The 121,896-nt window shown below is 42.2% G+C and overlaps 1 protein-coding gene across 1 annotated transcript; it reads right to left on the bottom strand.

Moving 5' to 3' along the window:
• Nucleotides 1–357: 357 nt before the first annotated feature.
• Nucleotides 358–65,001, bottom strand: WNT2B (Wnt family member 2B). Its single transcript, XM_040423876.1, has 5 exons — nt 64,099–65,001; nt 26,566–26,786; nt 14,977–15,254; nt 12,848–13,112; nt 358–1,507 (listed from the first exon to the last, which is right to left on the bottom strand). Exons 1-5 carry the CDS (start codon nt 64,281–64,283, stop codon nt 1,278–1,280), a joined length of 1,179 nt encoding a protein of 392 aa, XP_040279810.1. The 5' UTR covers nt 64,284–65,001; the 3' UTR covers nt 358–1,277.
• Nucleotides 65,002–121,896: the final 56,895 nt, after the last annotated feature.

The raw sequence follows: 121,896 nt of genomic DNA, 5'->3' as shown, positions 1-121,896 counted from the left end.
TCACCTCTATGGAGGTTTCAGAAATGGCTGAGCTGGCGCTATTTTATGCACTGCAATAGAGGTGAATGTAGGGTTGCCGTGCTTGCGTGGTGCAACCTAGTTCTCTTTGGGGGCCCCATTCTAGAAATAGGACCAGCACCTATTGAACATTGGTGGCATATCCTTTTAACTCACGGAAACTGGAGAGCCTCATGAAAAGTCATCACCCATTAAATTCTATGCATTTTGCCAGATATCATATTAAATAAAGACCATATGGCCACATTTGCACACACTTGCTAAAAATGGTCACCACTGTATGGCCAGAGTGCCCATTGCTGTTAATGAACAAATAACGTCTAGTGCAACTGTATCACTAATATTTTATTCTGTTCTTTTTTATAATGTATATGAATAAATAAATGTTCTACAAGCTGTCCTTGGTGGGCAAAGAACACATGTAAAATGGTTGCAATATAAGTTTATATAGATTCTTTAAAAAAAAATATTAAAGCAGTATACGTACACATCATACAAGCAAGTTTACAAAGTGAGGTTGTTACAGTCACATCCATAGTCCTCTATAGCCAGAATTGGCCTCCATTTTTATACCTTTTTAACTTTAGTTTTACTTTTCTTGAAGTTGACACAGGAGATCTTTATTGTGTACATGTTCATCAAAGACAAGTTTTTGAAAAATCTCCATAGTCTTCCAAACAGCTTCATAAAGGATGTTAACTTTGCCGTAATCCAAGCAAGAGGATGTCACTAACCATAAAAAATGTCAATGTGTGCATGATAAGTGCAGCTGCATCCATCCAGTGAATTGTATCCATCATCTTGAAAGTAGAGAACTATCGCTGATCCTGTCACTGCAGGGGTTCCCAGATACTTGATTATTTGAAGGCTTCTGCAGTATGTTAGATTTTGCTTTTATCATCAATATATGTATGTATATTTGTAGCACGTTGATCAAAAGCACTTGCATATAGGGACCAGACTCCATTAATGATAAAAATCCACACAGCAGGAGAAAGCTGTAAAGCAACAGTTTGGTAAGTACCACTAGTTGCCCAGGAATCACAATTTGAGAACCATATATTTTATTGCAAACTTCTCATACTAAAGAATTGGTTCTTAGCTGGCCTTTGTCAGAAGGTCCACACTGCATCCTGGGTAGTATAGTCTTTAGTGCCTTGCGGAATTACTTAAATAAGAAGCCATGCAGCCATACTACACTTATACCCAGAATCCCACAGGGCCCGGGATGTCTTGTTTGACCAGCAATCTTGCTTGTTTCAAGTCTGGTCAAGCCATTCGGCCCTTTTTGGTGCTTTACACGTATGCACATCCACTGTTTCCTCACATTCTTTACAGCGTACGGCACAACACCAGTGGAATTTACACTCGCATTTAGTTGTCCTGGTAACTCGGGTGGTATCATAGCCCCTACCACAACACATAACTTCACAGCCATCTGTCCCACGGGAGACCTTGTCACATACTCTTCCAGCAGTGCCCAGAGAACCTAGAAAAAGAAAAACAAGTTAAAATATTGGTTCCCTTAACAAATTACAGTCAAAAGATGGGTTATAGGAAGAGGTATTTCAATTTTTTAAGTATTAATTTATCAGGTTAGGCTAGGCTGACATCAGGGGCGTAGCTAAAGGCTCATGGGCCCTGGTGAAAGAGTTCAGCTTGGGCCCCCCTTCCCTCAAACCTTCGTGCTGCATGAGGCAAAAATTGAAACTGCACCCCCCCCCCCTCCTCCATACCAAATTCTTAACCTAACCCCTTCTGTCCAGCCAGAGGTGTAACTTGCATACACTTTCTATAATACCAGTGTCTGCTTATGTGGCACAAGGGTCTTTAGGCCCCTCAGGCTCCTGGGCCCGGTAGCGACTGCTACCTCTGCACCCCCTATAGATACGCCCCTGGCTGACATTATAATTTGTACTCTATGTTCAGTGTATGTCAGGAAAGAATCCTGATATGTCTAAAGAACCCATAGACTGACATACTTTTGGTGGGTACATGTTACCATACTATATTAGCTGCAACTGTAAAATTGAAAAATGACTCCATGGAATAGAAGTCTATGGCAGAGGTAGGTAAAGACTTGCCTAGATTTTGGGCATACCCTTCATGGAAGATTTCAAGTAGCCTCACTGAATGTGATAGCCAAACACAGTGTGAACCTAGTCTTGGACCTTTCTATGTAGTGTGCTGGTAGCAACCTTTATGTTAAACTTGCCATATAAATGAGATATGGCCAGCTACACGTGAGAAAACTCGTTTGGCCAACAACTTTCCCTCCTGATCATCCCATACATATGTATGTGTAGTGAATGGAAGAGGCAGTGAAAGCTAACATGCTTGATCCTTATCTCTGTTCACATCAACCATAAGGATAGAGTTTGCCAACCATGGTTGACTGAACTTGCCGATTTCTGGTGTGTATGACCAGCATAAGTTTGTGGAAAAGGCAGAACTTATCTTTTCAGTTACTTTCTGATGGATGATAAAGTGGTGAGCGGCACATTGTCTCCAATTCTGTTCTGAATTTGTATAATTTATGCACAGTAAGGAAGAACTTCATGCTAACATTGCTCCCAGTTAATGTTCATACTATGTAATTCACGATATGTACCTTTCATAACAATCATATCTATTCCAAGTCTGAAGTCACTCTAGCATTTACAGTTTAGTTGCATACTGGGCTTTGGGTCATCACAATGGATTACATTAGTTTCCAATTCATTTTTCACCCACCATGATCACTGGCATACCGCCAATATAGGCAGACCATGCCGTTGCTATGGGACCCGTGGCACAGGGGGACTGGAGTGCATGGAAGGCCCTGCCCCCTACGTCTACTCTGCACAAGACAGTTTATTCTTGTCATGGGGTATTAAGGCAGGCTATCCACTTGTGTTCTCCCAGCAGTGCCCCGCCCCCCCCCCCAGCGTTGGCACGACCGCTAACCTGTTCCGCAGTGCGTCTGCTCCCTGCTCTGCTGCATTTCACACTGGCCAATCAGCATTTAGCTTATTGGCCAGTGTATAGCTGGCAGGCAGCAGGAGCAGCAGGCTCAAGCACACACAGAGGCGTGCCCCTCTGAAGTCATCAGCAACAGCCAGTGAGTGCAGTGCAGCCCCCCGCCCAGACTGAAGTACCACTCCGGACCCGGGTCACTGACTGTACACAGTGAACACAGAACCCGGCCAGAATAAACACACTCAGGTAGTGTGCCATACCACAGTAAGAGCATCACTTTTAATAAAAAGTTTATATATGGTTCTGGTTGGATGGATATTGGTATTTTTGATGGGGGGAGGACAGCAGTAAGCAGTGGGGTTTTTGTTTTTGAAGGGGGGCCCTGTAGGCTCATAGATGACTCAGAAGGACTGTCCTTCTGAATCCTCTATGAGCCTACAGGGCCGCCGCCCCCCCCCCCCCCCAAAAAAAAAAAAAAAAAACACTGCTTGCTGCTGCCCTGCCCCATCAAAAATACCCATATCATATAGGAATTTTTGATGGGGGGAGGGCAACAGCAAGCAGTGTTTTTTTTTTTGGGGGGGGGGGGGGCCTGTAGGCTCATAGAGAACTCAGAAGGACAGTGTGCTTTCCTCCTACTCCCCCAAAGCACACTCATGAGTCCTCTATGAGCCTACAGGCCCCCCCAGCACATCAGTCACCTGGGAGGGGGGGGGGATATGATTGGTGGCTATGTGCACACTCAGCATCAGCAGCAAGGAGTTAATGCCCCCCAAAATGCCCGGGCACCTTACTTACCTCATTCCCCGGCACCCTCATTGCTCCTGATGCCTGCACAGCCGCCACTGCCTCCCTCCCATCACGCAGATGAAAACATCCAGCGACGTGGGGGGCAGTCAATAGCAGGCCACGATGGGAACGAGCCTCCCTAGCATCGCGGGTGACGCTAGGGAGGCTCATTTCTGACGTGGCCTCCTATTGGCTGCACCCCCCCCACCAGGCATAAGTATTATATGTATGCAGTGCCTGGGCATTTTGGGGGGCATAATAGGGGTTAGATAGCCCCTTTAACCCTTAGTATACCAGTTTTTTTTTCGTGTTTGCATTTTCTTTTTTCTTCCCTATCTTCCTTGAGCCATAACTTTTTAATTTCTCCGTTCACATAGATGTATGAGGGCTAATTTTTTGCGGTAGAAGTTGTACTTTAATATGGCATACAATGTAGTGGGAAGCGGGCAAAAAAATTCTAAATGGGGTGGAGTTTGAAAAAACCCCACAATTTCTCCACTGTTTTAGGGGTTTTGTTCCTACAGCATTCCCTTTGCGCCAAAACTGACCTATGCCCTTCATTCTCTGGGTCAGTAGGAATACAACGTGGGTGTGGCATGGGAGGAGCCATGGAAGGTGGTGGGATGGGCCAGGGGTGGGTAGTGGGCGGAGTTAGGGGGGCCCAATTCAGATTCTTGCTATGGGGCCCAATGATTTCTATGTACGCCCCTGATCATGACACTGCACATCGGTTCTCACTCTACTACTATTCGCTTTTAAACCATAGAAAAATGTAGGCTTTTTCCTTTCCCACGCTACATTCTCTGTTGTTATGCCTTCCCACAAGCTATTACTGCTTATGTGGTACCATTTGCATTAACATATTATCAGATGGCCTGGAGATGCTCTACAGTCACAGGATGCAAGGTACCTTAGAGCATTTTAAAGGTAATCTGTCACCAGTGACCTCCCTATCAAACTGGTTGCACAGACCCAAAGCTGTGGTTCACGTGATAAAAACACAGCGTTTTTTAATTTTTTTTTATCCGAGGCTCTGTTCCTGAGTTATGATACATTTTTCTAATGTGCACATTAGTGGTCACCATTGCTCTCGTTGCACCTAAACTCCACTCCTTTCGGTGGCGAGTCCCTCCCTTTAACTAACAGTGGGCTGGCCACAGAAAGGAGCGGAGTTTGGGTGCAACGAGAGCAAAGGTGATGCCTTTGTTACACCAAACACGTAATTTGCAAATTCAGATAAAGTATAACTCAGGAACGGAGCCTCCGCACATTGTGGTTTCTGGAAACTGGACAGGCAAGAATATTAAGACCCCTGAAAAGAGTTCTAAAATAGTATGAAAAGACTGTACAGTAGGACAGTTCCCTCTGAGATTGCCCTATTTAGTCCTCTGTGCAGTCCTTACTTGGAGTAGTGCTGCAGGATCATTCACAGCCACTACCCAGTGTACAGATCTTCTCTGTTCTGGTGTGTGTTTTGGAGCACAGCCATCCATTCAAAAAGCAGTTTGGTGGGGTTGTCAGTAGCTGGACCCCCACTGATCTGATCATCAACATTATAGTCCTTTGATTTACTAATGTACAGCAAGCAGTTCCTCTAAAACCATAGGAATATACGTGATTTTGGAAATCAGTAACCCTTTTTAGCCCTTTTAATGACAATGGCGAAATGGTGAATTTCAGCTTTTTAGGCCTAAGCTTCTACACCTTCATTTTTCTCTTTTCATATTAATATACTCTGTAGTACATACTAGTAAAATATACTATCATGCTGAATAACATCATGTGAGACAAAGGCACAAAATCTGTGGCACGTGGTTAGGTCTTTGTCCTGTCTTTTTTGACCCGAGAGTGGGCACTGTCTCGGGGTGAGTGCTATATGTCTCCATGCAGTAACAGCGTTCCGAAACCTGAGGTTGCATGTTTTCATATAATCCAGCATATGACAACACTGATTCATCACATTGTACAGTTTATTCTAGCAAAGCTTAGGGGCAATCCCTTTGCTAACATAGTCAACTCAACAGAAAATATGAGACAAGGACCTGACTACCAGGGTAGTAGGCATAGCAGCAGCTATGGGGCCCCAATATCTAAGGGGGGCATCTACACTCAGACATATGTGCAATTTGGTAAGTATTTGGACAATAAAACAGCGCTTTACTTTTTGCATGATTTCTGTGCTGTGACATAACTGATTCATTTATGTACATCACCATGTGTATTATCATACTATTGTGATATCACTGCCTTATTCCTGACACCATTGTGAACATTACGCTTGTGCTATAACTGTATATGTTAACCCACTATTGTTACATCACTGTGTGCATTATTCCTGTGCATTATGAAAACCAACATAATCATAAGATTCTTATATTTATGCTACTGATAAGTTTTTCTATGGGGCCCTATAGGTCCTTGTTACATTCCTGGTTTTAAGTCTGATTGATCAGCTTTATACCAGCAGGGAAGTCCATACATCTGACAACCTACTGTCTGGTACTGATTAACGAATCATAGCCTACAAAATGTTCGCCTCCTATAACATTGATATCCACCCTTGCTCAGATACCAAGAGATTCTTCTTAATTCTTGGAAGCCGCAACGTTACAGCCCTGTCAGTGATATATCTCCAAGTATGGATTTGACATCTCCAGGGCTTGCTCTCCATCTACCGCATGTCAAGGCTAAAGGACATGCATTCTTTGGTAATAAACTCCTTTTCATCTTTCTCTGTGTGGCCTTCTCCATCTCCCTCCAGCAACTGGAAGAGTGAAAGGATTAAACGCCCATTGAAACTACTCAGCAATGTTCCTTTAGGGCATGTGCTACTTCCAAGATGATTTGAAAAATATTCTCCTTGGCAAAATTACCTTTAGAGACTAGAAGAATTCTCTAATGTGGAGCTTCACTATTGCATTTAAACCTTTCCCTGTCAACAAGTTTATCCAGTTCATAATTTTCTCTGACTAAGGAAACAGTGATCAGTTATCTAGAGTTGACTGATATAGATTGAGTGGAAGGCTTGTCCGAATCATACAAGGATACACCACGTAAGAAACGACTCAGGCGATGTTTATACATTTAGTTTCATTTACTAACGTTCTACACCTGTTTTGCCACAAAAGGTCTCAAATTTTGCCTCTGGATCCCCTATAACAGCATGTACACCACTGGTCACACCGCTGATGAAGGTCCTGGTGGACCGGAACATCCGGTTACTCATATTGTGGACCTTTTTGATTATATGCATATACATGTCTAAATCAGGAATGTTGATACAGTAACCTTGTACAATAAAACAATACTTTAATTGCATCACAACACTGGAGTGCAGCAATTTCTCTACAATTGTTATAATTTTTTTATTTCCATTTAAAGTATTCTTCATTGGTGCCACAAATCCTCTTAGACTACTTTCACACTAGTCTTTTTTGCGGATCCATCATGGATCTGCAAAAACGCTTCCATTACAATAATACAACTGCATGCTTCCGTCATGAATGGATCCGATTGTATTATGTCTTCTATAGCCATGACGGATCCCTCTTGAACACCATTGAAAGTCAATGGGGGACGGATCCGTTTTCTATTGTGTCAGAGAAAACGGATCCGTCCCCATTGACTTACATTGTGTGCCAGCAGGCGGACAGCAAAACGCTGCAGGCAGCGTTACGGTGTCCGCCTCCAGAGCGGAATGGTGACTGAATGGAGGCAAACTGATGCGTTCTGAGCGGATCCTTTTCCATTCAGAATGCATTAGGGCAAAACTGATCCGTTTTGGACCACATGAGAGCTCTGAACGGATCTCACAAACGGAAAGACAAAACGCGAGTGTGAAAGTAGCCTTAACTCTTACAAACTGCCCTTTGGGTATCCTCCTAAAATTCGCTGAGGGGCAGGATAGCTATCATATTTAAACAAATTATTTCTCTCATTAGATTTGGAATAAAGATTAGTAACCAATACATTATCCTGTTTTATCAATTCAACATCAAAATAATGTATACAAACCATATGTTTTCCATAGAAAACGGCATCAAAAAATTACAACCATTCAAATATGGTACGAATCCCAGCAATTCTTCTTGACTGACAATCCACAGGACAAAAACATTGTCCACAAATCGCAACCAACCCTTGAATAGCTGTTTAAATTCACATTTCCACACATACTGTGACTCAAATGCTGACATGAATATATTTTCATAACTTGGGGCCACAGAGGCCCCCCATGGAAGAGCCCTGTATCTGCAGGTAGTAATCTGACCCAAAAAGGAAATAATTCTTAGTAAAAAACAAATCAAGCAACGTTGTCAAAATCTTGATGAGTTCATTGGTCAAAGAAGAGTCCTTGTGTAACTCTTCCTTGTGTCCCGAATGTTAGTACGCAAGAGATAGAGGGATTAGATGTCCTTCAGGTTCAATTAAAATAGCTTCAGAGAGAAACTTTGGGGATTTTTATGCTAGAAAGTAAAAGTCCTAATGGATTGAATGAATTGTGTAGTTTCCTGTAGTGTAGTTTAGAAGATTAGGTCCAGGTTTTGGTGCCCCAAGCTAGTGGAGTAGATGCAAGACAGTCATTTGGAATATTAGAAAAATGTATAGTATAGTAAACTATTTAAATGTAATATATGTTGTTACTGTATATATATATATATATATATTTACCTATGTTGGTCTTGCCATTGTTAATGATTTATTAATGACACTATTTAAGATTGGTGAAGGTTCGAACACGTATGCTTTGGAGTCTTCCGAAACGCCACCGGTAGCGTGGCGCACGCTCCATCCACCTCAGTGACAAACACCTGCTGCCGAGTCTGCGGATACCAGAAAGTGACAGCTGAGTCCTTAATAGACTGGATATGACACTTTGGGTGACTACTGCCTTTTATGAATCTTGTATATTTGAATAAGAAGATACGTGATGGACATTCCATGTCCAATGTGTGTCTGTGTGCTTTTGATGGACTGTTTGGAGTGACAGATCCTGTGCACACGGATAGGTTCAATATGCATTATTTTATTAATTTCTTTATTATAGTTATTGCTTTAACCACCTTGCCTCATCCTGACAGAAAGAAGAACATACTGAAAACTAAAAATAATTGCTTAAGATTTACCTACATCTTAAAAAGATCAAAAACCCATCTGTTTGCTTATTTTTTTATGAACTGTATGCAAATATCCAGATAGTTGGCAGCCCCGCCTGTGTCATACGCCACCCCTTCTGGCCTTGAACTAGGCATATTTTCTTGGAGTGTTCCTTTATCTAAGTGAAATTAGCCTTTTTAACTTATTAGCATAATGAAATAAATTATTTTAAGGGCTGTTTTACCAGCAACGGTTAAGGGGACTGTGCAGCCAGTACATATTGATGACCTATCCTCAGGATAGGTCATCAATATCTGATCCGTGGGGGGTCTGACTCCCGTCACCCCACCTATCAGCTGTTTGATCCTCTTCGATTATAGTAAAATATATACAATATAGTATATCCTTAAGTTATCCCTGATCTGCAGCTTAGTGTGATTTTCAAACTACAGGGTGGGCCATTTATATGGATACACCTTAATAAAATGGGAATGGTTGGTGATATTAACTTCCTGTTTGTGGCACATTAGTATATGTGAGGGGGGAAACTTTTCAAGATGGGTGGTGACCATGGCGGCCATTTTGAAGTTGGCCATTTTGAATCAAGCTTTTGTTTTTTCAATAGGAAGAGGGTCATGTGACACATCAAACTTATTGGGAATTTCACAAGAAAAACAATGGTGTGCTTGATTTTAACGTAACTTTATTCTTTCATGAGTTATTTACAAGTTTCTGACCACTTATGAAATGTGTTCAATGTGCTGCCCATTGTGTTGGATTGTCAAGGCAACCCTCTTCTCCCACTCTTCACACACTGATAGCAACACTGCAGGAGAAATGCTAGCACAGGCTTCCAGTATCCGTAGTTTCAGGTGCTGCACATCTCGTATCATCTGAAGGCAATTGTTTATGCTGTGAAGATACGACATGTGCAGCACCTGAAACTATGGATACTGGAAGCCTGTGCTAGCATTTCTCCTGCGGTGTTGCTATCAGTGTGTGAAGAGTGGGAGAAAAGGGTTGCATTGACAATCCAACACAATGGGCAGCACATTGAACACATTTTATAAGTGGTCAGAAACTTGTTAATAACTCATGAAAGAATAAAGTTACGTTAAAACCAAGCACACCATTGTTTTTCTTGTGAAATTCCCAATAAGTTTGATGTGTCACATGACCCTCTTCCTATTGAAAAAACAAAAGTTGGATTCAAAATGGCCGACTTTAAAATGGCCGCCATGGTCACCACCCATCTTGAAAAGTTTCCCCCCTTACATATACTAATGTGCCACAAACAGGAAGTTAATATCACCAACCATTCCCATTTTATTAAGGTGTATCCATATAAATGGCCCACCCTGTAGAACTGGCCACAAGAGTCAGTAAAGCATATGCCCATCTTCAGACCCTGCATGTGCCACTGGGGATCTGATACATTCCTTTGTATGTTGGAAATTCTACTTGTATGACTACATCTCCTCTACATGTCTAGTTCTCTTGTCAATCACTGCATTAGTCCGTAAATAGAGGTGATCACAAAGATATTTTAGATTGGGTCATGGTAACCCTACTGTAAGCCACAGATGTTTCATATAAGTGTACATAGCTTTAAAGGAGTCATCTCACTTGAGCAAGTGGCATTTATTATGTAGGCAAAGTTAGTACAAGGCACTTACTAATGTATTGTGATTGTCCATATTGCCTCCTTTACTGGCTTGATTCATTTTTCCATCACATTATACACTGCTCGTTTCCAGTGGTTACGGCCACCACTCCAGAGCAGATACCGTGACCAGCTGCACATGTGTGCCAATGCGAGTTCCCATGGTCCCGGCCACCAGAAATGCCAGTGCTTTACTGTGCAATTATGACCATTACTGCTGGATTGCAGGATGGTCACAACGCCTGGAAACAAGCAGTGTATAATGTGATGGGAAAATGAATCAAGCCAGCAAAGGAAGCGATATGGACACAATATCACAATACATTAGTAAGTTCCTTGTATTAACTTTGTCTACATGATAAATGCCACTTGCTCAAGTGATACAACCCCCTTTAATAAAGATTATTCCAAAATCTATGGCAACATGCTGATTATTTTTGGTTAATTTTAGGATTTCAAAAATAAGTTTTTTTAAATGTATGAATAATGAATTTATATATAATATAGTTCATTGTACCCTAGACTCACCCTAGTCCTGGTATTGTACATGGCAGGAGCAGATGAGTCCATACACTTGATGATGAAGGCATCTACCATAAACACTGACCTTGAACATTAGTTGGTTGTCAGGTTGATTCTCTTTTGTGCTCTTCCTTGTAATTTTTCTTTACCTTTGTTGTTGTCACCAGTGTTATATTGATCAACTGGTCACCCTCTAGTCAATAACTACCAGAACTAAGTGCCGGATAGCCCATTCTTATTTCCTGATCTTGCTTATCCTTTGGCTCTTCATTCAAGCTACTTTCACACTTGCGTTTTGCCTGACCCAGCAGGGATCAGCAAAAACGCTTCCGTTACTGATAATACATCCATCTGCATCCGTTATGAACGGATCCGGTTGTATTATCTTTAACATTGCCATTAGGGATGAGCGAATCGACTTGGGATGAAACATTCAAAGTCGATTTGCATAGAACATCGTTTCCATACTGTACGGAGCGAGCGCTCCGTACAGTATTAGAATGTATTGGCTCCGATGAGCCGAAGATATTATTTTGCGAAGTCTCGCAAGACTTTGCATAAAAACTTCAGAAATTGATTTATACTGTAAAAAGTGGTACCTTGCTACCGAACCCGAGTTCGGGAAATGTTTTTTGCTCCTCATCCCAGGACGGAAAGAAAACTGCAGCATGCTGCGGTTTGCTCGCCGGTATGGGAATGCAACCAAATGGAACGGAATGCAATTTGGAGCCTTCCATTCTGTTCAGTTACGTTTTGTCCTCATTGACAATGAATAGGGACAAAACAGAAGCTTTTTGTCTCCGGAATTGAGATCCTATGACAGATCTCAATACTGGAAAATGTATGTCGATTCTCCAAGCTTGTTGGATTCAACTTTCTGGATCAGCTATTGAAGTTTATGGCCATTTTAATCCACTGTTTCCCCTGCTGGATCCCATTGAAATTGCAAGGATCCTTCAGTTACAGTTTGGGTGTGATAGATTTCTCATGATGCATTTAAACCTGCATAATCCTTCCTTGCCTGAATAAAAAAGATTTTTGGTATATTGTGAAGGTGCTTTTGTTTGGTATTTAGATTAACTTGGATTGTTTCTTGACCATGTTTATCTATTGGCCTTGACCTCTACTACTCATCTATCTATTGGTTCTGGCATCACTCACTGGAAATGATTATTTGCTAGCAGTAACCTGTTTTTGGAGACTACAAAGGAGATGTGAATTAGTGTTTACCTTTGGGAAAGTTTATACCTCCATGAGGGGTGCTTTACAATGAAGAAAGACAGACTGTAAGCATAGTCTATCACGAGCTACCGTAAGTATTACCACAACATGTTTCCGGTTGTAAAAGATGTTTGGTAACAACAAAAGGTATGAACAAAGATTAATCCTCATTTTTAAAAAGGTCCATTTTCATATTTTAGCAACTCATCACAAAAAAAACCATGCCCACCTAAATACATAATTTTGTGCTGTAATAACTTGTGAAGTACTCTCTCAACCATCAAAGAAAGATTGTTCGTGGCAGGTAACTTGTTTAAAGAGAACTAATTTAACATATTTACAAAATGATAATGTGAAGTTTCATTGGATGATAGAGATCTGATATATCAAAACATCTTTCCCCCGATGACTTTTAACCAAGAGGAAGCATCTGATTACATCATGTTTTGGCTGCCAGAAGATCAAACAAAGTGATGATTTTTGCAAGAGTTCTTCTGACTGGAACTGCAGGAAGCCTAAGGGCATTTACAGCACTTTAGCTAAATGTTTCTCTACCAAGATAAGACAAATGAATCTTACCTGCAGACTTGTCCATCAAACAATAATCAGGAGAATTCTCAAAGTATACAAGGTCCTTTTTGGTAGGTTTTCTAAAGTTCTGATTTGCCACAGTGAAGCTAGTCCCATCTTGATTCATAGTAACCTGGATTGCTCCATTGTATTTCCTTCTAAGATAGTCCCCTGTTTTTCGAAAATCTGACATGGCCTTCCAACAAGTCCTTAATGTACATGATCCACTGACCCCATGACACTTACATTCAAGCTTCATGAAACGTTTTACTGCCTGTTAGACAGAAGACTGGAATTAGATTGGAACATCACGTAAACATAAAGGTCTATAAGCACTTACTATACACATAAGCTTTTACAATAACTATGTTACTATGATTCATGGTACCTAGTGTGCTGTATTGCTGTGCTTATTTTTGTAAGCTCTCTTAGAAATATGGATCTTTTTACTGAGGGGCATATTATTGAACAAACACCTAAGAGCTCCAAATGTGGTGATGCTTCCGACCATGTCGTAAACTGCTCAATCTGAGCTTCTTAATAGTTGTCCACCTGTAATATATGACCTTATTACCATAATATGCTTCTTTTCTGTCCAAAAGTAGTTTGTGACATAAGGGTTGACAAAGCAATAAAACTTCTCAAAACAGAGAAGAATCTAAAATATCCAATTTACAGATGATGCTACATTATGGGTCTAGAAAATCTGGCAGATTAATGTTTCCTCTCCTCTTCAGATGTCATCTTATGAGTCCCTTTGAAACCATAACTATTTATTCTCTTTGTCCTAGAACAGTGGTTCTCAACCTTTCTAAAGCCATGACCCCTTAATACAGTTCCTCATGTTGTGGTGACCCCCAACCATTAAATTTTTTTCCTTGCTACGTCATAACTAATTTTGCTACTGTTATGATGACCCACCAAAAACACGCACAGACACCAATACACCAAATGTTAATTCAAATACACAAGTATTCATTCATAACCACAGAACTTTAGCATAAATACAAAATATTTGTAAACCAAATAAATAACTTTAAAATAAATAATAAACAACAAATACCCCCTAAAAAATAAATCAGTGGTGCGCACAGTACCCCTCAAATAAATAACTCAGTGGTGCTCACAGTACCCCCCCCCCCCCCCCCAAAAAATAAAAAAATTAATCAGTGGTGCTCAGGGTACCCCTCAAATAAATAAATCAGTGGTGCTTCAAGTCCCCCCCAAAAAAATAAATCAGAAGTGCTCAGGGTCCCCCAAATAAATAAATCAGAAGTGCTCAGGGTCCCCCAAATAAATAAATCAGCGGTGCTCAGGTTTCCCCCAAATAAATAAATCAGCGGTGCTTCAGGTCCCCCCCCCCCCAAATAAATAAATCAATGATGCTCAGGATCCCCCAAATAAATAAATCAGAAGTGCTCAGGGTCCCCCAAATAAATAAATCAGCGGTGCTTCATGTCCCCCCAAATAAATTAAGCCTTGCTCAGCCAAATAATTAAAATAAAATTAGCCAGGCTCAGCCAGGCTCAATTAAATCATTGGTGGCAGTGGTGCTCAGCGGCGGTGTCATTAACGAAAAAACTCGGACCTCAGCAGACAGGCGGCCCGACTTACCCGTCCAGACGTCAGGCTCCTTCAAGCACAGGCAGTGATAGGACATCACTTCCTGTGCACGAGGATAAGGGGCCACTGCCGTTGTGCGGGCGACCCACAATAGGAAGCCTCAGGCGACCCCCCGAAAAGGGCCGATCGACCCCCAAAGGGGTCGCGACCCCTAGGTTGAGAACCGCTGTCCTAGAAGATCATAAATTACCCAGCATGGAAATGTATTTACTGCACCAAATACTGTATGTCTGTCTCAACCTCCAGTGGGCTCTTTCCAAATAGTATTAATAGCTGAAAAACTTTAGACGTTATGCCCAGATCTGGGGACATCTGGAAAAAGGAGGGGGGGGGGGGGAAGTCCTTTACTGTCTTTCCATTTTTTGACAACTTTGAGAAATTAGCTTGAGGGACTTTTTGGTTTTATACTTATGCAAGGTATTTGATGATATGATCATAGTTGTACCTTATGCTCTCCGTAAAGCATTCATTTCATAATTGTCATGTACACCTTTCTAAGTCTCAGAGCAACTCACCATTCTACCACAGCGATTATTGTGCAAGTTCATCAGTGCCCGGGCATCCCTAACTTTTCTTTCCTTGGCATCCACAAAATCCTTAGCAAATTCAATTCCAAAGTCAATGTTGTCACTGCAGCCTCCCCAGTCGAACTCCCCTCTTTCATCCTTGAAGCGCCCTCTCTTTTTTGGGTCACAGCTGCATGATTTTAGTTCTCCTTGACTGCAAGCACGGGTAATTGCATACACCACGCCAGCATAAGAAATTGCATAGACAAAAGCTGCTTCTCGGCTACCTATTTGAAAAAAAAAACAAAAAACAAAAAAACACAAGTTACTTTTAGGTACATATTATATGGGTCAGTAAAATACCCCAAATTATACAGAAAAATAGATGTTGCATTTTTCAAAGAATGTATTATTAAAAACAATGTACAGTGAAACCTCACCGAAAGACCACCTCTTTGAGAAGACTAATGTCCATCTAGACCTGATTTTTCTGTGACTGATTTCCAATCTCCTTATGTCCTCTGCATACTGGTTGTGTTCTTTGGGAGGATCACCACTTTAAATGACTATTTTTCGTTGGTGGTCATCTGAAAGAGGTTTCACTGGACTTGCATTTGTTGAATAAACATAACCAACAAACCGATATACATTGTGTGTTATGGTAAAGATCACAAGAATGGACTGGCCTGGAACAATGAAAAACTGAGGAGTCAGTAAGTAGGTCATACACTTTAGATAGCTGTTCATCCAAATATATTTCCTTTTGACTTCCCTCATGAACATAAGATTTACTGTAAAATAGTCATTTATATAGCACTTACATACTCCATTACACTGGACAGAGATTGTGAGTAGTAAGGGCAACAGCACACAGACTTCGATTAAGGGAAATGTGTCACCAAAAATGTTATCTGCCAGTTAAAAACAGATAGTAACACAGCTCCATTTTTTCTAATCTGTTTTTATTTTATGATTGTAGATTTTTTTTTATTTCACTTCCTGAACATAATTATGGGGGCTGCCATCTTGCCTGAACTGTTTATTTACACAGCATAAAAAAATTGCATTACAGCAGCCGCATGGGCCGTGGACACAATGGTCAAGAGTGGACCTCATTGACTTATATGGAGAGTATTTTAGGCCTGCTCTGTGACCTGTGCAGGGGTCATTGTACAAGAAAAGAATACATAAGCTTTGACAATCACTTACTGTAAATGGAGGATCCGGTCATTTTCTGATGACACATTCCCTTTAACAAGAAAAATTCTCCTGGTTTAATCACCACTTGTGCACACATGATGTTTTTTGGCTCAATAGTCTTGAGAAACGCTCAGTGTTCAGCCGAAATGTTGCGTGTATATATAGGGTGAGTAAAACAGGAGGATTTTTCTTGTCAACTGAAGTCTTTGTGCTGTTGCTTCTACTACTTTATCAGATTTTTATACTGCGAGGGATCTATCCTTGTTGGTAACATTTAGTACAGCCATTTAATAAAGTATTGGGAGTGCTGCATTATTGTGAATTTGGTTATACAGAGATTGTCATCACTTACATCAGTCCTTGTCCCCATTAGGGTTCACAATCTAAATACCAAATTAAAGGAATTGTGCAGTGGTTTTCTATTGATTGTCTACCTCAAGATAGGTCATCAATGTCAAATCGGTAGGGGGCATGACTCTCGGCACCAATGCTGATCAGTTATTAGAAGAGGAATGGTACAAGCACTTGTAATTACACTATGCCACCATTGCAAACGAGACACCACCACTGCAAGCGAGAAACATACTGCAAATTTTAAAGAGAAATCAGCGCTTGAACGAGTACCGATCTTCAGCTGATCATCGGTGGTGCTGGAAGTTGGATATATAGCCTATCCTGGCTATATATCATGAATATAAACCCACTACACAACCTCTTTAGCCTATCTGTATGTTTTTGGAATGCTGTAAGAAACCCACGCAAATACAGGGAGAATATACAAACTCAATGCAGAAGTTGCCCTTGGTTGGAGTCAAAACCAGGACCCCAGTTCTGTAAAGCAACAATACTAACCACAAAGCCAACTTGATTTACTGAAAAACTAACCTCTTGACCATGCAGCAGATGCTGTGTCAGTGACATTGTCTGTCAGGGATAGTGACCATAATCTTTGAGATAACTACCTCATAAATGACTATTTTAATGCCATTTTGGGTGGATGTTTTTGCTGTTTATCATGCTACCTATGGCCATCTTAAGACAATGGTGAAAAAAACAAATTGAATAGAAAGACTCTTACACATGGCAGAGCTATATGCACAGAGGCTCCATTAACTTCATGTGACTCTTTATATGCAGCCATATCATGCAGTTCACTTGGCTATATTACTGATACATTTTCCTCTTGAAACCTACACCATCCAATGGAACCTGGCAAACATTTTTCCACATGAATTTAGAGTCATCCATAGTGCCGCACGAGAAGTAGTACCTCATTCTAGAGACCTAATGTGTGCACTCATCAACTTCTGTATAGACACTGATTATCATCTAATTACATGACAGATAGCATTATGTACGTAATATTAAAAATGATACTGTACTTATATTTAGGTATGGGATCATACTGAATATTGCTATACTTTGGGATTTAATAACATGCAGCTGTTATGAAAGCTCTGTCTCCTGCCTCAGAGATTTACCAACTGGCTGCCTCTTATCTCTTACCGAAGAACATATTCAGGAATCACAGATCTCAAATGTACCATAAATCCACCAAAAAAATCTGCGGGAAAAATTCCAGGGCTCTTCTGGACATGGTGTCTGGTATTTGATGGCTTTTTAAATTACAGAGCATTTAAAGAGTTGTGAAAAAAAACTATAAACGAGAAACATGAGGGCGTCAAAACTACCTGTCAAGATTAGGTACAGCACTGAAGAAACAATGTGGTAAGACTATTTTAATTAGGATTCTGCAAGTAGACTCCTTTGGAGATCACGCAACAACATGTTTTTAGTCAGCAGAATATAATTTACTAGCGTACAAACCTCAGGGGGGTTTGTTGGTATGTTGCTGTAATTTTGATTCATGGTTTCCAGCTACTTAACCTTTCATATTTTCATTAAAACCATAAAGACCCCTTCAGATTGGTTAGAAAACTGAATGGTACTGATGAAAGTCATAGTATGCTGAATCATTGAGTTATTTATGCATATTATGATGAAGCTGTGCAGTAACAATACAAAAGGGTGTTGGTTTTCCAATCCTGTGTGTAACATACTGTACTTCATTGGTCATCTGCCATTTTTTTCTTCCTGGCCGTGCTGATGAGATTGTTGGGTGGTAAATGCTAAGATGTTGCCGATGTCCATCCAGTCAGATGGCTCAGTTGATTCGTCAATCAAGGAGTCTGGCTGATTGGCAAATCACGAGGTTTGGTCACTGAACCAATAATTGTCACGATCAGTGTGGGGGGAAACTCCACACTGAACACAGGAGGGAAGGGGAATAGTAACTGGGCCTTGAAACTAGGGAAGAAACAGGTCACCTCCTAGACAACCCTAATCCGAGCCCTAACTATCTATCAATATGAATAGACCTTTAAGGTAGGAATATTCTTATGCAGGATACCTAGGCCTTTATATACCTATAAGGCCCTGGAAAAGGTTAGGACCAGAGACAACTCATTCCTCCCCAGATGGACAAATGGAAGTCTCTGTCTCAGGCCCAGATACAAACAACAAGGAATATAACAAACACAAACAAATGTGACACTTAACTTCTGTAGAGACAGATGAGCAGGAACACCAGAGACAAACTCACACCAGCTCATCCAAACCCAAATGACGCTATCTACTGCATAGTCAGAAGGGTGGGATCAGACTATAAAGGATAGAAGTGATGACCACTGAGCAACAGCTGAGAAAAGGGAAGTGGTCATTAACCCTATTAACACTGAATCAAGAGAAATCAAGGAGGCTGTGAGAGTCCTCCACACTCAGCCAATTTCCTTGATTTCCTGACATCAGTCACCTGAGGAACCGTGACAATCATAGAGCTTATATGCTGTATCGACCTAACCAGCTCGGTCCCAGTCCACAAGTTTGGATATAGATTTGGCTGTGACTTTTTTCTTGCTGTCCTCCGTAACTGATCTTTGGCTTTGTTAAGTATTTACTCTCCACCTGTTTGTGCCACCAGTCATGGCTGGATTTTCCACTAGGCACCTGAGTGTGGGTTCCTAGGGTATCATGAATTATGGTCAGCAGTATACTGTGTTTTTTTATATTATTTTTCATATTTTGCAGATTGCATACATGTACTGTATGGGTAGCATGGTGGGTCAGTGGTTAGCATTGGTGCATTGCAGCACTGGGGTCCTGGGTTCGAATCTGACCAATGACAACATCTGCATGGAGTTTGTACATTCTCCCCATGTTTGCGTGGGTTTCCTCTGGGTACTCCGGTTTCCTCCCACACTGTTAGGGAACTTAGATTGTTAGCCCCTCTGGGGAAAGCTTGATGCTAATATCTGTTAAGTGCTGCGGAATATAGCAGTGCTATATAAGTGAGTATAATAAATAAATATCTAAATATGACTGTTTGTATGTAGTGATCACACGTGAGTGGGTGTATGTAGTAAGTGTGTGTAGTGAATGTGCATATGTGTACAGTCGTGGCCAAAAGTTTTGAGAATTACATAAATATTGGAAATTGGAAAAGTTGCTGCTTAAGTTTTTATAACAGCAATTTGCATATACTCCAGAATGTTATGAAGAGTGATCAGATGAATTGCATAATCCTTCTTTGCCATGATAATTAACTAAATCCCAAAAAAACCTTTCCACTGCATTTCATTGCTGTCATTAAAGGACCTGCTGAGATCATTTCAGTAATCGTCTTGTTAACTCAGGTGAGAATGTTGACGAGCACAAGGCTGGAGATCATTATGTCAGGCTGATTGGGTTAAAATGGCAGACTTGACATGGTAAAAGGAGGGTGATGCTTGAAATCATTGTTCTTCCATTGTTAACCATGGTGACCTGCAAAGAAATGCGTGCAGACATCATTGCGTTGCATAATAATGGCTTCACAGGCAAGGATATTGTGGCTACTAAGATTGCACCTCAATCAACAATTTATAGGATCATCAAGAACTTCAAGGAAAGAGGTTCAATTCTTGTTAAGAAGGCTTCAGGGCGTTCAAGAAAGTCCAGCAAGCGCCAGGATCGTCTCCTAAAGAGGATTCAGCTGCGGGATCGGAGTGCCACTAGTGCAGAGCTTGCTGAGGAATGGCAGCAGGCAGGTGTGAGCGCATCTGCACGCACGGTGAGGCGAAGACTTTTGGAAGATGGCCTGGTGTCAAGAAGGGCAGCAAAAAAGCCACTTCTCTCCAAAAAAAACATCAGGGACAATTTGATCTTCTGCAGAAAGTATGGTGAATGGACTGCTGAGGACTGGGGCAAAGTCATATTCTCCGATGAAGCCTCTTTCCGATTGTTTGGGGCATCTGGAAAAAGGCTTGTCCGGAGAAGAAAAGGTGAGCGCTACCATCAGTCCTGTGTCATGCCAACAGTAAAGCATCCTGAGACCATTCATGTGTGGGGTTGCTTCTCATCCAAGGGAGTGGGCTCACTCACAATTTTGACCAAAAACACAGCCATGAATAAAGAATGGTACCAAAACACCCTCCAACAGCAACTTCTTCCAACAATCCAACAACAGTTTGGTGAAGAACAATGCATTTTCCAGCACGATGGAGCACCGTGCCATAAGGCAAAAGTGATAACTAAGTGGCTCGGGGACCAAAACGTTGACATTTTGGGTCCATGGCCGGGAAACTCCCCAGATATTAATCCCATTGAGAACTTGTGGTCAATCCTCAAGAGGCGGGTGGACAAACAAAAACCCACTAATTCTGACAAACTCCAAGAAGTGATTATGAAAGAATGGGTTGCTATCAGTCAGGAATTGGCCCAGAAGTTGATTGAGAGCATGCCCAGTCGAATTGCAGAGGTCCTGAAAAAGAAGGGCCAACACTGCAAATACTGACTCTTTGCATAAATGTCATGTAATTGTCAATAAAAGCCTTTGAAACGTGTGAAGTGAAGTGTGTGTAATTATATTTCACTACATTACAGAAACAACAGAAACAAAGATCTAAAAGCAGTTTAGCAGCAAACTTTGTAAAAACTAATATTTGTGTCATTCTCAAAACTTTTGGCCACGACTGTACATCTCATTATCATAAAAAATGGTCTGCTATAGCACAGCCTACTACTAAAAAACAATGTGGAACTGCTCTCCTTTTTGTTTAAAGTAAATTATATCATATAAAGTATATGATATTTCAATTGAGCGTAGTCCAACTGTATGCTTGTTGGACTATGTGTCTGTGCGGGCATTGATGGAACTGCTTAAGGTGGCAGTAGCTCGGTCTCTTTATGAACAACAGAAAAAATTGCGTTTCATTGTAGAGACACTTATCAACCATCTTTAATAGAATGTATATATAAAGTGAACTTGCTATGGCATATGGAGATCTATGTAACACTAAGAGAAGGTCTGAAAAGAAATATGAAAGCATGTGGGGCCTGTGGCCAGATATGCCTGACATTGCTGCTTTGGCTGTCACCTTTGTTTGGTTCATGGCTAGGTATGTGACTAAATTTCAACTGTGATACGCACTTATAGTATGATGTATGGGTCAGACCAGGAGACAATCATATCAAACGTTGTTTATTGACTCTATTTTGGCAACAACAATCGCTTTGTCACTGCTATACATTCTGTAATACATTGTCAATGAACTTGTACTAATGAACTATGCATTGTACAAGGGTTTGACACTGTAAGGGGGTATTTTACCCAATATTATGCGTGAAGAAGTTTTAAATCTTCAATAAAAATAAAATAAAAAGAATTTACTTTGCATACTTTACCAACGCTTTTCTGGGATATAGAATGGCTGATTTTGTTTAAACACTGTTTAGCAAAACTTTAAGAAAATGTGAGTGGAAGACCATGACCCTGTTTACCTATACAAAATTTGGGTTGAGAAAAGTTGCTGCTAATTAAATGGAGGCAGATTTAAAGGGTTATCCAACAGTCAACATTTGGTGTTGGTTAACCCTTTCATTTTAGTAACTAGGGTAGAATGAGATGTTCATAAGGCTCTTCCTCCTGTTGGCAACTACAGTAAGGACCCCCAGAAGCAGAGACTAGATGCTTCACTAGGCTATAAAGGATGAAAAATATTTGGTTCCTTAGATTACTAACCAGAGTAGCCAGGAAGCTGTGTGATTGCGGTGAGCAATACTGTTAAACATTGTATGTGCCAACCATTTGCATGCATAAAAGTAAGTGGACACCATAGCAATGTTTAAATTGGCCCCTGGTGCTGGGTTATGCTGTCCAGGACAAGTACATGTTTGTTTTTCCCACCATGGCATCTCCATGACCCTTGGGTCAATTTCCTACCCTCTTGTTTGTTAAAAATACATTTCCTCTCGGTAGTGGCCCCTGAAATGTTTACCCAATAGTACAGATGACAGGATCATCATTTTTCTTTCTCTTTCTCCAAGGGCACCATAGCAGCTATCTTGTCCATCATGGTTATGTACAGATGCAGCCAAGCTAAACTTGATGGTTAATCTCGGCTACATTGGTATATAAATCTGAATCCTTGAAGCAGGAAATACTTTGTAATCCACATATAATCACAATAGATTAGTGCAGCTCATGGATAGCTCAAAAATCCAAGAAGAGAAAAGACCTGTCTCGTTCTAGAATCTGCAATCCAGTATTTAAGAACAAACAGTATCACTATAGCCACTGGAAATCACACAAGGTCCTTGCCTCTAAACGCCATATAATAGGACAGGAGACACTGTCCTCCAATAGTGTTATATCACAATAAAACATTTATTATACTTACAAACTTAGCAGTTAAAAAGGCATATCATGAAAGAGATCTCTAGAATCCTGTGGGATATGGGGAGTCCAACTGACACAGGAGAAATATATTCATAATAGTTTTTACCTGTCTATTACAAAGCTTAATAATATATTGCTGATCTCCTGTATATGTACATGACTGCTGCAGCCAATTGCTGGCCTTGGCAGAGATGCAAGCATGGCACAATACCACTTAGCCCAATGACTGGCTGCAGTGGGTATTTGCATGTATGGCTGCAGGGAAGTAAACATAGACTGGTGGGAACCACTCGAGTAGTGGAGAGTGGAGAGGGATCGAACAGGCGAGCAGACTGGCCAGACTGGCCATGCCTAGGGGGCCACCCAACCCCTCCTCAAGACTGCTGGCCAGGTACATAATGATCCAGTGCTCTCAGCATTAATTAGCGCAAGGAGGATCAGGGACTGGCAGCTGCAGGTGCTTTCTTGCATGCAACCGTATAACCTTCCTCAGAACAGAGATCCAATGGAATACTGAGGCCGGGCCATCAATATTTTATGCTCCCTTATTGTATTAGGGGCTGGGGCAGTATCTTGTACTGCACTACGGTACTAATGGCCCCGTCTACTTCTATTGTCCCTGATTACTTATGTTATCCCTGCCAATTTGGACCTGGGCCACTGTAAATACCCAGTCTGCCCCTGCAGGCGAATGCAGTATTTTTTAATTAACTTTTGTGCTGTTAAACACATTTTTTTATAAGCCTAGACAAGCCCAATTCTGAAGTACAATAAATCGAAAATGCTGGCTTCGACCCTTACACCATTCTGAGACTTTATCCAAATATTTACATATCCTATTACTGTTTAGGTATGTCACTTGTACTACTTTTGGAGCTGCAGTTAGCAGAGATGACCTTTTGTCTCATTTTTGTAACAAGTGAACACAAAACAGTAGCAAATGGTGGATCATAAAGAGACAGGCCACAACAGGCAGCCGTGTTTACAGGTAACATACCCATCTTCCTTAACAGTCCTGCTCATTCTCAACAACTAATTCAGATCCCAGATTGAATTTTGTTCGAAAGTAGCAACTAATAAAATATTTCTGGATTTGGTAAATGGTAGATGGCATTGTACTGGGCAGTGTGGAAAACAAAAGAGTATTTGAAATGAACCATAGCCAAAATAGGATGTTTAAAAATATTCAGCATTGATAAAAATCTGGTAATTGTGGGATTTAGATTTTTTTTTACCAGAAATGCAACAATTCAGATATTTTTTTTATCTGAGAATAGGACATGATCAATGGTGCAGTCCTCAACATACTGTAATATAAGCAATGACTTTAATAATGCCGATACTATATAACTATAAAATGCAGCGGAAATTTAGTATACCACAACAGCCTTCAGGATCAGCTCTCCATTCTGGCTGATATAGGAGATTACTGGCGGTTGGGGTTCTCTCTTTGACACCCATATACCCTATTAGAGCATATGGACAACTTCACTTCTACATCATCTATGTAAACATATGTTACTTATGTTAGATATTATTTATACAGATTACCATGCAGCATGATTAGGTGTCATGAAATACTCTTTGGTAATGAATAACCCCATTCACTATGGCAGACCAGGTAAGTAAGATATTGAGGTCTAAGATATGTACTGCCTTTATGAATCTAAGAAATTCCCTGGGGGAAAAAAGGAGCAATACCATTCAATTACTTATTGATCTCTTGAAATTCAAACAGGAAACCTATATAAAAGGTACATCTGTTACTTTAATCACTAATGGATCCACTTGTCCGCCAATAGGCAACTTAGAACTTTAAAGATTCTCCTGAACTAAGCCTGTGTGTTCTAAGTAGATTGCTTTGGTATCATTCTGTATAATACTTGAGCAATGAGGTCAGCGCAAACTGTAAACTGACATATCATCCCATTCAATGGGTGTGCCTGTGGACAGCGATGATTTACACACTCCTCCACCAAAGAATGTGTTAATGAACATACATGCAGCTCAACCATGTCCAAATAGGTTTCTGCTTTGCATCACATTTTGTTTGCAGAAGGTGCCGCTGTTTCTTTAAGAAGTCTGCCGGGCACTGGATAGCGCTATGTTTGAGCATACTGGAATTTCTCATGGTTTTGAAAAGCGAAATGCAAAAGTCAACTTGAAAAGTTTGTTTTATGGACATTATATGCTAATCTTTCTAATAGGAGACACAAGATTATAAGGGGCGTCTTTAATTAGCTCAATAAAGTGCATTTCCATCTTATTAATTACATTTTCTTGTAGATCCAAGGTGCACCAATTGAAAAACGGCACAACATGGTAACAAGACATCGCACTACCTGAGTGCAGGAATGCCCTTCTTTTTAGATGTTCACCCAGGTAGATACGAAAGGCCTGGTATTACTGTGAAAGTATCATGTGCAAGACTGGCAGAGAGAGGATATGGAGGAAAAATTCTTCCATATTTCTATGCAAGCTGGGGGACCAAATGCAGCTCTCTATAGCCGGTAAAATGACTGACTATGGTTGTACCACCCTGTTCCAGAAGAGCAGCTCTGGAGCACAAACTGCTACTGAAATATTATGAAGAAATGATACATATGTAAAGCATAGGGTGTATTTAGAGATTTGTTGCAGACATATCTGCCGCTGTCTGATTTATCTGAATGGGTACTACAGAAATCTAACCAGATTAATGAAACTGGTACACTCACAGAAATTTCTGCCACAAATCTGCCATTTGTGTATATACTGTTTATATCTTAAAGTTGGCCATACACATGAAATTAAAGTTGAATGGCCAATTTCAGTCATGTCGGCTGACCGTTTGAGGAAAAAAAAAAAAAAAAACGCTAGATGACGGCAGACTTTTGTAACTGCCCAGGTGGGATAATTTCGGCTTTTGCTTTATCATCCAGTTTTGTCTGACACATTGCTTGTGGGACATTTCAAACGGATGATCCCATGGACAACTGATAGGCCACAAGGCATTCAATCATTGTCTTATGTGTATGGCAGGCTTTAGTTTGTGCTTGTTTGTATTTAATCTCATTTTAGATTATTCAAACAAAATCCATTGTAAAAATCCTATTAGACCGAGCAATTTTTGGGCCAATTATTGGGAACAAGCATTCATAGGAATGCTTGTTCCCAATAATTGGCCCATATAAAGGTGCGGCTGATTAGCCGATGAATGACCAAATGCTTGTTTGTCGGCTGATTTACAACTTTCAAGAGTAGCACATCTCCTTGTGTAATCAGGGATGTGCTGCCCACACTCTATAGAACAGAAGGACGGAAGAACAACTGCTGTAGCCATCATTTCTCCCCCATTCAGTTGGCATTGGCCAGTGTAATAAGCCAATGGGCATGTTAATCATCCATTGGTGCTCGTCATGCTTTATTCCCACATCAGTGATTTGCATCAGTTATTGTTATTTAAAACCAGGTATATATATATTCAACTGTTCAGGTGTCAAAAACATTCGAAAATGCCATAAAAACTATCCGTGAATCAAGCCTATGTATACAGTTTATGTTATGTATGTGTCTACTGTGTGACATAATAATCCACAATACCAATCTTACAAATATCCGTACAAGAAAATGTATGTAGCATCATCAATACGTATTATATTCCTGCATTGTTTGTAGATTTAGTTTTAGGCATGACAACATACTTCTTAGCATGACTCTGCCAAAGACTGTGTGATCTCTGTCCAGGGTGCTGCAGTTCCAGCGATGGTGCCTGAACTGATGCTGGCACTCTCTGATCCACTCCTTAGCTCCCTCACCAATGGCTTGCATAATTTCCGGATGCTTCTGACAAAGTTGCCTCTGCTTGTTGACAAGCCCTGGGATATGATCACATATGACTCTTGCTCCTAGTGCACCAATGTACCTACAAGAGAAGAAAATGATAACTATAAACATTGCATTCTGAACAACTGTAATAAACCTACACTGATAGTTTAGTTCAAATCTGTCTTGAGAAATTCTTATACTCCGTAAGCACAATTCAAGCAAGAAGCGTTATTTATAATAAAGTTCTAAATGTTAGGTTTTGAAATCAGAATTTATTACATATCCGCTGCTTTTCCATGAGTTCACTTTTTCCATTGTTTTCAACTGATTATATTTAAAAGGAATTTCTGACTTTAAAAATGTTGCTAATATACGCTCTGACATTTCCTGTCACATTAATGTGCAGTACTCCGGAGTAGGGGGTATCTGCAAATGGTCTGTTATGTAATTAGTTTTATTGTTACGTATTGTGTGCCCAGTATAGCCATATATGGATGGCATAGCCAGGTTAACAATCCCGGCTCAGCCCTTGTAGGAGGCTAGGTGGTGGTTGGCTCCAGCCCTAGCTTGAGGGAGTTCAGAGAGGAAGGAAGCAATGACCTATGCTCCCCCTGCTCAGGCCCAGAAAGCTTCAGAGACTAACAGATATCTGTAGGATCTACAGAAAGAGAGGAAGATAAAAGAGAACTTGGAATCTGCATGGCCAAGCATAGGAGTCATCAAGATAACCTGCTACTACAGCCATTCAGACTTAAAACACCCTTCACATCAGGACATGTCCTGGCCAGACCTGTCTTCAAAACCCTATATACCGCAGTGGACATTACAGCCAGCCATAGATTCCACTGAAAAAGACTTTAACAAGATAGATAGAGAAGGGGGGCTATAACTCCCATTCTTTCCTCAATCCATACATTGCTATCTAGGGAGAGAATTTCACTCTGTACAGTTGGAACTGTGCTATAAATGGATGTATTACAACTCCCATTCTGCGCTTAAAGAGAGATAGTTATTTTTCTACCTCTGGCCTTGTTTTCTGTCTCCTATGTCTCCTGGCCATTACACTCTACACGCCCAGCCCTGTACCCATACAATCATTCAACATCAAAGGTGCTCCAACTACCACCATCAGTATGTGCCCCGGGGAAGAAAGGGTGCTTCCTCCTTTCATTGCTCTATAGGGCAGCAGTGTGAGGAAAGCCACTGTGATTCTCTGGAATAGTCCTCTGGCACTCATTTAAAACGCCATTGTTTTTATTGTTAGCGCTTTAAAACCATCCAACAGTTACAAAAAATAAACCTGAAAATGCTGCGCGTTTCAGATGTAGCAAAACATCTTTCCTTCTGGCATCTAAGTTCACATGTGAATACTTCCTTAAAGGGGTATTCCGCTAGGTACAGGTTTTGTGGGAGTTCCAGAGATAACCGAGTACAGCGCACGGCTATCTCAGGAATTCCAATAGAAATGAATGGAGCGGCCAAGTGCATGTGCGACTGGCTGCTCCGGTTATTTTAGGGGAGCAGCAAGCGGCAAGGGTCCCCCATTCTCTTGATCGGTGGGGGTCCCAGTGGTAGGGCCCCAACGATGTGATAGTTTTCCCTATCCTGTGGATGAGAGATAACTTGTACCCCCTTTAAATATGTCTCTCCTCCAGCATCAGTCCCAGCAGGTTGGAGTTTGTGCACACAAGTGTATAATTAAGAACCATTAGTACTGGACCTGGCTTTTAATCTCAAAACCTGTTCACACAAGTAATGGTGAACCTTATGTCTATATAGAAAATATAGAAACATAGAATGTGCTGGCAGATAAGAACCATTTGGCCCATCTAGTCTACAAGAAATACTTAAATCTAATATTTATATATATACAGGTATACATAATTCTTGGGTATAGTAGAAATACATAAGATCCATACACAAGTTAAGGCCATCTGGAGTCCTTGTGTTCATCTTCCAGATCCAGTAGCCCTCTCTGTTATGAACCTTATGCTCCCCATCTGCATTCTTAACCTGTTTTTCCACTTTTTCAATATCCGTCACGCTTAGTGAATCAATATTGCCTGTGTGTACCTGTATAAAATGTTGAGATGCTGCAGAAGTATGTTCCCAGGTTTTGTATGTCCCACACATGTTCTCCTATTTGCTTACGTAATTGTTGCACAGTGCACCCTACATACAGTGATGCACATATAACACTCTATACAATGAATGCCATGTGGATGCGTGATTTATGTAAGACTTGATATAATAAGTTTGATTTGTACTGTTTGATTTAATCATGTTTTTTTTAGACATAAACCTACAGAAAGTACACCGGACACATTTTGACAATCCTTTTATGTCAAGCCAGGTGTTATTTTCTTTTTTATAAGTATCTGAGAACATGCTAGGTGCAATCATATTGCCTATGGTTTCTGAACGCTTGGCCACAAACCTGCATCTTTGGCTTACATTCTCCCTCAAATCCCTGTATTTATTTAAAATAGGTAGGTATTTCTGATGATTTGTGTGATCTTATTATAATCTGAGCTGAGTGCCAAAGCCACTACCATGCTCCTCTCTGGTTCATCTTGTGCTGCTCAGGGGTGCACCACCAATGAGGCCAGGTGAGACAGCACCAGGAAGGGGAAAGAGGGGGGCAATGAGCGCTTTCATTGTGGCAAAGTGGTTAGGTTAAGAAATTGGCATATGGGGGGGTGGGGGGGGGGGTGGGGGTTAGTCGCCATTTCAGTTTTCGCCTCAGGCAGCAGAAAGGCTAGGTGCACCCCTGGTGCTGCTACATATATCATCTATTTTAAGAGCTTTACAATTCTATAGATTCAGTATAAGATGTACGGAAAATATGGTACATGTTACAAACACTGTGTGTGTGGGATTTATTATTCCCAATCTACAATTTTGGTGAAAAAGGTCACAGATTTTGATCTTGCCAGTTTTATGATTTTACTCTGCTGTTGCCGAAAAGTGGACGTAGTTAGCTATGTTAAAAAAAGTTCACATTAACTGGATAACAAACAGAACACTTAAATGGTTCCTTCCTTTTCATCTTTTAGGTTTAAGATCTCCCACTTCTTCAGCTCCTCTTCTGCTGTCCAAGATGGCCACACCTATTCTTAGACTCACACACTGTGCATTGGTAGCCCAAGACACTTCCTGCTTCTCCAGCCCTGTTCTTGGATTGGCCAACACTGTTCATGTGAGCAGTGCTGGCCAATCCAACGGCAACAGGAAGTGTCTTGGGCTACCAAATGCACACTATGCTTCAGGCAGTATCTTGGATTTGACTGATCTGCATCGAAAAAGACGAAAAGGAGGTCATTGCGTAAGTGTTCTGTTTTTTTTCTCCGGTGATTGTGAATTTATTTTCTTGAACTGGAGGGCTGCTTTAATGAGCTGTACACCAAATTTACGGTATCAACAAAAAAGTTGCAAAAAAGGCACAAGCAGCATAAAAAAGCAGCATATCTAGACAAAAGTGTGAAGTTTATAGATGCCCTGAATTTATCAAACACCAGCGACGCTAATTAGATTTGCCACAAATTATAAATTCCCCTCAAGATAAATTCCCCCTATGTGTATTGTACAATGTGCACAATAGGAGGTCCTTATGGAGACTGGTATTTTATACACCACTCTTGAAGTAGCGTCAACCACATCTGTGATTTTGATCAATATGTGACCCAAACCCTTAATTTTGTAAGTTGTGACCTCCCTTAAAGTAGTTTGCTCTGGAGTGAGATGCGCCTAATTTATTAAGGTCTCTTAATAAATTTGGAACATCTCAGGCCCTCTGTATCGCAGAAAGCCAACTTCACCCTGGCTATGAGCCGCCAGAGATTTCAGCAATAAGTTATGACAGTTTCTGGGTACATTTTCCAGGCCAAGAGAGACCACATCTCTCCTGCTAAACCCCATGGACACTTTTCTGAAAAATGACATCTGCGATGCAAAAGGTTGCAATTTGTGTGCAAAAATGGAGTGCGCCAATATCTGTGACTTTTTAATGGTGCCAAATTGCTTTGCAGATGGAAATTGTCATGGCTGTCTTACTGGTCTACAATGTAGTTGTAGAAGACATGCCAACACTAATGAAAGTTATTCTCACATAAGTGAAAAACCGGTCCTAACAAAATAGGACTAACAAAATAGTCGGACTACAGATCATAAAATCCATGTCACTCATTAGTCCTATAAAGCCGTTACTTCATTCTGTAAATAGACGGGCCTCTTTTGGGTGCTGTTTGACACCAACACACTCCTAATTACCCAGGACAGGCGGTCTTAGGGTCTCAATCTTGTTTTCTCGTCAGGTACTTTATTTGGTAACATTGCAGCACCTGTGGTGACAACCTGTGCAGGTTCATTAAATGAGTAGCAGATCAACCTAGTAAGGGCCCTCTCTCTCTCCAGGGGCATAGGTTGCCTTTATAATAAGGACATATCACATTAAAGCACAGATACAACTGAATTAGATCTTGTTTCATAGGCACCTGACTCGAGGTTATGAAAGTATTTAGTATTACAGGAGAGAAATATTGCAATATTGCTGAAATTAGACCTTCATTTTTCAGTGGTTTACATGGTGTGTCTAATTTAGATTTTTAGTGTCTTGTTTCACAATTTACTAGGATTTTTTTTTATTAGGCATGGAAAAGACTAAATGGTTCCACCAGTGAATGAAGGAGTCTAAAGGCTGGAGCTTCAGTGAGGGATTTGCAATGATGTGCTGGGTCAACTGACACTATATAGAGGAACAAGCTAAATTGTGCATTCTAAGAGGGATGGATAGTGATAGAACTGCTAATGTATATTTATAAGAAGCCATATTAAAAAAGACAGAGAATTTTTAACTATTTACTTTCTTCTTTAAAACAATTTACAAGGGAAAAAGCTCACCTCCTCAGCTCCACACATACTAGTGAACTGAAGTCGTAGTCTATTAAATGTGTATTCAAGACCCATAATCATTATTGTTTCCGTATACTGGTTCCAGATTCACACCCAGTTAAGAGTTTTATTGTACTTTTCTCTATAAGGCTTATAGAATATTCTCTATACAAACTACTTGAGAAAAGAAAATTTATCATGTAAAGTTTAAAATAAATGCTGATTTTGATTCTTATTCTTTTTTTATTGCATTTTTGACTAATGACTAACAAACTGTAACGAAACACAGATATGAATTAATGTTTATGAGGCATAGTCCAGAAGATTTTCCTAAGAATGTATTTTGGAACCAAAGTGGGATTTTCCATATCTGTCCTCAACCCCTGGCCAGGCTTCTTAGTTATCTAGGAAGAAAGAACTGTATTCTCTGTGAGCTCCACGTGTCATGAAGATGGTAGAGCCAGAAGCTTCAGTGTTTCATACATATACAGAGTGTAGGAGTGCTGGAAAAGTTACTATTTTTTTATTTTATTTCAATTTTGTGAAGACATATACACAAATCACAACAATACTACAATATAAAAGTCCATATTACAAATTAATAAATATTATAATAACTTTTTTTCTTTATTTTTTTTTTAACCCAAATACCCACCCGCCACCCTTAGAGAGAGAGAAAGGGAGGAAAAAAACAAAACAAAAAAAACCATAAACATCCAGGCCTAGTATAACCATTTTTGGAAAGGTGCTATCCCTAGGATAAAAAAAGAAGTGCTTCAGCTCCCAGAAAGAGAGGGTGGATTAGCTGTTCCTAATTGGTTTTTATATTATTTAATAACACAATATAGTCAGATAAAAGGTAGTTTGAACGGTTTAGTGGGAAGAAAGGAATTAAATAAACTGGGTTGGAGAGGGGAATAGAATCACTTAGAGGTATTGGAATCAGGCATATTAGGGAAAAATATTATAGGAAATAGAACACTGAATTCACTGGAGTACAAATGGGTGGAAGTTAAAAAAATATTAGAGATCAAAGGTTTTTTGCAGTATACACCTATTTGGGAAAAAAAGGGGATGAAATATTTAGGTCAAGTATTTGAGGAAGACAAACTGAAGGACTTCAATACACTGGCTAGTGAGTTTGGGATCCCCCAAAAGGATATCTATAAATATTTCCAGCTTAGGAATGCTTTGACGACAGCGGTGCATGTAGATAAATATAGAAAGGAACAATCAGATAGAATATATAAATTCACCAATGGAGGAGAAAAAAGAGGAATAACTGCAAAAAGATATGGGATCTTGATGGAGGGAAAAAAAAACGGATTACAATACTTGCTAGAGGAAAATGGGAAAAAGAACTTCAGTCTTTTATGGAAGAGAAATGGAAAGATGCTCTTAGAAGTTATGCTACGGTGTCGGATAGGGGCTCACATAAGATATCACAGTTTTTTATAGTGCATAGATTACACCGATCTCCTTGGATATTAAAGAAAATGGGTGTGAGAACTTCAGATAAGTGCCCAAAATGTAGGGGAGAGAATGCAGATCTTATACACTGTTTTTGGAGATGCCCCAGACTTTTTAGATACTGGAAAGAGGTAGCAGAGATTGTACTAGTATTTTTGGATGTTCAAGTTTTTGAAGATCCAGTAGTTTGTATACTGGGGGCAACTGAACATCTGAAGTTAAATAAAGAAGTACGATTGGTTTTGGATAAAGTACTATTTCAAGCTAGACTCCTTATACTTAGGAAATGGGTAAAGGAAGACCCCCCCCACAGTGGGACAGTGGCGAGAAGCAGTTGTCAACCTGATTAAAGTCGAAATATGGAAAAAATGGTTATACTAGGCCTGGAAAAGTTACTATTACTGACACTTCATTCCCCGCTGCAATCTTTTCTATGAACGTCCTGGTGAGTAAATAGGTTGTGTATGTGTGCATTACACTATTAGCATGTATATGAACCCCTTAAATATTCTATCATAGAAAAAATTGGGTTCTAAACTTTACTAAAAGGCTGGCAACAATCAGGACAAGGTACACATTTCTAATATCCACCAACTGTGGAGCTTGATGATGAATCAGGCAAATGTGTCCTTATAGAGGGCCTGTAATGACTTCTTGAAATTAAAATAGCTTATTTGCCAAGATTACCCCTGATCATTCTGTGTTTTTTTTTTATCTGTACCCCCTGGTACAGGAAGATCTGCTCTCTGGTCAGTGGGTGGCATCTCCTGCATCCCTCTGATGCTGTCCAATAGTGGACAGTGTCAAAGTGATGCAGAGGCACAGCCTGATCTCACAAGATGTAACTAACCTCGCAAGACCAGGCTGTTAGAAGACAAGTTCTAGTCTTCAGCCCATCATAAGCTCATGGCCGCTTCAGGTCCTGCTCCTCTGCTGAACACCGGAACCAGGATGTGCCTCTGCTGTCCACTATAATTGGACCTGGGCTCTGCCTTTACATACAGTGAGCCAGAAGAATTAACAATTGGACAATGGGGGTATGGATTAACAAAAAAAATAAAAAACAATGATCAGGGGACTAGTAGAACTCTTGCCACATAAGCCATTTTCATTTCAAAAATCATTTCAGGTCCTCTGGGTAAAGGGGTTGTCCAAGATTTTTTTTTTATTTCTCGCCCTCATCAGCATCCTAGTTATATGCCATAAATGTCGGAGAAGAGACAACCCCTTCAAGTGTTGCATAGTGTATAGCAACACTCTATGCATGCACAAGCTTTCCTCTATGTCTTCTTCCTGATATGCTTTGCCTCTCATTCTCATTGGCTCCTGGTTACTATGAATGACATCTTCAGAGTGTTGTCTATTCCTCTCAAGCCAGCGTACAGAAGCATTCAGCGAGATGTGAATATGTAAAGTCTTTTTGAAACTAGATACTTCCTCCTCACTGGTGAGTTTGACTGATCCCACTCCACCTGATTACTTTGCATATTATTTATTATTCATTTGAAATCATTTGGTGCCTTTGTATTATGTGTTTATATTGTGTCTGTACTGTATATCAATCATGTTGTTACTTGGGTCTCTATCATGTATTAGTTTCCACAATGCACTTTTCTTGCTCCATTGCTGTAACTGTATTAATTGGATCACTCCATCTATATATTTTCAGTGTCACATTGCTTGAGAAAAGCACTTTTTTTTTTTGGTATTTTATGGACTGATGTTCAGGTTCTGGATTGGTTGCGCACCTCTTCTGTTAGATATTTGCTCAGAGCTGCTGTGCTCCATATATATACACTCACCTAAAGAATTATTAGGAACACCTGTCCTATTTCTCATTAATGCAATTATCTAGTCAACCAATCACATGGCAGTTGCTTCAACGCATTTAGGGGGGTGGTCCTGGTCAAGACAATCTCCTGAACTCCAAACTGAATGTCAGAATGGGAAAGAAAGGTGATTTAAGCAATTTTGAGCGTGGCATGGTTGTTGGTGCCAGACGGGCCGGTCTGAGTATTTCACAATCTGCTCAGTTACTGGGATTTTCACGCACAACCATTTCTAGGGTTTACAAAGAATGGTGTGAAAAGGGAAAAACATCCAGTATGCGGCAGTCCTGTGGGCAAAAATGCCTTGTGGATGCTAGAGGTCAGAGGAGAATGGGCCGACTGATTCAAGCTGATAGAAGAGCAACGTTGACTGAAATAACCACTCGTTACAACCGAGGTATGCAGCAAAGCATTTGTGAAGCCACAACACACACAACCTTGAGGCGGATGGGCTACAACAGCAGAAGACCCCACCGGGTACCACTCATCTCCACTACAAATAGGGAAAAGAGGCTACAATTTGCACAAGCTCACCAAAATTGGACTGTTGAAGACTGGAAAAATGTTGCCTGGTCTGATGAGTCTCGATTTCTGTTGAGACATTCAAATGGTAGAGTCCGAATTTGGCGTAAACAGAATGAGAACATGTATCCATCATGCCTTGTTACCACTGTGCAGGCTGGTGGTGTAATGGTGTGGGGGATGTTTTCTGGGCACACTTTAGACCCCTTAGTGCCAATTGGGCATTGTTTAAATGCCACGGGCTACCTGAGCATTGTTTCTGACCATGTCCATCCCTTCATGACCACCATGTACCCATCCTCTGATGGCTACTTCCAGCAGGATAATGCAACATGTCACAAAGCTCGAATAATTTCAAATTGGTTTCTTGAACATGAAAATTAGTTCACTGTACTAAAATGGCCCCCACAGTCACCAGATCTCAACCCAATAGAGCATCTTTGGGATGTGGTGGAACGGGAGCTTCGTGCCCTGGATGTGCATCCCTCAAATCTCCATCAACTGCAAGATGCTATCCTATCAATATGGGCCAACATTTCTGAAGAATGCCATCAGCACCTTGTTGAATCAATGCCACGTAGAATTAAGGCAGTTCTGAAGGCCAAAGGGGGTCCAACACCGTATTAGTATGGTGTTCCTAATAATTCTGTAGGTGAGTGTATATATATATATATATATATATATGACGCAATACATATACAGTCCAAGCACTCTCAAAACATGTGACTATTGTGTGACAAGGAACAGTCAAAAACTTTTACTCATCATTCTGATGTTCAACTTTTACCCAGGCTACAGTGATGACAGGAAATTATGCCATCGTTAATGACCATGTGAAATCCTTGGGAAGCCACAACAAAGTTTCTCCAGTGCTCTTTAAAATAGCTCTCCGCTTAGGCTGATGGGGGAAGACCCAGAGTAGGTGGACTGGCTCTATAGCATTTACAGTTTCAAGAAAAAGTATGTGAACCCTTTGGAATGATATGGATTTCTGCACAAATTGACCATAAAATGTGATCTGATCTTCATCTAAGTCACAACAATAGACAATCACAGTTTGCTTAAACTAATAACACACAAATAAATAAATGTTACCATGTTTTTATTGAACACACCATGTAAACATTCACAGTGCAGGTGGGAAAAGTATGTGAACCCCTAGACTAATGACATCTCCAAGAGCTAATTGGAGTGAGGTGTCAGCCAACTGGAGTCCAATCAGTGAGATGTTGGTTACAGCTGCCCAGCCCTATAAAAAACACACACCAGTTCTGGGTTTGCTTTTCACAAGAAGCATTGCCTGATGTGAATGATGCCTTGCACAAAAGAGCTCTCAGAAGACCTACGATTAAGAATTGTTGACTTGCATAAAGCTGGAAAGGGTTATAAAAGTATCTCCAAAAGCCTTGCTGTTCATCAGTCCATGGTAAGACAATTGTCTATAAATGGAGAAAGTTCAGCACTGCTTCTACTCTCCCTAGGAGTGGCTGTACTGTAAAGATGACTGCAAGAGCACAGCGCAGACTGCTCAATGAGGTGAAGAAGAAACCTAGAGTGTCAGCTAAAGACTTACAAAAGTCTATGGCATATGCTAACATCCCTGTTAGCTAATCTACGATACGTAAAACACTAAACAAGAATGGATTTCATGGGAGGATACCACAGAGGAAGCCACTGCTGTCCAAAAAAAACATTGCTGCACGTTTACAGTTTGCACAAGAGCACCTGGATGTTCCACACACAGCAGTACTGGCAAAATATTCTGTGGACAGATGAAACCAAAGTTGAGTTGTTTGGAAGAAACACACAACACTATGTGTGGAGAAAAAGAGGCACAGCACACTAACATCAAAACCTCATCCCAACTGTGAAGTATGGTGGTGGGGGCATCATGGTTTGGGGCTGCTTTGCTGCATCAGGGCCTGGAGGGATTGCTATCATTGAAGGAAAAATGAATTCCCAAGTTTATCAAGACATTTTGCAGGAGAACTTAAGGCCATCTGTCCACCAGCTGAAGCTCAACAGAAGATGGGTGTTGCAACAGGACAACGACCCAAAGTATAGAAGTAAATCAACAACAGAATGGCTTAAACAGAAGAAAATACGCCTTCTGGAGTGGCCCAGTCAGAGTCCAGACCTCAACCCGATTGAGATGCTGTGGCATGACCTCAACAAAGCGATTCACACCAGACATCCCAAGAATATTGCTGAACTGAAACAGTTCTGTAAAGAGGAATGGTCAAGAATTACTCCTGACCGTTGTGCACGTCTGATCTGCAACTACAGGAAACGTTTGGTTGAAGTTATTGCTGCCAAAGGAGGTTCAACCAGTTATTAAATCCAAGGGTTCACATACTTTTTCCACCTGCTCTGTCAATGTTTACATGGTGTGTTCAATAAAAACATGGTAACATTTAATTCTTTGTGTGTTATTAGTTTAAGCAGACTGTGATTGTCTATTGTTGTGACTTAGATGAAGATCAGATTACATTTTATGACCAATTTGTGGAGAAATTACACCTTCCTCTCCCGTTCACTTGAAAGGGAGAGGGAGGCATAATCACACAGTGCCGCCAGTACGACCTAGACAGCTAACAGGTGAACACTGAAGAGGAGCAAAGTGGCCTTCTCAAACAGATGATCAGCAGTGGTGCTGGGTGTTGGAGCCTGCTGATCTGATATTGATGACCTATCCATAGGATATATCATTAATATCTAAGCACTGCACAGCCCCTTTAGGGAAAGAGCCCTATCAGTTTCAACGCTGTATCATTGTAAAACTGAAGATGATGTCATAGGGTTCTAGAAATATGATATGCCCCCATTGTCTTACAGATGCGGGTCCCACCGCTGGGACCCACACCTATATCAGGAACGGAGCCCCTCAAATTGGTGGCTGGAGGACTCCGGCCACCACCAAGCGCTCTCCCCATAGAAGTGAATGGGAGGCATTGTGCATGCACGGCCACTGCTCCCATTCATTTCTATGGGCCCGGCTATTTTTGGTGGCCCCATAGAAAATGAGTGGAGGGCAGCTGCATATGCATCCTAGCGATATGCCCCCATTGTCTAAGATGAGAATAACCCTTTAATACATGCCTCGTGATATTGTTCTGGTTACAGTCCAATTGTTATGCAAGTCAGCCCTTGAGATATTGGAGTATGGAGAGACACAGTATCCAAGAAAGCCAAATGCTATAGGTAAAGTCCAGTCCTGCAGTCCATTGTTTCACATGGATGCTAATTTCAGAAATGATGGAAGGACAGAATACTTGACAGAGATGTGAATTAGGGATGAGCAAACTTCATATTTTGAAGTTCGTGTTCGGACCATAACGCGATTCTATGACGGAATGTGTAACGGAATGCCTTTAGAGGCATTCCATTATTGATTCCGTCATAATAGAAGTCTATGGCCTGCATAACGGATCTGTCCGGTTTACGTTATGCAGGAGAGGACTCCAGCCATAGACTTCTTTTATGATGTAATGAATACGGAATGTCTAAAGGCATTCGTTTATGGATTCCGTCATAGAATTGTTTTATGGTCCGTGTAACGAATCCATAATGCAATAATGCAATTCAGCATATACACCAACCTGTATGCGGAACAAAAATTTAGTTCACATATTAATATGAAAGAACAAATTATTGTAATATAACCATCTGAATCTCAATACCAATCTCATGAGTGTTACAGTATACTGAAAAATGTTTGGCTTTCTCATAGCAGTGGCTTGTGAGCTTACTCCTGAAATGGAAAGTACCGTCACATCTTTTGGCAAAGAACTAAATCTTCTAGGGTTTTGTGCAAGCAGATATTCTATTTTATATCTATTATGCTAGAACCAGTCAAGAATTTAATTCGCTGCTTTTCCCCAAAAACATTTTGATATTTTGCATAATTTTATTACAGATAACAAGTGCAAAGGTTCGACTTAAAGGGATTCTGTCATGAGATTTTACCCCTATAACCTAAACATATGCTCATGTCCGGAGAAATAATAAGAATCCTAAGCTGGCCTTATTAAACATCACTGTGGCTCTATTTGCCCAAAAAACTGTTTTTTATAAACCTGTCAATCACTTACTTAAAGGGACACGACAGGCCCAAAAAGCATATTTAGGTATATATATGACAGTACAGGTCTTATAAAGTGTATTAGAATCATCTAGTATCCCCCTGTCCACCTTATAAATACAGTAAAATGAAGTTTATAACCTGCTTGAATCGTCTTCAATCTGCCCAAGGGGCGGTTTTCATCTCAACTTGCGCCCAGCCAGCCTCGCCCCAACTGCCGTTTGAAGCGCCACCCAGCTCATCAATATTCACTTCGCTGGGCGGCTACTAGTGACCCCTACGCAAGAGCCGGCGCATGCCCAATACAATCCTATGGGCATCGGCCTCCGGCATCTCATCGGCCTCTGAGATGCAGACTGTGCGCAGGCGCGATGCGATCCCGGCCAGTGAGGGTGCCGGGCGCATGCGCTGAAGATGAGCCGGAGGCCGATGCCCATAGGATTGTATTGGGCATGCGCCGGATCTTGCGTCGTGGTCACTAGTAGCCGCCCAGCGAAGTGAATATTGATGAGCTGGGCGGCGCTTCAAACGGCAGTTGGGGGTGAGGCTGGCTGGGCGCAAGTTGAGATGAAACACCGCCCCTTGGGCAGATTGAAGACGATTCAAGCAGTTATAAAACTTCATTTTACTGTATTTATAAGGTGGACAGGGGGGATACTTAGGATGATCTAATACACTTTATAAGACCTGTACTGTCATATATATACCTAAATATGCTTTTTGGGCCTGTCAGTGTCCCTTTAAGGTGCCCAAGGGGAGGTCTGTTAATACAGGGTGCCCGGCCGCACCCCTCGCCGTCCGGTGCCCAGCGCCGCCTTTCCTGTCTTCTGCGCCGTTTTCTACAGCTCAGCGCCACCTCCGCATTCCTCCCCGTCCCTCTGCCAGATCTCGCGCCTGCGCACTAGGCTCAGCCTGATGCGCCTGTGCAAACGGGGAGGATTGCGGAGGCGGCGCTGAGGTGAAGAAGGCGGAGCTGAAGACAGGGAAGGCGGCGCTGAAGACAGGGAAGGGGGCGCTGGGCACCGGATGGCGAGGGGTGCGGCGGGGCACCCTGTATTAACGGACCTCCCCTTGGGCACCTTAAGTAAGTGATTGACAGGTTATAAAAACCTTTTTTTGGGCAAATAGAGCCACAGTGAGGTTTAATAAGGCCAGCTTAGGATTCTTCTTATTAGTCTGGACATGAGCATATGCTTAGGTTATAGGGGTAAATCTCATGACAGAATCTCTGTATGGCCCCTTTACATAAATCTGTGTAAAAGTGCTTGCCGATCACCCTACAAACAAGCAAAGCTCTAATTTTGTAGGCTGACCCGTCCAATTATATGACATATAAAATCACTGTTTGTCAGCACTGTGTAAACAGGATGAACAAATATTGAAGTGGGATGATTGCTGCATGTGAACAGAGCTGAAGGAGCAGGCAATGAATGGTTTGTTTCTGATCCTTGCCCTATATATTGGGCCATGTAAATGGAATTTAAGGGGCCTATTATTTAAGTCACGTTTTTATGCTAAATATATATATATATATATATATATATATATATACGATCCAAGAAATGGACAGCACAACCAGTAGAAAATACACGGTGGTTTATTCACCCATGCTGTACAGTGAGGCAATGTTTCGGCTCATACACAGAGCCTTTCTCAAGCAAAGTACACAAGTGAAGTGCAAAATATAAATAGCACAAACAATTCATAAAAGTGATAGTTACATGATTAAAAGGTGGAGCAAGCAGTATACATAATAATGTTAAAAATTCACCATAATACATGATAAAATCAAGTGAAAAAAAAGAGAAATGCGATACATAATTACAATCCCAAGTACATGATCGCAGATAAAATACATTATCAGTGAATATTTCTGCAAAAACAGATATGATAGATAAGTGACGCCAATTAGGCACAAGTGAGATGAGATGACAGGGGGTGGGACATAGGAATAAAACATAATCATACCATCAGGTGTATTGCGGACCACATGCGATTGGCCGCCTCACTCGGCGTGTGATGAATAACAATGCGCAGGCGCCAGGTCGCGTCAAAAGTGTAGGACTCGATGCCGTCAGTGGAGCATGTGTACTACATGCCTACCACTCCTATGGCCATTGTGCAGCAAGTCACTAAAGCTAAATCCCAGAGCGCATGCCCACATGATGTCATAACAGGCAGTGCCATCTTGGGTATTGGCAAGTTGCCCAGAGTTGTTTTTACACTGGAATAACGGCATGCAGGTGGACAATGGTAAGGGGGGGGGGGGATACTCCTTGTCAAAGGGTTGCACCCTCCACCTCAATGGGCTTAATATGTAAGCACGATCGGCACTGCCATGTCAATCATGCAATACAAACAGCCCCATAAAATCCTCCTAACGCAGCCAGAAACAGGGATCTCCTGATAAACCTGGGACATTAAAATAAAATGTATATTGACACAACCTGGAAGATGGCAAAAATAGAACAAAATAGCAACGATAGCATGGGGACACAATATTATTCCGCAGGGCATGCATGTTCAACTTCCATATGACTCCACCTCATTCATCCAAATTTCTGTGAGAAAAAGAAGAAAGAATAAACCACCGTGTATTTTCTACTGGTTGTGCTGTCCGTTTCTTGGATTATTTTATTGGGTAAGGAGCTATACCCCTGGACATAGCACCCTTTACATGGTTTCTTCCATTGGTGCCACCATTTTTTCTATTTTATATATATATTTATAGAAAATTTGAAAATGATCCCATAGAAATTAATAAACCACCTCTTTTTTCAGTTGTTAAGTAATCACTAAATGCTATTAAGCTCGGGCAAGATGGCAGCCCCCATAATCATGTTCAGGAAATGGAATTAAAAAATCTGCAATCAGAAAATAAAAACAGATTAGAAGAAAGGATATGTACCTCTGGTACTGGTTTTTAACTAGCTCAAAAATCATAGATGACACATTCCTTTAAGAAGTCTTGATAGGACAATCATTTTGTGCAAACAACTGGAAGCACAGGTTGAAAATGGAATCAAACATTGAAGAGATATTTTTGTATTTCATTTTTCCTTAAATGGGGTATTCTGGTTTCAGAAAACTGATGACCTGTCCTCAGGGTAAGTCATCAATTGCAGATTGGTGAAGGTCCGACTCTTGGCACCCCTGTTTGAAGGGGTTGCGGTGCTCATGCAAGTGTAGCATTCTCTTCAGGGTTTACCTGCACCCAGTCTATATTGTAGTAGTGGTGCGGTGTAATTTCCTTGAATGGGATGAACAGTTGTAATGCCGCAGCACTGCCACTACAATGTAGACTATGTGCAGGTAAACATTGAAGAGGAAGCAGCTCTCACACTGACGTTGCATTCCCATCAAACAGCTGATCAGCAGGGGGGCCAGGAGTTGGACCTCCTCCGATCTGAAATTGATAATCTGTCTTAAGGCCAGAGGCATAACTTGATTCTCCTGGTATCCAATGCAAAATCTCTAAAAGGGCCCCCACCCTACCATATGACATTTATAAAGACTGGTGTCTGGAGTTGGGGTACACTGCTTCCTTCAAGAAATAGCAGCATACTTGCTTATGGGTTGCATCTGGTATTTCTGCAAGACTTTATTAGACTTTATTAATGTGACAGGGACCGACATGCAGTACCACACTCAACCTCTGGAGAGGTGTGGCACTGCTTCCGGCAGAAATCTAATCTCTGCAGTCTAATCTTAATAATAACTGATTGAGGACTGCACACAGCAGTGAAGAACTCTGGAGGTTCCAGTTATTGCGGACATTACATGCTTTATACTGATACCTGTATCTTAGATATGTTATTATTATATCTTTACCATCATTAGTATTGCAAAATATTATTATTTATTATTATTTTTGTCATCAGTTGTATTCTCCCACATTCTGACCAAGCATCCCACTTTGGAGACACTTGACTAAGCTTACCCTTCAACCCATCCACAGGAAATGAGCTGCTTTTGTGTTGAATCTTGTTAATTTATAGCTGTGGCTGCTGTTTGAATGTATATACCTATATACAGTTTATGCTCTACTGTTCAACCCACGTGTCCTGATTTTTTGTTTAACTACAGATTCCAGCACACCTATCCACTAGCTAAGTCAGCGATTTCAATTTTTAAACATTGCTGGGAAATGATGGGTTCTATGTCATGGTTTATTCCTTTCCTTAGACTTGTGAATAATAAAGACAGCAATAACTAAACGGATATACTATTTTAGTATACGTATTGCGAGAATATGCCTAGATAGATCTCACTTTACCAAGTGGGTGGCTGATCTCTGCTGTCCTTTGCTTCTGTCCCTGGAGGCACGAAGCAATGATCAAATGATTCATCCTTTTGTAAAGCTCAATTAAAAAATAGGAGCCCTTGCATTTAAACCAGTAGCTTGAATGAAAAACTAACACCACTCCACTGGCTGCATTCAATATGCTCATTACATGGAATCATGAACATCTTGGCCAAGGCTACAAGAGCCGCGGTTAGGAGGATTTCCCATTGGCAACCAGCCATTAGATTATAGACATCAGGAACATAACCCTAGACAGTGTGTGGATAATTATATTCGTAACCCTCTGACTGTCATGATTACATGAAGCACGGTCAGGAACAAAGAGGAACATTTATACTAGGACTTATGTGCACTGTAACATAGAAATAATTGCTGTTTGTTAAGGTAGCTCAGCTAACAATATTGCCTGCAAATAAAACTGTAGAAGGGTCCTATTTTGGTGATGAGTGAAGGTGGGGTGAGACAAGAGCCATAATTGTTGAAAAGATTAATCATAGCACACCTTATGTTCCGTTGCAATTAGGTAATTGGTTTATTAGGTATCCACTACGACATCAGAGCAGGCAGATCAATAAGGTAAATAATGTGACAAAAACTCAACATTTTGATCCTCCTGGACTATGTTTCCACTGTGACAGAGAATGATAGGAGGTATGGAATAAGAGCACTTATGGCACTGTAGAGGTCAGGTAATCCTGTTCCTGGCAGCTGGATGTAAGGCGCCTATAGCTCTGTGTGGGACACATACTAAGACAGCGCTGTATGTGTCTTACACTGCTTGTGCTCCTAGTGCTCTGTGGAATAGTGGACTGTGGAGGCAAGGTACCTGGTGGTCCTGCCATATCCTGTAAGAGTAACTAGGCAGCAGACCATCCGGACACTTATATAGGCATGAACGCTGTGACGGAAAGGTGCTGCACCACAACTCTGGTAGAAGGAGGGCAGTATTTGGTGCCAGATGGAGAATGTGTACAATGAAACCACATGATGTACCTGTCTGTAATTTTACACCTGCAGAGAACTGGATGGCATTCATGTTTGCATGCTTGTGACCATGTGTGGTTGCAGGTTAGTGGCCTAGCAGTAACAAGGACCCTGGGAGGTTCTGGGGAAATCTAGATGAAGTGGCTGATGCAATCCAACAAGAAATGTCTAGGTAGAGTAGATGTCGCAAAATGTTGCCTCCAGAGGCCCACAAAGACACTGTAGAGCACTCAAAAGCCACCAGCCTCTTTGAGTACAACCTGAATCTTGGAGGATTTGTGGAGTATCACAAGATACCCCTCCAGACATGGGACTGTTTAAAAGTGAGTTAAACAAGTAAAAAGATTTATCTTTTGCAGTGTTCAAGTATTGAGTACCACCTAGTCTGACCAGCAACCATCAGTCTTATTGTGCCACTCCATTTGTTTGTAACCATCCAATTTTTGTGCTACTGTTGTGTTAGAAACTAGTCATCTGTTCAACTGTTACATTCTGTGATCATCCTTACAGTCCACCTGAGTTTCACTGGTGTATCTTATTCAAAATGGCTGCTCATGAATATTAATAAGCAGTTCATCTATTTTACAAGATATCAAAATATTGAATCAATGTATCATCACTTTGAGGTTCTATGCTCTTCTTCCATCCAACTGTTAGACCTCATGCCCAAAAGTTTTGTAAACACAACTAATCATTTCAGTGGGAGCTTTATTGTTTGAGTTTCCATGGCTGGGCAACAGCATACTAATCTGAACTGTCTATTTGCAACGCAAACTTTATTACACATACATTATTATACTTACTGTCAGGGGCGTAGCTAGAAATGACTGGGCCCCATAGCAAAAAAAAATTATGGGCCCCCCCTCCCGGATCTCCCACCCCCACATACCTATCGGACCTCCCACCCCAACATCCCCACACCACACTATTAAAGGGATTCTGTCATCAGATTTAACCCCTCTAACCTAAACATATGCTCATGTCCAGACTAATAAGAATAATCCTAAGCTGGCCTTTATAAACCTCACTGTGGCTCTATTTGCCCAAAAAACAGGTTTTTATAACCTGTCAATAACTTACTTAAGGTGCCCAAGGTGAGGTCCGTTAATACAGGGTGCCCGGCCGCACCCCTTGCTGTCCGTTGCCCAGCGCCGCCTTCCTTGTCTTCAGTGCCGCCTTCTACAGCTCAGCGCCGCCTCCGCAATCCTCCCCGTCCCAGACGGCAAGGGGTGTGGTCGGGCACCCTGTATTAACGGACCTCCCCTTGGGCACCTTAAGTAAGTGATTGACAGGTTATAAAAACCATTTTTTTGGGCAAATAGAGCCACAGTGAGGTTTAATAAGGCCAGCTTAGGTTTCTTCTTATTAGTCTGGACATGAGCATATGCTTAGGTTTAGAAGGGTTAAATCTGACAGAATCCCTTTAAATAATGCAGCTGTGCCTCCCAGGCTTGAGCAGGTATATGTGTGAATATGGATTAGGGAAGATGCTGAGATCTGGCTGTACCTCACTTTGAGGTACAGCCGGATTTCAGCATCTTCCCTATTCCCACATATACCTGCTCAAGCCTGGCAGCGCAGCTGCAATTATTTAATAGTGTGGTGTGCGCCCCTCCAACATAATAAACATTGGTGGCGCAGTGTACCCCCCAACACCCCAGTATAATAAACATTGGTGGCGCAGTGCGCCCCCCCAACATAATAAACATTGGTGGCGCAGTGCGCCCCCCCCCACCCTAGTATAAAAAACATATAAACATTTGCGGTGCAGTGCACCCCCCCCCAACACCCCAGTATAATAAACATTGGTGGCAAGTGCGCCCCCCCCAACATAATAAACATTGGTGGCGCAGTGCGCCCCCCCTCCCTAGTATAATAAACATATAAACATTGGTGGGCAGTGCCAATGAGGGTTAAAAAAATAAATAAAAATTAACTCACCACCTCCAATTGATCGCGTAGCAGCCGGTCTCCTGTACTTTCTTTAGGACCTGTCAAAGGACCTGTGGTGATGTCACTGAGCTCATCACATGATACATCACATGATCCATCACCATGGTAATGGACCATGTGATGGAGGCTGGAGCTCAGTGACGTCACCACAGGTCCCTGAAGAAAAGAACAGGAGACCGGCAGCAGCTACGCGATCAATTGGAGGAGGTGAGTTAATTTTTTATTTTATTTTTATTTTTTAACCCTCATTGGCACTGCCCACCATGTTTATATGTTTATTATACTGGGGGGGGGGGGGGGGGGGGGGGGGGGGGCCGCACTCAATGTTTATTATACTGGTGGGGGCGCACTCAATGTTAATGAAGATAACTGACCTGTTAATACAAATGCAGGAGGCGGGTGCCGAAATCAAATAGCGGCACCCGACCTCTATGACAGGGAGCGGCACCTGAGGGGTTAACTGCCGCTGATCGCAGCTCCCTGTCATAGAGGTCGGGTGCCGCTATTTGATTCCGGCACCCGCCTCCAGCATTTGTATTAACAGGTCAGTTATCTTCATTGGTGGCGCAGTGGCCACAGCCCCTCCCTCGGCCCTGTCCCTCTACTTATTGGCCGCGGCGGCAGCAGCAGCACAGGGGGGAGGGAGAGACCATCTGGAGCCCTGCCCCTATCACAGCGCCACGCCTGGCCCACTCGCCACATTTTTTATTTTATTTTTTTTAATCCTCAGATGCGGCGGGCCCCCAGTGGCGTAGGGCCCCATAGCCATTGCTATGGCTGCTATGGTGATCTCTACGCCACTGCTTACTGTGACATTTTTTGTCCTACTAGGGGACAGGAAGCTGTGGTCACAGACAAAATGCTTTGAAAAATTTAACATTCCAAAACACCACAAAAACCATGAGGTATGGTTATGTTATATTACAGCCTAATGACCACAAATAGGATATAATAGTGTGTCCAAAAGTAAGGGGTTAAGTTGGTAGCGTATTAATGTACTAAACTGGTTACATTTCCATGATTATGTTTAAAGCAATGGGTTGTGAATTCTTTCAATGTATTCATTGTGTCTCCAACCTCTAAGGAACTCTGCCTAGATCTCTAGTAAGGTCTCTGAACAGAAACTTTTCAAGCAGGAAACATCAATGGAAAGTATTACTACATTGGCAAGTATGCCAGGGTGGTTAGGTCATACAGCTTTTGTTAAAGGCCAACAATCCAGGTTGACTACTAGACAAAGAATTTCTACATTGGTATTGTCAGCTATTTTTGTTGAGGCTGTGGCAAAAATTAAGAAAAGAATCCCAGAACCACTGTCAACCACCATAAATCTAAATCATGCAGCCTGAAAATATTTACACATAGCAGACGTCTTTTCTTAGGCTTGAGATGGCAGCTCATTTTTAATCTGCAGTGTAACAAGGTAATAACAAAATAATAATTGTTGACTCTACCCTCTGTCTTGGCAGCGCTGTTGGGAAGAATCCTATCACGCAACCTGAGTTACGATGAACTTGGCAGTGACACCGTTGTATCTGACATGATGGACTCCATCTGCCGGCTGTTTTTACTTCCCTTCTGCCGTGATATAAATATTATCTATTCCGAGCCAGCTCTGCTGTTAAACATGTTCCAGGAACCGATTTACATTTTAGCCCCTTCCTAGTTCAAATGTAGAGGCCTCAAAGTCACATTACAAAATAACGACAGTCATATTTTGCAATATTTTGCAATGGTAGTTAATGCAATACAATTTAAAATCAGTTAGTAACTACTATTGATAGTAGGGGAATATTCACATTTAGGCACTTAGGGGGAGATTTATCAAACTGGTATAAAGTAGAACTGGCTTAGTTGCCCATAGCAACCAATTAGAATCCACCTTTCATTTCTCACAGCTCCTTTGGAAAATGAAAGGTGGAATCTGTGGAATCCGATTGGTTGCTATGGTCAGCTAAACCAGTTCTTCTTTAGCCCAGTTTGAAAAATGTCCACCCTAATCTCACCCATCCAGTTCTATGCTGTGGCTAGAGGTCATGGCATTCTTATAAGGCTCTTATACTAGGGTAGCCCACAGGCCCTCCTTGCCATGTGCTGGCTCTCCCCTTTATGATCTGGTAAAGCACTCTTGAATTGCTTTGCATAATCAAAGAGTGAACTGTGCAGTCATACATTTAAAGCTGCACAGTCCTCTTTATTTTCTCCCCACACTCAAATGTATGACAAGTATAGGAAACAGCAAGTTATATCTGGGACAATGCCGGAGCCTGGAAAGGCGAGTAGCCACTGGAACCTAGGTATTCAACATTAACCCTTCCTCTGTCATTACTTTATTATTCCTTCTCGAAGTTATCAATAAATTGCCAGCAGTTTACAAAGAAGGTCCATCTGAGTGTTACCAGTTGTAGGCGTGTCCCTGCACAGTCTCACATTGTCCAGTCAAAGTGCTGCCAGTGGCAGACTTTGCAGGGACACACCCTAAACTGGTAGCACCCAATAGTACCTTTATTACAAACTGCTGCCAATTCAGTCATAACTTCTAGAAGGAATAAAAAAGGAATAGCACATCATACAGTCAGAGTTATAACAATAGATATTTTTGCTTATTCTGCCCCTTTCCCCCCCCCCCCCCCTTCCCCATTTGATACCAATTGGAGCCATTCATTTTTTCACCTAATACTAGTGAATTTTCAGGTGGGGAATCACTACCTCCCAGGGCCAATAGCTGAGGTGATAGACCAATGATAATGGGTGGTAGAGACCTCTTACCTACAGTTTACTAGTATTGCCTGCTGAAACTAATGGCACCAATTTCGGGCAAACATGAGAGCTAGAAAAAAACAGCGCCCCAAACCAGTAAAGCACTCTGGTATGCATTTAGGTTTAGTTCTGTGAGGACATGACATGACTAGTTTAACATTAACGCTTTTCCTGCTCTAGACAACATGTATCCTTACATTAACCCTTTCACTGCTCTAGACCACCAAGGATTCTGGAATAAACTCCTCTCATTGCCCTTAGAGGGAACATTGCCCATGATAAAGCCAGAAGTGACAGATCGCCACCACCGTGAAGGGGAGTTCTGCTGGGTCTTAATTTCGCAAACAATACCTAATGTCCATTCTAAGATCAAGCAGAGGATGCTATAAAAGATTATTCCCACTTTCATTTTTTCCACCACATCAACCATGTTATTTAGTCTATTTCATTGTTTAATTCCAGTTGAATTGTTAATCTAAGCTGCTATTTCTGCTCTGCAAATAGATGAACTCAGAAGCCTTATCTGTAGTTAGTGCAATACTCCCTCATACCACCCAATTCCTGTGTATCATCTGTCTGTTTAGTATTTTTATGTTCTTTTTTTTTTATATGACCGAGAAGAAGCTTTGACAGTGAAACCCAGGGTGGGGCTAGCATTTGTTGTGCAGAAATGTTGATGACTTTATATATTTTACCACTGCACGCATAATTAATTCCACATTTTCATTTTCAGGAGGTACATATAATGTTATAAAGCACTCAGAAATCACTGCTGCTTAACAGGAGAGGAGTTTGAAAAAAATGTTCACATCTTGGATGAATTGTGCACCGATATTTGATAACCTGTGGGGCATATTTATTAAAACTGGTGTTTTAGACGCCAGTCTTAATAATTCCTATATACGTGGCGGTGGATCTGCCAGAGTTATGTAGAGGCTCTGGCCTCTACATGACTTTGGCTCATCCAGCGCCAGTCTAGACGTAAGCCAGCTTCCTAGCCGTCTTACATTTAGATCATTTTCTACGCCTAAAACAGGCGTAGAAAATGGTAAATGAGAAGGGCCGGACAGCCCCTCCCCTTATACCCTCACGCCACGAACACTTTTTTAGACCTGCCGTGAGCAGGAAGAAGTCCCCGAGGTCCTTTACACTGCAATCTGGGCCAGAAATGCACTTAATTTAGACGTATTTCTGTTCGATAAATGACCCCCTTTGTTCCTGAATGGTAATGTTGTACTGAATACATTTATTTTTATGATAGCATGATTCAACCCTTACTGTTACATAACTCAAAACAGTCAGTTTAAACCTAAAAACAAGTTCTCACTGGCGCTAACACATAAAAGAGTAAAGTTTATTGCACTTATCACAATAACTAATCTTCAATCCTACATCTACAAATACTGCCTACATTGCACAGGTCCCCAGATTTGGACTAGGAAAAAAGGGAAAACAGCAAACAGAAAGCTGATGTTCCTTCTTTGTTAAGGAATTAAAGTCTTAAATCTAATTTTATTGCTTTCCTGTAATGATCTGGACCTTGGTATTCCCATCTGCGATGACTGATATGCAATGTTCAAAGCCTGTTTGTTTCTGCACTTATTGTAACAAAAAGAATATCACTGTCCCTCTTTGGCTTTGTTCCAAAAACTTGGAGAAAATAGTGCCGCATACATTGCTATTTTCTCCGGTAACACGCTGGGCCCAATGCCGGAAACTCGATAAACCCCCTTATAGTCAGTGGGATCTGTTAAGTGTTATTTTTGTCCTTTATACTAGGGATCCTGCTCTTCCATTATTTCCTATAATGGAACAGATCAATGTAAAATATAATTCTGATGTGAACAAAGCCTTAGGTTTGGATGTATATTAGATGTAGTGCAGCCAGAAGTGATATACAGTATATTCATTCTTCAGCTTTGCTGTGTGCTCTGAGTCAATCAGATTTCTCCCTGTGCAGCTCCACCTCCCCTCTCACAGCATTCAATCTCACAGAAACACTGAAGACATACAGAAGGATAGAAACTGCAGCTGCACCTCCCTCCTTCTTGTCTTTTATTTACTGTTATACAATAAAAAGGCTAATTGAGTAGTCTGTTCTCAGCAGAGGAACAGCCTGTCGGAAGACATCGTATCTGGATAACCAGAAAAGGCCGGGCACCTACAGGCCCTATTGACTGCCTGTGTCTGGCCAAATAAATGGGTTCTGGCATGGTCCGGTACTACCTGGCTATGCTGGATAAGATGTCTTCCAGCAGGATGTACCTCTGCCAGAACAGCCTGCAGGAAGAATTTAGTGCTAGTGTGAAACTAACCTCAGACAATTAAAGCACCATTGACCAGAGAGAAACAGCTTAATGTAAAATACAAGTATCTGAGGAGAGCAAAGAAAAGAAAAACTCACAGTATGATGGGCAGATACAATTACAGAGATCATGAATATACCATTGAGAATTCTCATGACCCAGATCACGGCAAAAACATTCATATAGTTTGCAGGAGTTGTAGTTGACTAGACGTTATGCAATAATATTTACTTTTTCATACATTTTGGTTTTGCTTTTATGGCACTGTTTGTAGTATTTAAAATGTTGTCATGATATAGGAAATTATTATGCTATATCTGGAGCTAAGAAGTAGCATGCTTGTTTAGGATAGGAGATAGAAATAAATCACTGCCTATGGATTATCTCCCATGGAAACAAAGGATCATATATGGTGAAATTCAAGATGCCTGATTCTTCTTTCCACTAACATCTGTCATTAGGGGACTGTTAGAAAGCCCCCATACTCATAAGAAATTTGCAGCGCCGGCTGACTTTGATCTAATTTTATGGTCAGCTTAACCAATCTTACGGTAAATAAATCTTTCCTATATGAAAGGGGTATCCCCATCTGTACATTTACAGCATATCCACAGGATATAGGAGTTCCAGAGTAACTGAACAAGCTTACTTGGCTATTTTTGGAACACCCATAGTAGTGGATAATTAAAGCCATGCATGCATGGCCACCTCTTCATTAACAGAGGTGCGAGACAGAGCCTTGTTTTTGAGATAGGTATGGGATCCAGAGTGCAGGTATCTTAATATATATTAATACATGTTAGAAAGACTATTTCAAAAACATCTTTGTTGCAGCTTAGTTTTTACTGCTTTTCACTGTAAGTAGTCCTTGCAGTAACAAGAAGTTAATCCATAGGCAAACCAAGGTCATTACCAGGAGAATCAATATAAGCAGGAACAGCAGACATAGGGTTGATCCAAAAACAAGCCAGTAGTCAGTTTGCCAGGAGGGTCAATATACAGAAATAGGATATTAAACAATATAGAGCCAAGACACTATGAAAGCACAGGCAAGTAATTTAAAAATCAGCCATCTTAAATCCCTTGCTTAGCTCTGGGATTGGACACAGAGTCAGAAACCTTGCTCGGCTTCCGGTCTCACTGATAGGTTAACCATCTGGGACTTTGGTGGTTGGCACGACATCCCTCCCAGCACAGTCCTGCATAATTATTTTGCTGTGTGAACTCCTGACAGGCTTGGTTCAACCCTGAAGGCCCATTTATAAGAGCTGAATAAGCAGGCAATTATTGGGAACAAACTATTTGTTTTTAACAATTGCCTACATGTCAGAGAAGGGGAGAGCTGCTTTTACATGCAGGAATCATCTCTGCTGTATAGGGATGAGTGATCGTTGCTGCCCAGAAATGATGATTTATGTGTCAGCATCAACAATGTATGAGCGTAGTAATGTTCGCTCTCTATAATTAGCCCATGTAAAGGGACCTTTACTATCATCTTCGCAAAATGGTTATACATCATAGATATTGACCTTTAGCAATTCCCTATCCAACACAAGATAAAGGCATGTGATATCATTGCACAAAATTAATGTGAAAGAGACATCCCAGGGCTGAGCGTGGGAGGAGAGACGTATGGTCCAATTAAATAAGAAACTAAAGTATATGAAAAATGAGGATGTATACATAAGCTGGAAGTCTTGTTTGCCTGATGAATTCTTCCCAGTGACTCATTATCCAATGATAGTTTCCCTATTTGAATTCCATAGCAGAATTTTCTACATATCATTCTGCACTGAGTCACCCAAGAAGATTCTTCAAGTTACTAAATTGGCTGTTTTGACTTTAAATGGACACTGGAGGAAACAAAACGGTATTTAAATGATTATTAATTGATGTGAAGATCAGTTCCTGCTTGTCGTGGCCACCAGGCTAGAATATACACAAAGTCAGATTTACTGACTGGAACACAGGTTTCAGATTAGCAAAAAAAAATTATGTGCAATAGGCAAGTGTTCATGAGCCAAATCCAAAGAGAGTGTATTCTTAAATGAAAGATATGGCACTCTAATTATATTAATCTGTTCCAGTATCTGTCCAATAATCCAGACTATTTCATTATAAAATAACTACCAGCTCAAACCGACGCTGTAGATCAGTGGTGGCTAACCTCCGGCACTCCAGCTGAATGGGCCTGGGCTGCAACACTAAGCACAGACGCTATGCTTGGTATGGCTCACAGTGTTGTGCTTGATATGCTATGAGGAGGCCATAGCACTCCGATCTCTTCAAACAGCTGACTGCTGGTGGTGCCGGGTACCAGACCCCTACCAATTTGATATTGATGATCAACCCTAAAGATAGGTTGCTAATGTTCTATTCCTGAAAAACCCCTTTAAGAGTTATTATATAAAGTGGAAAAAACTGTAAATGTTTGGAGGACTTTTCACTGCGGATTATAGGATTAATGGAATTAGTTTGTATGCCGTTTGGCAGTTATAAGATGTGACTGTTCAGTTAATGCCAAATAGGATAATTAGGTATTTTTGTTGGCGTATGAAAACATGTGAACAGTTACTAATATGTTCACATACATATTGATGTATATCAATGAATATAAAATGGGAACAATTTTTTAGGAGTGACTGGTGTTTATAATGTGCACTGTATTAATGGCCTTGACATTTTTGTAGGTACCCCTAATTGCAGTTCCAGTAGCTCATTAGAATGAGGTTGTCTCAATGCGTCTAAACATCGCAGTTATTTCACACATGTGAGGCACATTCATAACGTGCCCCATAGTGTCAAATTCAGGATTACTCTGCACAAACCAGTAACACTGCTTCAGTATTTTGGAGTAACAGTATTGGTACTTGCCCCTTTCTGTGTTCATGGCCGAAAACGAAAAGGGAGATGTAAGGAGCCAAAGCAAATTCAACAACCAACAGGACCATAGGGTTACACAGACAATAGCTTTCAAGCGTTAACTCTTTAAAGATAATATGAGAAGAAAGTGGTTTGGTGAAATAGTCAGCAAATTCCACAGTTCTCCACAGGAGGGACACATGAGACCAATGAGGTTTTTCAGGTCTGTGCTGCAATGGTCAACAGAGCAAAATGTGAATGATCTGAGTTTCAACCCAAGCCTTGGCATTTCTTACACATGATTCTCTGCACGCTTAGGAAATGAAAAGTGTTGAAGGTTTTATTTCTTTTTTTAAGCAGAACCAATATAATACCATTCCATATCTAAAATTATAATGATATAGTCTGTTTAGAAACAGTTTGATTTCACTCAAGATCACTTTGTCCTCACTATGACACTTTGTAGGGGGCAGGAACAGCTAAAACATGTCTTCATTGTGGGCCCTGCGAGTGTGACTTTTGGAGAAAAGATTGTGAACTGCAGCTAAAAGGGTTTACGTAATGGGGCTCTACAACAAAAAGTCCTTAGGTACTGTTGGTGTAAAGGAGTACATTGGACGGTGCACAGTATTTCATGTCAAGGCCCCATGCCCCTTGACTTTTTCTACTTCAATTGTAAATGTTTCTTGAGCTAAAAAAAACTGAGTTAAGCTGGTTATACGCATAAGATAACTCTTGGCTGACATCTATCTCTCTTGATCCTCCCATACATGGGACATACATGGCTAAGCATGCATATGTTGTGAATGGGGAGAGGGGAGAAAGAAAAGGGGAGAGGGGAGAAAGAAAAGGATTGAGCAATTGATGATCCAATGTGCAAGATCCTTATCTTCCACTGATATCAGAAGGTATGAGAGTCGGAAGACCCCATACACATTAGATGGTCAGTTGAACCAGCAGAAATTGGTGGGTTTGGCCAGCACAGATCTAAAGTGTATGACAAGCTTTATTTCTGGCACACAGGCTGTAAAACGGCTCGGGCAGAAAGTCTCCGCCTAGCAGTGTAAAATGTAAACAAAAAAGCCCTTGCCCTGCACAATACACCACAGGGCTAGGGAGAGCATCTGAGCATGAAATACTCCAATGCTCATCTCAGAGAAGCTGCCTGGGTGAAAAAAGGGATTTATCCAGGTTCAGCCCAGACAACCCCTTAAATGCCTTATTGAGTATACTGAACTTGTTAGTCAATGTATCCCTAAGAAGTAGTCTGTCTCACACAGAGGACCTCACATTGGGTTGCATCCTCTGTGGTGTCTGTGGGTATCACTGACCATATGGGGTATGGTCATACAGGCTACAAATAACCAATACAACACAGTGTGTAATTATACAACTCCGATTCCCCCAAAAAGCTAGGAAACTGTGTAAAATGTAAATAAATACAGAATGCAATGATCTCTTAGACCCATATTTTATTCACAATAGAAGATAGAACACATTAGATGTTAAAAGTGAGATATTTTACCATTTCATTAAACAAAAGATCTGATTTAGAACTTCATGGCAGCAATGCATCTCCCAAAAGTTGGGACAACAAAACAACAACAGGGGGAAACATGACAGGGTGGGTATAAAAGAGCATATTAGAAAGGAAGAGTCTCAAAAGCAATGTTAGGTAGAGGTTCACCAATCTACTAAAAACTGCGTCTAAAAAATGTCAAACATTTTTCTGAAAATGTACCTCAAAGTAAAAGTTGTGCAAAGAAGCTGTGTCAACACAATCCATAAACACCGCCATCTTCTCTGGGCCAAAATAATTAAAAATAGACTGAGGCAAAATAGAAAACTGTTCTGTGGTCAGATTAATCAAAATTTGAAATTCTCTTTGGAAACCACGGACACAGTGTTGTGTGGACTCAAGAGGCGACGGACCATCCAGCTTGTTATCATCCAGCTTGCATTATTGCCTAGGGTCTGGGGAGCTTGCATATCTACAAAGGCACCTTTAATGCTGAACACTATATAGAGGTTTTAGAACAACATATGCCCCCATCCAGAGAATATTTCTTTCAGCTAAACCACATACTGCACTCGTCACAACAGCATGGCTTTGCAGAAGAAGAGTCCAGGTGCTGAACTGGACGACCTGCAGTCCAGACCTTTCACCAAAAGAAAATATTTGGCGCATCATGAAGCGAAAAATACAGCAAAGAAGACCCGGCAGCTAGAATCCTACAAGAATGGGACAGCATTTCACTCCCAAAACTCCAACAGTTGGTCTCCTCAGTTCCCAGACATTTACAGACTGTTGTTAAAAGAGGAGGGATTGCTACATAATTGTAGACATGGCCCTGTCCCAACTTTTTTTTTGAGATGCATTGCTGCCATCAAGTTCTAAATGAATTAATTTTGTTCATGAAATGGAACCTACATTCATATGTGGTGGTATTATTCTGGTATAAACATATTATGGTCCCAGGTCACCTCAGTCATTCAAAACTTATGCTGCTTAAGGAAGTCTCCCACACTGACAGCAGTCCTCCTAAATATCCGCAGATCACTTAACATCTGTTTCTTATGCTGCCATTGGCTGGCAAAAAGATAACACCACTAATGTGGAACCAACCAAACAGACCCCCCCCCCCCCCCCATCACACAATGGCTACAGAAGATTGATTATTTTCATCATATGGAAAGGTGTCACGTTCCTATACCTGCTTCCAACAGGTTTGGAAATCATGGACAAACGTTAGATCCTCTGCCTGCACTTGTACTTTGTAATTCAAAATAATAGATCAGATATCTGTCATCCCACCTTTCTCTTAAGGCCCTATTACAGATAGAGCAGACGAATGTTGGAAGGGAAGTGTTCCCTCCCGTCAGTTGCCTACTCGCTAGAAGAGGAGACCCTAGCTTTACATGCAATGATCTCCTCCTCAGTATAGGGACAAGCGATCGCTAATGCATCACTCATCCCTATACTGTCTTGTTTGCCGGCAGCAGAGTGCCTATTACACAGCGCCGACATGTTAAAAGATCCTGATTACCCAATGAACAAGCATTGGCTTGTACACTGGGTAATCGGCGGTAGTATTACGCTGCCAGATGATCGCTAACGAGCGTTCATACAAATCATCTTAACAATAATCTGCCCAGAGCCTTTACCCTCTGGCTCTCTCCACACACTTTTTCTTCATGTTCATTTTATTATTCAATAACATATCTGCAGTGCCTATTCTTTATTGACACAAGCTAAATTGGTCATTGGATGCCTGTAAACATTGTTTTTTGTTACTTTGTTATTGTTATTTAACATTTCTATAATAAAAAGAAATAAAAAAAAAAGGTAAAAAATCTAACTTTGCTTTTGAGACTCTGCCTTTCTAACCTGCTCTTTTATATCCAGTCATGTTGTCCCATGTTGTGGATTTGTTGTCCCAGCTTTTTTGAGATACATTGCTGCCATCAAGTTTTAAATGAGTTATTTTTTTTCATGAAATGGTAAAATGTTTCACATTCCACATCTGATATGTTCCACTGTGGATAAAACGTAGTTAATGAGATTTGCAAATCATTGCATTCTATATTTCTTTAGGGTCACGTTTATTAAGACCAGCGTTTTAGACGTCAGTCTTAATAACGCCCCATAGCTGGCGGTGGATCCGCTGAAGGTATAAAGAGGCGCAGGCCTCTCCATAACTTGGGCGCGTCCTGCGCCAGTTCTAAATGTAAGACAGCTTCCTTTTTCTATGCCCAGATAGAGTCGGAGATAGCGGCACAACTAACCGTTGCACCACCATCTGTGCCTGAAATACATTTAATGTAGGCGTACTTCAGCATCGTAAATGACCCCTTACATTTTACACAGCATCCCAACTTTTTTTGGAATTGGAGTTGTAAATGCCATGTAATACTGTGTTCATATGTTTGCCAAGTACAATTTTTATAAGGATGTATAAATAATAATGCTACAGTGCCACCACCACCATAGACCGCAAAAATAATATACAGCACAATGCCTAAGTAAATAATGTCCTACAGTACTAATGTACTATGCAATGTCTAGATAAAAATAATAATATGACTTCATGGTGGTCACGAGACTCAGGGGCTGCTAATGCACCTTGTGTGACTGCATAGGTTATACTACCCCTAAAACTGTCCCTCAAATGGCTGTGCATCGCATTACTTTTTTGAACTGTGCCATGAGATACCATTACCAGGGTCAAGCTGTGGGGGTTTTGGGTTTAATACTGCCTAAATATAATGAGAACCTCTAAATCACAGCATATTCCAATAATATGTAGTCTGATTACACCCAGACCGGCTTCGGCCATGATGAGAGATAAGAATCTCAGGCAGCAGCCGACCTGCCTCTGAGAGGGATGTCAGTTTACAGTGCACCACGGGAGTCTTTGACTCCTGTTCCCCGCCATGAAGCCACGGCTTGTGATGCACACAGCCTTAGCCGTTTTTGCGGTCCGCCAATTGTGGATCCGCAAAATATGGATACCACCTGTGTGTGTTCTGCATTTTTGCAGAACAGAACGTCCAGACCATAATGTGGACAAGAATAGGACATGTCCTATTTTTTTGCGGGTGCCGTGGAACGGACATACAGATGCAGACAGCACATAATCTGCTGTCCGCATCTTTTGTGGCCTTATTGAAGTGAATGGGTCCACATCCGACCTGCAAAAAATACAGATCAGGTGTGGACTAAAACAACGTTGTGTGCATGAGCCCTAAGAGATGTGATCACTTGATAAATGAGTGTTTGACAATACATTTACAAAGGGCGATTATCTGGAATGAGCATTTGTATGAACGCTTGTTGCCAATAATTTTCGGGATCCTCAGCCCGTGTAAAAGTGTATCTGCTCTGCTACAGTTATGCAAGGCTTTCTATAGTCTTGATACTGACATTCAAAACTACAGTTTAAATAAGGAAATCTTGTGTCTGTTGGAGTTCCCAGTGCTTATAGCATGAGTGGGATGCAAGCAAAGTAGTTATTGGCTACACTTGTCCACCATGTATGATGAAGGAATGCAGTAATAGTCTTCTATATACTCAGACTTATTCAAAGGGAAAAAAATAAATCAAAAATGATCTTCTGAGATCCATGGGTTCCATGGTCTTTTCCAGCTGAATAGAGCACAACAGCCTATTTTATCTATAAAATTGGTGGTGGTCATGTTGTATAGCTACATGCCATAAAATCACATTTGTGGAGTCCATGACCACCACCAATTTCTAGATAAAATAGGCTGTTGTGCTCACCCATGGATCTCAGAGATTTAATTTACTATAAGGCCTCATGCACACGACTGTATGTGCTTTGCGGTCTGCAAAGAGCGGATCCGCTAAATATGGATAATGGATGTGTGTATGCCACAAAATGCCTATTCTTGTTCACAAAATGGACAAGAATAGGACATGTTCTCAAATTTTTTGCGGTGCCATAGAAATGTATGGGCCCACGTCTAAACTGCAAAAAGTACGTATCTGACGCGGACCAAAAATACGATTGTGTGCATGAGGCCTAAATTTGTAATACCAAGCACCTTTAATTTAAATGGTATTTTGGTCAGTCTGTTGTGTCAGAAATTTGCCGTATGGACATCTCTGAGCCACGCTGAATAAATTTAGCTGGTTATCAAGTTGGAAACAGGTGAGGGTCTGACCCATTGTAATCTTCTCACACTTCTCAATAATTACCACCTTTTGGTGGGATTTCTGCTTCTGATTTAATTTATTAAATCCTTAAAAAAATCAAGGGGGTGGACTGTCAAAAAAGGTTGCTCTCTCTTTAAAGTTCTTGGACACAATGGTGGTCCAAGTCCTTTGTTCTAGAGGGTAGATGTTTGAAAAGCATATACATAATACTTCTTACAATATCATTTTCAGTAAGTGTTTTTTTGTATGGGAAGTAAACAGATTCCTGAGACAGGATTCCATAATTCCGGGACAGATTTTCATAAATTGCCTGTTTTGTTTATATCAGGTTTTGTGCAGTCAATTCAAGACCAATGAAACACATCAGTAAAAGCTGGGCTGGAAGTAGCCAAAGTCACCCTGTTGTGTTGACAGGCTAGCTTCTACTTAATGATAAAACTATAGAAATATCTATTTTTGAGTAATGTGTTTATAGCAAGTTTTTTTTAATTATTATACTATTTTGTCATACTGCTTTATAGAACTGCAAAAGCAATGCAACAATATAAACTGTCAAAGTCAGCATGGAGCACCTGGAGAAGACTAACCTTACATATGACATAAAACTTCCATATATGGCTAGCTTATAATGACTTAATATAGGGTTTATGGAGGCCATCCTACCATAATCTCAATAAGCTGGCCACCCTAAAGTCCTTAGATAATTTATGAGACCATTGTTCAGTCCTACCTAGTACTGCATTACTGATGGTGCATAATGTCCAACCAAATCTAGAACATCCCAAGATCCCAGTGCCAGGCCAATTACCCTACAGTACCTGATGATTACTATAGTTGCCCCAATGGCATAGAGTTTATTGACCTGATAACATGCATTTACTTTCCACTTTGGGAATATCACAAACCAGTTTACTGCTAGGAAAGGCAGTCATAGGGAAAAAAGAAGCAGGGAGTGCACCCAGGGGGGAATGAAACTCAACTTCAAGGTAGCAATTGTCTTATTTAGTTTATATTATTATTATTATTATTATTATTATTATTATGTTTCTTATATTTGTAAGAATTGAATATTTTATCATGTCATATATCCAACTCAATGCACAGCATGACTACATGATGAGTAGATCTCTGTTAATATACTAGTTATCAACACACATATAAATTACAATAATAATAGCAGCAACAATTATGAAAAGATATCAACTTTGATCTATCTATCTATCTATCTATCTATCTATCTATCTATCTATCTATCTATCTATCTATCTATCTATCTACGTGATAACTGTGACACTGGGGGCAGCCCTTACTAGTAATACAGGTTATTATTAGCTGTACATACACAAATGAAGCTACATATTAATACTATGGATTGTGTAGCACCGGGCAGGCTAGGATTTGTATAAGCTCTTGGCTAACAGTCTGGAGCAGTATTTTGGTATTATGTTTTATGACCACTACTATTAAATATGTGGATTGTTCTATGGTCCAATAAAAGGAAAGGCTGTACACCAGAGCTTCAAGTGCTTTTCTGCTTCATCTTAACTCCTGAGAACAGACAGAACTATTACCATCACCATCTTATTCTATAAACTTACATTATTGCATTGTACTGGTCATGTAGACGTGTCCCTCTTTAGTACATCTACCATTACAATGACATTTCTTGTAAGGATAACTTCACCTGTTTATTTCATTTCTTTATTATTGGTCTTTGGCTTGTATCTTGCTGTTTAGAACTGTTAGGATTCATAGTTGAGAATATACAGGGGCATCATTCATATGTAATTGCTGATCTGTGGCTGAATGTATAACAGGCAGCCGCCTACATCTGACCAGTTCTGACTCAATGCATCTGATGGTTTCATGTTCACTTCCATTGTGACTGCTGAGTGGGTAAATATTTCCTGAATTTCAGCAAGAAAAAAAATCTACTTTGCTATTTTTTTGCTGGATGACAATAAAATAATCAAAGAAAATAGATGTGACAGGAAGTAAACCTAATAAAGTGAAAGTTTAATGTTAAGTGTTTATCTGTATAGGATACATATATACAATGTGTGAAATGTCTGTATATCTATTTATCCAATATGTCTATCACCTCACAACTTTCTCACATCTATCTATCTATCTATCTATCTATCTATCTATCACATCTATCTATCTCATATCTGTCATCTATCTATCTATCTATCTATCTATCTATCTATCTATCTATCTATCTATCTATCTTATCTATCTATCTATCTATCTATCTATCTATCTATCTATCTATCTATCTATCTATCTATCACATCTATCTATCTCATATCTGTCATCTATCTATCTATCTATCTATCTATCTATCTATCTATCTATCTGTCTGTCTTCTATCTATCTATCTCATATCTATCTATCTATCTATCTATCTATCTATCTAATCTGTCTCTCCATGTCTGTACAGTTTTTTTAATCATATCTATCTATATCATATCTTTTTCATTTCTGTTCTATCATCTATCTATTATCTATTTATCTCTCCATGTCTGTACAGTATTTTATCATATCTATCTATATCACATCTATTTAATTTCTGTCTGTCTGTCTATCTATCTATCTGTCTATACATTATCATACTGTATGATCCATCTATATCAAATGTATTTCATATCTATATCACATCCATTTCATATACATCTATGTCTCTACAGTATTCTATCTATCTATCTATCTATCTATCTAATGTCTCTCCATGTCTGTACAGTATTTTATCATATCTATCTATATCACATCTATTTCATTTCTGTCTATCTGTCTATACATTATCATACTGTATGATCCATCTATGTTAAATGTATTTCATATCTAGATCACATCCATTTCATATACATCTATGTCTCTACAGTATTCTGTCTATCTATCTCATATATATTTTACTCCATCCCATGTCTTTCTTCTTTGTATTATGTTATGTTATAATATTTTGAAAATATGAATTTCTAAATAACAAACATCATAGAGCACTTCTTCTCCTATAGGCTGACTCTGGCAGTAAGGTCTATGACAATCAGCTATGTACAGAATGTAGCATGAATATTTTAATGTCTGGACTTAAGGAATTTGTTAAGCCCTTAAGGGTCAATCTTATTGTCTAGCTTTTATCTTGCCCGCAGATCAGTCGGTTCAATATACAAATTTCAGTGTATCAGTTTAACTCCTTTACAGCATGTCTTGAATAACTTATTACAAGTCACTTTGTTGGAGAATGCCAGTAGATCAGCTTTAAAACAAACAGCTGCCTTACCAAATCTCCACACCACATTATTGTTCCAGCCAAAATATACTTGTAAAGCTTTCACACCACTAAATATCCCCATGTCCACATGACTGGGATCTGTACATAGTTATCTGCTGGAGGCAATGATAGAAAGCAGTGTTCTGCACACTATAGTATATGCTAAGACTAAGAGTCCTATGATATTCTAAAGATCATTCCAAAAACTACAAAGACTATGTTGTCATTTGCTGGATTAGCACACAAGGAATAGATTGCAGGTATGAAGCTTAACACTAATCACAACAAATGGAAAAAGAAAGTCCCCCCCCCCCCCCCCCAAAAAAAGTTCACAACAAGCATGGACTGTAACCTTTTAAATCTCATCCCCTCAAGGTATTTCGAATAGCAGCAAAAGAGAATGGATCTGATTTTCTTGCCTGCCTTTTAACTGTTTAAATGCATTAAGCAAATGACAGGTCCATGTGGCAGAGTGCTAATGGATGGGCTACTTACCACCAGGAAGAATCAACTCTTGGGGTCAGAATAAGTAGTATTAGTAGGTAGGCAACATACATCCTGCAGTTTGTTTGGACATTATCTGATGAAGCCAGTGTCCTGTGACAATTCCTCAATCCTGGAGTTGAGGACATTCTATGGTGACTTCTGAAAGGTTCTCCTGGATGAGATAGTCCCAGCATAGTTACTGTATCTCCAAAAAGTGCTTTGAAGGCTGAAGAGAAGGATGCCTAAAAATCCAGATTACCATGCAGGTAAGTGGCTCATTTTGTTTTTTTAAAATCCAAAGTGAAAAGAAACAAAATCTAGCTTCTTAAAATAATCAGTCCCTCCATAAGTCTTTATACTTCACAAACATCTTTCACATCTTTGGATTAGACCAGTGATGGTGGAATTGTCCTTGAGGAAGGGATGAGAATATAGCTCTTATTCTTCTTTGTCAGGTTTCTAGCTCTAAATGTAATTCTGTATTAAGAAGATACTATATGAATTGGGAACTGTTGCTGCAAAAAAAAAAAAAAAAAAAGTATAGTTCCCACAACTAGTTAAAGAACTGATGTATAGAAGTGGATGCTGAAGAAATTTTAAAGAAAACTTGGCTGCTTTGCGTCCCTGGAGATGGAGGGGGGAACCCCATAGGTTCTGGATGTTGCTGGTGGTGAGGTCTTCCTTGTGGAGGCTGTGATGAAGAAGACAGGCAGGGATGATCTGACTTGCTCTGTGTCTCATTGGATAGGAAGAACTTTGATGAGTTCCTGGATTCACTTGAGAGGTAGCAGATCCCAGAGTTTGCTGAAACTCCCCCTTAGTGTGAAAGTGCCTCTGCATTGGGTGAGGATAGACTGAGCTACCTAGGCACAGGACTGCAGCAGCAGCAGTATACCACCACCTGCTGCTGTGATACAGATACACAGATAGTAGGAGGAAGACACATGCACTCAGTTATAGACTGACTCTGCCTACATGGTCTTAGTGCTCTCAGCTTCACACTACATCACCACTGTTTCCATAAACCACAGCTGGCTCCAAAAAAACAGCTAGGCTTGCCTTTATGTAATAGGTTTTGTATATTTGTAAATCATGAAGGACTATATGGGGAACTATAATCATAGGAAACTGTGTTTTGTTGAAGAAAGTTAAAATGAAAGATAATTTATTGCAAAATCAAGATTTCAACTATGTCTGAAAATGATTACCTCTGATTACACATGAGTGATTCTGGATGAAATGGGAGTACGTGAGGCATGGTGAAAGTAGTACATTGTGAGATGCTTCCACATCACATAGTTGCCCGACATCTAACATAGAAATTGAGGGAAAATAGAATGCAAACGCATAGTCCAGCAAAAAATAAAAAAATTATACGTTAAAGGGGTATTCCCATCTTAGACAATGGGGGCATATCTCTAGGACCTGGGACCCGCACCTATATCGAGAAGGGAGCGGGGAGCGCTGTGGCTGGAGGACCCCAGATTTCCCGGGGTCCGTCCACCACCAAGCGCTAATCCCCGCCTCTCCCATAGAAGTGAATGGGAGCGTGCCGCGCATGCGCGGCCCATGCTCCCATTTATTTCTATTGGGCAGACGGCTATAGCCGAGCCAGCGCTCAGCTTTTTTTTCTCCAGCCCCATAGAAATGAATGGAGAGTGGTTGCGCATGCGCAGTGCGCTCTCCTTCACTTTCGGGGCTCCGCATCTATAAGACAATGGGGGCACATCCTAGCGATATGCCCCCATTGTCTGAGATGAGAAAACCCCTTTAAATGGATAAAGTTTACAATGGAATGCTACTGTATGGCATCTCTTCTAGGCCTCGTTCACATTTTCAAGTCCGTTTCACGTCGGTGAAAAATCACGATGTCCTTGAAGCATCCGTGATTAGTCTGTGCCTCCGAATTCCACAGATGCTACCACCTGAAAATAAATTTTTAGAGCATCTACTATCAGTGGTCAGCAGGGATGGACTGGGACAATAAAGTGGCCCTGGACTTCAGCCAGACCGGCCCACTTTATTTTTCCCAAACACACTCAAAAAAGGGGTTATGTCTCTTCAGCAAGTGGCATTTATCTTGTAGAGAAAGTTAATACAAGGCACTTACTAATGTATTGTGATTGCCCATATTGCTTCCTTTGCTGGCGGGAGTCATTTTTCCATCACATTATGCACTGCTCGTTTCCATGGTTTTGACCACCCTGTAATCCAGCAGCGGTGGTCATGCTTGCACACTATAGGAGTAGCCGGGATTGTGGGAGTGCACATAGTTTGGTGCTTTTTTCGACCACCAATGCTGGATTACAGGGAGGTCGTAACCATGATGACGAGCCATGTATAATGTGCTGGGAGACATTTTGTCTCTATGGCACTATCTGCCCTAATAGTGATACAGTGCCCACATAGAGCACGATAGTGCCCTCCTATTCACAGAAAAATAGCGCATTTGTACCCATATAGTACCTACCTAGGTGCATAGAAAGTGCCATACTTTGGCTCTATGTCGGCACTGTATGACTGTGGCCAAAGTACTGTAGGTTTTCACTTTAGGTAGGTACTGTATGGCACCATAAGCAAGAAATACACCATTTATCTGTGCATAACATGGCGCTATCTGAGCACTGTATGACCGTGGGAAGACCTGGGCATACTATGCTCAGATAAGTTGTGTATTTAGTGTCTACAGTGCCCACAAAGTGCCATATCATACCTACCTAGAGCTAAAACGTGGGCAGAAAGTGCCATACTTTGCCTATAATTATACTCTGTCTACACAAGTATGGCGCTTTCCGAGTATGGGTTCTATATGGCACTATGTGGGCACGACAGGCACTAAATGCGCCATTTATCTGTGGATAGTATGGCACTATCTGCCCACAATCATACAGTGCCCACATAGAACCAAATATCGCCGTACCGTACCCACACTATTATATGGCAGTGCCCAGAGCGCCATATGTTGACTATGTGGGCAGATAGTGCCCTACTATGCCCAGATAAATAGTGCCCTTAGTGACTGCAGTGCCACACTGTACCCACCTAGAGCCAATCTGTGCACAGAAAGTGCCATACTTTGTCCACAGTGACAAAGTGCCCTTTCTGTGCACAGTCTGGCACTGGCTCCAGGTAGGTATTCTACTACACGTGGGGGCACAGCGCTCATCTCTTTAGTAAAGAGTCTTTACTACCTTACATATTCAGCTCCCGCCTCCAGCCTCCAGTAACAAGTGCGGGCGGCAGCGCTCACTCACTGACGTCACGCGCCTGCGCCGCTTACTGGAGCTTTACCCCCCTGATGCCTGGCGGCCCTGGCCGGCCCATAATTCGATCGGCCCACCGGGATTCTCCCGGTACTCCCGATGGCCAGTCCATCGCTGGTGGTCAGTGAAAAACAGATGCAATGTGAATGCAACAAGGATGCCATCCGTGATGTGTCCGTTATTAATAAATGGGTAGGTCTGCTGTCAGTGGAAAATGCAAATATCACATGTCAGGGAAAAATAGAAATATGAATGAGGCCTCAGTCTGATGAGGTGCCTTAGGATACTTTCACACTGGCGTTTCTGGGTCCGCTTGTGAGATCCGTTTTTTCTCACAAGCGGCCCAAAACGGATCAGTTAAGCCCCAATGCATTCTGAATGGAAAAGGATCCGTTCAGAATGCATCAATTTGGCTGCATTTGGCCTCTGTTGCGTTTTTTAGACGGTCACTAAAACGCAGCTTACAGCGTTTTGGTGACCGTCTGACTATGCGGAGACTAACGGATCCGTCTAGGCCAGGCATGCTCAACCTGCGGCCCTCCAGCTGTTGTAAAACTAAAACTCCCACAATGCCCTTCTGTAGGCTGATAGCTGTAGGCTGTTCGGGCATGCTGGGAGTTGTAGTTTTGCAACAGCTGGAGGGCTGCAGGTTGAACATGCCTGGCCTAGATGGATCCGTTAGTCTCCGCAAAGTCAGACTTACAATGCAAAGCAATGGGGACGGATCCGTTTTTCACTGACACAATATGGTGCAATTGAAAACGGATCCGTCCCCCATTGACTTTGAATGGGGGACTTAGACTTTTTTTTTTATGACTAATGCAAAAGGATCCGTTATGAACGGATACAAGCGTTTGCATTATTCGTGTGGATCCGTCTGTGCAGATACAAGATGGATCTGCACCGAACGCCAGTGTGAAAGTAGCCTTAAAGGGGTATTCCTAACTCAGACATTTATGGCAGATCTACAGGACATGAACCTATAGTGAGAGTGAGGGTCTCTCCAACCCCTTCCACTTGATAAAGTTGCTGTTGTACCCAGGCAGAAAATGAATGCAGAAGTGCTATTTTCTGAGGTTATGCCATAAATGTCTGAGATGGGAATACACCTTTAAAGAGTCACTGCACTTTCACACAATTTCATTTAATAGAGAATGGTGAAACTCGAAAATTTCTAAATCACTACATTTAAAAAATATGCTTGCATCCACCTGAAAAAAGCTGTAAAGTCATGGCCACTAGGGGTCTCACTTCCACCTAATTTGCAGTCCACTGCCTGTTGTCAGACAAGATCCGTCCCTAATAACGGAGACACCGAAGACGGCTGTCAGAGCAAATGGGGGCATGTCAGAGCTAGCTGAGATCCTAAGCCTGATAAAAGAACTGATTCTACACAGCTTTTGAAAATTATAGGAACCTCATGTATGTCTGTAAGTGTGATCTCTCCATCCTTTCCTGTTCTGTGACCTCCAGAGCTCAAAACATAGTGGTAAGTAAGGAAAAGGATGTCACTAGGGTTGCCACCCGGCCAGTATCTCCCTGGCCAAGCTGGTATTTTAGTGCCCCTGCTGCTGGCCAGTAATTTTTTCTACTGGCAATATTCATTGACGGTATTTTCATATAAGGACTGTTACTAATGAGCTCTTCCATTGTTGGGGCGCTCATTAGTAAAGCCTCCCCCCCCCCCACTTGTGTTAAGTAAAAAAAAAAAAACTCACCTTATTCATTTGTTCGCGCTGCGGTGAACACTCGCTGCTCACTGGAAGCTCAGGACAGGACCTGTGCTCCAGTGTAATGACATTTCACAGGTCCTGTCCTGAGCTTCCAGTGAGCAGCGAATGTTCACCGCGTCACCATCAAATGGAGGAGGTGAGTTCTTTTTTTTGTTGTTGCAGAAGCAGAGAAGGGGGCACTAATGTGGGCATTTATCTTGCTGGGGGGGCACTCACGGGCGGCATTATACATTCTGGGTGGCACTAATGGGGACATTACTGTTACTGGGGGGAAATAATGGGGACATTATTAATTCTGGGGCGCACTAATGGGGGGCATTATTGATTCTGGAGTGCACTAATGGGGGTTTTACTCTTACTGGGGGGCACTAATGGGGACATTGTTCATTCTGGGGTGCACTAATGTGGGCATTACTCTTACTGGGGGGAAATAATGGGGGGCATTATTAATTCTGGGGCGCACTAATGGGGGCATTACTCTTATTGAGGGCACTAATGGGGGGCATTATTGATACTGGGGTGCACTAATGGGGGTCTTACTCTTACTGGGGGGCACTAATGGGGGCATTGTTCATTTTGGGGTGCACTAATGGGGGCATTACTGTTACTGGGGGCACTAATGGGGGGCATTATTATTTCTGGGGTGCACTAATGTGGGCATTACTCTTTCTGGGGGGAAATAATGGGGGGCATTATTAATTCTGGGGTGCACTAATGGGGCCATTACTCTTACTGAGGGCACTAATGGGGGGCATTATTGATTCTGGGGTGCACTAATGGGGGCCTTACTCTTACTGGGGGGGCACTAATGGGGGCATTGTCCATTCTGGTGTGCACTAATGGGGGCATTACTCTTACTGGGGGCACTAATGGGGGAGCATTAACATCCCGTGTTAAGTCCGCCCCCCCAAAATAACACCCTCTTTGGGGCGTGGCTTAACTTGGATGGTATTTTTTGTTGGGAAAGGTGGCAACCCTAGATATCACAGACGTACAGTGTTGGCAGATTTCCCAGAAGGGAGATGCTCCCTGCTTCTGAGTAAAATGCATCTAGCTGTGCACCTGAAACAGGGAATAATATGGATGAGGAAGATATTGAAAAGCCCAAAAAAGACCTGTTTCTTCACAGTTATAATTGCGCAAAGAAGCACAGCCATTGTACAAACTTTTTTTTTTTTAAACTCTGTTGTGGCTTTAAGTGAGCTCATCTTAGATTTTAAGTGCCAGTATCTCTCAGCAGCCCGAAAAAAAAAAAAAAGGGCCAGGGCTGTTTAAGGGCTGTTTACCTATCTTGGGCTCCCTCCATCCATTTGCTCTGACCGTTCCCCCTTTCACATTCTGCACTATATTTATTTTTTAAAACATCCCCAGCCCCTCATAGTGTAAAACACTCCACAGTATACAGTATAACACACCACAGTTTACACTGTATAGCATAACACCCCACAGTATATAGTATAACACCCCACAGTATACAGTATAAAAGTAGACAAGGAACCTCATCCTTCTAACTTGACTCAATAAGGGACCAGCAAATCCTGGAATGGAAGACCCTAGCTGCTACTGGGCTTAGGAGTGGGCTCCGGACTCAGAATCTTGTTTAAATGTCTAGAAAGCTGCGTGTGACTAAGCAAGAAGGCCAGGATGTGTGTTCCACTGGCTTCCACCTGCAAATGAAGGACTCTGTGTACAGCCAGCAACAGTACTGTATGTAACTGTCAAGTCAGGTGATCTGTCAGAAGAACAGAAAAATAGCAAAAAATGGATCCATTATTTTGTGTATCTGTTGAGCTTATTTTGCTTCTGTTTTTGGCAGTTCCGCCTGCGATCCGTTGTTTTTGACTGGACAAAAAGCCGTCCACGAAGGGATGCAAAAAAAGCAAAAAAGATGCTCAAAATAAAGGATCTGCTTCTTTTTTGTTTTTAAAATGTTTCTGTTCTTCTGACGGATCAGAAGAATGGAAAACAAAACACTGATTTGAACCCGGCCTTAGGCAAGATGGCAGTCCCCATATTCATGTTCAGGAAACAGGAAAACCAACTGCCATCAGAAAATAAAACTGATTAGCAAAAAAGGATATGTGTTGCTATCTGGTTTTAACTGGCAGAAAAACATTTTGGTGACACATTACCTAAAGACTGCTTCCATGTATTGGCAGCCTTCCGAATTCGGGCAATTTTACAGCATCCTTTTTTTCTGTGGTTAATTCAAATGAGCTGTATGGATGGTCATTAACCCAGAAATGATATGATGAGAACATTCATATTTGTATAGGAGGATAATAGAACATTGCTGATAATGGAATTAGCCAATATAATATATAAGCCAAGTTCACATTTGATGTTTTTCTCTGTTCTAGTTATTGTGGTATTTTACTCCAATGGCCAGCTTATAGAAGGAACTTACTAAAGGAACGCTTCCTTCCTGACAATCGCCTGAGCAGTGTAAAGCGGCCTTTAGACAGGCATTTAATATTCTGGTTTTAGTCAACACTGTTTTGGGGTAAGATGCACCATATTTACGGTATATATAAAATATGTTAATATAGTGGGACCGCGCTGCTCCTCATTCACACACAGAGCGTTTTTCCACGAATGCAGGTATTCACTTTATCTGGCCCAAGACAGACACCTGTCAGTTGAATCGCAGTGTACTTCTACGCAGATTGAAACTCAGCGTATCTATGCTGGATCATCGTAGGCTCCTCTGCAAGATGTCATAAACCGCACAATAGTGAGAGTACCTCCGGCACAGTTAAAAATTCTGCTTTATTATACTCACAGAAGTAAAATGGTTTGACAGCATATCAATATAACAATATTCTTTCCGCACAGCCCGACCCGGGTTTCACATATAGCTTCGTCAGGGGCGAGAATCTACCACGCCTAGGGTAGGCGGATATTTATCCCCCTTCCCCCCACATGGCACAGCTGATAATTATATTGCCCATCCAATTGCACAAAGGATTTCTCCAAAATGCTAATATTCCAAATAAAACACATAAAACACAAGGATGGGCTTTGGGGAAAGATTTATAAGTATCCTTAAATTAATGTATAGATCTCCCACGGCAAAATTGAGTCTTAATGGGATCCTGACCACTAGTTTTGATTTAAATAGAGGTACGCGGCAGGGCTGCCCACTATCCCAACTGTTATTTGATATTTACATTGAGCCCCTAGCTTTGGCCATCAGGCAGGATGCCAGGATGTTAAAGGATTTGGAACACTAGGAGCGCAAGACCGTATCTCTATATATGCGGGTGATGTTCTTATTTTTATAGACCACACGGAAACAACTCTTCCCAGAACTATTCAAATGGTTAAATCATTTGGTGAGGTGTACGGTCTTCTTATAAACTGGTCTAAGACCAGTTTGATGCCAATAGACCCGTTACCACAGAAGGAGGCTCTTGTGACTCAGTTGGACACCATTGACACTTTTCAATACTTGGGCTTGATTATATCGCCCAGGGTTGAAAATTTTGTACAACTTAATCTGATCCCCCTAATAACGAAAACTAGAGCTAAAATAGGGATCTGGCTGAGACTTCCCCTATCCAGAGCTGACCGAGTTTCATTGGTTAAAATGGTGATACTACCACAATTTATTTATGTGCTCAGGAATACAACTACCTGGATAGAAGATAAATATTTTAAACTCATGGAAAGAATAATTAATGATTTAGTGTGGGGAAGAAAACAAGTTCGATTAAAACTGGAATATCTATATAAACCACTGGAGTGTGGGGGTTTAAACCTCCCCTATCTTAAAGGGTACTTTATTGCTGCCCAGCTACTGATGTGTTATGAATCAAAAAATAGTGCACTTCTGGGGAGCTTAGTAGGGAGGTATGCTCATAACAATATATTTACCCTTTTGGAATCCGGGCTACTGAGTAGCCAAGAGCGGGGTTACAGAGAGACTATAAAATTACTTCGGAAAGTGTGGGCTACTACTAGAACATGGCTGAAGGTAAAGGGTTCACTCACATTCACGCCTCTTTGGCATAATGTACACCTGCAGATGTTAGATGGAATTGCAGCGGACACATTTTGGCAAAAGAATAGAATTTTGTATATTTCACAAGTAGTCAAGGATAGAGAGATTAAGACGTTTACAGAGCTATCACATAATGTAGAAAACCTTTCATGGTTTAGGTACTTTCAACTGCGTTCAGCATTATTTAGTCTGGACGATAAACTGGTGTTGGATATAGATAGCTCATCCTTTTTGAATGATTGGATAGGGAGGACACCCTTTAGAATGAAGATTTCAAATATATATTAACTATTACTTAAGGCACGGTTTAGTGATACACAGTCACCAGGACAAAGAGCCTGGGAATTGGACTGTCCGAATATACAATCAGAAGGATGGGGGAATATCTTTGCGAATTTAGGTTTACTATCCCAGAACTTTAATCATGTTCTAGTACATTTTAATATCTGCCATAGACTATATGTCACCCCTACATGGTTGAATAAATGTGGGCTAAGAGACACATCTAAGTGCCCTAGATGTGATACCTTAGGTGCGGACTATCTCCATATGATCTGGACCTGCCCAGAACTTATAAAATAATGGAATAGCATTAATAACTTCATCACTTATAAACTTAAAATACAAATACCCTTTGAACCACAAGTGTTTTTGCTTAATGAGTTTTCCAAAATAAGTAGCCATAAGTATCAAAAGATCCTCTTAGGCAGGATACTGCTGCTAGCTAGAATTTTGGTTTGCTCGGCATACTCCGGAATTAAATACATGGATAAACCTAGTTAACAAGGTAAAAAACTACGAGCAAATCTTGTATAGTCAGAGAGATGCGGATGAGAAGTGGATTAAGCTATGGGGCGGTTGGAAGACCTGACTGGTTGTGATAATTTATAAAACTTTATCTATGAATTCTTTTTTTCCCCCTCCCCTCCCCCCTGTCTCTGCCCCCTTTTTTTATTGGGGGGGGGGGGGGGGCAGGGGGGGAGAGGAGGGTGGATGCATCACATGTTCGGGGTGGGGGGGAGGGGGGTTAGTACAGGTAATTGGGATAAGGGGAAATTATATTGAAGATGGAGAGTATTTACTTAATCCTTTTGTTTATTGTAATTTGTTTTGATATATTAATAAAGATAATTAATAAAAATAAAAAAACACATAAAACACAAATAAAAACACATTCCACTCATCTTTCTAAAATCCACATACAAAATATCGCAGTTATATCGTTTTTTCATGCTGACTCTTCCCTTTGGGAATTGTATTACAAACACGGCTAGGTCAACCAATGACTGGCTACCAAGTGCTTCATTCATGAAGTCACAGGTTCCCTCCCCCTGCTAGACAATTCGTTACTCTACACTTTCACTGCTCCGGCGCACTACAATGCCAATATTCCAAATACATTTAAACTAAGCAGGGCTTAAGGTTGAATTCAATATTCACCCCTTTAGGTTGAAGGGTACTTAGTTTATATATCCATTCGATCTCTCTTCTGTTTATTTGCATAACTGGGTCCCCACCCCGCCAATGGGGTTTAACCAGTTCCACTCCCACGAATTTCAAACCCCTAGGGTTCTTTTCATGGTGCTCTTTAAAATGCATAGAAACACTATGTGTAGTTAGACCTTTTTTGATGTTACGGATGTGCTCCTGTATTCTAACTTCCAGTTTCCTGAGGGTTCTTCCTACGTACTGGAGGCCACAAGGACACTCCAGTACGTATATCACCCCCTCATTCTTACAAGACAGACCCCCTTTTACTTTAAACTCTTGTCCACTTACTGTGGACCTTACTACCCCCACATGCTGTGTTCTCTCTTTCAAGATTCTATTTTCTGCAGCCTATACAAAAGCTGCACCATGTGAATTTCTGCTTACAATTTTTTTTGGGGACAGTCGAGATTACGCTATGTACTAGACGTGTGTTCAAGTTAGGGGCCTTCTTAAATATGATTTCTGGCCTCCTAGGTATCTCTTTCCCCAGGATGGGGTCGTTCTTCAGTGTTGCCCAATTTCTTTTAAGCACATTTTTCAAGAACCCTGCATTGGCATTGTATTACGTCATGAACATGAAACTGAAATCCCTCTCCTTCTTATTCTTTTTTCCACAATCACCCTCTGTTTTACAAACCTCCAAATTATTTCGGCACTCTTCCAACTCCTCCTCCTCATATCCTTTTTCCACAAACCTTTCTTTAATCACTTTACACTGCTTCCTGTAGTCTTCTATTTTTGTACAGTTACGTGCTATTCTTTTGAACTGCCCTTTTGGAATATTATTTAGCCATACATCATAATGGCAACTGGTCCTATCAATATATGCATTCACATCTGTTTCTTTGAAGTAGGTTCTCGTAGTCAACTTTCCATTTTCCAAAGAAATACAGAGATCTAGGAAATTAACCTCCACATTGCTTATATTACTGGTAAAGTGCAAATTCCAGTTGTTCTCATTCAAATTCTGGATGAGTGTTTCCAGCCCCCTTTTTTCTCCCACCCAGATTAGAAGGCAGTCGTCGATGAATCTCCTCCATACCCGCAATTCACCTCCATAAATTTTCTTTCCTAGTATCGGGGTAATGTTCTCCTCCTCCCATGCTCCCATAAAAATGTTTGCGAAACTGGGTGCGAATTTCGCACCAATCGCAGTTCCGGTGCATTGGACATAAAAGTTACCATCAAACCAGAAATAGTTGTGGTCTAGACAGTACTCTACGCACCTCAAAATAAATGAACCTTGTGTGTCTGTCATTAGTGGGTCTTTCAATACCTGGTTCTCTATGGCTTTCACTCATAAGGCCTTCGGTATCACAGTATACAATGATGTCACATCGACTGTCGCCAGCCATACCTCCTCTCGATGCATCTCTAGTCTTTTTATCAGATCTAATACACTACCCGTATCCTTCAAATATGAAGGAATTCGTGTGACATATTTTTGTAGGTGAAAGTCTATGTACTCAGTGATCCTGCTTGTAAGGGAGTTTTTCACCGAGACTATGGGCCTGCCTGGGGGTTTAAGGAGACACTTGTGTATTTTTGGTAGGTGGTATATCACAGGGGTTACTGGATATTTTACAGTTACTGTAGGTACTCAAATTCTTTCTTATTTAAGATGTCATCCCTAAGGCTATCTTTTAATAATACATCCAATGTCTTCTTATACTCTTTCGTGGGGTCACTCTTTAATTTCCTATATGAGGCCAGCAACGCAAGTACCATTGAAACCTAGTGACTCATTTTATCTTATTTTATTGCATATACACTCACCTAAAGAATTATTAGGAACACCTGTTCTATTTCTCATTAATGCAATTATCTAGTCAACCAATCACATGGCAGTTGCTTCAATGCATTTAGGGGTCCTGGTCAAGACAATCTCCTGAACTCCAAACTGAATGTCAGAATGGGAAAGAAAGGTGATTTAAGCAATTTTGAGCGTGGCATGGTTGTTGGTGCCAGACGGGCCGGTCTGAGTATTTCACAATCTGCTCAGTTACTGGGATTTTCACGCACAACCATTTCTAGGGTTTACAAAGAATGGTGTGAAAAGGGAAAAACATCCAGTATGCGGCAGTCCTGTGGGCGAAAATGCCTTGTGGATGCTAGAGGTCAGAGGAGAATGGGCCGACTGATTCAAGCTGATAGAAGAGCAACATTGACTGAAATAACCACTCGTTACAACCGAGGTATGCAGCAAAGCATTTGTGAAGCCACAACACGCACAACCTTGAGGCGGATGGGCTACAACAGCAGAAGACCCCACCGGGTACCACTCATCTCCACTACAAATAGGAAAAAGAGGCTACAATTTGCACGAGCTCACCAAAATTGGACTGTTGAAGACTGGAAAAATGGTTTCTTGAACATGACAATGAGTTCACTGTACTAAAATGGCCCCCACAGTCACCAGATCTCAACCCAATAGAGCATCTTTGGGATGTGGTGGAACGGGAGCTTCGTGCCCTGGATGTGCATCCCTCAAATCTCCATCAACTGCAAGATGCTATCCTTTCAATATGGGCCAACATTTCAAAAAAATGCTATCAGCACCTTGTTGAATCAATGCCACGTAGAATTAAGGCAGTTCTGAAGGCAAAAGGGGGCCCAACACCGTATTAGTATGGTGTTCCTAAATATTATAGTAAATCTGTAGGGCCTTCAGTAAAGTACCACCCAGTTTTTGGAAAAGCGGTGAGCACGTCTGGAAAAAAAACTGCCAAAAGTTGCAAATTTTTGAACAAATGTGAGTGCCACAAAACATGTTAGTGAATGGGATTTTTCTTTTTTTTAAATCCAGCCCACATGAGGTGACTCTGAGGAAAGTCCAAGGCTTAAATGAAATGGCCATATGATTATATCATGTGACCACTAATGCATTATGTCATGAAAACCCCTGTAAGCTGGCTCCATGTGGTCTCCAGCCTGTGTTCTTGTTCTCCAGCTGTTGCAAGGCTACAACTACCAGCTGGAGAGGAGAATTACAGGTTGGAGATCACAGTTGTAGACAGTACTCATGCTCACTTACATATAAAATACATTAAAAGGGTTGTCTGGGCTTTTGCTATTGATAGCCTATCCTATGTTCGTACAGTCTGCGGTGCTCAATGAGTGCCTGGGCCAGTGACATCACCATACATCGGTCACATGGCCTAGGCGCAACTTAGTCCCATTCAGGGGAATGGGACTCAGCTGCAATACTAAAGAAAGCCCGTATTCAATGGATGGCGTTGTGCTTGGTAAGCTGCGAGGAGGTATTTTCAAACAGTTGATTGGCACGGATGCCAGGAATCAGACCCCAGCTGATATGATATTGGTGATCTAGCCTGAAGATAAGCCATCAATATCAAAATCCCTGATAACACCTTAAATCTTGTAAACACACTGAAAACATGTACAAATTTGCATTATTACCCTGTACACATTACACGTCTGTTCGCTTATATTCCAAATGCAAGATTTTTTTCTAAGATATGTAATTTTATTAAAACAAATTCAACTGTGGTTTTTACTGGAAGTAATTTGTAAACTGCTGTTTGATTTGTAAATTGCTATTATTGTTGGCTTCTAGTGTGATTCATTGATTCTCATGGGTAGTTACAAAGAAATGTTCTGCAAACCATGTGTCTTGTATTTGTAAAACCTATGGTTATGGTATTATTTAAACTGCCCATAAAGGATATAGAACCCTACAAAATGCCTTCAATGTTCAATATTAGTGATGAGCGGCAGGGGTAATTTTCGAATTCACAATATTTTGCGAATATTTGGGCAAATTCGCGATTATTTTCTTGATTGCGAAAATCGGCAATGTAATATTTGTGTAATGTGCGTGCAATACAGGTGTGGGTCACTTTTGCTAAATTTTTCAAGCTGCTAGAAGTTTTGACTTGAGAAAATGGTTGACATGGCAGAACATTACAATAGCTTTATATGCAGATAGAGTGCTCCAATATATTTGCGATTGCGCAAATCGGCAATTAATGATGCACATGTTTTGGTGCAATATGTGCAACTTCACATTTTAGCAGGTCTGACTACATATTACTGATTGGTGCACTAAGTATTGCTGTGAACTTGGACATCACAGAACTATGTCTGTAGCATGTATGAATGGACAGCAGAACCTATCACACTACCTAACACCCTGCACTATATCATGATCTAACCTACACTGACTATCTGTATTATATATATAAGCTAACTAACTATCTAATGTAATTACACCCCAAAGCACAGAGCACAGCAATGTCACTGATGTCTCTCTCAGAACTGCAAAAAACTGCAGAAAATGGCTGCTGGGGAGGTTCTTATATAGTAGGGATAGGCAACTTTCCTATTGGTTGCTAGGGATGTTGCTAAGCTCAGACAAAGACATTGCATCCTTCTCATTGGCCCACAAGCAAGAAGCAGGAAGGGATCATGGGTTCAGATGAAATTTTTTTTTAGAGTATTCGCGAATACGAATGTATAGCACTATATTCTACATCTTCGTGAATTCTCAAAGTGATGATATTCGTGATTAAAATTCGCGATTCGAATATTCGCGATCAACACTATTCAATATCAGTTACATTATATTAACTGTATTCTGTCTTTCAGTTAGGACACTTATTTATAATGTATTGCTGGTTTGCTGTAAACAAGTTGTCTGCTTTAGGAAACCAATTGTCATATTCCCTATTTTAAAAAAATTCTGTTTATTAAGAGCAACAGGAGTCTCCTGGTTCCTTCATGTTCATCTAGTTACTAACTTTGAGCAGTTTCTTTGCAAATGTCTTGCATCTGATTCTGGGTTTGATTATCGCCTAGCTTTGTCTGGCTGATTAAGATGGAATTGCTGATGGTTAAGCCTTTATGAATCCAGATCTCACTCCATTCTGCTCATCAGGTATAATGCATTCCCTCCTCGATATTTTATACTTTGTTCTATATTCTGGTATCTGTACTTTCATGACTGCATCTTGTTCTAGTCTAGTGTGTTTTATGTGTATTCTAGGATTTGTAGTTCTATGGTCTTTCTGCTGTGTTTGGGATTTGTTTGTTGCTGTGCTGTTGCATTGTCCAGGCTAATTTGCTGACTTGAACTCAGGTAAAGCCGATTCTGTATTACTCTGTTTCTGTTCTTTTCATTCATCTGCTATCTACCTGTATGACATCCTTCTGCCATCCACTCAATGTATTGCTGGATCATCTCCTCCTTCCATGATCCTCAGTATTTAGTTCCTATCACCCACAGGTAGTGTCTTATTTTATTTTCTGAAAGTATTGATACACGCTTCAGATATGATGTTCTTGAGACATTCTGGTTGTTGTACAATTCAACCCTACTGTAAGTCCTGGGGGTATCAGAGTACTAAAATACATTTTTAGGACTTAGAAAGTTACTGCTATAGGTGAAGCCCAGTTCTGTGGTCTTGTGCAAAAGATTTGGTGCATCAGAGACAACCCGTTTCAGAATGTGGCCACCACTGATTTTGGCAGGGGAGATCAGTGCCATCCAGACATTTTCCCTGTGAAATATAGTATGTCATGGAGGTTGTTCAGATAAAAGGCTATTTGTGCAATTCAAGGAGTGCTTTATTCTCCAATGGGAACAACTCTTACAGAGTGGTTTCTTATTTTGACTCCTAAAGAACCATTCTAATATGGCTGTCCTCATGAAAGAACCCCTTGGGTTCTCTCATGAGGACTGAAGTCTCTCATTTGGGACCTTCTTCAGTTAGCCACATTCTTTGGATGACCTGACCTACTGTATCTGTGCATAAAAAATAGCCCAGTGATTTCAACAGGCATCATGTAATGTTTCATATCTCTTGTGACTGGACTGCTGGAAAATTGAATACTTGCTGTGATCGCTGAGTCCAATCAGTGAGCTTATTTCCGGGAGAACATTATAACTACAAGGGATTGACCCTTTAAATATACAACCAGAAAACTGCACAAACAGTGGTTTTATAACATTCTAGTGTTATTCGGCCTGCTTCTTTTACTAGAGCAGGGCTGGCCAACCTGCGGCTCTCCAGCTGTTGCAAAACTACAATTCCCACCATGCCCTGCTGTAGGCTGATAGCTTTAAGCAGTCTAGGCATGCTGGGAGTTGTAGTTTTGAAACAGCTGGAGAGCCGTAGGTTGGCCATCCCTGTACTAGATGATTTGATAGGGGTTTGATTCTCTACAGAGTTTGGGAAAATTTGTACTTTCAAAGGGTTGTCTTGAATGAATAACAGGCTAAATTTATAGCAGCCTGTATTCTCCTAAAGGGGTTATCCTATGATTAATGTAAAAAAATTATATCAGACATCATATAGTACATGACATTCTCTTTCTAACGAAGCTAGAACCAGCCCTGTACCTCCTATGGATCCAGAGATCTCCCCATTCATTGCTCTGCTAGATTTATATCAAGCTGACAGCTCAAGGGGAGTGTCTTTTCTGCTGCAGCTCAGGGGGCGTGTCTCAGCTCTCCCTATCACAGCTCAGGAGGCAGTTGAAGGATGAAACTGAGCATGTGCGGCCATCTCAGTGAGCAGGTCAAGGAAATAAGAAAAAACAAACAAAGAGCAGGTGGCGCTATACAGATACATATTATTGAATAGGTCAGTGGCTATGCTAAAAAAAATTATTGCATGCAATTACAAAAGTATTCAGATCCAGGTGTTGGTTTGAAAACTGTAGAATATTTTTCGTGGGACAACCCCTTTAATGCACTGCAAATTCAGACTGTCATACATTCCCCAAAAGTCCTCCAGGTTGTTTCAGATTGCTCCTGCCTTAAAAGAATCCTGTAATAAAGTAACATTATGCAATTGATAGGTATGACATTTACTAATATGAACTCTGAAGTGGCTCCAATCCAGAGCTTTAGTTTTGAAAGCAAGACATATTCTAGTAAGCCTCCTTTTGCTGGAGTATGTGCAGACAGGCACTAACAGGAACCTAGATGGCTAGATATCAGCAACAGGTTCATGTTAGTGCATGTTAGCCTAATATGCCTGGATTATTGGAAAAGTAGCCATGGGTATCTATCCTTACAGACTTTGGGATCTGTTGATGGTTTTGGAATAATGTTACACTGATTACTGATGTCTGTTTATCTGGATGTTTGACTGAAGGATTGGAAGGAACCAGAAGTTATACTGACTGCACTGATTAATTACAGTGAAGAGATGTACAATATATTGCATGTTAATACATAGGAAAGGCAGGCTATTCTTATGGCCCAAATAATAAACATTTTTTTAAATGTCATACTCACTATTATACATGATTATGTTGTGAGGGTTGACAAAGGAAGCCATGGCATATAAATTGGTTAGTTCAATGGGTATTTCAGTGGGATGTCCCCAGTGGTGGATCCAGAGCCTGGTCTCAGGAGGGGCACTTCCCCGGGAAATAGGAGATTATGGGGCCCCTGTGTCCCCGCCCACCCTCAAGCCACACCCACACACAGCCCCACCCATATATCACTCCCATACCTCTTACATCCAGTGACATCTCCTTTGATGTAGATGTTCTCTTTCTTCATCTTCCCCATTCAGACCAGACCACCATGATGATTTATTTGAGCCATCTCTCATCTCTGCAGAGTTTGACAGACAGACAGACATCTTAGTTTCCTACTTTTCCTCCCACCTTCTCAGCATCCCATTATGCACCCCCAATACTGAGACGCTGTGCCCCCCAAAACTATACTGTAGAAACAGATAAACCCCCTGAAAAAACTAGTTACACACAGATAGTGCCCCCTTCAATAATTATTGAAACACAATGCCCTAAAAAAAAAACTGCACCCAGCAATTAGTCCCCCTGACACTAATAGTGTAACCATAATGTCCCCCAAAAATAACTGTGCTAAGCTGATACTGTGCCAGGGTGCCACCACAGTAATAGCGCTCCCCAAAATCACAACAATAGTAATAATTATGTGCCAGAGTACACTTAGTAGTAATAGTGCTCCTACAGTGCCCCCAACAGTAACTGTGTCTCAGAAGTAATAATGCTCCCATAGTCCCCCAGTTGTAATAAAGCCCCCTTATAATGTGCGCCAATACAAAAAAATGCTCCGTTGTGTGGCAGTAAAAAAAATAATTAAAACTTCTCTTAGTACCCCCAGTGAATGTCCCCAGAGTGCCCTCATGGGATCCAATGATCTGTAATGGATGCCAATACAAAAAACACTTAGTGCCCCAGTTGAGCTAAGGTGCCCATAGTACCCCTATAATTTGTGCCAGTATAAAATACTCCTATATAGTACCCCAGAAGATGCCCCCATAGTGTTCCTCCCCCATCCCCATAGTGCCCTTCATAATGTGGCAGTATAAAATGCCCCTATAGACTGCCCCACATAGATGCCCCCATAATGCTTCTCTCCCCCGTTCCCCATAGTGGCACCAAAATGGGTGCCAGTATTAAATACCCCAATATAATGCCCCCATAGTGCTCTTTTCCCCCTTCTCCATAGTGCCCCCCCATAATGTGCCAGTATATAGGGCCCCCATTAGATGCCCCCCTCTCCATAGTGCTCCCCCCATAATGTGCCAGTATATAGGGCCCCACCCCCTTCTTGCCATACTGTACTAAAAATAATAAAAACAATAAACACTTACTTACCTCCATGACACTGCAATGCGATGCAGGCCTCTTCCGGCCTGTGTCCCGCTCTGCACGGCTCAGGCGGCGCGGCCTCTGATAGGCTGCAGGCCTAATGCCTGTAGCCTACCAGAAGGACGGGCAAGGGAGACGCCTCTCCCCTGCTCCTCCGCACCATTCATCTGTATCGCTGTCCTGAGGATGGTGATACAGATGAATATGGAGATGAGCGCTCATCTCTCCCTGCCGCTGCCACCGCCGCCGGGCCTGGAATGTTTCACTACATTCTCGGGGGAAGGGGGGGGCAATTGTCCCATTGCCCACCCCCCCCATTGATCTGCCAATGAATGTCCCTGTAACTCACAACTGGCTGCTGGAGGAAAAGCTCCTGTGCCCATTTCATCAGTACATTATTACATTACAGGGGAGGAAGGGGTTCATTTGCTTATAAGTCCCATTATCAAATACACTGTCATTTTAAATTTAAGGGTTTGTGAACTACGTGAAGTGGGAATACCTCTGTGAGGTTTTGAATAGTTTCCACTTGGGCCAAGGATACATCCGATGGATGAAACTATTATATAAAGGAGCTTCAGCTAGAGTGAGTATTAATAAAAGTTCACACTAACCAGGGACACTTGGCAGGGGTGTCCGCTGTTGTCCCTGCTGTTTGCACTGGTGGTTGAACCTTTGGCTGAGTGCCTTAGATGTAGGAAAGAGAATGTCCCTCACAGGATCTTTGGAAGAGAGATTAAAGGGGTTCTCCAGGATTTTAGAAAATGAAAATACTTAAATATTACTTTATTATAAGTATATTCCTAAATATCTTTCATTAGTTATAAAGGCTCGTTTTGTCTAGGGAGCAATCATTAAGAGAAACAAAATGACCACCATCCTATTAGTCCACACAAAACCTCTCCTAATCATACAGGAGGACATGTCTCCTCTCTTCTCTACTTGTCATGGATTATGATCCTGAATACAGCTGATCTTTAGGATGGACAGGACAGACTGTGGTAATGGAGACTGCATACAAGTGCTGCTGCTCATTACCCCCACTCTGCCTCCTCTCTGTACTTCATGTTTCCTCATGAACCCCATTCCTACAGAGATTTAGGTGAAGATCCTATGAGCTGTATTTAGGATCATAATCCCTGACAAGTAGAAGAGGAGAATGAGTCAGCTCTTTAGCTCAGTGTTCTGAAGTAACTTGTCCTGCTGTTTGATTAGGGCAGGTTTTATGTGTACTAATAGGATGGTGGCCATTTTTCCCCCTAATGATTGCTCCCCAGACAAATAAGCCACTATAGCTAATGAAAGGTATTTGGGAATATATTTATAATAAAGTAATATTTAAGTATTTTCATTTTCTTAATTCCTGGAGAACCACTTTAAGATTTTACGCTATGCAGATGATCTTCTTTTATTTATTACACCGATTATGATTGCGGTGCCCAAGGTCATTGGCATTGTCAATCAGTTTGGGATTTTTTTTCGGGTATAAAAATTTATTGACAGAAGTCGGGCATGCTTTGTTTATGTCAACAAAATCCATCACTAACTTATATAGCTAATATCCCAGTTGTTGATAAATTTAAATTGTTTCAAAGAACCCCTTGGATTATCTGAAGCTTAAAGGGATTCTGTCACCAGGATTAACGATATAGCGATATTTATATGTGCCCATTAGTCTCCATGCAGTGTTTAAAATGATCCCACTGTTTATGCTCTGTGTGTGTTAGATTCTTATAAAAATCGATCTTATTGATATGTAAATCCCCTCTGTCAGGAGCCCAAGGGGTTGTTCCACGATATGTTGGAGCCCAGCCGCGCCTATCGATCCGGAGCCCAGCACCACCGCGCCTACCACTTAATTTATTCACTCCACTATCCCTGTCAGTTCTTCTCAGTGCCGTAATCTCGCGCAGGCGCTGTGGACACTGTAGTCTGCGCCCGTGCGGACTACTGGCATCGGCTTCGATGAGTTAACTGCGCATGCACCAGGCTCCCTCTGCGCGAGATTACGGCACTGAGAAGAACTGGCGTTAGGGATAGTGGAGTGAATAAATTAAGTGGTAGGCGGTGCTGGGCTTCGGATCGATGGGCGCGGCTGGGCTCCAACATATCGTGGAACAACCCCTTGGGCTCCTGACAGAGGGGATTTACATATCAATAAGATCGGTTTTTATAAGAATCTAACACACACAGAGCATAAACAGTGGGATCATTTTAAACACTGCATGGAGACTAATGGGCACATAGAAATATCGCTATATCGTTAATCCTGGTGACAGAATCCCTTTAATATACTGTCCTGGATCCTGGAGGAATGAATGTTCCGAATTTTTTAAATTATTTCTTAGTGACACAATTGACACAACTAATTGATGTCAATAGTACATTGACCGGTTGGGTCAATTCAATTACTAAAGATAAGGTAAATCTAAATAATGCAGTTATTAATGCACTGGAAGTACAGCTCTTTCTTAGGAAGGAGTTTAAAAGAGGTGACACTGCGAGAATGCTACAAAAAATCTGTGACATAGTTAGCAAGTTTTTTGGGATTAGTTTTTTTTTTATATTCACTCCAATTTGTGGAAATGATCGTTTCTATATTGATGTTCCATATATGACATCACAGTGGGGGGAGCGAGGGTTAGGTTATATTGCACAGTGATTCGATAATGATCAATTTAAACGGAGTCTGTTACTAACCTGACCGGTTTTAGCCCCTTAAGGACTTAGGGCGTACTGGTACGCCCTATTTCCCGAATCCTTAAAGGGAACCTGTCATGTGGCTATTTGATTATAATCTAACTAATTATATACAATCATTAACTACTAAAAAGTGCCTTATATGTATTCACTTACTGGTGTGACAGATGGTTCTCTCACAATATACACACAAAGATGCCGCATGCTAATGAGATGATTTGAGTCCGGCGTGATGTCATTGAGTCCAGCGTATATTTAATTCAGAGCTATAGCCACTCCCCTGCCCACCTGCTGCTAGTTCATATGGAAACAAACTGTCATTCAGCAGCAGGTGGGCGGGGAGAGTCAGGAGCTCATGAATATTCATGAATCATCATTATCAGCTGGAGCTTTTCAATACAAGATGTTGGCAGATTGACTGGGTCAATTAAAGAAAGTGAGCCAGCATTGTGCTAAGAGAATCAGTCACTTATTAATGTTGCCCTTAGTTAGGACACCATAAAACTGGTGACAGGTTCCCTTTAAGGACTCAGGACGTACCGGTACGTCCTAAGTTTAAATCGCGATTGCGGAACCGCGGGGGTTAATCCGAACAGGATGCCGGCTGAAATCATTCAGCTGGCATCCTGTCACAACGCCAGGGGGGGTCTTATAACCCCCCCGTATCAGCGATTGCAGAAAACCGCAGGTCAATTCAGATCTGCGGTTTGCTGCGTTTCCGGTCCATTCGGGTCTCCGGTGACCCGATGAACCAGAAAAAAAACTGCGATCGGTGGCGTGATTACACACCACCAATCGCAGTACGAAGATTTGGAGAGGCGGTGCTGGCCGTGGTACTGAATGCTGCTGTCCAGGGTGCTGATTGGTGCAGGGGAGAGAGGCGCGAGATTCAAACTTCCTGCGCTCTTCTCTCCCCTCCTCTTCCTGTTCTGCACGAGCACCCTGCAGCACCGTCCAGCACCAGCTCCTAAGTCCCCCCTAATCGTCATCCATCCCCCTCCTGCACCCATCGCCCTCCAGGTAGGTTAGGGTCAGTGAGGGAGAGGCACCGTTAGGCAGGGATAGAAGGGAAAAGTTAGTTATGAAAAAAAAAAGCACTTTTATTCTAAACTTTTTTTTGTTTCAGCTTTCAGACCCTAGACCCCCCCCTGCCACTTGCCCAGATCCCCACAGTGGGGTTTACTGAAATTGACTTTTTTCGTTTTTTTTTCAGTAGCCCATTTGTGAATCTGATGGTGGAGCAGACGAACCTGTATGCCCAACAGTTCGTTGCTCAGCACCAGGGCTCTTTTTTGGCTAGACCTGGTGGCTGGACGCCGGTCAGTGCAGCCGAGATGAGGACATTTTGGGGCCTCGTGCTGCATATGGGTCTAGTGCAAAAACCCAGTGTCAGGCAATACTGGAGTGGGGACATCCTCTACCAGACCCCACTCTACAGAATGGCCACGACACGTCCCCGGTTTGAGGCCATCCGGAAATGTCTGCATTATGCCGATGACCGGAAGGTGATCTTGCCCATGACCGTCTGTATAAGATACGGACAATCATCGATCACTTCGGGGCCAAATTTGAGCAGTCCTACAGACCTGGAAGGGAGGTCGCGGTTGATGAATCTCTCGTTGCGTTCAAGGGGATACTCTGTTTCCGCCAATACATTCCCACTAAGTGGGCGAGGTATGGCGTGAAGTTATACAAAATTTGTGAGAGTACCTCAGGGTACACTTACAAATTTCGTGTGTACGAGGGGAGAGATTCCCGTATTCAACCCCCAGAATGTCCCCCCACTCTGGGTGTTAGCGGGAAACTCATGTGGTACCTTATGTACCCACTGTTAGATAAGGGTTACCACTTAAACTAGCATTCCCTTGTTCAGGTCCCTTGCCGCCAGATCCACGTTCGCTTGTGGGACCGTGCAGAAAAATCAACGCGGCCTCCCTGCCTACCCCCTCGAGGTACCTATCCCCAGGGGTGAGACCCGTGCCCTTACCAGTGGAAACCTGTTGCTGGTCAGGTATAAGGACAAGAGGGATGTCCTTATGCTGTCCACAATCCACGGTAACAGCACCACCCCCGTCTCTGTGCGAGGTACCGTGGCAACGGTCCTCAAGCCCGATTGTATCTTCGACTACAATCGGTATATGGGAGGAGTTGATCTCTCTGATCAAGTCCTCAAGCCATATAATGCCATGCGCAAAACCCGGGCATGGTACAAAAAAGTTGCGGTGTACTTGGTGCAGGTTGCCATGTACAACTCTTTTGTACTATCCTGAAGCGCTGGCAGCACAGGGACATTCCTCCAATTCTATGAGGCAGTCCTCAAGGACCTGATCTTTTCGGATCGGGAAAGAGCAGGCCGGAGTACCTTGGGAATTGGAGGCGCCCGGATCGTCCTTGGCCAACATTTTCCAGGTGTGGTCCCCCATACTGGAAAGAAGGGACGAACCCAAAAAAAGTGCAGAGTGTGTCACAGGAGGGGGATACGAAAGGACACCACCACTCAATGTGACACTTGCCCCGATCATCCGGGCCTCTGCGTTATCGATTGCTTCAGGGAGTATCACACCTCCATGGAGTACAAAATTTTTATAATCCCCAACAGTCTCCTAGAGAACATAAAAAACTATGGCTCTCAGACTTTGGAGACACGGAAACAATTTTTTTTCCCCAAAAAAATATTAGTTTTAGTGCAGGCATCCTCAAACTGCGGCCATCCAGATGTTGTAAAACTATAACTCCCAGCATGCCCAGACAACCTACAGCCATCAGCAGGGCATGGTGGGAATTGTAGTTTTCCAACATCTGGAGGGCCGCAGTTTGAGGATGCCTGCTTAGTGTCTCCAAAGTCTGAGAGCCATACATATTGGGCATTGCCGCGTCCGTAAAAATCTTCTCTATAAAAGTAACATGTAACCCAACCCCCCTGGATGAACAGCGTTAAAAAAAAAAAAAACGTGTAAAAAAAGCCATTTTTTGTCACCTAACATCACAAAAAGTGTAATAGCGAGCGATCAAAATGTCATATGCACCCCCAATTAGTGCCAATAAAACCACCATCTCATCCCGCAAAAAATGAGCCCCTACATTAGATAGTCGCATTACAAAAAAAACAAAACTGTAGCTCCCAGGCTATGGAGATACTAAAATAATTTTTGGGGTTCCTAAAATGATAATATAGTGTAAAATCTAAATACATTTTAAAATGTAGACATATTAGGTATCGCCGCGTCTGTAAGAATCTGCCCTATAAAAATAATATTTGACCAAACCCCTCGGATAACAGCGTTAAAAATATAAAATAAAAACGGTGCCAAAACACAATTTTTTTTGCAAAATTTCCATTTGAATCCTTTTTTTCCGGTAATAAAGCAAGGGTTAACAGCCAAACAAAACTAAATATTTATGGCCCTGATTCTGTAGTTTGCAGAAACACCCCATATGTGGTCATAAATAGCTATATAGCCACACGGCAGGGCATAGAACGAAGGGAACTCCATATAGTTTCTGGAAGGCAGATTTTGATGGACTGTTTTTTTTTACACCATGTCCCATTAGAAGCCCCCCCTGATGTAGCCTAGACTAGAAACTCCAAAAAAGTGACCCCATCTAAGAAACTACACCTCTCAAGGTATTCAAAAGTTACTTTACAAACTTTGTTAACCCTTTAGGTGTTCCATAAAACTAAATAGCGAATGTAGAAACAATTTTAGAATTAAAATTTTTTGTTACCTTGCCTCAAAAAAGTTTAATATGGAGCAGCCAAAAATCATATTTACCCTAAAATAGTCCCAAAACAACAACCACCTCATCCCGTAGTTTCCTAGATGGGGTCACTTTTATAGAGTTTCTACTCTAGGGGTGCATCAGGGGGCTTGAAAGGGTACATGGTGTAAATAAACCAGTCCAGCAAAATCTGCCTTCCAAAAACCATATGGCGTTCCCCTTCTTCTATGTCCTGCTGTTTAGCCAAATAGTAGTTTACGACCACATATGGGGTGTTTTTGCAAACTACAGAATCAGGGCAACCCATATTAAGTTTTGTTTGGCAGCTAACTCTTACTTTATTACTGGAAAAAATTGGTTAAAATGGAAAATTTTCCAAAAAATAGAAATTTCAAAATTGTTTCTCCATCTGCCATTAACTCTTGTGGAACACCTAAAGAGTTAACAAAGTTTGTAAACCCAGTTTTGAATACCTTGAGGGGTGTACTTTCTTAGATGGAGTCACTTTTTTGGAATTTCTATTCTAGGGGTGCAACAGGGGGCTTCAAATGGGACATGGTATAAACAAAACCAGTCCTGCAAAATCTGCCTTCCAAAACCCATATGGCGTTCCCCTTCTTCTATGTCCTCCCGTTTGGCCAAACAGTAGTTTACGACCACATATGTTTTTTTTTTTGCAAACTACAGAATCAGGGCAACCCATATTGAGTTTTGTTTGGCAGTTAACCCTTACTTTATTACTGGAAAAAATGGGTTAAAATGGAAAATTTTCCAAAAAATAGAAATTTCTAAATTGTTTCTCCATCTGCCATTAACTCTTGTGGAACACCTAAAGGGTTAACAAAGTTTGTAAACCCAGTTTTGAATACCTTGAGGGGTGTACTTTCTTAGATGGAGTCCCTTTTTTGAAATTTCTATTCTAGGGGTGCAACGGGGGGCTTCAAATGGGACATGGTATAAAGAAAACCAGTCCTGCAAAATCTGCCTTGCAAAAACCATATGGCGTTCCCCTCCTTCTATGTCCTTCCGTTTGGCCAAATCGTTAATTTCTAACGATAATTTCTTTTCCCTTAGTCCTAAAAGCAGCACAGATGGGGTTAACCACCCCCCATGGACTGGTAGGACCGGCGGAATTTTAATGAGCCCAAGTAATAATTAAACACTTAAACCTCCCCTATAAAGGAGGGAATCACCTCCAGCCCATTGTGTTATAGCAAGAAAAAACTAGTCTTACTAGGGTGGGAAATTTGTGTGCTGCTGTTAGGACTAAGGGAAAACAAATTATCGTTAGAAATTAACGATTCCCTTACGTCCTATCAGCAGCACAGATGGGGAGATAGCAAGAAGAACCCCTAGGGAGGGCCATCATGCCTGGCAGAACTAAGAATAGTCTGCCCAAAGGCCGAGTACTCAGTTAATCTGGCATCTAGTCTATAATGGGAGATAAATGTTGATTCAGAGCTCCAGGAGGCAGATTTACAAATCATGTCGAGCGGAAGAAGACTCCTCTCGGCAAAAGAAGTAGCTACAGCCCTCGTAGAATGGGCTTTTACAAACCCCAGAGGGTCTAGAGATTGGGAAGCAAAAGGATTCCCCATTAGCCTCCTTAATCCATCGACTGTTGGATGGTTTAGACACCTTACGGCCTTTAAACTTACCGGCAAACAGGATTAGAAGATTTTCATCTTTCCTGAACTCCTTGATCTATCCACATAGATCCGGAGGCATCTCAAGACATCCAAGGGATGTATAGCAGGTTCCTCTGAGGAGGTAGAAGGTCTAGAAAGAACCGGGAGGGATATCACCTGGTTGATATTCTGGAAAGAAGGAACCTTAGGCCTAAAGTACGGGAGAAATCTTAAAAGTATAGGGCTCGTGCGCTGATAGAGCTTGAAGCTCAGAGACCCTCTTGGCCGAAGTCAAGGCAAGAAGAAAAAACAAGTCTTCATGTGACAAACTTACCTCCTCCAAAGGCTCAAAGGGGGGAGATGCTAACCCCTGAGAACTACTGATAAATCCCATTGAGGGATGGGTTTCAGTACTGTAGGCTTTAATCTTTCAGCTCCTTTAAGGAACAGTTTAATGAGCGGGTCCTGCGAAAAAGACTTGTTGAAACAAGCTGAAATGGCTGAAACTTGACCCCTCAAGGTAGATGGAGCAAGGCCTTTGTCACGGCCATCTTGCAGAAACTGAAGGATGATGCGGAGGGGCGGATCTGCAGACGCCACCTCCTTTGAGGAACACCAAGAAGAGAATATCCTCATAATAGTGAGTAGGTTCTCTTAGTAGAGTCTGCTGTTGAATGAGACTGCGTTCTCAGGACCGACTCTGAAAGCCCTTCTATTCTGGGAAGGGACTGATCAACCTCCAGGCTGTCAGGTTGAACCTGTGCAGATCTGGGCAGAGGTGAGTGTCCCATGACACCAGGGTCTGCCGTGGGGGGAGCCTCCAATAATGTCCCCGACTCATCTGAATGAGTTTGGTAAACCATGATCTCTTGGGCCAAAACGGTATGATAGCTATTATCGAGGCCTGATCCTGACGAATTTTCATCAATACCCTCGGTATCATGGAAAAGGGAGGAAAGATGTAAGCCAGCCTGAACCTCCAGGATATTGACAGAACATCTATCGCCAGGGGGTTGTCCTCCCTGTAAAGGGAGCAAAACCTCTCCACCTTGGCGTTGAACCTTGTTGCCATAAGATCCACCTCTGGCATTCCAAACTTGAGGACTATCTGCTTGAATATCTCCGGATGTAAAGACCACTCCACTGTTGGAAGACCGCGGCTCAACCGATCCGCTATCATATTGAGGGAGCCTCGAATGTGGATCGCAGATAAGTGTGAAAGGTTCAATTCTGCCCAATCCAGAATCACCCCGATCTCTGATAAGAGGGTAAGTGATCTTGTGCCTCCCTGCTTGTTGATGTAAAGTACCGCAGTCATATTGTCTGACTGGACTTTCACCGCTTTGCCCCGGATCTGAGGGGAAAAGTGAAGGAGGGCTAGCCGGATAGCTTGAATCTCGCGGAGATTGGATGAGCCGCTCCTGAGGAGACCAGGATCTGTGCACTGGAGAATCGTCTAGATGAGCACCCCAGCCTACTTGGGACACATTTGTTGTCAATATGACCCAGGTTGGCTGGGTCATAAACTTCCCGTCTAAAAGATGGCTCCACCATCTGAGGGAATGCCGAGTTTGCCAAGACAGGGAGCACAGGGAGTTCAGCCCGGCGGGGCTGCCATTCCATTTGGAGAGAACCTCTGACTGCAGCGGCCGGAGGTGCCATAAAGCCCAAGGGACTGCTTACGCAGACGCTGACATGAGCCCCAACATCTTCATGAGAGTCCAAATTGGAACTCGCCAAGGCACGGATAGGAATTCTGCCATGTTCTGTATTCGGGATCTTCTTTCTGGAGTCAACCGGAGAGATCTCCCAACGGAGTCGATTATGAAGCCTAAATATCTTACTGAAGTCAACGGGCTCACGTTCGACTTCTGCCAGTTGATGATCCACCTTAGGCGGAACAGAAAGGAAGTCGCTACATGAAGACGGTGGGTCAGGACCACAAAGGAAGAGGCTTTTAAAAGCCAATTGTCCAGATAAGGAATGATGGTCAGTCCTTGGAGTGCTAGCTGCCACCACAGAAACTACCACCTTGGTGAAAGTGTGAGGGGCAGAAGAAATGCCGAAGGGAAGGGCAACGAACTGAAGGTGTCTGGTGACACCTGACACCTGGACCGCGATCCTGAGATATTTCCTGAAAGCAGGATGAATCGGGATGTGCAAATATGCATCCTTGAGGTCCAGGGTTGCCGTCACCTCTCCATGATTGAGAACGTGAACCACTGACCTGATGGTTTCAATACGGAATCTTACTTTCCTTATGTATCGATTGAAGAATCTCAAATCGATAATAATCCGGAAATCCCCTGACGCCTTGGGAACCAGAAACACTGGTGAGTAAATCCCTAAGCCCCGTTCCCCTGCCGGAACCTCCTCCAGAGCCCCCTTGTGGATGTAATCCTGAATGTAAGCCTCCAGAACCGACTGCCTTGCGGCCTGTGGAAGTTTGGTTCTGATGAACCTGTCCGGAGACAGAGAAAGAAGATTGATTGAGTACCCCTCTGATATGACATTCAGGACCCAGGGATCCGAAATCTCTCGGATCCAGATGTCCTTGAAGTGGGAGAGTTGACCTCCGATGGGAAGATGAGGCAGGGGAGTGGGGAAGTCTTCTGGCAGGATGGCAGGAGTCACGGGAGTCATCCAAGAGCCTTGAGGAGGCCCGTAGTGAGGAGGTGGATTTTTTATCCTTGGCTCCTTCACTAGAGCGCCTCGAACCTCTTCGCTGCGCTCCCCAGTCCCTCCGGGCTCTTGACTGCTGGTCAGACCTACCACCACTGTTTTGTCTGCCCCCGCCCCTGAAAGGACTGTTGGGGGAAGACTCTTCCCCTTTTAATCTGACAGGTCTTTCATAATCTTATCCAACTCTGAGTCGAACAAACGGTTGGGCTCAAAGGGAAGGCTACATGGAATTGTCAGCGACCCAAGGCTTAAGCCACAAAGGCCTGCGGGCCGCTGACACCAGGGTTATGGTTTTGGCCGCCAACTTCAGCTGTTGTTGCGCTGTATCAGACAGTAAATTCATCGCCAGGTTGACAGTCTTGAAAGCCGCCAGAATGTTGTCCCGAGACACCTTCTGATCTACATCCATCTGGATCTGGTTTAATCGAGACCGGAGGAAGGTAGAAACTTCTGTAGCGGCGATGGCCGTAGACGCGGAAGCTGCAGCTGCCGTATAACCTCTCCTGAGTATGCACTCTGCTCTCCTTTCAAAGGGGATCCTGCAGACTCGACCCATCGTCCGCAGGAACCAGAGTGCGCTTGGACAGTTTGGCAATCACCATGTCCACCTTGGGAATGGAACCCCACGATTCCACCAAGGGTTTAGCCATCGGAAACATGGTTCTGAATCTTTAGTTAGAATCGGACCCCTTTCGGGTTTCTTCCACTCTGTGCGCATGACAGAGAGGAGGGTCTCATCCGCTTTAAAGACACAAAGTGCCCGACTAGCGGGATCAGAGGGCTCCCCCAGGTCAACATCATGGTCCCCCGACCTGATGGACTTAAGTAACTTTTGCATCTTATCAGGAGGAAAGAAGCATGAAGTAAGCTCCTCCTCATCCGAGGAGGAGGAACTCAAGGAGACTATGGATGGTTTCTCTACTGGAGCCGAAGACTCCATAGTCTGAGTAGGAAGCCTCTCATCCAGCAGGTTTATAACCCCTTTGATGGATCCATCAACATAGGTCTTTACCCACTGATACATATCCTGCATCGTAGGTTCGGTGGAAGGTTGAACCCTCGGACGGCAGCCGTCACACCTGGAGTAGGGACAGCTATCCTCCAAAAGCACGCTACAATCATAGCACGAAAAATGTTTTCGCTTGGAAACTGCCTTTCTGACATTCGAATCCTGTGGAGGCTTTTTTTTTTTTTTTTTCTTAAAGTCAACGGAACAAGGGATTCCCAACCAGTCTCCAAAGCTGGCTCCTACCAAGCCCCAAGATGCTTATCTTCTGCGATCTGACGAGTGCAGGTAAATTCAGCTTAGAATAACCGTTGACCGACCTCACTGCGGGAAAAAAGAAAAAAAGGATAAGTAAAACATTTGTAAACAACTAATAAATGTTTCAGGAGAAAGGTAAAAGAAAAGGCAGACTGGCAGATAGCTGAAAATGAGGACCAGAAATAAGGCACCAACAAGTGGAGGAACACCAGCTTATGGGACTCTGGGAGCTAGCTTAAAAAGCATGTGCAGCCAGAGAACAAACTGGTTCACAATGTTTCCTTAAATAGGGGAGGGAGTGGGCTCAGAGCCGAGTCCCCGCCCCCAGAGGAGAAAACACATAGCAGTAAATAAAAAGGTTTCCCCCCAGGAAGGAATACAATAAAACCTCCAACCGAAGGGAAAATCGCGGATTATGTATAAAAAATCGCAATAATGACGCGAAATCTCGTCGCAAGGAAAAAATTCCAGAAGTGACGTCAGATTCGGAAGATGGCGGCGCCCAGCGGCCGCAAGGAAAAGGACCGAGGACACCGAAAAACGCACCGCAGCGAAGCACCGCTGCGCAGCGCCGGCAGCAGGTAAGCTGCCGGACAAGCCATAGTAGTAAAAGCGGAGGCAAAGCCTGCAGATAACACCTGTCCGGAGGACAGAAAAAAAAAAACACAATGGGCTGGAGGTGATTCCCTCCTTTATAGGGGAGGTTTAAGTGTTTAATTATTACTTGGGATTATTAAAATTCCGCCGGTCCTACCAGTCCATGGGGGGTGGTTAACCCCATCTTTGCTGCTGGTAGGACGTAAGGGAACAGTAGTTTACGACCACATATGGGGTGTTTCTGCAAACTACAGAATCAGGGCAACCCATTTTGAGTTTTGTTTGGCAGTTAACCCTTGTTATTTTTCAGGAAAAAATTTATTATATTGGAAAATTTGCCATGAAGTCTTGTGGAAGACCTAAAGGGTTAACAAAGTTTGTAAAAACTGTTTTGAATACCTTGAGGGGTGTAGTTTCTAGAATGGGGTCATTTTTGGATGGTTTCTATTATGTAAGCCTCTCAAAGTTACTTCAAACCTGAACTGGTCCATAATAGTGGGATTTGGAAAATTTCAGAAAAATTTCAAAATTTGCTTCTAAACTTCAAAGCTATGTAACATCCCCAAAAAATAAAATATTCCCAAAATGATACAAACTTGAAGTAGAAATATAGGGAATGTAAAGTCATCACAATTTTTGGGGGTATTACTATGTATTACAGAAGTAGAGAAACTGAAACTTTGAAATTTGTTAATTTTACAAATTTTTTGGTAAATTTGGTATTTTTATATGCAAAAAAATTTACTTTTTTGACCCAATTTTAGCAGTGTCATGAAGTACAATATGTGACGAAAAGAACGACCTGGGTAAGTAAAAGCGTTTTAAAGTTATCAGCACTTAAAGTGACACTGGTCAGATTTGCAAAAGGGTTTAAGACTTAAGGGTTTAAACAGATCACATTGTTCAGTGGGACCCAAAAACATGACACAGAAGTTACCTGAGTTTAGTTTTTCAGCTCCTTCAAATCTCCCAAAAAGTCGTTTTTATGATATGCTAATGAGCCGTCGCAAGTACCCAAGGCCGGAGAGTTTGCTGAAAGTGGCCAAGTTCCCCTGCCTCACTCACGCCTAACTCCGCCCCTCAGTAAACTCCGGCCATTGTGCATTGTACTCATTATGAGCTAAAAATAATTTTTTAAATAAAAAAAGTATTCATTTTCTTTACTAGATGCTCTACTAGCAGGATCAAAATTTACTCTCTGCTAGCTGAAGGGTTCCTTGTACTGTGAGGTGCTGTATGCTGTGAGGTGCTGTATACTGTGGGTGCTGTATATTGTGGAGTGCTATATTGCTGTACTGTATACTGTGGGGTGCTGTATATTGTGGGGTGCTGTATACTGTGGGGGGCTGTATACTGTGGGGGGCTGTGTATTGTGGGGGGCTGTATACTGTGGGGTGCTGTATAGTGTGGGGTGCTGTATAGTGTATAGTTTGGGGTGCTGTATACTGTATATTGTGGGGTGCTGTATATTGTGGGGTGCTATATCGCTCTACTGTATACTGTGAGGTGCTTTTTACTGTTGGGTGCTGTATACTGTATAGTGTGGGGTGCTGTATAGTGTGGGGTGCTGTATACTGCATAGTGTGGGTGCTGTATACTATAGGGTGCTATACTGTATACTGTGGGTTGCTGTAAACTATAGGGTGCTATAGTACCACCTTGCAGGTGGTTGGTTGAGGATCTAGAATCCACTCTTAGCTTAGTCAGTGTATAGTTAGAGTTCAGAGAGAGATGAAGCTGTTGCCTCCTGCTCCCACTCCTTAAGCCCAGAAATCTACAGAGACTTATTGAACTGTGCTTGATCTACAGGAGAGAAGGAGAAAGGCAAAGAATTTGTAGAACTTGGAATGTGCATGGCTGATGATAGGAGTCAGTAACGTAAACTGCTAGTAAGACTTTACTGCAGTGATGGACACTATTAAAACACCCTTCACACCTGGACATGACTTGACCAGTTATGTCTCTAAAACCTTGTATCCCACAGTGTGCACTTCAGCCATTATTGCCAAGGTACTTTTGTCAGCCACAGATTCCACTGAAAGAGACTTTAGCAAGATAGAGAGGAAAGAGGTCCCGAACTCTCATCCTTGCCTAGATCCATACATCACTATCTGGGAGATAATTGCATTGTGTACAGTTGGAACAGTGTTTTGTGTTTTGCTATAATCGGATGTACTACAACTCCCATTTTGCAGACACCAGTCATGGAGAAGGGAGAAGACATGTCAGTATGTCTGGAACTTGGGTTTTTTCCTCAGACCTGTAAGTAGCAATGTTCAAATCATTGAGACAACAGCCAAAAATGATGGAAGCAGGTATTGATGCCAAAATATGAGCAGCATGGGTTTCAAATAATATTGGCTTTCAGTGAGCTATATGGAAAGTAAATTATATCGAAAATTGTATGACTTTTGCAACAGGGAGATAAAAAATGTTTTTATTGTATTTCGTTATATGCACAATATAAGGAATTAAAGGGAACCTGTCATCAACTTTATGCTGACCTCACTGGGGGGCAGCATAAATTAGTGACAGAAATGCTGATTTCATTGGTGTGTCACTCATGAGCTAATAGTAAGTGGCTGCCGTGAACCAGCATCATAATCTTTGCAGTCCAGGCCTTGAAAAGAGTCAAATCTACCTGAGAAGAGTCATGGTTATCCATAATCTCCTGCACCCTCACCCATCTGCTGATGATTGGCAGTTGTCTCCTAGAGAGAAAGGGGGAAAACTAGGTAGAAGACGGTCAGTCATCAGCAGATGGGCCGTGAGAGCAGGAATTCATGAATAACCATGACTCTTCTCAGGTGGCCGGGACTCTTTTCCAGGCCCAGTCTGCAACGATTGTGAGGTTGGTTTTCGGCAACCACTTTTAACTTATAAATGAAAGATCTCTGAAATCAACTCGCCTGTCTCTACTTTATGCTGCTGTTAGTATAGGCAGCATAAAGGTGATGACAGGTTCCCTTTAAATGCATAATATAAGTGAAAAGATATACTTCAGGTTTAAGAATCTGGGCAGTTAAAATATGGACGTTTTAAGAAATGTTTAATCTGAACAGATGTTGGATTGAAAAATGATTAAGGGATTGTTACAGCAGTGCTCTGTGCACTCTGCTGTCCTGCTATACAGGGTAGGCACGGACACCACACCACTCAACCAGCTTCTTCTAGTGTTGACCCATTTGCCCTCTTCCGCCTATCTGCAGCATGTCCAGACGCTGAAATCCTCTTGCTCACTCTCTACTGCAGGCGATGGCTTGTGCTTATTTGTCAGGCCTCTTCTGCTGGCGCGCATGCTTCCCAGTCCTTAAAGGACTTTCACACAAACACCCTAATCATTACCAGCAGATGGCTGGCTAACCTGAGGTACTTAAGGCACCTTTCCCTATAGTAGAGTACCCAAGCAATATGTAGTTTAGTTTACTTATTCACTGGGAAGGTAGACTATTCTGTTTGTCTGCCCGTGTGCCAACTTCTGCATGTTTACTGATTCTGATGCTCTGCAGCCTTACCCAACCTGTGCCTTTTTACCGTTTTGACCCTTTGTTGCCTGCTCTGACCTTGGATTTTTTTCTCAGATTCGCAAAAACTCTTCCTGCCCCAATCTCTGCCTGTTACGGTCTATGAGTATAGCCTGACCCTTTGGTGCTTTGCACTGGTGTCTTTGACCCCTGTGGGTCAGCTGTTAACCACACCAGGACTACTCCAAGAGGTAGCAGCTTGGTGGATCCCCTGCAGTGAAGTCCAGATCACTGTATAGGGGTGAAAATGTGAATACCAGAGGACTGTCAAGATAACGCCCTTCTATTAGCCTAAGTCAAACTGGTTGGTTGACACAGTGGTTACACATCCACCACCTGTGACAGGAATGTTTGCTTCAAAGCTTTTTCAAGGCGGTGAGGTTATTTTGTTTAATAATTTGCATGATATATTTAATATAGAAAAAATATTTTAATTTTAGATATTATAAAGCGTTACAAATAGAGTTGAGCGAACACCTGGATGTTCGGGTTCGAGAAGTTCGGCCGAACTTCACGGAAATGTTTGGGTTCGGGATCCGAACCCGAACCGAACTTCGTCCCGAACCCCATTGAAGTCAATGGGGACCCGAGCTTTTGGGCACTAAAAAGGCTGTAAAACAGCCCAGGAAAGAGCTAGAGGGCTGCAAAAGGCAGCAACATGTAGGTAAATCCCCTGCAAACAAATGTGGATAGGGAAATGAATTAAAATAAAAATAAAAAAAATAAAAATGACTCAATATCAATTGGACAGAGGTCCCATAGCAGAGAATCTGGCTTCACGTCAGCAGAGAATCAGTCTCTTCATGCCATAGCAAAGAATCTGGCTTCATGTCAGCACAGAATCAGTCTCTTCATGCCATAGCAGAGAATCTGGCTTCATGTCAGCACAGAATCTGTCTTCATGTCATAGCAGAGAATCAGGCTTCACGTCACCCGCCACTAGAACAGGCCACTGTCACACATTTAGGCCCCGGCACCCAGACAGAGGAGAGCGGTCCCGTAACAGAGAATCTGGCCTTATGTCAGCGCAGAATCTGTCTTCATGTCATAGCAGAGAATCAAGCTTCACGTCACCCACCACTGGAACAGGCCACTGTCACACATTTAGGCCCAGGCACCCAGGCAGAGGAGAGAGGTCGCGTAACAGAGAATCTTGCCTTATGTCAGCACAGAATCTGTCTTCATGTCATAGCAGAGAATCAGGCTTCACGTCACCCACCACTGGAACAGGCCACTGTCACACATTTAGGCCCAGGCAGAGGAGAGAGGTCACGTAACAGAGAATCTGGCCTTATGTCAGCACAGAATCTGTCTTCATGTCATAGCAGAGAATCAGGCTTCACGTCACCCACCACTGGAACAGGCCACTGTCACACATTTAGGCCCCGGCACCCAGACAGAGGAGAGCGGTCCCGTAACAGAGAATCTGGCCTTATGTCAGCGCAGAATCTGTCTTCATGTCATAGCAGAGAATCAGGCTTCACGTCACCCACCACTGGAACAGGCCACTGTCACACATTTAGGCCCCGGCACCCAGACAGAGGAGAGCGGTCCCGTAACAGAGAATCTGGCCTTATGTCAGCGCAGAATCAGTCTTCATGTCATAGCAGAGAATCAGGCTTCACGTCACCCACCACTTGAACAGGCCACTGTTACATATTTAGGCCCAGGCACCCAGGCAGAGGAGAGAGGTCGCGTAACAGAGAATCTTGCCTTATGTCAGCACAGAATCTGTCTTCATGTCATAGCAGAGAATCAGGCTTCACGTCACCCACCACTGGAACAGGCCACTGTCACACATTTAGGCCCCGGCACCCAGACAGAGGAGAGAGGTCCCGTAACAGAGAATCTGGCCTTACGTCAGCGCAGAATCAGTCTTCATGTCATAGCAGAGAATCAGGCTTCACGTCACCCACCACTGGAACAGGCCACTGTTACACATTTAGGCCCAGGCACCCAGGCAGAGGAGAGAGGTCCCGTAACAGAGAATCTGGCCTGATGTCAGCACAGAATCTGTCTTCATGTCATAGCAGAGAATCAGGCTTCACGTCACCCACCACTGGAACAGGCCACTGTCACACATTTAGGCCCCGGCACCCAGACAGAGGAGAGCGGTCCCATAACAGAGAATCTGGCCTTATGTCAGCGCAGAATCTGTCTTCATGTCAGAGCAGAGAATCAGGCTTCATGTCACCCACCACTGGAACAGGCCACTGTCACACATTTAGGCCCCGGCACCCAGACAGAGGAGAGCGGTCCCGTAACAGAGAATCTGGCCTTATGTCAGCGCAGAATCTGTCTTCATGTCATAGCAGAGAATCAGGCTTCACGTCACCCACCACTGGAACAGGCCACTGTCACATATTTAGGCCCAGGCACCCAGGCAGAGGAGAGAGGTCGCGTAACAGAGAATCTGGCTTCATGTCAGCACAGAATAAGTCTTCATGTCATAGCAGAGAATCAGGCTTCACGTCACCCACCACTGGAACAGGCCACTGTCACACATTTAGGCCCCGGCACCCAGACAGAGGAGAGGTTCATTCAACTTTGGGTTGCCCCGCAATATAATGGTAAAATGAAATTAAAAATAGTATTGAATGAGGAAGTGCCCTGGAGTAGAATAATATATTGTTAAGGGGAGGTAGTTAATATCTAATCTGCACAAGGGATGGACAGGTCCTGTGGGATCCATGCCTGGTTCATTTTTATGAACGTCAGCTTGTCCACATTGGCTGTAGACAGGCGGCTGCGTTTGTCTGTAATGACGCCCCCTGCCGTGCTGAATACACGTTCAGACAAAACGCTGGCCGCCGGGCAGGCCAGCACCTCCAAGGCATAAAAGGCTAGCTCTGGCCACGTGGACAATTTGGAGACCCAGAAGTTGAATGGGGCCAAACCATCAGTCAGTACGTGGAGGGGTGTGCACAGGTACTGTTCCACCATGTTAGTGAAATGTTGCCTCCTGCTAACACGTTCCGTAACAGGTGGTGGTGCAGTTAGCTGTGGCGTGGTGACAAAACTTTTCCACATCTCTGCCATGCTAACCCTGCCCTCAGAGGAGCTGGCCGTGACACAGCTGCGTTGGCGACCTCTTGCTCCTCCTCTGCCTTCGCCTTGGGCTTCCACTGGTTCCCCTGTGACATTTGGGAATGCTCTCAGTAGCGCGTCTACCAACGTGCGCTTGTACTCGCGCATCTTCCTATCACGCTCCAGTGTAGGAAGTAAGGTGGGCACATTGTCTTTGTACCGGGGATCCAGCAGGGTGGCAACCCAGTAGTCCGCACACGTTAAAATGTGGGCAACTCTGCTGTCGTTGCGCAGGCACTGCAGCATGTAGTCGCTCATGTGTGCCAGGCTGCCCAGAGGTAAGGACAAGCTGTCCTCTGTGGGAGGCGTATCGTCATCGTCCTGTGTTTCCCCCCAGCCATGCACCAGTGATGGGCCCGAGCTGCTTTGGGTGCCACCCCGCTGTGAACATGCTTCATCCTCATCCTCCTCCACCTCCTCCTCATCCTCGTCCTCCTCGTCCTCCAGTAGTCGGCCCTGTCTGGCCACATTTGTACCTGGCCTCTGGTGTTGCAAAAAAACTCCCTCTGAGTCACTTCGAAGAGACTGGCCTGAAAGTGCTAAAAATGACCCCTCTTCCTCCTCTTCCTCCTGGGCCACCTCCTCTTCCATCATCGCCCTAAGTGTTTTCTCAAGGAGACATAGAAGTGGTATTGTAACGCTGATAACGGCGTCATCGCCACTGGCCATGTTGGTGGAGTACTCGAAACAGCGCAACAGGGCACACAGGTCTCGCATGGAGGCCCAGTCATTGGTGGTGAAGTGTGTCTGATCCACAGTGCGACTGACCCGTGCGTGCTGCAGCTGAAACTCCACTATGGCCTGCTGCTGCTCGCACAGTCTGTCCAGCATATGCAAGGTGGAGTTCCACCTGGTGGGTACGTCGCATATGAGGCGGTGAGCGGGAAGGCCGAAGTTACGCTGTAGCGCAGACAGGCGAGCAGCGGCAGGGTGTGAACGCCGGAAGCGCGAACAGACGGCCCGCACTTTATGCAGCAGCTCTGACATGTCGGGGTAGTTGCGAATGAACTTCTGCACCACCAAATTCAGCACATGCGCCAGGCAAGGGATGTGCGTCAAACCGGCTAGTCCCAGAGCTGCAACGAGATTTCGCCCATTATCGCACACCACCAGGCCGGGCTTGAGGCTCACCGGCAGCAACCACTCATCGGTCTGTTGTTCTATACCCCGCCACAACTCCTGTGCGGTGTGGGGCCTGTCCCCCAAACATATGAGTTTCAGAATGGCCTGCTGACGTTTACCCTGGGCTGTGCTGAAGTTGGTGGTGAAGGTGTGTGGCTGACTGGATGAGCAGGTGGAAGAAGAGGAGGAGGAAGCTGAGTAGGAGGAGGAGAAGACAGGAGGCAAAGAATGTTGCCCTGCGATCCTTGGCGGCGGAAGGACGTGCGCCAAACAGCTCTCCGCCTGGGGCCCAGCCGCCACTACATTTACCCAGTGTGCAGTTAGGGAGATATAGCGTCCCTGGCCGTGCTTACTGGTCCACGTATCTGTGGTTAGGTGGACCTTGCCACAGATGTCGTTGCGCAGTGCACACTTGATTTTATCGGACACTTGTTTGTGCAGGGAAGGCACGGCTCTCTTGGAGAAGTAGTGGCGGCTAGGAAGAACATACTTTGGGACAGCAAGCGACATGAGCTGTTTGAAGCTGTGTGTGTCCACCAGCCTAAATGACAGCATTTCATAGGCCAGTAGTTTAGAAATGCTGGCATTCAGGGCCAGGGATCGAGGGTGGCTAGGTGGGAATTTACGCTTTCTCTCAAATGTTTGTGAGATGGAGAGCTGAACGCTGCCGCGTGACATGGTTGAGATGCTTGGTGACGCAGGTGGTGGTGTTGGAGATACATCCCATGTTTGCTGGGCGGCAGGTGCCAACGTTCCTCCAGAGGCAGAGGAAGAGGCCGAGGCGGCGGCAGCAGCAGCAGAAGAGGCCGAGGCGGCGGCAGCAGCAGAAGAGGCCGAGGCGGCGGCAGCAGCAGAAGAGGCCGAGGCGGCAGCAGCAGAAGAGGCAGCAGGGGGAGCCTGAGTGACTTCCTTGTTTTTAAGGTGTTTACTCCACTGCAGTTCATGCTTTGCATGCAGGTGCCTGGTCATGCAGGTTGTGCTAAGGTTCAGAACGTCAATGCCTGGCTTCAGGCTCTGATGGCACAGCGTGCAAACCACTCGGGTCTTGTCATCAGCACATTGTTTGAAGAAGTGCCATGCCAGGGAACTCCTTGAAGCTGCCTTTGGGGTGCTCGGTCCCAGATGGCGGCGGTCAGTAGCAGGCGGAGTCTCTTGGCGGCGGGTGTTCTGATTTTGCCCACTGCTCCCTCTTTTGCTACGCTGTTGGCTAGGTCTCACCACTGCCTCTTCCTCCGAACTGTGAAAGTCAGTGGCACGACCTTCATTCCATGTGGGGTCTAGGACCTCATCGTCCCCTGCATCGTCTTCCACCCAGTCTTGATCCCTGACCTCCTGTTCAGTCTGCACACTGCAGAAAGACGCAGCAGTTGGCACCTGTGTTTCGTCATCATCAGAGACGTGCTGAGGTGGTATTCCCATGTCCTCATCATCAGGAAACATAAGTGGTTGTGCGTTAGTGCATTCTATCTCTTCCACCCCTGGTGAAGAGCTAGGTGGATGCCCTTGGGAAACCCTGGCAGCAGAGTCTTCAAACAGCATAAGAGACTGCTGCATAACTTGAGGCTCAGACAGTTTCCCTGATATGCATGGGGGTGATGTGACAGACTGATGGGCTTGGTTTTCATGCGCCATCTGTGCGCTTTCTGCAGAAGACTGGGTGGGAGATAATGTGAACGTGCTGGATGCACTGTCGGCCACCCAATTGACTAATGCCTGTACCTGCTCAGGCCTTACCATCCTTAGAACGGCATTGGGCCCCACCAAATATCCCTGTAAATTCTGGTGGCTACTGGGACCTGAGGTAGTTGGTACACTAGGACGTGTGGCTGTGGCAGAACGGCCACGTCCTCTCCCAGCACCAGAGGGTCCACTAACACCACCACGACCATGTCCACGTCCGCGTCCCTTATTAGATGTTTTCCTCATTGTTCCCGTTCACCACAATTTTGAGAATGGCAAATTTGGGAATAGTTTTTCAACCCAGAAAAAAAAATGTGCATTTACGGTCACTACAAATAACTTGACCAGCTAAAACAGTACAGATTTGCTTGAATAGAAATGTGAGACCTGTTTTTTTTGCACTGTGTGACAGGTTAAGGTTTAATCTCAGAATCAGACTTCTATCTGCACGGTAGCGTGTGTCTTAGGTTTTTCTGAATGACACTATCAGTACCTTCAATGTAAGATATCCTTTTTGGGATAGATTTCAAGTAGGCCTCAAATACCAGAAACTAGTTATTTTGAGAATGGCAAATTTGGGAATAGTTTTTCAAACCAGAAAAAAAAATGTGCTTTTACGGTCGCTACAAATAACTTGACCAGCTAAAACAGTACAGATTTGCTTGAATAGAAATGTGAGACCTGTTTTTTTTGCACTGTGTGACAGGTTAAGGTTTAATCACAGAATCAGACTTCTATCTGCACGGTAGCGTGTGTCTTAGGTTTTTCTGAATGACACTATCAGTACCTTCAATGTAAGATATCCTTTTTGGGATAGATTTCAAGTAGGCCTCAAATACCAGAAACTAGTTATTTTGAGAATGGCAAATTTGGGAATAGTTTTTCAAACCAGAAAAAAAAATGTGCTTTTACGGTCGCTACAAATAACTTGACCAGCTAAAACAGTACAGATTTGCTTGAATAGAAATGTGAGACCTGTTTTTTTTTGCACTGTGTGACAGGTTAAGGTTTAATCTCAGAATCAGACTTCTATCTGCACGGTAGCGTGTGTCTTAGGTTTTTCTGAATGACACTATCAGTACCTTCAATGTAAGATATCCTTTTTGGGATAGATTTCAAGTAGGCCTCAAATACCAGAAACTAGTTATTTTGAGAATGGCAAATTTGGGAATAGTTTTTCAACCCAGAAAAAAAAAAGTGCTTTTACGGTCACTACAAATAATTTGACCAGCTAAAACAGTACAGATTTGGTTGAATAGAAATGTCAGGTCTATTTTTTAGGCGCTGGGTGACAGGCTCAACTTGCCCCTGATGTAGTATATGGCCAAAAAATAACCACACTGTTGATGGTTAAATGCACTTGGGTGACACAGGCTCAGCCTGCACCAGATGTAGTATATGGCCAAAAAATAATCAGACTGTTGATGGTTAAATGCACTTCGGTGACACAGGCTCAGCCTGCAGCTGATGTAGTATATGGCCAAAAAATAACCAGACTGTTGATGGTTAAATGCACTTCGGTGACACAGGCTCAGCCTGCAGCTGATGTAGGATATAGCACAAAATAACCACACTATTGATGGTTAAATACACTTGGTGATAGCTTGTGCTGGCGCACCACAAGTCACAAAATGGCCGCCGATCACCCCAGAAAAAAAGTGATCTAAAAACGCTCTGGGCAGTCTCAAAAAAGTGAGCAAGTCAATATTAGCACTTCAATGATCCACAGCTGCAGATCGATCACAGAATGAAGTCTTTTGGAGGAGTTAATCACTGCCTAATCTCGCCCTAACGTCGCAGCTGCAACCTCTCCCTATGCTTCAATCAGCAGAGTGACGTGCAGCGCAACGTGACCCAAGCTTATATAGAGGCTGGGTCACATGCTGCACTGGCCAATCACAGCCATGCCAATAGTAGGCAAGGCTGTGATGGCCTCTTGGGGCAAGTAGTATGACGCTTGTTGATTGGCTGCTTTGCAGCCTTTCAAAAAGCGCCAAGAAAGCGCCGAACACCGAACCCGAACACGGACTTTTACTTTATACAGTTCGGGTTCGCTCATCCCTAGTTACAAACATATTTGAAAATGGGTTTTACCTTCATCCCTACTAGTGCCATACATGTACAGCGCTGGCTGGGACTTGCAAATGTGGTGGGCGATAGCTGATATTTTAAACCACAGACATCTGGGCCTAATGTCCACGAGTGGCAGCAATGCCGATTGTGGACATTAATCCATGCTGTGGTCAAATGCTACCACGGCATCTGGACGCGCAAAAACCCAGAAGTGTGCGCTTCCGAGTGTGTTCCGGCTCCCCTTGGCAAAGATCGGGGAAGCCAGATGCGGTATGCAGCAGCCTCTGTCCTCCTCAGTGGCAAGAGGCTGCCGCACATTAGTTCCTATGGAGCCCCTGCTAGTTGCAGGGCTCCATAGGAATGCAGTGTATTTCTCACACACTCCAATGCTGATGAATGGGAACTATAAAATATCGTAAAAATAAATAAATAAAAAATTGAAAATAAATATAAAATTTTAAATCGCCTCCCTTTCCCAAAATGAAAATAAAAATACTTAAACAAAAAGAAAATCCACATCATGGCATTGCTGCACGAAAAAATGCCTGTACTATTAAAATATAAAAATATCCTATACTGCAAACAGCAAAATGGAAAAAAGTCAAAATGCCTGATTCACAGTTTTTTGGTCGCTTCACCTCCCACATAAAATTAAATAAAAAGTTATCAATAAGTCATACACATCCTAAAATGGTATCAATGAAAAGTAAAAAAAATTGCCCTGCAAAAAACGAGCCCTAACACAGCTCTGTACACATAACTACAAAAAAGTTATAGGGGTCAGAATATGACGAAGAAAAGAAAAAAATTATATTTTCAAGGATTTTATTTTTTTCTGTATTAAAATGCAAGAAAAACTATATGTACTATATGTGGTATCACCATTATCTTACTGACCTGGAGAATGAAAATAACAGGTCAGTTTTACTGCCCTAGAGGCAAGGGGGCAAATGCTGAATTTCTGCTTATTATTAGAAGCTGTCAATCGAAGATAAGTACAAGTTGTTTAGCTCTGTCCATCCAGATTTTAGATGATACATCTCAATTGGTTATTGACTCTAAAAGTAGGATCTCTCTCCTGATTCTAAGTATTTTGCCCTCTGCATCAGTACCTGTGAAAAATGTATATAATTGTGAAAGAAAAATACATATACTTACTAATAAACTGATAAATACCTGATATAGAAGTGGTGTGATAAAATAATAGGGGGGGGGGGGGTGATGATCTCTAGGTCAATAAAATAATTTTTAGAAGATGGGAGTGGTAGTGGATCTGATGAGATGAGGTGTCACTGTGTACATCCTCAGGCCATCACCCCTTGGGGTTGGTTCCCTCGGGGCTCCCTGCCTGATGGTAGCAGTGGCCAGCATGTGGTGATAAGAGAGGCAGAGACCAGGCCAGATTAAACTGAAAAGTCTCTCTTTACTGTGTGCACAGTAGGAGTTGTACATCCAGCAGTTATCTGTAATCTGTGCAAATTCCTCCCAAATGTCCAAACATGAGCTAGGCTGTTTGTAGCAGCAATGACCCTCTAGTTACTCCTTCTCTCGCCCAAAGTCCATGTTATTGGGATCTATAGCTAGCAAATAACAGCTGGCAAAAATGGCTGTAGTGTTCACTAGTCTAGGATGCATAGGGTGTCTTAGCTTGTTTCCCCTTTGCAGCAGTAGGGTCTGGAACGTTTTAAGCTGGGTTACCTTGCTATCTCTATCTCTCGCTGTAGCCATGCAAATCTAACGATTAGAAGAGTAAGCCAGCACCTCCACATATGGTGTCTCGTGCAAGGACCCGATCCAGTCCGTACAGATCCAGAAAAGTAGTAAGAGATGTCCAGCACCGTGATAAATAAATAAAAATCTTCAGTATTAATTTTATAAATTTAAAAGTATGCAGTTTCTTCACATAGATGATGGTGACGCTACCAACGCGTTTCGATCTATACGATGTTAATGAAGGTATCAAATCTACCTCCTTTAGTTCTTGCTCTCTCTCATCTCCTGGAGCTTATGGAGGTGACGGGGCTCCAAGGCTTGGTGCTGGAGTCTGGAGGAGAGGAGCACATAGAGTCTCCTGCCATGCCTGGCTCATGCTGGAACAACTGAATGTGCAGTATATTACATTAGCATTACAAACATTGCATAACAAACCAAACTTTGCAGATATCCCTAGGTCTGTAAATGGTTGTCAGTCTTGTCCAGTTACAGAAACAGCTGGGTTGGGTGTTCTACACTGTTTCTATAAAGCCCACAGAAGTGAATGAAAGTTGCATAGCTCTCCTTAACTTCCATAAGTTACGGAAACACATTTTCAATACGGTCTAATGGGTATTTATATATACCCATGGCAGAAGGCAAGTGATTGACTACAAAGTCAGTTCGAAATGGGGTTGTCTTCTGTTTGACACTTTGGGCAGTCTTAAATTAGGGGACATTTATTGTGTCAGATCCTGGTTCACCAGTGGATTTTCTGGTAGTTTGATGGGTCAGTCCAGCCCTACTAGGTTTAATGGCAGGTGAACCCAAGTACATCATTTTCACTTGGCAAGAGAAAATCCTTTGAAATTCTTGCATGGAAAATGAATCTAAAAATATATATCTATATATATTTTGTCCAGCGCACTAACCTAATGTTTGTGAATGTGACATTCTGGAAAATCAAGACATATCTATGTCCCCTTGGCAAGCGTGCACAACTTTGCTCAGTTTAAGGCTTTAAGCTGTAAAATTGTGTCCAATCATACAGCCAAAGGTCCGCTGACATATGTTTCCAATAAGATTATTATAATGTCTCATTTCCATAACCTAGCAGTCACCCATAATGTTAACAAGAGCAGCAGCCCACAGTAAAAACAAGCCTAAATGCCCCGAACACAAAAAGGCAAAAAATAAAAAAATCCCATATAACTTTACCGGACTTCAAATTTCGGGAAAAGTTCTTAGCCAATTAGAATTTGATTAGGGAGCAGATCACAGAGTCTATCAGTTAGATTAAATTTGGGGGAGGAGGGCTTGCGTTCCTTCACCTATATCGACAGTTCGTTCCTGCAGTTATTTAGTCTTAAAAGAAACAATTTCGGTATATGCATAGAAATAAAAAAAAAATGTAAAAAGGAAGAAAGGAAAAATCTGTAATTATATTTCAATGTATATTTTTGCTTGTTGTAGGCTGTAAGTAGAAAGTCTGGTGCTTTTCAGTGTCTATTCACAAAAATACTGTAATTCCCATCATGATCCCATCAGCTTAGGCAGATACACAATGCCAATGCCAATTAAACATAAGCTAAACAGTCCACCCCCATTTTGATGAAAAGAAATCGCTGAAGCAGAATAAGATTCAGATCCACTGATTTGGAGAGTTGGTGTATACCAGATATACTGTGTTCATTTTAGGACATGATCAGATATAATAATCAAATATCAGTTTGAGTAAAAATACTCACCTTGATAACTGACTCTGACATCTGACTGATATCTGAGGTACACACTGTCTATGTGCTAGGTAAATGATATAGCTAAAGTTTATATATTTTATATATTGTAATATTTTTTTTTTTTATAAGCAAATTCAAATTATGTTTGAATTTGATGTCTGACTTTCCTCACCCATCAGGGTCAAGTGAGTTTCAGATACACTGTGTATTTGCAAGCTGAAATCACATAGCCAACAAAAAAACATAAAGTAAGTAAATCCAACTTTGCACCCTTAACTTACTGAACCCACTACTGCACCTTAAAGTAATTGAACCCTCTATTGCAACCGAAAGTAAGTGAACCCCCTATTGCAATCTAAAGTAAATGACCCCCCTATTGCACCCTAGAGTAAGTGAACCCCTATTGCAACCTAAAGTAAGTGAACCCATGTTACACCCTTAAGTAAGTGAACCATTATTGCAACCTAAAATCAGTTATCCCACTTTACACTTACTGAGGCTGGGTTCACACTTGAGCGTATTTGATATGCGCGTTTAACGCGCGTTTTTGTCGCGCGTGTTTGTGCGCGTTTTTGTCCATAGTCAACGCGCGTGATTGACAGCAGTGTCCTATGGCTGCAAACGCGTGACAAAACGCCCCAAAGAAGCTCAAGAACTTTTTTGAGCGTCGGGCGTTTTTCAGCGCGTTCAAACGCGCTGTAAAACGCTCAAGTGAGAACCAGGGCCATAGGGAAGCATTGGTTTTCATGTGTTGAGCGTTTAACAGCGCGTTTGAACCCAGCCTTAAGGGTGCAACGTGGATTCTTTTACTTTATATTGCAATAGAGGTTTACTTACTTTAGGGTGCAATAAAAGGATCAATTAATTTAGGATGCATTGGCGGTTCACATTCTTTAGGTTGCAACAGGGAGTTCACATACTTTAGGGTGCAAAAAGAGATAAATTTACTTACAGGGGCAAAGTGGGTTCACTTAATTTAGGGGTTCAAATACTTTAGGGTGCAAAGGGTGTTCACTTATTTTGGGTTACAATAAGGAGTTATTCAGCATACAAATACAGCATTTATCTAAAACTCATTCTGACTTTGTCCCTGACCTGTGAAGGAAGTCAGACATCAAAGTCAAATATCATTTGAGTTTGTCATCTAGCTAGCATATTTCAAACAACCTATCCAACTTTCTTCCCAAATGATCTTCTGCCAGGTGTTGAACCCAAAACCTAGAAGGTATAAGGTATAGGCTTACTGCTTATTTGATTAGATACTCAGGCAGTAATATATAATAGGCATACAATAAACATGTTTAGGTATTGAGTAGTCACATATCAAAGTCAGATATCAGAGTCAGGCCTCATGCACACGACCGTTGTTGTGTTCCGTTCCGCAAAATGGGGTTCCATTGTTCCGTGATCCGTTTCCGTTTTTGTTTCTGTGTGTCTTCCTTTATTTTTGGAGGACCACCAGACAGGGCCGGTGCTATATTAAGGCAGACCAAGCGGCCGCCTTAGGGCGCTGAGAAGGGGGGCGGAAAAATGAAACTTTTTTTTCCCCATTAATCACTTGGATGCCGCCGGCGTCCTGCGGCTGTTCTCCTCTGTGTGGTGGTCCTTATATCTTCTCTCTGGGCTCCCGAATCCTGACAAGTTGTTTGAGGACCTTTCCCACTCTGCCAATCAGTGGCCGCAGCTGTGTCACGTGTCAGGGCAGTGATTTCCCGCTGAGCCAATCACTGTTCTGATACATGACACAGCTGCAGCCACTGATTGGCTGAGTGGGAAAGGTCCTCAAAGTCTTGTCGGGAGCACAGAGAGAAGATACCAGGACACAGAGGAGAAGGGGAGCTGCTGCAGACGGGAACAGGCCCAGGTGAGGAGCATAATTTTTTACACAACATTAATAGAGGGGGGAAATGTGCCATGTTGGGGGGGTGATGTGACATGGGGGGATAAATGTGCAATGGAGGGGGTTGAAATGTGACATGGGGGAGAAATGTGACACAAAGGGGGTGATGTGACATGGAGGGGGAGAAATGTCACATTTCTCCCCCTCCATGTCACATCACGCCCCTATGTCACATTTCTCCCCCTCCATATCACATCACCCCCTTTGTGTCACATTTCTCCCCCCATGTCACATTTCAACCCCCTCTATATCACATCACGCCCTCCTTTTTACATCACCCCCACAGAGTTGTGGGGGGGGGGGGGCGCCGAAATGTAGCTTCGCTTGAGTGCGCAAAAATCCTTGCACCGGCCTTGCCCACCAGACATAAAGGAAAGTAAAAAAAAATCTAAGACAGGTTTGCCATGCAAATGATAGGAAAAAAACGGACGCGGATGACAATCTTGTGTGCCTCTGTGTTTTTTAGCGGTCCCATTGACTTGAATGGGTCCGCAAACCGTTTTCCGCGAAAATAATAGGACAGGTTATATTTTTTTGACGGACTGGAACCACGGATCACGGACGCGGATAACAAACGGTGCATTAGCCGAGTTTTCAACGGACCCATTGAAAGTCAATGGGTCCGCAGAAAATCACGAAAAACGGAACAACGGACACGGAATAAAACAACGGTCGTGTGCATGAGGCCTCAGATTTCAAAGTCAGATGCCAGAGTCAGGTGTCAAAGTCATATGTCTGATATCAGTCAGTTATCAGGATGTGTATTTTGCCTCAAACTGACTTTATTCTGATATTTTACTATGATATCTGATTATTTCCTAAAATGATCACTGTACAGATAAGGCAAAACAAATGCATGTTGTCACCAGCCTATCCCACTGAAAAGTATAGGACATGGGTCGTGAATGTGTAAGGCTACTTTCACACTTGCGTTTGGTGCGGATCCGTCATGCACAAACGCATCCGTTCAGATAATGCAACCGTCTGCATCCGTTCAGAACGGATCCGTTTGTATTATCTTTAACATAGCCAAAACGGATCCTTCTTGAACACCATTGAAAGTCAATGGGGGACAGATCAGTTTTCTAAAGTGCCATATTGTGTCAGTGAAAACGGATCTGTCCCCATTGACTTACATTGTGTGTCAGGATGGATCCATTTGGCTCAGTTTCGTCAGACGGACACCAAAATGCTGCAAGCAGCAGTTTGGTGTCAGCCTCCAAAGCGGAATGGAGACTGAACTGATGCAAACTGATGCATTCTGAGCGAAATCCTTTTCCATTCAGAATGCATTAAGGGCAAAACTGATCTGCTTTAGTGATGTAGGGGTCATATTCGAATTCGCAATATTTCGCGAATATTTCATCAAATATTTGACGAATATTCGCAAATTCGAATATTCGTTAGTAGTAGTATTGATTGCCAATTTTCATAATGCGAATTTTTGTAATGAGAATTTTTGTAATGCAAATTTTCGTAATATTATAATTTGCTATATTGCTATATATTCTTGTTTTAGAATATTAAAAATATTCTAAAAAACGAATATATAGCAATATAGCGAATATTCGAAAAAATAAAAGAATATAGAGCAATTTAGCTAATATAGTGCTATAATCTTCTTTGTCTAATAGTTGGCATTTTTATCTCATCTGAAGTTCAGATTGGAAAAAAATTGCAACTATAAAAAAAAAGATTCTAGCACTATATTAGCTAAATTGTTCTACATTCGTAATTTTTTTTTAATCTGTACAGTTGTTCCATTTTGGCATACTCCTCCCCGACAAGCGTCCCCGTCACCATGGGAACGCCTGGGGGTTAGAATATACCATCGGATCTGAGTTTTCACGATCTCTTTGATTCTCATTACGAAAATTCGCATTACGAAAATTCGCAATCAACACTACTCCTAAAGTCAAAGATATTGCAGCCTTCTCATTGGCCCACAAGCTAGAAGCAGGGAGGGATCATGTGTACTGATTAACCTACTCACCTACAGTCCTCGATTCCCCCATCCTCTTGTGTGACAGCTGTCAGTGGAGGAGACCGCTGAATTACATGAAGTGATCACCTCCACAGTATGGGGAGGAGCAATCGCTAATGCCATCGCTCTTCCCCATACAGACTCGTTGTTTGCCAGCAGCAGAGGCTGTTTACACAGCACGATCTGCTGTCGGCAAATGACAATTTAGGTGTTTACACAAACAATTCAATTACCCGACGAACGAGTGTGGCACCTTTACACTGGCAGATAATCGCTAACGAGCGAGGAACATTAACGCTCGTTAGTGATCATCTGGCGGATTCTCGGCCCCTGTAAAGGGCCCTTTAGGATATGGACATTACCTGCCAATAAATTGCAGAGCAGATAATCCTGCCTGAACTACGATACCCCACAGGGGACTATATAAAACCCTAAGTAAATCCTCATAACTTGTATATACTGATAACATTAAAAGGGATGCTGGATAATGCTGGAATTCTGGTTTTTAGAGCGTGTATCACAAGCACAGATTTTTTATATTTTTTTTACCTTTTTAACCGTCTTCTTTTATTTCTTGTAAAAGAGTCCTGCCAAGAATAACACTGCGTGGAAAAAAAAACTGAAACTACAGAACACTGTTTTAGAAAATGTTTATTTTTTAGAAGCAGTGGGATTAATGAATTCATTTAACCTGTATCCAGGAAAATGTTGAGCTTCAGCTTGCGTAACTAAACACTTTTTACTGTAGCATGTTATCAACTATGACATGTTTTGGATTTGAATATGCACATGGTCACCAAACACAATTGTGAGATTGGCTCCTTCTCCCAACTTTGGATGGACGTGAAACAGCAAAGCACATGAGTCTGTTCTGAAAGCAACCTTCTCGGTGTCAGTGCCTCTTAAAAGCCATTTTTTTCTGTGACTGTACATGATTTGTGTAGACTTTTTCAAGTTTTTTTCTCTCTTTTTTTTTTCAGCGCCAAAGAATCCAGTAAAACATTTGCTTGTTGGACCTTTCTCCACAGACAGGATTCATTAGCTTAACAATGCACAGATGTACCCAAGACAGGTTGTGTCACAAAGGAACGCTCTGGCGGAAAGTTCGTAAAAGCCAAAAAAGCACAAAAACCCCACACACAATTTAGTTTTACAAGTCTATGGCAAACCAGTGTCATTCCTTGGGAAAGGCATGCAAGGAGAAATTCAATATATCAGGCTCAAATTTGCAGTAAACTTGGCTACAAGCATACTTGTCTCAAACACATATCTCAAAAGGAAAAAAAAAATTACAAGGACGTCAAGAAATCAGTCACCTGCATTTTGCATTGCTTCGACGTTGAATGTGAAGAGTTCAGCAGAAGGACTAGAACTTGTGCAGGTGCCTATTCATTTCTATATTTTTTGCTGTTGGATGTTGAAGCTTAACTAAAGTCTAGTATGTACAGGGCAGGCAACAATATGACATAAAATTCAAGAAATGAAATGCATGTGTAATTGGATCTCAAAGTAAAAATGTATAATGTAGCATTTTTTTATATTAGTGTGCTATGCAGGACCAGCCTGTCTCCCAGTGACCTAAGAGTGCCAGTTTTAATTATCTCCTTCCTATATATAACCTTTTGGGAGTCACAGGGCACAAATATCATGTGAGTAAACATTTTAAAGTGGTCAACCTTATTAACCCTTTACCAGTAAATCACATTAATCCTTTAGCAGCGATCCACAATATTAACCCTTTGTAATGCTAATGTAACGATAAAGCCAAACTGACGGCCAGCAAATGCGGCATACCAGACACACTTTGCACAAGCCGTCACACTCTGAACACCCTTGAGGGCCAGGGTACTCTTTACCCGCCTGTAGGAGAAAGAGGGACTTTGGCAGAGCCCTTCCCAGGTGTCAAATAGCAGGGCGGTTGGGCACACCGGCCACAGTTGGGCAAAACCCCAAAGTAAATACTGTGACACAATGCAATAGCCAATAGGGAAACACGAAAATGGTCAATAAACATAAGCCAGGGCACAAGGACCAGAAGACAACCAAAACCAAAGCCAGAGTCAATAACCAGAGATACCACTCACCAGATAGCTTCAGATACAGAACCAGGAAGTAACTGAATAATCAGCAGTTAATCAGATCACCTGACACTGCTGAGGTCACATCCAATCGTCACCCTCAGACCAGGGAAGTACAGGTGAGGGCTGAGAGTGTGCAGAGGAAGGAACCTCCCACTACATGTCCAAGTGAGGAGACATGACAACAGCGGTTCCCTGGCAACAGCTGACGCAAGGGGTTCCGGCGTCCCTGGACCCCTGACCAGCACCAGCGCTGGGAATGACGGCGCCCCGTCTCCCAGCAGTACCAAGATCCAGAGTGCTCTCAGTTACGGACGCGTAAAGCGCAAATATTTACTAGCTCCGCCCTCCGGGGGTGACACCCCGCCCCCTCGTGCCCAGCGAGGGGTGAGGGATGTCCCGCCGGAGGGCCGGAGACCACCTGGGAGAATGAGAGACACCTTTTTGCTTGGTGACATGCTTCTGGTGAGACTGCGTCTGTCTCCCTGGCTGCCTGACACCCTTTTAGCAGGGATCTACCATATTTTTTGCCCTATAAGATGCACCTAGGTTTTAGAGGAGGAGAATAAGAAAAAAATCTATTTTTCATTAGACCTCAGATCAGCCCCTATTTTTCATTAGACCTCAGACCACCAATCAGACACCCAGTGTTAATCAGACTTCAGCTCACAGCCCCAATGTTAATAAGACCCTCTATCAGACCTTAGATCAGACCCCCAATGTTAATAAGACACTAATAAGACCTCAGTTCAGACCCACAATCAGACCTCGGCCCCAATGTAACTGACCCCCAATCAGACCTCAGATAAGAGCCCCAATATAAATAAGACCCCCCCATTTAAACCTCAGATGAGAGCCCCATACCTCAGATGAAACCCCCATGCCTCAGATCAGACCCCAATGCCTCAGAGAAAAAAAATAATAATAATCAACTTACCTATCCTGCTCCAGATGCTGCCGCTCCTAGGATCCAGCTATCTTCTTCTTCCTGCCGCATGGTGTGAGGTCACAGCCAACGGCAGAGGAAGAAAGCGGTAAGTACAGAGCCCGGGGAGTGCTGCATTCACGGCTTCCCGGTCCTCCGGTACTAATGAGCATTTCATTAGTATTCACCCCATAAGATGCACTGACATTTTCCTCTCACTTTGGGGGGGGGGGGGGGGGGTGTCTTATAGGGTGAAATATACGGTATCTCATATCTATCGATATCGCTTAACCCCTTAAGGACCGGGCTCATTTTCACCTTCAGGACCAGTCAACTTTTTGCAAATCTGACCAGTGTCACTTTATGTGGTGATACCTTTAAAACGCTTTGACTTATCCAGGCCATTCTGAGATTGTTTTTTCGTCACATATTGTACTTCATGACACTGGTAAAATGGAGTAAAAAAAAATTCATTTTTATTTATAAAAAAATACAAAATTTGGCAAAAATTTGGAAAAATTAGCAAATTTCCAAGTTTCAATTTCTCTACTTCTATAATACATATTAATACCTATAAAAATAGTTATTACTTTACATTTCCCATATGTCTTCTTTATGTTAGGATCATTTTGGGAATGACATTTTATTTTTGGGGGAACGTTACAAGGCTTAGAAGTTTAGAAGTAAATCTTGAAATTTCTCAGAAATTTTCAAAAACCAACTTTTTAAGGACCAATTCAGGTCTGAAGTCACTTTGTGAAGCTTACATGATAGAAACCACCTAAAAATGACCCCATTCTAGAAACTCAAGGTACTCAAAGCTGATTTTACAAACGTCGTTAACCCTTTAGGTGTTCCACAAGAATTAATGGAAAATAGAGATACAATTTCAATATTTCACTTTTTTGGCAGATTTTCCATTTTAATATTCTTTTCCAGTTACAAAGCAAGGGTTGACAGCCAAACAAAACTCATTATTTATGGCCCTGATTCTGTAGTTTACAGAAACACCCCATATGTGGTTGTAAACTGCTGTACGGGCACAGGGCAGGGCGCAGAAGGAAAGGAATGCCATATGGTTTTTGGAAAGCAGATTTTGCTAGACTGTTTTTTTTGACACCATGTCCTATTTGAAGCATCCCTGATGCACCCCTAGAGTAGAAACTCCATAAAAGTGACCCCATCTAAGAAACTACAACCCTCAAGGTATTCAAAACTGATTTTACAAATGTCGTTAACCCTTTAGGTGTTCCACAAGAGTTATAGGCAAATAGAGATGAAATTTCAGAATTTCAATTTTTTGGCAAATTTTCCATTTTAATCCATTCTTTCCAGTAACAAAGCAAGGGTTAACAGCCAAACAAAACTCAATATTTATGGCCCTGATTCTGTAGTTTACAGAAACACCCCATATGTGGTCGTAAACTGCTGTACGGGCACACGGCAGGGCGCAGAAGGAAAGGAATGCCATACGGTTTTTGGAAGGCAGATTTTGCTAGACTGTTTTTTTTTACACCATGTCCTATTTGAAGCCCCCCGATGCACCCATAGAGTAGAAACTCCAAAAAAGTGACCCCATTTTAGAAACTACGGGATAGGGTGGAAGTTTTGTTGGTACTAGTTTAGGGTACATATGATTTTTGGTTGCTCTATATTACACTTTTTGTGAGGCAAGGTAACAAGAAATAGCTTTTTAGGCACTTTTTTTTTTGTTATTTACAACATTCATCTGACAGGTTATATCAAGTGGTATTTTTATAGAGCAGGTTGTCACGTATGCGGCGATACCTAATATATATACAATTTTTTTTATTTATGCAAGTTTTACACAATGATTTCATTTTTGAAACAAAAAAAAATCATGTTTTAGTGTCTCCATAGTCTGAGAGCCATAGTTTTTTCAGTTTTTGGGCGATTATCTTAGGTAGGGTCTCATTTTTTGCGGGATGAGATGACGGTTTGATTGGCACTATTTTGGGGTGCAAATAACTTTTTGATCGCTTGCTATTACACTTTTTGTGATGTAATTTGACAAAAAATTGCTTTTTTTACACCGTTTTAATTTTTATTTTTTTACGGTGTTCATCTGAGGAGTTAGGTAATGTGATATTTTTATAGAGCCGGTCGATACGGACGTGGCGATACCTAATATGTATACTTTTTATTTATTTATGTAAGTTTTACACAATAATATCATTTTTGAAACAAAAAAGTCATGTTTTAGTGTCTCCATATTCTGAGAGCCATAGTTTTTTCAGTTTTTGGGAGATTATCTTAGGTAGGGTCTCATTTTTTGCGGGATGAGATGACGGTTTGATTGGCACTATTTTGGGGTGCGTGTGACTTTTTGATCGCTTGCTATTACACTTTTTGTGATGTAAGGTGATAAAAAATGGTTTATTTAGCACAGTTTTTATTTTTTATTTTTTACGGTGTTCACCTGAGGGGTTAGGCCATGTGATATGTTTATAGAGCCGGTTAATTCAGACGCGGAGATACCTAATATGTATACTTTTTTTATTTATGTAAGTTGGCTCTGAGACTGACCATATAAACCGTGTTGCCTTGTAGAATGTGTCTTGCCGTCTGACTGCTGGAGAGAAGTGAGAGTATGTTGTGGTATCTATTGATCTGGAATTCAGTAGATGGTGGCAGCGTGTATCTGGGGTGCATAGACTGTGACTCTGTCCAACACATAATCATCATCACCCCTTTACCATACTGTGGTATGTCATTGTGGGCTACTTGGTCTCCTACCCAATTTCTTCCTCTGTGTTACTGTTGCCATGGCTACCACTGCCCTACCACTGCCACTGTGGCTGCAAGTGCCACTACTACCAATTCACCAATGCAGCAGGTCCCTGCCTTCACCTTAATGTCGTCCTCATGGCAATATAAACTCTGACTGTTTTCACACAAGCCATCAACAGGAAGTATCTTCCATAACACAAGGAGTGTTGTTGTCTCTTCTTAGGAAAAAAAATAAGGCATCCCAGAAGGGGGTAGTGCAGCGTCCCACTACGCGTGTGTGGGCACTGCTTAAAAGCACTTTTTGATCTTAATAACGTATTAGGTTGTAATGTATGACTTTGTACTATTATATCTGTAAAATCCCTGTTACCAGGCAGATTAGGTGTAATTTATACATCCCACCACTAGATGGGGATATAGCTTAGGTCTTAAATATATACCTAGGTCAGGCCTAGTGAGAGGAGAGAGAGATGAGAAAATGTAGTCAGAGAAGAGAGCAGATCTGAGTCAGATCAGATTAGTGGGAGAGAATGTAGAGTGAAGACTCCATGACACAGATTAGTGAGTGGAGCCAACTTCGCTAGGAGGTGATACTAAGATGTGAGGCGCAGAAGAGCATTTTCCTTCTGTGGCCTGACTATAGACTTGCATCCCTGACCAGTAGGAGAGAGTTTGCCTCCCTGGAAAAGAAACAAGCTTTCCTAAGGAATCATCGGTGATAAGAGCCATTATTGAGGGCCACAGACACCTTTGCATGGTGGAGGATTTATAGCTTCTGGCAGCCACACCATATTTCTGAGAGACAGTTGAGTTTTCCTGTCTAAATTTTCAGCTTGTAGGGAAAAGACAAGAAATAGGATCCAGCACATCAATAGGAACCAAGTACACCTAACTCACAGCTCCAAACTAAAAACCTGAAAAGCCTAGAAACAGTGGATTTGCAGAATCAAGAGACTGCATTTTTGTACTGCTGCAACCAAAGTCACCAAAAGTAAAAGTTGTGAGTTGCATCTTACCACTGTCTACCTCATTATTACCACTATTGGTTGTACCACCATTAACGGTACTGGCGTCACGACAAAAACCATCAAGGGACTCAGCCGCAACAAGCACCCTAAGCACCCCTACCATCAAGGGCACCTCAACCACCATCTTGGCTGATGCTTCCCTACCACAGAGCGTGCCCCGGAGGATTTCGTGCTGTCCACCTCAACACTGTGCTGCCAGCCCAGGGAGGCTTTCTGCTAACTGTGAGTAAACTGATGAACTGTGTGTTATAATTTGGCCCCTCATCGGTCTACCGTGCACCTCAGGTGTTGCCCCTGCGCTACTGGCTGGCTGCAGTAGTGAAAACAGACATGATGCAAGTGAAAGGCCTCAAAGAAGTGGAGAAGTAGGAAGGCGCTGTGTCCTATCTCAAAAGCACAATGTCAGCCTCGGAGGTGACATTGACATCATCCTGATGTAACTGAGAGGAGGTGTGAGCCATCCAGTCCACAATGTCATCATCTTTGTCCTCAGTAATAATCTATCACTTACCTGGAAGCGAGTTAGGACT

Source organism: Bufo bufo, chromosome 3 (assembly GCF_905171765.1).
Source record: "Bufo bufo chromosome 3, aBufBuf1.1, whole genome shotgun sequence".
In the NCBI taxonomy this organism is placed as follows: Eukaryota; Metazoa; Chordata; class Amphibia; order Anura; family Bufonidae; genus Bufo; species Bufo bufo.
The sequence above is the reverse complement of the archived record's forward strand: the minus strand, read 5'-3'. Positions and strand labels throughout refer to the sequence as shown.

Excerpts from the sequence above, each read along its gene's own strand:
- WNT2B (XM_040423876.1), bottom strand. The coding sequence starts at position 64,283 with ATGCTGGGACTATCTCATCCAGGAGAACCTTTCAGAAGTCACCATAGA. Across the intron at positions 15,255-26,565 it reads TGGCAGAGTCATGCTAAGAA|GTAGCCGAGAAGCAGCTTTT; the intron begins GTATGTTGTCAT and ends TTTTTCAAATAG. Across the intron at positions 1,508-12,847 it reads TTTGATGGACAAGTCTGCAG|GTTCTCTGGGCACTGCTGGA; the intron begins GTAAGATTCATT and ends TTCTTTTTCTAG.